The sequence below is a fragment of the Megalobrama amblycephala genome, linkage group LG17, assembly GCF_018812025.1.
Source record: "Megalobrama amblycephala isolate DHTTF-2021 linkage group LG17, ASM1881202v1, whole genome shotgun sequence".
Lineage (NCBI taxonomy): Eukaryota > Metazoa > Chordata > Actinopteri > Cypriniformes > Xenocyprididae > Megalobrama > Megalobrama amblycephala.
The window spans coordinates 27,210,002-27,328,003 of record NC_063060.1 but is presented as its reverse complement, the minus strand read 5'-3'; the positions used below and the strand labels follow the sequence as shown (position 1 = coordinate 27,328,003).

The 118,002-nt window shown below is 37.3% G+C and overlaps 1 protein-coding gene and 1 long non-coding RNA gene across 4 annotated transcripts; one reads left to right on the top strand and one right to left on the bottom strand.

Annotated features, from left to right (window-relative positions):
- Positions 1 to 48,309: 48,309 nt before the first annotated feature.
- Positions 48,310 to 51,784, bottom strand: glula (glutamate-ammonia ligase (glutamine synthase) a). Its single transcript, XM_048163650.1, has 7 exons — positions 51,627 to 51,784; positions 50,634 to 50,819; positions 50,352 to 50,513; positions 50,118 to 50,264; positions 49,886 to 50,013; positions 49,552 to 49,751; positions 48,310 to 49,446 (listed from the first exon to the last, which is right to left on the bottom strand). Exons 2-7 carry the CDS (start codon positions 50,797 to 50,799, stop codon positions 49,134 to 49,136), a joined length of 1,116 nt encoding a protein of 371 aa, XP_048019607.1. The 5' UTR covers positions 50,800 to 50,819; positions 51,627 to 51,784; the 3' UTR covers positions 48,310 to 49,133.
- Positions 51,785 to 61,402: 9,618 nt separating this feature from the next.
- Positions 61,403 to 114,711, top strand: LOC125250210. Of its 3 annotated transcripts, XR_007180750.1 has the most exons (4): positions 61,414 to 61,603; positions 62,069 to 62,108; positions 82,789 to 82,976; positions 113,950 to 114,711. It is a non-coding gene; the product is annotated as an uncharacterized LOC125250210 (long non-coding RNA). The 3 variants fall into 3 exon arrangements; XR_007180752.1 differs by lacking the exon at positions 113,950 to 114,711 and having other exon boundaries at positions 61,403 to 61,589; positions 82,789 to 83,557; XR_007180751.1 differs by lacking the exon at positions 113,950 to 114,711 and having other exon boundaries at positions 61,403 to 61,603; positions 82,789 to 83,557.
- Positions 114,712 to 118,002: the final 3,291 nt, after the last annotated feature.

Genomic DNA, 118,002 nt, shown 5'->3' with positions numbered 1-118,002 from the left:
TAAGACCTTTGTTAATCTTCAGAACACAAATTAAGATATTTTAGTTGAAATCCGATGGCTCCGTGAGGCCTTCATAGGGAGCAATGACACTTCCTCTCTCAAGATCCATCTACTAAATCTATTAAAAACATATTTAATCTACTCAAACATATTTAAATCAGTTCATCTGAGTACAGTGGTTCAATATTAATATTATAAAGCGACGAGAATATTTTTGGAGCGCCAAAAAAACAAAATAACGACTTATTTAGTGATGGCCGACTTCAAAACACTGCTTCATGAAGCATCGGAGCACAAATGAATCAGTGTGTTGAATCAGTGTGTCCTCCAAAATATTCTCGTCGCTTTATAATATTAATATTGAACCACTGTACTCACATGAACCGATTTAAATATGTTTTTAGTACCTTTATGGATCTTGAGAGAGGAAATGTCATTGCTTCCTATGGAGGCCTCACGGAGCCATCGGATTTCAACAAAAATATCTTAATTTGTGTTCTGAAGATTAACGAAGGGCTTACGGGTGTGGAACAGCATGAGGGTAAGTAATAAATGACAGAATTTTAATTTTTGGGTGAACTAACCCTTTAAGATCATAAATCTGGTTCATCATGACCATCTGGATATTAAAAAATACTTACCTACTTTGATTTTTATTCTGTTATATTTAGTTTGCACTTCCACACACCACATAGTCTTTCTAGATTATCTATCTCTCAGCTCTGCTGTCAAAACAATTCTCGGTTTGTTACAGTAGTGTAGCCTTTTTCCACCAGAGGGTAGTAGTCACAAATTTATTATAACATTAAAATCCCATAGCCTCATCTGAAACTACAATATCTCGACCTGTTCCTTTAAGTTTTTTTTTTTTTCTCTCTCAGTAGTAAAGCATTGTGTTGGCTATTAGAATAAATAAAATAAGAATATTTCTTAATCTCTGACGCATTTGTATTAGTAAATATGAAATACACATATTCACTGAAGTCTGAATGACAGTAAATTCTACAAACAATTTGATTAATAACCATATCATAACCATATTAAGCTTTTCTCTCCTCAATTTCCATTGGGAGAAATAAAAATTCCATATACATTTTGCATGAATCTGAATCACCTGCCATCCTAAATATTGATAAATAAATGAAGTATGTAAAATAAATCTGCGTATCTGCTGCTAATAAATGACAAACCTGTCTTGATCTGTACCTGTGTGCTAAAATTTGTATTTGTACCATCCGTTTTACAATAATATTTGTCCCAGAGCAATAGCATAGAAAAACACATCAAGACATTCCTTTATCTCTTTGTCAGTATTATGTAGGTAGATACATATATCTGTGAGTAAACTCACATATCTTTGCCCAGAGATATCAGAGCTGTACTCTATACACAAGAGATGTCATTTAGATTCATTTAGTGATTACACCTTCACATTGCTATCTCTTTTTAGCTGAACCATTGTTTTACCTTGTGATGAAATAAACTACTCACATTCATTATACCCACAGCTGTTTCTATGTCAGATGATCTGATCAAAGATCAAATAGTGGCTTCTCTTGAAGTGCAAGTGCGAGTACTTCTGTGTAAGACTTTATCTGGCTATGCTCTAGGTTCTCACTGGATTTAGCAGCAGCACTTCAAAGACTGTCTCTTATTTCAGCTGTGTTCTCTCTGAAACCAGAGTCACTCAGGGTCAGTTGGACTGATGGCACATCTAAAATACAGCCTGTTTTGTGGTTTGTCTTCATGTTCTTTTAGCCAACAATAATGATAGCTGACACTACTCAGCATGAGCTCTCTTGAGAATGTGTTCATGTGTCGATCCAGATGTTTGAAACATGTTTGAGACACTGTTTTATGGCACAGCAGATTACAAGCGTAAATATAATTAGTCACATGCCACTCCTGACCGTCATACATGACCCAGCATGACTGTAGATAATGATTTACTGTCTGTGAGGACAGCAGGTTTGATGGTAAACCGTGCTGGTGAACTGCAGCGACGTAATGTAGTTGTAATGTGGAATGCAGAGGTCGCATTGAAGGTCGCCTTCCTGATCTACAATGACTAAGCAACTGAAATGCGAAAAAGATTAGCAAAAACAACAGTGTTGAATGACTATGATTTTTTTTTTCATTTATTCATTCATTTATTTGAACCAGCCATGTGCTTAAAGAGCAAAAACATATTTTATGCACTATAATATATATTTTTATGCTATTATATTGCTATTGAGTGTTGTTATTGTTAAAAACTTTACAACTACTAACTGAAATAAAGTTTAAGTTGAAGAACTACTAAAACTGAAATAAAAATAAAGCTAAACAGAAATAAAACAAAAGATAATAAAATGAAAAACGCATATAATAAAAATGAACTAAACTAAAAAATATAAAATAAAAGCTGATACAAAATATCAATACATAATAGTAGCCTATTTAATAGGGCTGCGTAAATCCCAAGAATCGTTAGTCTGTTTTTAGTTGATGAATGAGCAGAATAGGCTATGTAGCGCCTCCCATCCAATAAATTGCAATAATCTTTGTGCTTTGTTACTTTTGATATGAAGCAAAGTCTCAGATTTCAAATGACGTCTTATTATGAGATTCAAAAAATAAATACCTTTTTGGCGCTGTTTAATGTGACGAGACAGATCGCCTCAGTTAATGAGAAGCGACAGCACAGAGCGCATGTGAACATCCTCTCCTCCACTTTAATACCAGTTTCAGCGCGAAATAAACACGACTAAACATCTGAAGGTATGTTAAAATATACAGTACAACTGACCGAAATCCGTATCATGTCTCGTGTAATAGCTCCATCAGTGTTTCAACCTCGGAAAGATGTCAGCTTGTAAACAATGTCACTTAACGTCACATTTACCTCAGAAAATTCATATTCAGTGACCATAAACTCATTAGGCAGATAGAAAAGTGTACTCTAGAAAGCAACATTCTGATAAATACAGCTATGCACCATTACATATTCATTATCATTTTTAATGTCCTTCATTATTTAATGCATGTTTGAATAAATCAGTTATGACAGCTAAGAGTAGAAATATGATTATGTAATTCTAAACTTTATTTATAATAAAAACATCATTGAGTGTAATTTAAGTGTTTGTATATTAATAAGTTAATAAGTTAATTTAACCTTCAATATTATTATAGTAGTACCAACTGACTCCCATGTGTAGTTTACAGCATTAGTTGAGAGATTTGCCATGTACTGTAACTAAAATACTACATCCAAAATAATCGAATCAAAATCATAATCGAATCGAATCATGAAAATTGTGTCAGTACCCAGCCCTAGTACTTAAATAATATTAAGATAACACTGTTTTGAAAAAATGGTTGATATGCTGTTCATATATGGGCGTTTCTTCACGTTTGGCCTTGTGGACTTTTTAGGGTTTTTTTGTATTATTATTTTATAATGATTTCTTTAATTTATTTTTTTAATCTGTAATATAATCTGTAAATATATACACGATACAGTAAGTGATTTCTGAGAAGCGCTGTTGATATTTAGGCAACGTTTACACGTGGGCGGCTATTTTCATAAACGGACATTTCAACCTCTCCGGTTTCAAAAATAACATCGTGCACACATGTCAGTTTTCAGAAAAGTGTTCATTTACACGTACCCATGTATATATGACGTCAAGAGTGTAACGAGCAGCTCAAGCCAATCAGAATCCCGAAAAAGAATCCGAATTCCTCTTGAAGTGATTCGAAGTTGTTGCAAAATTGCTGATCTCCGAGCACTCATTCGTCTCTGCTCCTCGACATAATGGAGCAGCTGTATTTGCAAATGCAAACACACGAGAAGAGTTTGCACCAACATAAATGTGACTGCTACTCTAAACGCTTCCATGATCACATGTAAACATAGGTCGCACTTTTGACATAGGTGCGAGCTCTGGCGCATACTGTGACGTTGGCTGCCTAAACACCCGTTTGTCTCAGTTTACATGCAAACGTGCAAACGAAGATTTTCAAAATCTCCACTCTGGCCGGAGTTTTTAGAAAGACTCGTTTTCAGAGGCGAATTCTCCGTTTGCGTGTAAACAAAGGGCGCAAACGAAGGGAAATGTCTCCATTTTTCAAAATAACCATGTACGTGTAAACGGGGCCTTAAAAATCACCAAAACACGCCACTACCCAAAAGAATCACACCCCTAACTTGATAGCTCCGCCCCCAAAATCACAAACACGCAATGCAACACAGGCACCTCCCCCATCATGAGTGTGTATATATACGCCCCTTACTGCTGATTTGCTACAAGTGTGTTTTGGCGCTCGGTCCAATCCACTTACAACAGTGTTTCTCAGAAATCACTTACTGCACCTTTAATATAACAAAGAGGCTATTAGTAATTAGATTATCTTATAAATTCAATGATTTAAAATCATAATTATTCTTTTTTTTTTTCATGATGATTTTCATATTTTAAGATTGAGAGTCTGTGGAAATTGACACAATATGTACATAAGAGGCATTCAAAAGTCACACAAAACAAGATAAATTATGAAGTTTTCAGGTCAGTTTAATGTTACCAAATGAATATTATCTCAGAAGAACGGGCATATTTTAGTGTGTGATTGGGATGCGGCTGCCTGGGAATTGCAGGTGCAGAATGCTATTGAGCAGCGGAATGAATGAATGAGTCAAAATATGTGTAGATTAATATATACGTCACTACTGCATAGTAGGCTACATGTTTGCACGTTTTCATACACAACTAAAAATATGACAACTGGGACCCAGTCTTGGACAGTCCTTTCAAGCAATCATATATAAATGTAAGTACACTGTTTGTTAGAGACTTGCTTGTAATTTGAATAGGCCCAAAAACAGCAAATTTTTAATGACTACTGAGATATGCTTAGTCAGTAATGTATGCATAAGAAGTCGCTAATGAATACTCACAATACCTATGAAGAGATATTTTATTCACTAACCTCAGCTTTTAACCCAGATTTGACTAAACCTGGCAAATGAAATAGAATAGGAGAGTTGCACTGTCTGCAGATGCAGATGGTGACTCTGTATTGATGTGACAGTATGGCGTGATTCTCTTGTCTCAAATCCCCTTCTCTCCCCTGAGGGACAGACGGGGTTCCTCAGCTTTCCCGATCCGCTCAGAACTGGACCATGGCGGTTGCTTGGGAGAGTATGTGTGTGTGTAAGAAACCTTGTCTGTATCCCCAGCTTGAGTGCGTCAGGGAGGAGCTTAGAAAGAGAGAGAATAATCAAGCAGAAGAGATTAAGGAAAGACGAGCTGCAAGAGTTCAATGCAAGCAGACAGCCGTTATGTAACCGTGGTGAAATTGACCCAGCTCTATAATACAGAGCATACTGGGAAAGACCAGTGGAGACTGGAGCTCTCGCATGAGAATGGCCTCAGTACCCAAAGAAAATATCAGTGCTGTTTATCAATTCACCATTATTTGATGATAAGTACGTCTCACTTTGTCTGTCTGGCATCTTACCGATGTAAAATGGGTTATTATGATAATATTCATAATGTGCATAAATATTAATATGTAATTCCACCAGTCTGGATCAAAGTGTGTCTGCACTGTATTAACATATGTAATATTATGCAAATCATACATATTGTTTTCATTGTTTTCTTTTTGTGCAAATTTGGGTTACGACACACAAATGAAACACCAAAGCTATGCAATTTGCACTGAAAATATACATTTTCAAACATTTACTGTGCATTTTTGTCCCATTTTTAAATTTTTATGTGACTGTTTCTACGTATCAGTGCTGTTTTCGTATTATTTAAAATATTATTATAGTTTTTGTAATATTTTAAATTAGCGTTTTTGTTATATTTTCAGTTTTAATTTTAATTTTTAGTAATTCTGTTATGTGATTTGGAATTTTATTAGTATATTTTCTACTGTTTAGGTTTAATATTACTATTTAGGTTTCATTTATTTTATTTATATATATATTTTTACATTTATATTTATTTTCCGTTAGTAATTTCAGAGCTTCATTATAAACTTAGTTAGCTGCCAAGGCAACATTTCTCATTTTTGTTTACTTTAAGTTTTTTTATGTAATATTTTTGTTCTATTTTATTTCAGCTTTATTTCAATTAATAAAAATGTTTTAAATATTTTTAGTTAACGATAATAACCCTGCTATGCAGGAGTTGTCATAATAATTTATTTAAAATTGATATAGGTAATATTCACACGGTAATATTTTATTGGTGATGTTTGTTAAGATTGCAACATCAATGCAATAAATGTAGGTGTGGTTAACTAGCACAGAATTTTACAGGAATGACAATGCACTAGAATCTGTAACTGGGAAACACTATGATGGGAATTAATGAGGGCAACCTGGCACAAAAATAACAAAAACAGTTGGTAGAATGTGTGGGAGTTTCATATAAACTGTTTAATAAGGCTTTTTTTTTTTTTTGCTCATCCAAGCCATTAGGAATACCAATGACCCTAGACAAAGAGTGTCCACCAACTCTGACCTCCCTCCAGCCTATAAGCACAAGTTATACAAATGACCCACTGCTGTTGCGTAAGCTTCTTTTCAGACCCCTCAATGCAAATCATCACAAACACATCCTGAGAAATACCATTGAAGTGACTTGACTGCTCTCTTGCTGCTTTCAAACAAAAGTGCTTTACGATACGAAATGGTTGGCAGAGATTCTGTGTTGCTCTGGCCATTCATATCTGAAATGGGCTTTCCTCTACAAAATGAAACTGATCAATGACGTTTTATCTCGTCTATATGATGAGGTAATGGCTCTTTCATACATGCGTGTGATTGATTTGTCTTTTTGGCTTGGCTAACTGTGACTGTTTGACTATACATATTCAAACAGATCAATAGAACGTGCAGCTAAAAATAGATTTGTTAAAGGCAAAGTACACTTGGCATATTGCTAAGTTAAATTCTAAGTCCACATATGCAATACATGCTTGTGTACTTAACTTTGTACGCGGTTCAGTGATCCAATATTAACTTAAAGGACTTTAATAGAAACAGGATGGCAGCATGGATTGAATTATTGATCATTTTGCTTAATATTTAGCTCAGAAAGAACCGGCGCTTCATTCACCAGGAGATTCTCCTAAATCGGATGGGATTGGTAAACAAGTTGCATTACTACTGCTCGCCAGTAGAGGCCTCCACCACAACACAGAGCTGATGTGAAGAAGAATCAAACTGCATCAAACTGGTTCACAGCTGTATTTTGTAAAGATGCCTCTTTTCTTCACATACTTTTTTCATAATAATTAGACTGAAATATACATTCATCTAAATCAGCAATCACTTTTAGATGTGCATATTATTTGATAAAATGATAAGATATTATTAAATGTAAGTATAGTATCTAATATGAAATATAATATTATAAGTGTAGTGTTTTTAAATTAATCTTTTTTTTTTTTACATGTTTTTACATGTACTTTTGGCCATTTTAGGTATTTTTGCTGTGCTCTCCACCGCTCATTACACCTCCACAGCAGACGAGAGGGCCAAGGTTTCTGAATTTACCTGTTTGACACTTAAAAAAAAGCACTTTGAAATCAATTGCTGAGCAGTAAAGAGGCTAAATAGCTGGTGGCAGGCCTTTAACAGCCTCCATTAGCTCATCAAGATGGGTTATGCAACAGGTGTGTAGGGGAGACACTTAAATAAATGATGATTTGATAGGCTCTGTTGGAAGGAAGCAGTGCTGTAATAAAATATCAGTGAAAGCTGGTGTTTGAGAGCAGACGAGGAGCACAGATCAAACAGTGTAGTGTGTCTATTCTTTCAAGTAGACGGGCTGAATGGATGCCGCATTGATGGAGAACTGAACCGGTTTGCTGGTGCGGCCATGTCTCCGCTCATTACCGGCAGAATCTCATCATCTCGCTCTCTCTTTTCCAAATGGATCCCTCAGAATGAAATAAAAGGGATGCTTTACACTTTAATGACTTTCCCACAGTGCTCCCCAAAAAAAACAAACAAGCTTGATGCTGTGACCGGGAGGGGAGAGGAGCTCGTCTAATAAGACCGAAGAATACTGAGTCCAGTGTCTGACCAGTCCTGCCATCAGCCGCCCTTGCCAAGAGGGGGAATAATCATGCCTTTATGTGGACAGGGACCTCCGGGGACAGCTTTCTCATTACGTCCCCCCCTCATCACCCCATGCCGCAATAGCCACTCTGGTTCACCAATCTTTGGTTCCGATCTGGATCCCCCCTGAAAGCAGATTGTTCAAGAGAATGTACTTGGGGAAACAGGCAGTGCGAACACCCCCTTTTCACTTGGCACATAATTCTTAGCTAAGCATCTTTTAACACAAGTTGGGGATGGTCCGGCCTGTTCCGGCCTTCAGAAAGAGAGAAGGCCCTGCTTTTAAGAGCTGTGATTTATGTGTGTAGTTGTCGAGAGTTGCACTCTAGACGCCTCCTTGTGATTTGGTCACAGGAGGGATGCTGGCATGTAAAAAATGCTTCATTCAGATAACTTAATTCACAAAGTTTCACTGAGGCATGAAAGAACTTCAAGCCATTCAAGCCTGTTCCTTGAAAACTGGATCATTTTACCGAACAGAATGAAATTGTGACATAATTTAACGATAATTTGTAAGGAAATAAGGTGTTAAAATATATATGAAAAACAATAACGCTAATAGTTATAATAATTGTATACACTACTGTTCACAAGTTTGGGGTCAGTAAGATTTATATTTGATTTAAATTAATACTTTTATTCAGCAAGAACACATTCAATTTAAGTGACAGTTTATAATATTACAATTGATAAATGATTGCAGCACAACTTTGATATTCATAAGAAATGTTTCATGAGCAGCAAATCATCATATTAGAATGATTTTTGAAGTGACACTGAAGACTGGAGTAATGATGCTGAAAATTCAGCTTTGTCATCACTGTAATAAATTACATTTCAAAAATATTAAAATAGAAAACAGTTATTCTAAATTGTAACAAAATTTCACAACATTTACTGTATTTTCCATCAAATAAGTAGTTGTTATTAACTGTCTGCGTGACACACAAATGTTAAACAAATGCTAACATTCCTCACACACTATACTGACCTAAACTGGATACTATTACTGCAGTGTCGTTCAACATTATTTTTCATTGTTGTTATTTTGGTGGCATGTGCATGTTCTGTGAATGGAGTCTGTCTACAGAAATGAAATCAGAACATAATGTGTTTCTGAAACACTCAGTGTGTAGCTTATAACAGCAAGAGACAGCCAGCAAAACTGCCACAAGGAAAACCTTTCAGTTGCTAAGCAACAGGGTATGTCCCAGTTTAACTCAGAACTGGGCATTGTACTACAGATCTTTTTTAGAGTGTAAACACATAATATTTACAAAATAAAAATCAACTCAGTGACCCCTACAAAAATGAGGGGACTGTAAAGATGTAACCCGTAGCAGAGGTTGCCTTTCGGTATGTGGGTGAAAGTGAGAAAGCCTGGGTTAGCTGCAGGCTCTAGGAATGGATAAAGCTCATGAGCACAACAGTGACCGGACACTTTCCTCACTGGCCTTGGCTCTGGAAGTGTTTTTGTTATTCATATTCTCCATCATGATTTCAAGAATAAAGAGTTCAAAACAATGAATCAAACCAACCAGCACTGAGATGAATCATAACATTAAAACTTGAACTTGAAGCACAAAGCACAACAAACTGCATCAGAAGCCACGTTTCCACCGCAAGAACTTTTCCCAGGAACTAGCAACTTTGGGGTGGTCCTCTGTGTGTTTCGACCACAGGAACCAGGGTCTAAATGAAGTTCCGGGTAAAAAATTCCCCCTCGGAAAGTATCTGCTCGCTAGGTAGTACTTTTGCAAAGTTCTGGAACTTTCGTCGGGGGTGGGACTTGGGCGCTGACCATGCTGATAGATTGAGTTCACGCAGCATTTTGATTGGTTGACTCCACGCAGCATTTTATTTCAACCATTGTTTTTTTAAAGTCTGTTGCAGTGCATGCAGTAAGAGTTGTTTGCTATTCGAATCAACAATGGAGTTTAAAAAATATGACCAATGGACTGACAACGTTCATACTTTTTTAAGCTTATATGCGGAGGACGAAATCCAGCAGGAACTGGAAAGTCACGCGCAGTCCTACATGACCGGATTATCTTCACGGTACTTTAGACCGATATGGAAACGCAGCTAGCAATAGGTCGTGGGGGGGGATTCCAGGGAAAAAAGTTCCTGGGACAAATTGTTTTGGGTAATTTTGGTGGAAACGCAGCTAGAGTGGCTCTCTCGCACTCTAAGACGTGACAGACAAATACAAAGTTCTGTCATGAAACTTTAGATGGCGCAGACTAATAGGTCTTTTAACTCAACCTCCTCATAATCACATCATTATCTATAGGGCACAGCTGATTGGTTCCTGCTGTATCAGTAGCCAATGAGTTCGCAGCTCAACCTTTAAAAACTTGGTCAGCGTTTCCTATAGCAGTGCTTCAGAAACCCTCCACCTTCCCCAGCTCCACCTGTATAGATCTGCAGATCTATACAGGTGGAGCTGGGGAAGGTGGAGGGTTTCTGTGCTGCACTGCTACAGCAAATGCTGACCAATTATTTGAAGGTTGAGCAGTGAGCTCATGAGCTACTGATAAAACAGGAACCTGTCAGCTGTTCCCTAAGAGAATAATGTGATTGCAAGTGTTTCTTGACAGAACTTTGTATTTGTCCAGAGCGATTCTATTCAAACTGCAAATGCCAGATTCACCAAAAATGCCAACCTTATTGCATGATAAAACACAGCTATTTTACAAGGTGATGATTTTGTATGAATTCATACAATTTGATTTGTGCAAACCTAACTGTGAGTGGGGCATAAGCAGATCGTATGAAAATGTATTAATGAGATTGTACAAATTCATATGAATTAGCCACCAACTTAAATTACTTAAATGTAGTTGTGTGTCCTGGTAATGTATGGGTGTGTGTTTGCTTATTGACATCGGATTAACACTTAATGTTCTGCTGTGTGAATGTGGCTATTGTGTTTTTATCAGTTTTCCCAAGGCACTGAAAATGTCTAGCAGGCATCAGGTGTACACAGACTAAGCCCTGTAAACACTACATGGACAGAACATCCAGGGCGCCACATTCTGTAAAACTCCCCTACACAGACATGCTGCCATGGAAGCCTATCTTTCCCTCTGTAAATATAGTCGAGAAATGTGTACTGCTAGACAAATTTACTGTAACTCAATCTGTCTGCTGCATAACAGTTGTTCACTAGCTCTCCTTAGGTTTGACATTCAATGAATAGACTTTTGTCCAGATCATAATACAATGTACCCAGCCATACACTTGAATTGTGCTTACTGAACGTCAGGTCAGACAGGAGCGTTCTCCCTTTTCATTTACTTTCTATGGATAACTAAAACTCCAGGTTTACACTGCAGCAAAACACAATACTTTGGCTTTGTTGACCGAGTCAGCCCTGCATACATAATACAGGGGGTCTGGTTCAGTCTTTCCTGTGAGATTTCTAGCACTCATAGAACAGTCTCTTGTACAACAAAACAACAGAGTCCACTGAGAGTTTACAGGTTCAGTTCCATAAAGCAGCAGTGTTTAGCTTGCACAATAGCCTTTCATATAACGTTTCCTCAGTGATGGCCTGGGCTGTTACGGCCCACTCGGTCCTGTCTCTTTCAGCCCTTGCTAGGACTTCCTAATCTGTTCACCGATCTGCTTAGTGGGACTTCCTGTTGGACTGAGAAAAGAGAGAAAAGTTGTGAAACTTAAATCTGATCATGCTAAAATGTGTTGCAGGGCTCATTGAAAGTACAAATTGGAGTTGGATTTGTTATTTTGTACGTCACAAACTCAGATATGGGATTTGTGAAATACCATGCGTTAGGACTACAGTAGGAGGGTACAAATCAGATCTGAGGGGGCACAAAATCAGATTTTTTGCCCCCTCGTGGCACCGGGCCTGGACAACAAGGGACCTTTTAGTCAAAACGGTTGAGAACCACTGAGCTCATTATATATCAGTCAGCAGATTGTTGTGTGGGAAAACAACATTTGTAACCATGAAAATGTATAAAATGATCGTGTGTTGCTATGTTATTGCCCTTTATCTGCCCATCCAGAGAGGCAGTGCCACACTGGCCATACATAATTGATCTGTTATCCTTTTACAGGGAGCTTTAGGATAGGCAGGGGGGCTTGTATCTGATCATTGATCCCAGAAAATAAAATACAGATTGTTACTATGCCATAATTTGGGTGAGATACTTTTTAAAGTCAATACAGAGGTCACAGAATCAACCATTTTTGCTCATTGGTAAAGACTACGGAACATTTTCACTTCAGAGCATCGGAGCAAGTGCCTTGTCTGATTGTAAAGGAAGCAAAGCCTCTGCAGATGATGATGTAGTTATGTCTGGTGATGTTTCAGTGTTTCTGTGCCAAACATCTTCCCTGCCATGTGATTCAAACCTTGTGAGGGTGATGTCAGAATCCATCATTGACAGAGAAGCTCTCTGAAGCACAGAATCATTCACTTACAAAGCACTCAGAGATGCAAGATTAATGTTTAACAAAGATATTTTTAGTTTCACAAAAGAATGTTTATTTTTAGAATATGTATTCTGAAAATAAAACCTAAAATAGCTCAATCCACTCACCTTAAAATTAAATGGTATATTGTACTTCTATATGTTAAGCCTATACTATAAGTGCTATATCGCATACTTGTATCTTGTTTTAGGGATGTTTTGATATTTTTACTGAAAAACAAGGCAACATTAGGATCATGATTTTTGCCATACAATTCTTGATCTAAATACTGAAAATTCAGATCTAATCTCAAGATTTTATAAAAAAAAAAAAAAAGTAATCATTTGTAGAAATTTGGAGAAACAGTCTAATGCATACATGTAAATGTATACATTTATGTGCACAAAAATTAAATAAATACAAAGTTCTGTCATGAAACTCTAGATGGCGCAGGCTATGTCCTTAACTCAATCCGTTTTCAATCACATCATTCTCTATTGTGCACAGCTGTTTGGTTCCTATATCAGTAGCCAATGAGCTCCCTGTTCAACTTTCAAATACTTGGTCAGCATTTGCTTTCAAAAACCCTCCACCTTCCCCAGCTCCACCTGTACAGATTTGCAACAGGCAATTTGTGTATGCTATATTGTACAGCAGCAGCATGTCTTACTCACTCACAACAGCATGTTGTGTATGTATTGGTAGTAGCAAGTCCCATACTTGCTCTGCAGCAGCAGCATTACCATTACCATGCCAAACACTCAGAGAGTTGTCATGACAAAGCAAGATATGTAATATGTATATGTAATCTGAAAGTAATCAATTTAAACATAGTTTTTATAACATTGTAATAATGATGGTTGCAAAGAAATGCTCAATAAGAAAAACACAAAGACTCATACAACTGTTGTTGAAGCTTATCTAGATGTTTTCAGCACATCCAACAGATTAACACCAGCTCTGACAAACAATTGCTCTGTATTTCAAAGCTTTACATTATTATTTCAGAAGATGCAACCAGCATTTTTGGCTGTGGATTAAGAGAAGTATCTCCTTATAAAGCAATAAAAAGTGGAGAAATGACAGGGATAGACTACCCTGGCTGTGTTGTTCATAGCTGTTCTCCAGTTATTAAGAAGTCCACGTAATCTTTATTTTCAAACTCCTCTAGGGCATTTTTCAAAGAAAAGGGGCTTACAGATGCTGAATATATCCATTCTTAAGCTGAAATCTGCTGCGTTGCAACACAAAGCCTGCCTGGTTTCTTCTGCTCTGACTGGCAATTTTCAGCTAGTGCCAACTATATACCTTGGTACACCTTGGCAGCTCCATCCTATAATTACGTTGTCCTGTTGGCTCATTGTAAGAGGCTTACCGTTCACACAACTGCCATACACAAACATTTTTTGTCTACCAGTGTAAATGAATAGTTGACCTACAAATAAAATCTGTCAGCAGTTAGTTAACCGCATGTCGTTCCAAAAATTTATGATTTCTTCCGCTGAATGTGGCAAAAAGCTGAGGTTCTGTTGTATGCGCAGTAATAAAAACAACAACAGTTAAACAGTGAAGCTAAGAGAAATAGCTCCAGTGTGTTTTTTTGCCTCTGCCTGAGAATTCTTCAAAGCAACTGGACAGCAATGAACACAACTTTAAAAAATAAATTAATTAATTAAATAAAATACTACTACTACTACTACTAATAATAATAATAACAATAATATCCTGGCAACAATATAATAACGATCAATGAGGACTGGGGCTGTCAAGATCCATGACAAAAAACTAACCATAAATGTATCATAAAAGTTGTCTGTATGATGCATCCTCAACATCATCTTTTGAAGTCATATGATATGTTTGTATGATAAAGATACTAATTCACTTATTCACTGATAATCATGTTTATGAGTTCACGGAAGAAGTGGCAATGTGTTATTTGTGAATAAATTGTTCTTCTGAGTCATATCTTCTCAATGAATCAGTTGATCCGGTTCAGAAAACCAGTCTAAATGAGTCATTCACTAATCAAACTGATCTGGTTCTTGTGTTCAACTCAATGATTCAATGGTCCCATTACAAAAATATGATGATAGTGAAAAAGTCATGTAGATTGCCTATATGATACTCATGGTGATTTTGGGAAAGAAAGTCATGCAGATTTGGAACAACATGAGGGTGAGTAAATTATGACAAAATTTTCGTGTATGTAACCCTGGTTCCCTGAGAAGGGAACGAGACGCTGCGTCAGATGCTGACACTATGGGGGACGCGTCCTCACGGAACCCAGTGTCTGAGGCACGCATGAAATTACGGCGATTTAGGAGGAGCACGGACCCAGAGTAGAATATATATCCCAAAGGTGACCAACTGCGATCTCACCTTTCTAAACCTGTCCACCATCATCTTAATGACAGTGCTAAAAAGTCCAGATGGTGAGACAGGGGCATCATCAGACAAAATAAAAAGGGAGTTCATATATCTGACTGGTTGTATTCATTGATGAAAATGTAGCCGTGTGCAGTAATATTGAAAAATGAGGATGCAACGCATCGTGATGCAACGTGGAATCGAGTCAAATCATTGACATGATAATCGTAATCGAATTGAATCGTGAGACAAGTGACGATTCACACCCCTACTTTTATACGCTTGGGTGCATATTGTGAAGTCATCACACTGCACCAGCCAGTAATTGATGTGATTCCAGATGTGCTTCAGACACCAGGTTCTGCTAGGACACACTCCCATAACGTCAGCATCTGATCCAGCGTTGAGTTCCCTCAAAAGCGAACCATCCAAGGTCCTACATTGTAAACAACAATATTCAAATTATAATAATTGCATATCAGGATTCAACAGTTCTTCAGGGCTCCCACTCTTTTTAACCAATGAATTTACACAAGTCTTCCAGCCGTCCATGATGAATAAGGATAATTTAAAAAAAAATTACTCACAATTTCTACCCGATACAATATTTAGAGATTGGCCTAAATAGTAAATTTTGTGTATTCGTTATAAAAATGCCCATGAAGCTCTAGCGTAAGTTCTGCCGGGAATACTGAAATGTTATGTCACTTACTAGTTCAGATCTAACCAATCGTTATCTAACACTTGTAGTATAAAAGATCGGTACTTACACGTCTGAGTTTGCAGATGCTGACGCCAGCCTTTTCCTCCATCCTCCCCACCACCACCAGGATGTTCCCTGTCCATACCTCCCGGGGGTCGGCTACGCCCCTGCCTTCATCTTCAGGCAGGAAATGCTAAGTCCACAACCCTCAGGATGTGAGCTACGGACGGGGCCTACACCAAAGAACTTTATCTTATAATATTTTGCTTGCTGATTGTTAATAAATATCATTGTTTCGTTATCTTGCTTATTCATTATCCAGAGTCTTTCTGGTATAAATGGCATTTTATGATTTTATTAATTTACATGACTTTTTTCCAAGTTACATTAGGCTTTCTCATATATCCAGGTTTTCCAATGTGGGAACCTAGGAAATAGAGGAGGGGGTGCATTAAAATAAGAAATATCTTGATTTTTTAGATCTAATTAGATCTGATTATTTTAATGCTGGTTTTGTCTTATAAAGTAAATCACAATGACTTAAATCATTTTAAGTCATCTTGAGGCCCACTTGGAAGTTCGCTCCTGGTTGAGAACCACTGCAGAGTCTGATTGAGTAGCAGTAGAAATGTACAGTTTTTAATTCATGAATGGTGTATTCACAAAAAACACGGTTTGCATGCCATGAAATACATACTTATATAACAAAGCATGCATCTTTATTTTCAGCACATTAATGCACGTACAGCATGATCTGATTTTACCCTTGCCTTCTTGGCACGCTAACACATGTGAATCAGCGGGACTACAACTGTTTCAAGTTTCAAAGAGGCTTTAGCATGTTCCCCATAATGTAGCCTTTGAAATTCTAGGGGACTTGCACAAACTGAGTCCTATGTGAATAAACAAGCACCATCTTACGTAACAGAGCCAAATCTGTGAAGGACTAATTATCATAGAACCTCACAATAGGCCCCTGAATGCCATTTCATGGTGTCAAGATCAGTTTGGAAATCTCACCCATAATGACCCATTTCGTGACACCTAAACTTCTTGGCGCTCATGCACCATCCCCATACAGTCCAGCGCTGTAGTGTAAATCCAGTACATGTTCTTTTTGAGAGCTTAGGTTAGAGAGGCTGGACTCCAGACCGGATATTAGAAGACCACAGCTTAGGGCTATGGATCTCTCATGTTCATGAGAGCAATGATATTGCCTTTATGGCCATCAAATTCTGAGAAAGGATATGCAGAAAAGAATTCTGCTTTGTTCTTTTCTTTTGAACCCAGCACTTATCTTAGTTTCTCACAGTGTCTTATTTTTACTTGGAAGACGTCTAGGTTTAGAACACAATGGCCTACAAGTCAAGTTCAGATGAGTGTCACATCTTGCATGATTACTGTTCTAAATGACATGCAAAATTAAGGCCGGTTCACAGAAAATCAGTTTTTGCATTGCACTGTGACTTTTGAATCGTTTTTAAATATGCACATGACTGGCGTCTTTTTGACTGTTGTGTCATGTCTTACTGCTTTTCAGTGATTTGCTCACATGTGCCGCGCTTTTAAGGAGCTACGTCCAACCCTGCTCCAACACACATACCAGTAGTTTTCAAATAATCTTGAAGGACTTGATTAGCTTGATCAGGTGCGTTTAAATAGGGTTGAAGCTATAAACTCTGCAGGGTTGAGATCTGAGCACATGAATGACTGTGGGTGCTTCTCGTTTCTTATATGTGCATCCTCCTTTCCGTTTTCTCGTGCCTTAGTTCCACACCGTTAGGATGAAAGGGAAGGATACACCTGTGTATCCTTGCCCATGACTCCTCAGGAAGCCTCCTCACTCCTCGTTCCTTGCCTCCTCACTGTGCAATTAGAGAATTGAGATATCCTTCAAGATGGCTGAGTTCAACTGGTTTCGGGGTCATGGGCTGGAGGATGGAGGAGCGAAGAAACAAGGAAGCATCAATTTTAGTATCGAGAAGCACCCAGAGTGAAGTTGTATTTACATGTGAGTGTTGCAGAATTCTAGATCATACATGAGTTGCCTTATCACCAAGTCGTTTTCAAAAACCTCAGTTTTCCAAGACCTATAATGCCATTAAAGGATTAGTTCACTTTCAAATGAAAATTACCCCAAGCTTTACTCACCCTCAAGCCATCCTATGACTTTCTTCTTTCTGATTAACACAATCAGAGATATATTAACAAATATTCTGACGCATCCAAACTTTATAATGGCAGTGAGTAGGATCAACAAGTATGAGCTGAAGAAAGTGCTTCCATCCACATCCATCCATCATAAACATACTCCATACGGCTCTGGGGGTGAAGAAAGTGTAAAACTCTCGCAGTTCAAAACGCTTATGCTATGTCCTACACCTTCCCTATTCAACTTATGATATTTTACTTCATAACTTGTTAAATATGGATATTTGTTTTACACAAGCGCTTCGCTTCGCTCGGATGCGTCAGGATATTTGTTAATATCTCTGATTGTGTTCTTTAGAAAGAAGAAAGTCATATACACCTAGGATGGCTTAATGGTGAGCTTGGGGTAATTAGGGCCAAAGCCCAAGGGGCTGAAGGCCCTTTTGTTTTCTTTAGGATTATTAGGGCCCAAGCAAATTAAGCGGGCAGGGCCCTCTTGTTCTTCTAAGGATTATTATTAGGGCCCAAGCGAAAATTCGCGCAGGGCCCTCTTGTTCTTCTAAGGATTATTATTATTTTTTTTTTTTTTTTTTTTTTTTTTTTTTTTTCCGTCTTCCGGGGCTTTTTGGGGGCCTTAACATGCTCAAAAACTCTTGAAAATTGGCACACACATTGGAATCCGCGGCCATTAGGACGCCGGAGAGGCTGGTACCCGGGCGTGGCAGGGGGGCTCGACAGCGCCCCCTTGAAAAAAGTCTGAAAATTTGGTCCATATATTAAACACGCTTGCACGTATTAGTATGAAACTCAGTACACATATAGACCTCATCGGGCCGAACAACTTTCGTGCTCTAAGTTAAACACCACGCCAACAGGAAGTCAGCTATTAAGGGTTGTTTGAAAAACGCATGCTCTGGAATTTGATATACTCCTCCTAGACGATTAATCCGATCGCCACCAAACTCGGTAGCATGAAGTCAAGACACTGATGATTAAAAATTGCCAGGGGATTTTTGATATCTCGAACGGTTTGGCCGTGGCGAGGCAACGAATTTATGGCGAGAAAAAGGAAACAGGAAATGTGTTATAACGTCTGCATACATATATTGATCTTTATGAAACTTCACGAGTGTGTTCGTTATAGGAGTCTGATCACATGGATGTGACTATTGTGAGTCAAAGTTATAGCGCCACCAACTGGCAGCAGGAAGTGTATCACTTTTTGAAATGTTTTGAGATCACCCCTTATTTTTACCTGATTTGCTTCAAACTTCATCAGTGTAATGTCAATACACAGCAGATGTAGACCTATGACAGGATTTTTGATATTTGAAATATTGTTGCCATGGCAACAGGTCAAACTGTAATAATATTCTTGAGTGTTTTTGAGGCTCTTAACAGCTTCAAATTCATGAAACTCGACACACACATCAATATTGTCAACCAGTAGACATGGACAAAGCTAGAAATGGGCGTGTGGAGGGGCCAGTAGCGCCACTTTTGACAAAAGTGGGGGGTTAGTTTTTCCTACAATCACCAAATCGGTACACAATTGTTCTCATCAAGCCGACAATTTTCTAATTTACATTCATTACTCCGACCAACAGGAAGTCAGCATTTTGGTTTGAATGTTAATTTTTTGAAAAAACAGGTTGAATTTTAATACTGCTCCTACAGGGTTTATCCAATTTACACCAAACTTTTTTTAACTTGTTGCTAACACATGAAGTTTTTAATTGCAAACGGATTTTGGATATCTCAACGGTTTGGCCGTGGCGAGGCAACGAATTTATGGCAAGAAAAGGGAAACAAAGTGTTATAACTTCTGCATCATTAATTGATTTTGATGAAACTCGGCTTAGTCTTCGTTGTACAAGGCGTCACATGGAGGATATTGTGATTCAAAGTAATAGCGCCACCAACTGGAAGCAGAAAATGTGTACTTTCAGCTCATTGAGATCACCCTCTTATTTTTACCTGATTTGTTCAAAATTCATAGAAAGTTAAAACTTGGCACATGTAATCCTTTGAAAATGGGCAGGGAGGAGGGGCTCTATAGTGGCACTTGTAGTGCAGTAAATGTGGAGTGAATTTGACATAGTCCTTTGATGTTTAACCGTTTTAGTGCCTATGCCCGGTGCACAGTTGCTGAAGCCACCGGGGTGGGGTGCCACCGGGCTTGGGCCCGCCATCGCTGCTCGCAGCTTATTTTTCATTTGAAATTGAACTAATCCTTTAATGTCTGGATGGGAGGCCAATTTACAGCAAAAACTTTATGTTTGCAGAAATATTGTATTGGTGGAAGGAGACTAGAGAAGAAGTTAATGTGTTTCAGTATCAGCTTATCAAATATTAGCCTGTATTCTGTATGTAACTACAAATGTAAAAGTTAAAGTCTAGAATGTGATGTGAGAGTAATAAGGAATTATGGAGTATTAGCTTTGACAAAGACTCATTAAGAAGCTCAGTGGTTCTTAAGTTAAAGTATATTGATTTGCATTGGTTTCATTCAGGCTGAATGAAAATAAAGCAGTAGAACACAAAGACCCAATTCTTGCTGAGCAGTGTTTGTGTTCTCTCAACACAACCGACCAGCACAGAGTGTATTCATGGACTTCATCCAAATGGCTTTATGACAAACTTTGAGCAATGAAATGGCCATTGTTCACACTGAACCAGAATTATAATTAAGACCGTTCAGCTTGATCAACAAAACCTCTATAAGAGAGGAAGAAGGGCTTTTGATGGTTCCTCATGGTCCAATTGGGAATAGTGATAGCCTCATCAGCAATGGACTGGGCTCAAATAACATGGAAAAGACAGCAGCCTGCCAGCATTTAAATTAGGACCCATCCGGAGTACAATTCCTATTTTATACTAGGTTCCACCATTGTACTGCACCGAACGGCCAACAAGTTCCCACAGAACAGATGCCTACCTGGGGCAAAGGTAAATGTTCCAGCTCATCCAGGGGGACCTGTGTGCTTAAAAAAAAGACATGCACATTGTGAGAACCAAGTGCAGATAATAGGAATGGAGAAGGTCTAGCCTGGTCATGCTACCACAACAGGTAAAGGTCTGTTAGGAACAGTTGTCATGGTGTCATGCGGACTACAAATACGTCTCAGTGGGAATAATGTGAAAGGCAATCCGTTAAACACAAGAGAATTATCACAGGATAAGGTCAAGAGGAAACAAAGACTTGTATCATGGGCTCTTCTGTGGTGAGGGAAAGACCTTCCTCTCACACAATAATTATCCCACATCTCATCTCATATTCATGCCAAGCTCTCACCTCTCTTCAGAGAAGCACTCAATCATGTATAAAGCACTCAATCATCCATAACTTGTTCACAAGAATGATTTTATTGATTATATAATATATATAAACACATCTACTAGCCCGCATTAAACTTTAAATGGGACTAAATTTAAATGCTAGCACTTTAGATACACCCTTGTAAAAAGAAGTACAACAGTACCTATTACAGAAATAATATAAAAGAATATACTTAGGTGCAAACTGAATGTAAAGATTTTGGACACTTAATTGCAAGTAAATGAAAATGTATTAACGTTATACTCGCTTAGTGAGGTCTGATTGCGCTCTGACAACGGCAGTGATGTCTAGCACTCATTGAAGTATAAGCGCGAGACATCACTGCCGTTGTCAGAGCGCGATCAGACCTCACTAAGCGAGTGCTGAACGCAGTTGGACATGGTGTATTAGAGGTAAAAAATTATATAAATACTGTTCGGTTTCTCGCACAAACCGATCATTTCGTGTCTTAGGACATCAATGTGTCATCACAAGCCGCAGGGTTTAATTTGGATTTGTCTATGGAAGTTTTTTCGACTCTTATTGTTCAAGTTCCCATTCACTCCCATTATTTGACTGACAGACTGCAACGGTTGGAGTTAAAAATCATAATTTGTGTTCTACTGAAGAAACAAAGTCACCTACATCTTGGATGCGCTGGGGGTAAGCAGATAAACATCAAATTTTCATTTTTGGGTGAACTATCCCTTTAAATGATACTTAAATACATATCTTTATCTTTAAAAATAAATATCTTTATATAATTCTATTGTCATTAAAATATGTTTAAAATATACTGACAGTTTATAGCAAATTAAAGATACTTTAATGTAATTTCTATTGAAACTTTTTTAGTCTTTTTTTTTACTATTATTTTACAAATGAAAATAAAAACAATATTAACAGGAAGGGAGGAAAGAAAATATACATACAGTATATACATATAGAATATTTGCTACACAGCTGTATACAGTTGTGGTCAGAACGTGTTTTGGAAAAAAAACTTTTATTTCATAATGTGATTTTCCCCCCACTTTCAATTCTTTTCCTTCAGTGAAAGGTTAGATTTTTGCAAATTTTATGAATTAAAGATCAAAAGGATAAACAATGCAGAATTATTTTTACAGTCATCTTTGATCATATTTAACAAGGGTGCCAATAATTCTGACCACAACTGTACTTATAAATACATATCAGTGCATATTCTTAAATATCAATGAACATAATGTACACACCAATATAAACCAAAAAAACAACAACAATAGAGCAACAAGGCCAAACAGGTGAGGTTAACCATTCAATTACTGTTTACTTAGCCGAGCATGTCTTTATGTTCTTTATATATCAACATATCAACCACTTTACCCAGATGTGTGTGTGATCCACTTCTATATAGAGACCAAATACTAGAGGAAACAATTACACTAGTTATTTTTCATATACTATAAATCCTCTTCAAGCTATGATGCCATGAATAATGTCATTCTTAGCCACTGGAGGGCAATCCTTGTATGTGTGTGTGTGTGTGTGTGTGTGTGTGCCTAACTCTCATGCTTTAACTTTTCACTTTATGCTAGAGCAGTACTACACCCTTTGATAGTCCAAGTGACCCACCCAAAAGTCAGGCTGTTATAACTAATTAACGTTAACCTCAGGCTAAAATCAGGCACATCTGGGCCTCAACTAATCTTGGTCAAGGCAGCCATCCAATTTCAGGTCATGCAGATGTCTTTATGGCATGCTTTCTGATAAAACAAGGTCATAAATATGGTCTGAATTATAATCAAGACAGGGTGTACTTGAGTAATCCATGTCAACAAGGCATTTTTGATAAGTAAATGATTTATCTCTCATAAAATCTCTCTAAAGACATTGCCTTGAACAAGACAAAGAAAGCCAGATCATGAACTTTTAGTCCTTTCACTTTTATTGAACTCAGGGGATGGCTGTTTCTTCTCGAGTGAGTTGTCTTCTTTCCCTCATGCATCCAGAATTTCTGAATCCCTCATAGGACCTTTTATGGGATCAATGATATGATCAGTCTCCAAGCACTTATTTTCATGCATTGGCAGAAGACAAAAGAGGGTCCCATTTGTGTCCACCCATTGTTTTCAAATAAAACCGTACATGAAAAAATGTACATGTTACATATGTCATATATTCTCTGTGTTTGTTCCTGAACATTTGTTACACCCTCTGTTTCCTGTTCTGTCTGCCATCTTTGTAGTCCTTTTGTAGTTTCCATGTTGTTTTCCCCTTGATTGTCTCCACCAGGTGTGTCTTATCTCATTATCTTGTTGAGCTTTTATGGCCCTGTCCCAAATGGCACACTCCGGACTTGTGGACTTCCTCAGAGTCCACACTTTGGTGACGTCATGTAGTGTAGACCTATAGGGCCCTTAGCGCGAGTCCACGAGGGCGCATTGAGAGGTATTTTTGGGACAGACTCGATCGTCATGCCGGAAATAACAGTCTGGTTGTTTTTTGACAGGAGCTGCAGGTTTGGGGAATATGCTGCCTATTGTTGTTGTTTTTTTTACCATTGTGTTTGCGAGATGGCTTGCCATGCAGAGAAATCATATTTTTGCGCTCCGACGTCGTAGTAGAATACGAGATTATTTTACTTATGCACGGAGGAAAGGGTAAGGAAATAAAAGTTATTGACTTTGTAGCTAAACGTTATAACTTGTCAAAAGTCGTTAGTGCATTAAGTAAATAATACACATAATAAACATGTGCGTGAGTTTCAGATGAATTTACAGGTTTAAATATAAATACTAGGTTTACATATGACTCAGTAAAGCCCTGACATTCGGTTCTATTTATTTAATGAATCATAATGCGATCGTATTATTCAACGCGCTATTATTATGTTTTTGATATCAACCACTGGTCGATGACCATAATGTTTGTATAAACTGTAGGTAACAACTGGTAAAATGTACACATAGGTCATAAAAACCGTAATGATACCTACACTTAAATATTTTCAATTGCTCTTGAGTGAAATCTCCTCCCATCCGTTGTCTGATTTTTTTGCATTTCGCAAGGAATCCTGGGTAGTTAAAGTGTGCGGAGCTTTTGCTTCAAGGGTACAAAGTGGGCGCTGCCGAGCACACTTCAGAGCGTTAAAATGCTGAATGGGACGGCCTACGGTCTCGTAGACTTGGCGAGCATGCGCAATTTAAGTCCACGAGACCGAAAGTCCACATGAAGTGCGCCATTTGGGACAGGGCCTAAATAGCCCTAGTGTTTCTCTTGTTGCTTTGTCAGTTGTAGTATGTAATGGTTGCCTGTTTGCACGTGTTTCTGTTCCCTTGCTACCCATGTTCCTGGTTATTTGTTTATTTTGTCACTTGCAGTTAGATACTCACTTATGCCTGCCTTCTCTTGCTCCCGCCCGTTACAACGTTATGGATCACGTTATACATATTTTATGGTAATAAAATAAAAGACCTAAAAAATAATTGAGTCATTTTATTTTATTACTGAAATCTATCCTCTAGATCTCTTCAAGGTTTTACAAATTAGAAACTCTTCTTTTAAAAAACTTTTATAGCAAAATATCCTAAAACCTCTTATGTCAACCCTGTTACTATCATTTTATAGTAATCAACTGATAAATGAAAATGGGCATTTGTAGGAGTATCAGCATTGAATTCTCTTTCTGAGAAGCACCTTGCGGTTTTACATCCTTGACCACAGATAATGTCAATCTCAACTGTAAAACTGTCAAACTTGTTACATTTGTAAAGGCATAATCATATGTATTAAGTTTGAAATTACTCAGTGAGAAGTATAAAGACTGGATATACTGGATAGAATTTAAAGGGATAGTTCACCCAATGAAAATTCTGTCATCAGTTACTCACCCTCATGTTGTTCCAAACCCATTAGACTTTAGTTCATCTTCAGAACATAAATGAAGATCTTTTTGATGAAATCTGAGAGCTTTCTGTCCCTCCATAGACAGATACACAACAACCACTTTGACTCTTCAAAAAGTTCATAAAGAGAATTTAGTGGTTTCGTCCAAATGTTCTGAAGAGACATGATCGCTTTATATGATGAACAGATTTATAGGCTTTTATGCACATATAAACAATGATCAGCAAACAAAAATAGAGGTTTTTTTGTGAGGTGTCAAACTCTCAGTTGCAAGCTTTTAACGGAGGGACAGAGAGCTCCCAGATTTCATCAAAAAGATCTTAATTGGTGTTCTGAAGATGAACGAAAGTCTTACGGGTTTAGAACGACATGAGGGTGAGTAATAAATGACAGAATTTTCATTTTTAGTTGACCCATCACTTTAAAATGTTGCACAAATTCACCTGATTGAACTGAAAAATCACTTTAATGGAATAAACAGTTTACTTATAAATGTTTTGACAAAAAACAGATTATTTGAGAAAGCTTATTTTTCCATTCTAAAAGCTTGATCTGTTTAGCTGATCAGCAGAACTTAATATCCTTCCTCAGTCAGAACAAAAGACTTTGAATTTAGGCTAATTTCAGCATTTCTCTCTTTTCCTGTGCTGATGGAAACAGACAGTTCCTGATTTGTACTTTTTGTAGGTCTCACATGAGGTATTTCAAAGTGTTCTTGCATTGCGTTTTGTACACCCTAATGAAACATTGTAACAGTATATTTTATACCACCAGCTGACTGCTGGCTCACAGCAAAACACAGCAGAACATTGAGCTGAAAGAGAAAGCATACGACAGTTATAAGTTTTTTTATGAAGCACTCTGACTGTTGTGGAGCTCAGACACATAAGGAATTTTTCAGTGGAATCTTGTTGAATGTGCATCAAAGTTGTCCTGACATTATTTTCCAGAGAAAATATGCAACAGTTTGGACGAGCTGCATGACATTGCTGGGAAAAGAAATGAGTAACACCAAACTGAAAAAATTTGACCTGTTGATTTAATATTATAATGAGCAATTTTATAGGAATTCATGTTTTTCCAAGTAAGTCATCTAAAAGCCATATTCCAGACATGGCTTATTTTTCTTTTGTTGAAACTGAAAGCGCTGAAGTCAAATAGCAATAAATAACACATTTATTTTGCATGCGGTGGAAAAACTTGTTTGAAACATAACTTTATTGTCATTTGAGCTTATTCTATTAATCTCTGCAGCTTTGCTTCACTATTAAGTATAGTGACACTGACGTCATTCATGTTTCTTCATTTAAAAGATTGTCCTGTTCAGACATGTACGCTAATTAAAATATAATTTGTACATTGAGTTGCACACTCTCGTGTGATGTCATGCGAAGCTCAACTGTAACCAGTCTATTCATTCATTGTATTCATTTTATTAAAGGCTACAATTTAGCATACTTTTGACAAGGATGCTTATTACATAAATAATATACTTTAAAGGGATAGTTCACCCACAAATGAAAATTAACCCATGATTTACTCACCCTCAAGCCATCCTAGGTGTACAGGTGCTGGTCATATAATTAGAATATCATCAAAAAGTTGATTTCACTAATTCCATTCAAAAAGTGAAACTTGTATATTACATTCATTCATTACACACAGACTGATATATTTCAAATGTTTATTTCTTTTAATTTTGATGATTATAACTGACAACTAAGGAAAATCCCAAATTCAGTATCTCAGAAAATTAGAATATTACTTAAGACCAATACAAAGAAAGGATTTTTAGAAATCTTGGCCAACTGAAAAGTATGAACATGAAAAGTATGAGCATGTACAGCACTCAGTTGGGGCTCCTTTTGCCTGAATTACTGCAGCAATGCGGCGTGGCATGGAGTCGATCAGTCTGTGGCACTGCTCAGGTGTTATGAGAGCCCAGGTTGCTCTGATAGTGGCCTTCAGCTCTTCTGCATTGTTGGGTCTGGCATATCGCATCTTCCTCTTCACAATACCCCATAGATTTTCTATGGGGTTAAGGCCAATTAAGAACAGGGATACCATGGTCCTTAAACCAGGTACTGGTAGCTTTGGCACTGTGTGCAGGTGCCAAGTCCTGTTGGAAAATGAAATCTGCATCTCCATAAAGTTGGTCAGCAACAGGAAGCATGAAGTGCTCTAAAACTTCCTGGTATACGGCTGCGTTGACCTTGGACCTCAGAAAACACAGTGGACCAACACCCAGCAGATGACATGGCACCCCAAACCATCACTGACTGTGAAAACTTTACACTGGACCTCAAGCAACGTGGTTTGTGTGCCTCTCCTCTCTTCCTCCAGACTCTGGGACCCTGATTTCCAAAGGAAATGCAAAATTTACTTTCATCAGAGAACATAACTTCAGACCACTCAGCAGCAGTCCAGTCCTTTTTGTCTTTAGCCCAGGCGAGACGCTTCTGATGCTGTCTGTTGTTCAAGAGTGGCTTGACACAAGGAATGCGACAGCTGAAACCCACGTCTTGCATACGTCTGTGCGTAGTGGTTCTTGAAGCACTGACTCCAGCTGCAGTCCACTCTTTGTGAATCTCCCCCACATTTTTGAATGGGTTTTGTTTCACAATCCTCTCCAGGGTGCGGTTATCCCTATTGCTTGTACACTTTTTTCTACCACATCTTTTCCTTCCCTTCGTCTCTCTATTAATGTGCTTGGACACAGAGCTCTGTGAACAGCCAGCCTCTTTTGCAATGACCTTTTGTGTCTTGCCCTCCTTGTGCAAGGTGTCAATGGTCATCTTTTGGACAACTGTCAAGTCAGCGGTCTTCCCCATGATTGTGTAGCCTACAGAACTAGACTGAGAGATCATTTAAAGGCCTTTGCAGGTGTTTTGAGTTAATTAGCTGATTAGAGTGTGGCACCAGGTGTCTTCAATATTGAACCTTTTCACAATATTCTAATTTTCTGAGATACTGAATTTGGGATTTTCCTTAGTTGTCAGTTATAATCATCAAAATTAAAAGAACTAAACATTTGAAATATATCAGTCTGTGTGTAATGAATGAATATAATATACAAGTTTCACATTTTGAATGGAATTAGTGAAATAAATCAACTTTTTGATGATATTCTAATTATATGACCAGCACCTGTATATGACTATCTTCTTTCAGACAAACACAATCAGAGTTATATTTAAAAATATAACGGCTCTTCCAAGCTTTATAATGGGAGTGAATGGTGGGGGTGGGGGGGAGGCGAGATTTTGAGGCCCAAAAAACGCATCCATCATAAAAATAATCCATACGGCTCCAGGGGATTAATAAAGGCCTTCTGAAGCGGCGCAATGCATTTTTGCAAGACAAAATAACCATATTTATAGCTATATAAACTATAATCACTGGCTTCCGGTAACAGCTGTACGAGTCGAGTTCTGGCATAAGAATGACTTCTAATTCATGACCAGTGTTTTGTTTTGCTCTATCCTCTGCGCTTCTTCGTTCGTCAATACATCAGGTCAGAGGTCACTCTTCTGCCAGAACTCGACTGGCGTATGGATATTTTTATTATAAAAAAAAACATCACTTCACTTCAGAAGACCTTTATTAACCCCATGGAGACGTATGGATTACTTTTATGATGGATGGATGCATTTTTTGGGCATCAAAATCTCGCCCCCCATTCACTACTATTATAAAACTTGGAAGAGCTGGGATATTTTTTAATATAACTCTGACTGAGTTTGGTAGAAAGAAGAAAGTCATATACACCTATGGCTTGAGGGTGAGTAAATTAAGGGATGATTTTCATTTTTGGGTTAACTAACCCTTTAAACTGTTTAAATTTATATTAAATACAATTAGCTGAACTTTAGAGTGCTACATCTTTATTTGTAATTTCATTATTACATAATTCCATTGTCTTTGAAATATGGTTTAACTTTACATGTGCTTTATCAACAAATCAAAATAAGTGCTTTGAAGCATGACAAAATTATTAAAAGTATTATTTCAAAATGTAAATGTAAATCTTTTAAAATAACATTTTTAATAACTTTTAAAAATGCACTTGTGTGTTAAGAAACATAATCATGAATGTATTCTTTTAAGTACACTTAAGTGACCTTTCATTTCATTTATACTCTATATCTGTAAATGCAGTTTTTAATTTTAAAAAATAATAATAATTTTAAGATTTAAAGTACATTGAAGCGCATGTACAATAAAATTAAGATCACTTCTTTCTCACAAGGGAAGTACAAAGCTTTCAAGTGGATAAGTAAATGTCTACTGACTATTAGTAAATGACTATTTTCTGAGATAATAAAACTGTAATGTAATTGTAAATTCATGCTCTGTGTGTACTTGTTTTTCAGTGTATAAATAGCACAATCATTCAGCCCTTTCTGTTTCTCATATTACCATAATAGATGGGTAAATGAAAACAGATTCTTCAAGAATTTCATGCAAACCTTTTCCATGTGTGTGACTGCCTGACTCAAACTGGAAAACAAACATAAGTCAGGGCCATCGTTTGAATTCACAGTGCCTGGGACAAAATTGTAAGGGTGGCCACCATATACATACACTGTAAAAAAGAATTGTTGGTTTAACTTAAAAAAGTAAGTTTACTTAAATTATTTTAAGTTAATTTAATTTAAAAAATTGAGTTTATACAATAAAGGCAATTGGTTTAATCAACAGAAACTAAATATTATGTTATCTAATCCACATTAATTATCTAAGTTGATCTGACAAAAGAAAAAATGTTCTGATAACAAATCATGAAAATAATTTTTTACAGTGTATAGCAGTGGACCCAGAGTGTACAGATTCTGTGCAGTGCTTTTGAACTGACACAAAAGTTCATCAGCTGTTCCCCGCCCAAAAGACACAACACTTTTGCACACTTGCGTCATTCTCTGTCTTTCGTGCATCACTGGTTTTTGATTATTTGCTCAGGATTATACTGTTGATTGCTGACATTACAATCTTCTGAGTGCAACAGTTTGTCTTTACGCCGTCCTGCAGCCTAGCTCAGTTGTTTGTCATTTAGACGTGTAAATCAGATGTAAATCCATCCACTCTGTTCTGAGGAAAATAAAGGATTTATAAGGATTAGCACAGAACAGCAGACGCAAGGCACTGTCCGAGTTCAGCTGGCGCCCTCCTTCAGATATCTAGTCAACCTTTAATCACAAAAGAGAAGGCAGAGGGCAGGGTGGCTACACAATTATTTCTACGAGCTTTGGGTCACAAACTGTTTCTTTTTATGACATAAAGCAATGGTTTAATCTTCTTGTGGGGTATTTTAAGTATCATAAAGCACAGCAATTCCCATGTACTATGTAATATGGGCTTAAATGCACTTCACAACTTGTGACCTACATTTATGATGTAATATATTATGTTCATATATTTTATAAAAATATACTCTTTTTTAGATATATTTATATATTTTTACACTACTGTTCAAAAGTCTCACCAAGACTGCATGAATTGGATGCAAAATACAGTAAAAAAAAAAAAAAAAAAAAAGTAATATTGTGAAATATTATTAAAAATATCTGTTTTCTAACATATTTTAAAATGTAATATATTCCTGTGATGACAAAGCTGAATTTTCAGCATCATTATTCCAGTCAGTGTCACATGCAACTTTATTTTGAAGCTTCTTTTAATGAGTTCAGGTAGGTTAGGACAGTTCAGCACATACATGAATCAGACATCTTATCTTGTAAAAGTAGTAAAGCTGGCATAATCTCAGGTCAGGAGGGCTGTCATGAGTGTGACACGCTCTCTCATTAGCAGACGTTATGTGATCACTCCTTATCATGTCTCACTCCACTACTGCTGACTACCATGGGTGTAAAACTACTGTAATACAGTATCTTTACCTGTTTGACAGTTCTATATTACCGAATCAGTGTTACTTTATTAAAATTGACATAATTTCCACAGGTGTCATGTCACTGTCCGGCCACCAGAGGGTGCTATTTAAAATGGGTGCAGCGTATTTGATGATCAGTGTTCTAGATCTGTTTTCAATGACTTCAGTTGGCCAATTCCTACTTAAGTTTTGGCATATTTGAGGTAAAAAATAACCATGCCTTCGCGTGATGGTGGGATGTTTCAAGTTGACAAGTTCCATGTTGGGACCATTAGCACCATGCTGATTAATGCAGTGGTTAAACGGTAGAGTCAGCTTTCACTATGCAAAAAAACAAAAAGTAAAAGAGACCATGGTGGCATTTTCTTGGTCTATCAATCAAAATTGCAGCTTTTTGTTTTGACTCGTTAAAAATAAGGGAATGAAAAACAGAGATAGAAACACTGAAGCCAAAATAATGAAGTAAAGGATTAGATTGTATTTCATGTTTTTGTTATTGCATGCTTTAAGTCACATAAGAAATCCTGTAGACTTGCTTTGGAGAAGCCTGACTAGGTGCCTTTATCAGGAACATCATACATACAGTAATTGCATTCAGTCTATTTGTATAGCAAGATATATTCATGTATCATGGCAACATATGTCATGCTTTCTCAAGGGTAAAGACGTGGTGTTTTCCTCTGAGATTATTGTATCCTGGCGACAGACTAATTCTTCTTACCACAAACAAACTGTACAGCTTACTGGAACTGCACTCAAAGCTGGTTGAGGCTTAGTGTTTGAAAGTTTTATATTGAGATATTAACTAAAACGAAAATGAAAATGCAATCATACAAAATCATAACAGTTATATGAAATATTTGATGTTGGAAGTGTCAAAGGGCATTCTTGACAACAGAGTAGGGAATCATTTTACAATGATGAGTTTAGTGCTGGGCAAAGTAACAAATTATAAATAATGTAATCCGGATTATGTAATCAGATTCCAAAAATTAAGTAGGCTACTTATGATTAGATTATATTTCGTTTAAAAATACTCGTAATCAGATAACAGTTCCTTTTTATTGATTACATTCAGAAAGTTTTGTAGAATTATATACATAGACCAGCCACTAGTTTGGTGGCTATAATTACATGGAAAATTGAGAGACCACAAAGCAATTTTGTATGTAATAAAGTAATTAGATAAAGTAACTTGTTTATATATTTTTACTGAAACAATATACTGATTTTTTAATCACAGTTTTGTGGAGTTCAACAGGTTCTTCAGTTTCTGTGGAATATATCTGCAGTTCTTTTCATTTAAATGAGATTTACAGCTTAATGGCTCATGGTTATCATCTATTTTATCACAATATGTGACCTAACGAACTGATGATACCAATTAACCTTGAGAGGTATAATAAGGCTTATTGCATTTGACAGTGAATTAAAGCTGTTTCATGCAGTTGACCTATTAAAATAAATATTCCTGAATAAGTGAATGAAATAATATTTTCTTGTTATTTACTCAGCCAAGTTCTGAAAGGAGATAAAAATGTTGTCACCCTTAAAAGAATTTATGAGCTACTGTACAGTTACTGTACATATAAAAAGCTCTCAAGTTTGAGCATGCAAGTTTAGAACATTCAATATAATTATCCTGCTGAAAAATGCTTCATAAACCCCAACATGGATTCCATACTGGTCCAGGCTGGTTTATGCTGGTATAGTGCTGGTCTAGCTGGTGGACCAGCATATTCATGCTGTTCTCAAGCAAAACGGAGCTGGAGAAGCTGGATCACCAAATCATCTTGTGGGGTTGAGTGCAAGCAGTGTTTTGAGGACAAGCATTGTTTTTGATTGCATATTTCTATTTAACACATTAATGATGTAAAGGAAAATTTTATTAATTATATGATTATAACTTTGTAATTTTGCTCCCTCTGCTGAAAGTAGAACTGAAAATTAGTAATAAATCAATGTCACTGGTAAACTGGTAAAACATTTCAAAGCAAAGGAGTTGTCTCGTGTTTTAAAGGTGCCCTAGAACCAGTTTTTACAAGATGTAATATAAGTCTAAGGTGTCCCCTGAATGTGTCTGTGATATTTCAGCTCAAAATACCCCATAGATTTTTTTTTATTATTTTTTTTAACTGCCTATTTTGGGGCATCATTAACTATGCACCGATTCAGGCTGCAACCCCTTTAAATCACGTGCTCCCCGCCCCCCGAGCTCTCGACTATAATACAGTGCATGTACAAAATTCACACAGCTAATATAACCCTCAAATGGATCTTTACAATATGTTCGTCATGCATACTGCATGCATATCTTCGGATCATGTGAGTAGAGTATTTATTTGTTTACATTTGATTCTGAATGAGTTTGATAGTGCTCCGTGGTAACGGGCTAAAGCTAACATTACACACTGTTGGAGAGATTTATTAAGAATGAAGTTGTGTTTATGCATTATACAGACTGCAAGTGTTTAAAAATGAAAATAGCAACGGCTCTCTTGTCTCTGTGAATACAGTAAGAAACGATGGTAACTTTAACCACATTTAACAGTACATTAGCAACATGCTAACGAAACATTTAGAAAGACAATTCACAAATATCACTAAAAATATCATGTAATCATGGATCATGCCACTTATTATCGCTCCATCTGCCATTTTTCGCTATTGTTCTTGCTTGCTTACCTAGTCTGATGATTCAGCTGTGCACAGATCCAGACGTTAATACTGGCTGCCCTTGTGTAATGCCTTGAACATGAGCTGGCATATGCAAATATTGGGGGCGTACATATTAATGATCCTGACTGTTACGTAACAGTCGGTGTTATGTTGAGATTCGCCTGTTCTTCAGAGGTCTTTTAAACAAATGAGATTTACACAAGGAGAAAACAATGGAGTTTGAGACTCACTGTATGTCTTTTCCATGTACTGAACTCTTGTTATTAAACTATGCCAAGATAAATTCAATTTTTGATTCTAGGGCACCTTTAAAAGATCTTTATACAAATCAGTTGAAATCAGTAAAAAAAGAGCTTGTGTACATTACAAAACAAAAACATTTACCAGTGGTTTCACAGACAAGGCTTAAGGCTATCCCAGACTAAAATGCATGTTTGGGCTGTTTTAACTGAATGTAACTTGCACTTGCATCTTAAAATCAGTACCATTGTTTTGTCCCAAGATACACACGAGTAATGTTTTTTTTAAAGCATGTTTATAAAAGCTACTTAGATGCCCTAATTGAACATAATCCTGCAGGTTTAATCTAAGCCCTGTCTGTGAAACTGGGTCTTAGAGATATGAAAATCAAGAAAAAATGCATAATAAAAGCATAAACATAAGCAGTTTGTTCAGCAGGGGCTATGAGAAGAGCTCTTTCAACGGGACAGTTAATAACAACTTGATAATGAAAGTTCAGAAACTGACTGTATTTTCAACAACCAAAGTCAATGGCCAAGTGCCCAACTAAAGGGCTTCGACAACCTACATGTACCATATATGAAAGAAATAAAGCCAACTGGTTTGTAATAAGTGAATATGGTACTTCTGTTTTTGGAGTTGTTTAATCATCCTCTGGTGAGATAATTTATTTTATTGGCAGTTGATTTCTTCCATAAGGCTGTGTGGCTGTAAGTCAGTTGTAGTTGTTGTGTTTCTGCCCATCTCTTCTCTTTTTTCCTGTTCTTATTGTTCCTCTTATCTTCAGTGATTCTGCTGTTAAAGGGATAGTTCACCCAAAACGCTCTGACAGCGGCAGCGATGTCTCGCGCATATACTTCAATGAGCGCCAGACATCACTGCCGCAGTCAGAGCGTGATCAGACCTCACGAATCGAGTGATGAATGCAGTTGGACATAGTGGTGTATTAGAGGTAAAAAATTATATAAATACTGTTCGGTTTCTCGCACAAACCGATCGTTTCGTGTCTTAAGACATCAATGTGTCGTCACGAGCCGCAGGGTTTAATTTGGATTTGTCTGTCGTGTTTTATTTACTCTTATAGTCCAAGTTCCCGCTGACTTGCATTATACCACTGACAGACAGCAGCGGTTGCAGTTAAAAATCATCATTTGTGTTCTACTGAAGAAACAAAGACACCTACATCTTGGATGCTCTGGGGGTAAGCAGATAAACATCAAATTTTCATTTTTGGGTGAACTATCCCTTTAACCACAGGTGTCGTCATTAATGCTCAATCATCACTTGTAGAGTGAATCTACTTTATTTCACTAACTGCCACATTGCTTCAGTGTTACTTTTCTTCTCTATAGATTGGGACCATATGAAAACTGAGCAGTGTTTGTTTAACACTGAGGATTTTACTCTGTACCAGTAAACATGAAACCAGCAACATGCATTTTTCTTAATTAAAAAATGTATATAAATTGGAAAATTGTCTTGGTCTTTATTTCACTACGAACACACACTAAGAAATGTGATATGTAACACATAAGCAAGTTTTGTTGTGGTCTTGATGGGATCATACCAGCACCCAAAAGACAACATATGCTGGTCCACCAGCATACTAGCATCCCATGCTGCGGACCAGCAAACCAGCAACAAGTATCCTATTCTGGGGACCAGCAAACCAGCAACAAGCATCCCATGCTGGTCTCAGCATGCAAAACATATCTTATGCTGGTGACCAGCAATGCTGGATTTTTCAACAGCGTATACTATAGTGATAGTCAAAAGGGTAAACCAGTTTGCATGTTTTAAGAGTCAGAGTCATGCCTCCACCCATCCTTTTATTTCAGCATTATGAGCCAGCCTGTAAAATGACATCCATTTTGTTATTGGTACTTTCTGTATTTGAATTTCTAAAGTGGTATGCAAAATAGTTTGCATGTAATGTTAGCGCTCTCTATTTTAATTGGTTTAGGAGGGTACAGATGTAGAGGATTGAAAAGGGTGAGTGGGGTGCAGAGATAAAATACAGAAGGGAATGGGAGGTTTGTATTATATAACCAATATATTCATTGTATGCTGTTGGGTGCAAACAGCAGAAACAGCAAGACATATGCATCATTGTCTATTCTCAGCTAAAAGGGAACGTTCTTAGAACTTTAGCTAACGTTTTTTCTAAAGGTTCTAAAGTTATGAACAAACGTGCTTCCAGTAACGTTAATAAAACATTTGTTCAAAGTTATGGTGTTTTATAATGTTTTCAAAAAGTTAACACAAATAAATGTGTAGCTTGATGTTCGTTTTAAATTTTACAACTTGTTTCAGAATGTTCAGAGAACATTCAAAAGTAACATTCCCATTATGTTTGCAAAATAATAAAATATAATGTTCCCTTAACGTTTGCATAACAAAGAAAAAACATTTTTTTAAATTTTTTAAAAATGTTTTGGACATTTTGAACGATCAGAGAACATTCAGAAATAACGTTTTTATAACTTAATGGGAAAGTTAGCAAAATGCTCTTAGAACATATTTTTGTTAGAAGGGTTATGCTTATATACTTAATAATATTATATCAGAATGTGAATAAACTTTGTCCTTATGCAGTCATTATTGAATAGTCTTTATAAAAGCCTTGTATTTAGTCTGCTGTGCTTCTTTCAAGGCCAGAACCTTTTGTACAAAAAATACACTTCTCTTTCCGTAAACCCTAGATGGGAGGGGCTCTGAAGACCCTGACTGTGCACTTTTAACTTCAAGGGCGGGGTTTACAAATAAGGGAGGGGTGTGAGCTCTGACACTGAGCGTGTGATCAGCAGGAAATGCCTTGTTCCTCAGTGCCAGCGCTTTTTCTCAATTTCTGCAACCAAAGCGTCTGACCCTTGATATAGTGCTCATGTTCCTTAAAGGATTAGTTCACTGTCAAATGAAAAATATCCCTCAAGCCATCCTAGGTGTATGTGACTTTCTTCTTTCTGATGAACACAATCTGAGATGTGAATAAATATCTTGACACATCCAAGCTTTATAATGGAAGTGAACAGGGTTCATGACTATGAGATGAAGAAAGTGCTTCCATCCACATCCATCCATCATAAACATACTCCACACGGCTCCAGGAGGTTAACCCCACTAGAAAGTTTACGTTCCCATAACATTCTCAGAACGTCCCCACTGGTGTTAAGGACGTTGTCTAATAACGTTCCCAGAGATGGTCACGATGTGGAGTTCTTTTAAGGGTTGGGGGATGTTATTTGGTGGACCTTCAGGGAATATGCAGGATGTTCTGGGAATTTTTAGGGAACTATTAGTATAGGATGTTCTGTTAACCAAATGTCCTCTTTGTAACGTTCTCGGGCGACCATAAAATAACCAAAATAGAGTGTTCCCCTAAACTCATATTGGGAACGTTATTAAATGACCAACAGGGGACCGTGTGGGAACGTTCAGTTAATGTCCCAAATGTCCTCTTTGTAACGTTCTTATATGACCATAAAATTAACCAAAATGGAACGTCCCCCTAAAGTCATATAAGGAATCTTGAACTGCAGCACTTTCATTACCAAAAGACGATGTTTTAGGAATGTCAATAATGTTCTGTAAAGGTTCCGAATTTGTCACCTTTAGAGAAATTTTAGGCAACATTGCGCAAGGTCACGAGAACGTCTCCTTCTACATGGGAATAAAGTCCTTCTGAAGCGAAGCGATGCGTTTGTGTAAAAAAAAAAATTTTTTGTGTAAACTGGCATCGCGTCAGTTACACTTTTTCCGTAAGTTGAATATGGAAGGCGTAGGATGTAGCATAAGCTTTTTGAACTGCAAGCGTTTTACACTTTCTTTGTACGTTGAATATGGAAGGTGGTCTGGAAGCTAGATATTTTACTTAATAACTTGTTAAATATGGATATTTTTTTACACAAATGCATTGCTTCGCTTTAGAAGGCCTTTATTAACCCCCTGGAGCCGTGTGGAGTATGTTTATGATGGATGGATGTGGATGGAAGCACTTTCTTCATCTCATAGTCATGAACCCTGTTCACTTCCATTATAAAGCTTGGATGTGTCAAGATATTTATTCACATCTCAGATTGTGTTCATCAGAAAGAAGAAAGTCATATACACCTAGGATGGCTTGAGATTAAGTAAAGCTTGGGCTAATTTTGATTTGAAAGTGAACTAATCCTTTAACAGAGCCAGTCTCAACCAGTACCCTCTCAAGGCCTGTTCACTTGAGTGCAAGACATGGACTTGATTTTATCCTTCCATTCGATTTCATTGATTTCCTTTTTGCTTCTCATCATACTGTACTCCATAAAGACTAAATGATAATGATGTCCTTTTCGCCGAAGGTTGCATTGGGTAAATGGTGCGTCAAATTACCTCACTGTCAAAAAGAAGACTGATTTTCGCAGTCAAGGACAGGTAGTCTTGCTATCTTGGTTTTAGTATGTTAAACCATCAAACCATACCAGAAGGTACTGGGAATGCTGTAAATCAAGTTAATTGATAATGTCTATTCTCCACATATGTTCTGTGCGTCCTTTACCTCATCAGCCCAGATTTGCCACAGGTCAAAGGTCATCCAGCTGTAAGAGAATCCACGAATTTATACCTTTGAATGACTCTAGGGATAAAACTGACTCAAATCATTTCCCTCTTGACCTCATACTACATTCAAAAGTTTGGGGTCGGTATGAGTTTTTAATGTTTTTGAAAGAAAACAGTGCTACTTAATATTTCTATAAAACCGTGATGCCATTTTTCCCCCCTTCAGAATTCTTAAATTAATAGAAAGTACAAAAGAACAACATTTATTTGAAATAGAAATCTTATAACATTATAAATGACTGTCACATTTGTTTAATTTAATGCATTTTTAAATCTTACTGACCCCAAATGTTTAGTCGGTATAGTGTACATACAACATACATGCTCTAGAAGTACAAAACAATGGCTCAATGTGTATGTGAAGCCGAAAAAAAAAACATGCCTGAAGTGTTGACAACATTTGCCAGAAAACAATGTTATATTCTGACTTGGCTGTTTCAATTGACTTGAGTTGTGCTGTCCCCTTTCATCAATACAAAAAACTCCACAAAGAATGTATGAGCGCTCTAATTTTACAATAACAGCTCACGTTGCTACTGTATGTATGAGGGTGAAAACTGTGTCACTGTGTCATAAAGAGAGGCTCGAGCTAAGCACATGACAGGTGAAAGTCTGAGGGCTAAGAGGATCTGCAGCAATGAGCCGACCAAATCACGCACAAGTTCTGAATGAAAGAGAGAGTGAGTGGCTAAGTTTGGAATATAGTACTAACTTACTACTGAATACTGCACAGTACTGTATTCTGCTTAGGCTACTATTTTTGTAACATGAATCTAGATTAAATAATGCAAAACGCTATGTTGTTGTCACATGACCTCTTCAAGTTTATTTCAGTGAGTGAATCTTGAAAATATAACACTTATTTTGCATTTTTAAAATAAAATCTGTGAAAGTGCAATCAGATAATGAGTCAAGAAAAAGACATTAAAAATTTTATACTTGGTTCATTTGTCACACTGGAAATAGAAGATCAAGACAAGTCTGTTGCATTGTGGGATACCATACAGAGAAAAGTATGCCCTAGAATTCTGTCCTTTTGTTAATTTTGGATTAATGTAATAGATCATCCAGGAATTCCATGAATATTAAACAATTTGCATACTAGGCATACTACAGTATATACTGCAGAAAATTTGTATAGTAGTACTATGCTATTCTAAAAACATCCAGAGAACAGTATGGACTGAATCAGAGATGAATGTGAAATGTTATGGTGTTGATTATTAAAAAAGTTTTAACGAATGTATTCAGACCCACAGTAAAAACACTTACTGCTTGGCTGCTTTTCCCCATCTTTTTCACAGTGCAGCTGTGGTGCCAGCAACCAGTGCTGTAATTAAGGATACTAGCAGCTGCTTGGGTGGTTGTGGGCATTATATGTCCCATGAGGCTTCACAAATGTTGCTTCAGCCTCTGGGGTGTTGTTCTGACTTTTCACACAACATGGATTCTCCAGGACTTGTAGGGGCTTCACATTAGTAAATAATGGACATGTTTAAGACGTCTGAGCCAGTACTCAGAAGAACTGTGTTTCACAGAATCCTCAACACAAAATAATGTGCATGGTTCTTCATAGTTGGCAACTGTGGTTTAGTACACAGTTGTCATCCCTCTTCAGTTTTCAGTACAAATATACACTGTTCAAAAGTTTTTAATGTAGTCTCTTATGCTAACCAAGGCTGCTTTTATTTAATCAAAAATACAGTAAAAATAGTAATGCAATTTAAAATAATTGTTTTCTATTTCAAAGCTGAATTTACAGCATCATTACTCCAGTCTTCAGTGTCATATGATCCTTCAGAAATCATGTGGCATTCACTCCATGTCATAATTCCCTTTTTTTTGAGATGACAACATGTGACATTCAACTTGAAGCTGTTCACGTCTTTGGACTAGGAATTATGTGCTTCTATTGCAACACTATCAATGCCTAAATGAATCTGCAGTAGTCAGGTGTTACAAGTAGTAGCTCTCAAAAAATATATTATACCGATTATCGGCCTGGCTGATATTAAGCATTTTTATGGTTATCGGTATTGGTTATTTTCAAAACCGATTTGCTGATAAAATAATTTCATTTTAAAATGCTCTATTTGGCTTTGATACAGCTACCTCTGTTGGAACTCACCACTATGTGGCCTAGAGCAATGTCTGCCCACTGCTCATCTGATTTGTTAGGAGTCATGAGTCCGGCCAATCAGGGCGGAAGGCTGAAGGCACTGAAAGAGCCGTTGTTATTCTTAATTTTGACATTAATTTTCATTTTTACACCAGACATATATAACGGTTCAAAATATCGGTTATCGGTCTGCTTGATCTGTAATAATCGGTATCGGCATTGGCCCTGAAAAACACATATCGGTCAACCCCTAATTTGGATTTAGATTTATCAGTTATATTATTTATCAGATTTATTGGTAATATATTGATGATTGGTTTTCAAATATAAAGAATTATCAGTTATCGCTATTGGTATAAAAATTTTCATATCGGAGCATCCCTAAATATCATGATACATATTTCGCCACCTTGGAATTATTACGTTTTTGCATTCCATTCAACTTTGTAGACAGAACCTTTTTGCTTTCTAAATAAAAAGTCCCAAAATGTACACAACTTTAAAAAAAATAATAAAAAATACATAATGTAAAAAAGTTAAAGAATCTGTGAATAAATTTTGACAAAAATGTCAGATAGAACCTTATAACTCCAAGGTGATTTACAGTAAATGAATATACAAATATAAAGTCCTTTTTTCCCCCTGACTGTAATGATAATATAGGTTATACAAATGCATTAGAGCATGTGATCATGCATCTGCATTATGTGTAATTAGTGTGCATGAATGCTCTATATGCACAAAACCACTCTCACTCTGCTCAAATTCTTCAACATGGTATTAAAGGCAGCATAAAGATTATGCGCAGTCATACAACAGGAACCTTCAGCCAGAGAGGAACTGCAGCAGAACCCCATCCTCTCCCACTCCCGATTTCATGCTGCCTTCTCACAGGATTACAGGCAACTATGTTCAAAGAGCTGGTCATAACCAGTCTACAAACCCAGTCTGCTGTCCTCAGTTTGCTTCATTACCTCCTCAGTTTATTCAGTTTCTGGACAATGATCACTTTCATTCTATTTGATTAAATTTCTCTGTTTTTTCTGCCATATGTGACCTAATATACGTGTATTTACGTCTATTCACTGAAACTCATGCATGCATAGCTAAAACAGACAAAATGCAAAACACATGTGTAACAGCCTTAGATGAGAATGGCGTGATTGCTGTTATATAACCTCAAACCAAAGTGTGCATAAAAGTGGATGCGCTTCTTGTTAATCGATCACCAATGATGCAGCTGAATATCAACGGATAAACAAAATGATTTCAGATAAAGTGCATATTGAGTGAAAAAATGCCCTTATTGATGTATTGGATAATCTAGTTGTTGATACCTAAGTGTGACAAAGGCCATTATTTAGTTGGAGGTTCATTTCCCTGCTTTGTTTCCTGTACCTGGTGATTGTTTCTCCCTTCTGATTGCATAACCATGTTTTTTTCCTCTCCCCACTAGAACCGACTCGGTTCAGCCTGAGCATTCCGGTGGTCGCCATGGCAACTGAGCATCATCCCTCCCCTCCAAGTCATTGTTGAGTGGCAAGTCTTAGAGAGCATGTTATCTAAGGGTCACATGCGATATTTGGAGAGATATGGAGAATCTGAAGAGGATTAAGCAACACTTACTGCTCATTTGCTTATGGTAGTAATGTTTTTTCATAGCACAGTGCAGCTACATTGCATGCATGCAGCATTGCATATGTTCATAGATCTGTTTGAGGAGTTATTGTGTTATAAGACAGCAGAAATCCCCATCTTCATCTTCCTAAAACATGTTTCTGCCTTCCCTGTCTGTTTTTACAAGGCAGGAAGGAAACTGGGTCAGCAGCCTGAAGTGTTTCTCTCTGCATGATTCATGCATGCTGTGCAATTATTTGGCCAAACGAGAATTCATCTCTATTAGGCTTCATTGTTATCAACACCTACAATCATTGATTATGCTCAGATTTATTCATGAGCACCACTCAAATAGAAATGGCTGTGCCAGTAAAAAAAATGGAATTGAATAATTCAAAAAAAAAAAAAAAAAAAAAAAAATTGTGCCTTTGGCCAAATCACAGCCATATTGCTCGGCTACTCTTGTGATATTGCGTTTATACAACAGTTCAACGGCACAAGTGTGTAAACAAATAAGAACAACAACAGAGGAACCTTTCGCCACAGATTAAAATCTCAAGTTGACAGTTTAACAGTTGAGCCCAAGTCTCCATTACTAATTCTAAAACATCATTTTAGAACTAGTAACGAAGGAATGTAGAGTATTATGAGAGAGAGATCGAGTGTATTACCTGCATCTAGCTGATTTTCTTAAGGTCAAACTTATTATCACAAAATCAGTTTGAATGTTCGCTGAGGAAAGCAATATCTTTGTATTTGTCTTTTTAACATTTAAGACATTCCCATAACAGCGATAGTCAATGCATTTGTCAGTTGCATCTCATAATGTGTTTAAAGTAAAAACAACATCCATGTTTCCTTGTTTCAGTCCCTTTCAATATAAAAGTCTTTGCAACTGACTGAATCACTCATAAAGACAGTCTTTGCTGCCATCTCATGCCGTATTAATGTAACTTTCACAGACGTCAAAATCACTAATGGACTCTTTCTCAATACCAAAGAATATGGCAAGTTATTAGTATAAAATATTATTTATTGAACAATAATATTTAAATTAACAAGTTACAACATTAGCCATTATAACGGTATAAGAAGTAAAATAGGAAATAAACACAAGCAAACAGTTCAGTAAAACATACAAAAGCAACACTCTAGTTAGTACAGGATTTAATTTCAATGTAAATATAAAGTTATGAAACTTAATATAGCCCTTAAGCCAAATCTATTAGCTCTGGAACAAGTAATAGATTAACCCGTTTGATATACCGAAAACGAATTATACCTCATGTTTAAACACAATCTACTTAAGAGCCAGCGACAAACTCAAGAAGGACTGGCTGAGATGAAGCGGTTCTATGCGGGTACATGAGCACTGGACACTGGCTGATGGCCTGGAGCTCGCATCTCCGAAAGCGTCTAAACAAATTTTCAAATAGGCAAAATATTTTTGCCTATTTTATCAATATATTAAAATATTTTTTTCAATATTTGAGGTCTAAACAACTACATTCTTGCCTAAAAAACTCTTAAAACTACATTCTGTTACAAAATGACAGTAGCATCTATAAAAAATCCGCCATGACACTCGCTGTGAGAATGCTGACAGCGGAGTGATTCAAACGATGAAATGGTTCCCGTGGCGATACTGGTAGAATATTGCATGGCTGGAAAGACCTCTCAGCCAATTCAGATTCAAGCCAGATTTGAGAACCAGAAAGAACTGTTGTGTATGTGTGTGTATATATATTGTGTATATACTATATCACTTTTTATGATTTATTTTTACAAAAAGGATAAATTAAATAAATAAATAAATAAATAAATAAAATAACAGGTTTCCCTTTTGATACTTCACTCATACTGCATACGGGGAAAAACTCCTTTTTTCTCCGATTACTGAAGCCTTTCTCAATAACGCAATGTAACTGCACGGCCATTGGTTCGAGCAGGGAAACTTTTAGAACCAATGACGGAGTCTATGGCGATGCAGCACACCAAAGCCCGCCAAAATGGCTCCCTTGCCGTCTTTGGAGCCCATCGACGCCAGATCAGGGATGGATGCTGAGGTTTTCCTTGTCCTCTCTAAAGCTGTCGAGGAGCTCGACCTCCAGTGGGCGCCCCCCGAGGAGCCCTCTCGCAGCCGCTTGGACTAGTGGTTCCTGCCCAGTTGTCGCCAGTCCCCTCGTCAGCGTGCTGCTCCATTTTTCCCAGAAGTCCACGATGAGCTGACCAAGTCGTGGCGCGCCCCCTATTCGGCCCGCCTACGCACTACCAACTCTCACCTCCGTGGACTGCTCTGAGGAAAAGGGCTACGAGTGGATGCTGCCCCTGGATGAAGCAGTGGCTGCTATTGGATGGAAGAACAAGCAGGCTCTTCCATCAAAGCCCTGCAGGACGACCTCCGCTCTCGCTGGGAGAGCATAGCCGTCTGCCGGCCAAGCACATGACCTCCGCGCCGAAGTGATGACTCTGTTGGAAAAGGGAGCCATAGAGGTGGTCCCTCCATCCAAGAGCGAATCGGGTTATTACAGCCAGTATTTCCTTGTCCCCAAGAGAGATGGCGGTCTTAGACCCACCATCGACCTCAGACTCCTGAACCGCTTCCTCATGAGACGGAAGTTCAGGATGTTGATGTTGAAACAGATCCTCACGCAGATTTGCCCCAAAGACTGGTTCTTCTCGCTGGATCTGAAAAACGCATACTTTCACATCCAGATAGCCCCCCATCACAGACGATTCTTGAGATTCACATTCAAGGAAGTGGCTTACCAATATACGGTCCTTCCCTTCGGGCTGTCCCTAGCTCCATGCACTTTTACGAAGTGTATGGACGAGGCTCTTTCCCCTCTGAGACAGATGGGAATCTGTGTTTTGAATTATCTGGCTGTTTAACAGCCTTGAACCCCTGAAAGGACCCTCAATGGTTAAACCATGGGGTCCCCCTAGGGGCAGTATCCAGAAGGATGGTGGTCTCGATGGATGCGTCCAACATGGGTTGGGGCACTCTGTGTGAGGGCAGACCAGCCTTCGGCTCTTAGTCGAGCGAGGGAGAGCCGGCTGCACATCAACTGCTTAGAGATGCTAGCAGTTTGTCGGGCCCTCCAAGCCTTCTTGTCGGTCCTGAGGGGACACCACATCTTAGTCCGATCAGACAGCATGACGGTGGTGTCCTACATAAATCACCAAGGCGGGTTTTCGTCCAGACGCCTCTATGTGCTGGCAAAGCGGCTCTTGGAATCGCTGAGAGTATCGCATGTTCTGGGCAAAATGAACCAGGGAGCAGACATATTGTCTTGGAGCAACGTCCCCTCAGATGAGTGGATGCTCCACCCCCAGACGGTTCTCAGAATCTGGGAGATCTCACTGCCCAATCTTCTTTTGAAAGGACAGGGATGCGCTGGCCTACGACTGGCCCATCCTCCTCCTCTATGCTTTCCCCCTGGTCGCTCTGATCCCTCAGGTCATCAGATGTATCAGGGAAGACAATCACAAAGTTCTCCTGGTGGCCCCACTCTGGAGGAACCAGCATTGGTCCTCAGAGCTGTTCAAGCTTTCAACGAAAGCCCCGTGGCCGATCCCCCTGAGATGGGACCTCCTCTCTCAGGCGAACGGGACGATTTGGCACCCCCAGCCTGAGCTGTGGGCTCTGCACCTCTGTTTCCTTGATGGGAGCCTGTCAACCTCCCCGAGGATGTACTAAATACCATTTCTCAGGCCAGAGCTCTGTCTACTAGATGCCTCTATGCCCAAAAATGGTTGGTCTTCGTCACCTGGTGTAGGGCCCGGAACGAAGATCCGGTTGAGTGTGACATATCTTCAATATTGTCATTTCTCCAAGAGCGTCTGGACAGGGGTCTCACGCCCTCCACGCTCAAAGTATACGTGGCAGCCATAGCAGTGTTTCATGCCTCTATTGCTGGCCAGTCGGTGGGGAGAAACAACCTGGTTGTGAGTTTCTTAAGAGGTTCTAGGAGGTTGAATCCCCCTCGTCCTCTCAAAGTACCCACCTGGGACCTCTCCACCGTCCTCAGAGCGCTCAAGGGCCCTCCCTTTGAACCGCTGCGGTCAGCTGACCTTCGGCCCCTCTTGCTTAAGACTGCTCTGCTATTGGCCCTAGCATCGGTCAAGCGTGTAGGTGATTTGCAGGCCCTCGTCCTGAAACCCAGGCATGGCTACGTTCCTAAGGTGCTCTCGATCCACGCCCATTCAGCAGTCAGACCAGCTCTTTGTGTGCTTTGGTGGCCGCACCAAAGGGTTTTTCGTTCACAAAGCAAAGACTCTTGCATTGGATTGTTGATGCTATCGCTCTTTGTTACTCTTCTATGGGCCTAGATTGACCCATAGGAGTACGAGCCCACTCCACTCCTGGTCTAGTGGTGTTTCCATTAAAGACATCTGTGAGGCGGCCAGCTGATCCTCGCCATCCACGTTTGTCAGGTTCTATAACCTGGACGTCCCTGCATTGCCATAGGCTCACGCAGCTCCGCCGCACTGCGCCATCATTGGTTCAAAAAGTTTCCCTGCTTGAACGGCTGTGCAGTTACACTGCGTTATTGAAAAAGGCTTCATTAATCGGAGAAAAAAGGAGTTTTTTCCCCATACGCAGTACTCATTCCCGTATCTCAGGGAACCGAGATTACGTTCGTAACCGAGTACGATATCACTCTGTCATTAACTAAAAACGTGTATATTATATTGCTCATTTGAGTTAAACATTTATGCAAAACAAGTGCTGCTTTTATGCTTAGCTTGGAAAAAATGTTTCATTCAGGCAGACTGATTAGGCTACTGATTGTAATCATTCGCCATGATTCAGCACACAACCTTAATTTATGATATCTTTGACTTATATCAGAGAGTGTAATTCCTCCCCCACTTCCTGAAGATTCCTAATGTCAGAACAATCTTGACAATACCCTTGGGAAATTCAACAAAAGAATGAAACAAGTTTGAACATGATATATACAGTAAGCAAGCATATTCTCATAGCTATTTGTTTCAATCTCAAAATTTAATTATTGAATATTAACTTAAAAAAAACTTAAATGAACTTAAAAAGAAGTTTAGGCTACCTGTTGATTCAGAGAAACTTGTGATAACTTTTGAACAGGCTTCTGGAACAAAAAGAAATAAAAATGCACAACACTTTTTTGCCTCTTTTTTAAAGTCTATTTTAACACTGCGGTTTAAAATAAAAAAATAAAAAATAAAGATATCAAAATAGCTGCCCAGCAACTTCTTTTTCCAAGCACTGTACAGAAACAGCATTCTATTTTGTGATTGGTTGGCAGTTATTTTGGATAGCCAATCACAAGGGATTATGACTTGTCAGTCTGTTAGGCATGGGAATGTAGGTAAAAGGTTCCACAACAAACTTGTTAACCCTGCCCCCACCGCGCAGAGAAGCACATAAAGTAAATATTTTTGTCCCAGAAAAGCTTAGATGTTCCTGCACTTCATAGAATGAAACAGAGACGCCCCTTTGTTCCCGTTTGAGTGCCAACAAATAGCGTGTAATCACACTGTTGGTGAATGTGACTTAACTGTTAACCATGTTGGCTGGCTTCGTGTTTATGAGCTCCTCTCTAAGAGATAAAAGTTTATCGATGAGGTTGCAGAAGTTTAGCTGCAAACTCTGCAATATCCCAGCGATGCAGGTCTGAATAGTTGTTTGCGTAATACGACGTTTCAGAAAGAAAACATTTTAATCTCTCCCTTGACCAATCTACTAATACGAAGGAACGGAGTCCACTGCAGAAAAATGTGTTTACCGTGAACACTAGACCAGTGATATAAACAGATTTAGTGGGGACAGTGATATTGACATGCAACATTTAAATAACGACTTTCTACTTACAAAGCTAGCAAAAAGTGTCTCTGTTCTCTTACAAAACCATAAATGTGTTGCACAGGCACTTTTGTTGCAAAAATAGTCGATTTCATATGTCCTAAACTTAAGGAATGGAAAAGGATGGATTGTATTTGTAAAAATTAGAGGCAGAGCTCAAGTTGGAGTCTATCATGAGTCTTTGTATATTGTTTTGTCCAAGTATACTCACCTTGCTCTGGAACTTCAAAACTGATTGTCTCTTGTAATGCTATTATCATAAGTCAAGTCAGCAAGTACACACGCAAGACACCACTGCACAATTAAAGAGGAAACACAAGACAAGTGTGTGGTAAAAATAAATGTTTAAGTCTTTTTTTTTTAGCAACTTCAGGTTTTTACCAAAACAGGTGCAGTTACATCATAGTAGTAGATAAAAACAAGATCAAATCCTTGATGAATCAGGGATTTAACATGACAAATAACAGATCTACAAGTATAAAAACAGGACAGTTATTGGACCTCGACTGTGAAGTGTACCGCACAACATGAACAGTGTGTACAGTCAAAATGGATACCCAAATTTACCATTTAATACACTGTCAGTAAGACGCATTGAAACATTACATACTTTAATAACCAAGTCAACATACGCAACAACTAGCTATTGGTTTAAGAGAAATTAGATGTTGTCTAGCCTTGGCAACCCTAGGTTCTTCAGTGCACCTGATGTGTCTGTCCATCTTAACTACCAATAGGTAGGGTCATGGGATCAGAGCTTTCAACGCTAATGTTAAACACCCCCCCCCCCCCCCCAAAAAAAAAAAAAAAAAAAAACCACCACACACCCCACCAACAATTAAAATGAGGAACGAAAAAAATATTTAAGATAAAAACAGGGGAAAGACATGCCCTGCAACACCATGTCCCCAGTCAGATCAGGTTAACTTCAGATTTAATCTTAAAATGTTAAGTTGACCAGTCAACTTCAGTGATTAAAATGCCAGGTTAGAACCACCCTGATAGAAAATAAGATACAGTACTAATTTGGCTTGATGGCCATTTAAAAAAAAAAATAATAATAATAATAATAAAAATAAAAAAAAAGGGGGGGGGGGGGTGGTTGAGTATGGCAAGAATGTGAGGAAAGTTCAGTCCAGAAGGAGAGATATCTAGTAGTCCACGGGTTCTTCACCCTCTTCATCAAGCAAACATGTGCGAATCAGGGCCTCAGTGACCGCATAGGGGTCGCAGTTGGCAGATGGACGGCGGTCCTCAAAGTAGCCCTTCTTCTCTTGTCCCACTGTTCGCGGGATGCGGATACTAGCACCACGGTTGGCTACGCCTGCTGAGAACTCATGAATGTTGGAGGTTTCATGGTGGCCAGTCAGTCTACGAGCATTGTCCAGGCCTCCCTTTGGATCATAGGCGCGGATGTGGTAGTTGTGCCTCTTTCCCAGCTTATCAATACACTCCTCAATGCATCTAGTTAGAAAGAGACAAGATGTAGTCAAGATGTGTTGGGTTTCACATACATTTTTAAAAAGCAAACAAGGCATCTATGATTTGTCATCTATGATTGTTACTTACTTTAGCCCACCATCTTCCCGCATTTCCTTGGTGCTAAAGTTAGTGTGGCAACCAGCGCCATTCCAGTTGCCTGGGATCGGCTTAGGATCAAATGAAGCTACCACACCGAAGTCTTCACAAACTCTGTGCAAGATGAAACGAGCTACCCACAAGTGATCCCCCATGTTGATGCCTTCACAGGGGCCAATCTGGAATTCCCACTGCAAAAGAAGAGTCACGTTATAACCAAATCAAGAATTAACTGAAGAATTGAGGTCACATATCTTTAAATGGCTTAATACACTTAATGGCCGACTGTAGTATTTATCCCAGAACAGAGTAGGACAGGGGTTACCTGGGCTGGCATAACTTCAGCATTGGTCCCACAGATCATCACACCAGCATACAGGCAGGCTTTGTAATGTGCCTCCACGATGTCCCTGCCATAGGCTTTATCTGCTCCAACTCCACAGTAATAAGGTCCTGTAGAGATCAGTAGAGCACATTAAGGACCAGAATCTTCAGAACACCATTGACAATGGTCAATTGTGATGATAAAGGAGTGTTTTTTTTTTTTTTTTTTTTACCTTGGGGACCAGGGAACCCATTGGAGGGCCAACCAAATGGATGTCCATCTGTACCCAGGATAGTGTACTCCTGCTCCATGCCAAACCAAGGGATCTGATGGTCTACCATTTCCATTATCTTTTTACATGTATGACGATGGTTGGTTTCTATGTTTAAGACCAGAATGGCAATATAAGTCAAACAAACCCAGATCTAACATTCACAGATGTCGTTTTATCCTCAAATAAACGTACCAGCAGGCTTTCGGTTGTACTTGAGCACCTCACACAAGACCAATTTGTTGGGGTCTTTGCGGAAAGGATCCCTAAACATGGCTGAGGGGATGAGATACATGTCGCTGTTGGAGCCTTCAGATTGATACGTGCTGGAACCATCAAAATTCCACTCAGGAAGATCTGAATAACAAAATACAATTAGAATTAGAATCAATTAGTTCCAAATCCATTAGAATTCCAAGACTTAAACATATAAATCTATTTATGTAACTTAAACTGACGTTGCTTTGTCCAGCTTACCTTCAATGCTTTTAGGCTCAGAGTCCAGCGTCCTGGTTTTGCATCGCAGTCCTTCTCCGGTTCCGTCGATCCAGATATACATGGCTTGTACTTTGTCTCCCTGAGGCAGTTCCATATACTGCCGTTTTACCACTTTACTCAACTGAGCACTGGCAGACGTAGCCATTTTTTATTACTATAAAACACCTAAACAGGAGGAAAACAGATGGTCAACATTAAGAAGTCTCACAAGAATACTGAATAGATTGTACTTCTTTAAACATGAAGTCACTTGGAGAAGCATTAACGCATACATTCATCACAGGAATCAATAGTTTAAGTAAAAGACCAAACACAAACAAACCGATGATAATTTAATCAAACAGGTAATCTCAGTGGAAGCCTAGAAATATAACAGCACTGAATTGATTAGGAGACCATTTGTTTCCAACAAGGTAATTTAGAAAGATGGATTATAAAATGTTAAAATGAAAGCAGAAAATAATTTAGCCAATCCTGATTAATTGCAGTATAAAATTGTTGGCTTGCGTGGGCACTGGAGCCTTACAAATACGATTTAAAGGGGTTGGGAAAGACTAGACCACGTGCTTTGAAATCTGCATTGGGAATTCTCTTTGCATTAACTTGTGAAAGGGTTGTTCGATCAGTATGGAAAACCACTATCAATATTGATCGCACAAATCAGTAGGTCAGCACAAAAGGCATCATTGCTGCTCAAAGTAGCTGCGAGCATTCAACTCGACGCTTTCCTGCACATCCCCGGCTACACCGATAGCAACCGGTAGCCATGGTTACAGCGCGGTAGTATATTACATCATAGAGTAAAGTATTGATAAACAGCGGCAATATCACAAAACAACAAGTCAATTTTAGTTAAAATAAAACTCATTGTCCACAAAAGAATGAAGTTGCATAACCATATTAGCGTTCACAAAAGCACATTCGTGCACTGCACGCAAATGAAAGCCTGATGAATAATAGAAAGTTACGTACCTGGACACCAACAGAAATTAAAATGTATGATATCGCACTGGCAGGTCCAGTTACTTGACTTATTATTTTGTGTTCGATATTCTCATATTCTCTGCCTGGGAGTTTGGGCTGTCAGCCTGATTTATATGTATGTTCGCAGGATCCCGGCGCGTGTGATTGGTCAGGGCGAAACGTGAACTGTTTGTTCTCAGGTGATTGAAGGGACACGCGGCTACATCATTGGATGGGCTTCCAGCAGTGAAGTCACGCCCTCGGCTTCGGCGAGGGAATAGCGTAGGACTAGGCTTTGTTGTTGGTCATTCTCCATACTTGATAGAGCCGTACGGAAGTTTGTCTCACAGTAAAGCCACGACATTCCAGGCTGTTTCAACAGGAGTTTAGGAACGTTATGTTTCATAATTGAATTCACAGCAAACCCAGATGAACGAAGCGTTTATGTAGGAGAAAGCGAGCCTCGTGTTTCAGGAGTAGTTAAATGCCCCCATGTGGTGTAAAATAATGTTACTGCATTCGTGCTCTTGGAAACTGCTGGGACTTTATCTTGGTCGTAAGTGAAAAACAAAAACAAAAAAAACAGCCTTGAATGAAAATAAACAAATTTTGAGCAACAGGCACTCAACCCCCCCAAAAAATAAGAGAGCAGATATGTTAATTTTGCTCATGCATTTGAACAATAGAGTCATTTCAATCATTAATTCTTGGCTTTTCTAGAGCAAAATGAATATCTGGATCATTATGGCTCAAACAAAAGTTTTAGTATAGAGTTTCAATATAAATTTTGATTGAAATGCAGCCTTAATGGCATGTAGTTTTGAAAAATACAAGAAGAAATTACTACTCGATAACTATCTTACCCAGAATCAGTGTGCAAGGAAACTATAACTCATTATCTTTCACTCAGAATTGCTCTTTCACTCATAACTGTGATGTAATTGCTGTAATGTCATCAAAAATGATGAGTTCAGCACGCCTCAAAGTCTGAGACTTAAGAAATGTAAAACAGCTGAGTAATCTTCACACAACAATATATAGACCAGGTGCACTGAAAAGGGCATTTGAATTCAAACAACATGATAGCACAAATAATCCAGTCATTACTAGATATATCTAATTTACTTATTTTACAGTAACACTCTGAGAGGGACTTTGAAAGGATTTTATTTGTAATCCTTTCCCAAAAAACTGTTTCCTCTTATACATATTTTATGATTCACAGAGTTTAAACTTTTTTAATTGTATTGATTCAAAGTACAGTGAATGAATGAATGAACGAATGAATGGATGAATGAATGAGCCCATATAAATTTGGCATTTGTTTTATTTTATCAGTCACTGGTGGTATAGTACCTTATGCATATTCTATAAATCAAATTAGTGTAATTCAAAATATGCTATCAAATAAATAATCAACTGAATCCTGAAATTATTTTTAGTTGTTTGTTGAGACCACCATATCCAAATTCCCCTACAGAGGTACTAAAATGAAATACCAGGCCAGTGTCTTTGTCAGAGGCACAGAAGGATTGTCTTTTCAAAACATTATATAACAATCATATACAATGTAGGTCCACTTTTCACGGTCACTGTACCACAGGTGTTATGATGACATTCCCCCTGGTGAGACCATGAACATATATATATATATATATATATATATATATATATATATGTGTGTGTGTGTGTATAAAGAAAGTGCTCATATTGCTTAATAAAATAGTGCAACTAGTTTGACACATGACTTTTTTTTTAAAATAAATATGCCAAACTCGTTAACTTTATTTTGCTAATTTCTTTTAAAGTGAGAGGTAGGACTATGCTGCCTCGATATCTGTTGAGGCCAAAGGGCTATTACAAAGAAACACTAGACAGCTGATGCCCAGTATCAGTTCTTCCAGTGATGACCTGGCATAGAAATTAAACATTGAGAGGCAATGGGTAAAAACAAACCAGGACACTGTTGGTGCTTTTCCTGTGCAGTGGAAATGGAGGTCAAAGCACACTGTTACATTGTTTCAGAGAGAAGAAGAAGCTATCCAAAAATGTTGAAGGCCAGGAAACTCTTAATGGCGAACTTATCACTAGAGTCCAGTTTCATCTTTTGTGCTTGTGGAAGCAGACAGAAAAGTTGAACTATATCTTTTTAGCCAAAGAATATAGATGCAAGCTTGGTAAACTATTAAAATGTCCAAATACCTTTTCATTAATGGAAGCACTGCTCCATAGTTTATTTCATTTAACTGAAAATTCCAAGAAACAAACTACCTGCATGAGCCATTTTCTGTGTTTCAAACACAGAAAATTAGCGTTATGCTTTTACAAATGTCTCAAATTCCCCTCAAAATGTTTACCAGAGATGATTGTAACATGTATGCAAATGGCTCCCTCTAGTGGGAAAAAACATTCCAGTGCAGCTGAAGATTATGGTTTAGGGTTATAGAGTCTTATGGTTTGTGCAACTGCAGGAGTGGAGGCTAAGCACCTCAAAATTTGTATTGTTGATGCACCAGATCAACAAATGGATACTATTGTGTCTTTTCAGAGTGTGAATGCACATAAGCTTAATTAGGTTTTTTCTCTTTGTGGCAGTGAAAATCTTGTAATCTAAGGCCCCATATTTGCTCTAAAATATTTCTATATAAAACTGCTTACTTGTTTAAACTGTTGACAATTTATGAAAACAACTGAATAAAATAATTATAAATAATGTAGGTAATTCCAGAAGTTTCAGGAACTGAATGTTTTTCAGAGTTTAAACTCTTTATGATCAATTAATTTACATGGTTTTCGTAGGAAATGGTTGTTGTTCATTGTTAAAAATTACCTGTAAATTTTACAGTAAAATACTGACAGCAGGGTTGCCAGCCGGTTGCTGTAATTTTTATTTATTTATTTATTTTTTACTGTAATTAAATTTACAGAATTTTCATGTATTCTTTGATTACAGTAAATAACATGTATTTTTAAATTTGCTGTTTTTTTTACAGTAAACTACTTGAATGTGTGTATTTGCTATATAATGAATAAAATAAAATATTTTATTCATAAAATGCATAAAATATTGCATAACTTAATTCACCTATTCACAAAACAATAAAATGGACTCTTCTTAATCTTGAAAAACAGGTCAAAATTTAATATATAACTTTCAAATTTGCATGAAAAGGTGACAAAACAGTGTATTTTCTATTATTTTGAATTCATATTTTATTTACAGAATAATTTGTTCTTGAATGGACATGAAACATACTTTTAAATTTCTTGAAACATATCAGCCATGATGGCCATCCATGGAACTTTTTCCATTGCACCAAACCTTCTTTGTAATGGAAAAAGCTTCATCAGATTATTAAAAATGATTTAAGATTATTTTAGGGGAATTTATTTTTAAGAGTGTATAGAAAAACATAGAAATTCCTATTTCTCTTTTAAATGATGCTATTAATTTCAATGACTAGACATGTCTAGAAATCAGACTTTTACAGTTTCCTCATCCAGGATTTTAAAGTTCTGGGACCCTTCATTCTTAACTGAATTAAATGAACAAATTAAAATAAGAAGTATATCAGTTAAGTTTACATCTTGATTTTTAGTTTTTTTTTAAGCTTGTTAATATTTTCTGTCATATTTTAAATTATTTTATTATATTTAATAAGAATATATTTAAGCCATCTTGTGGCCCCCTTGGAAGTGTACTGAGGCCCCCTAGTGGATCTGGTTGGGAACCACTGTCTTAGTGGATGGAGAATGTTAGACAGACTTTTATAATCTTAGATAATCAGTGGTAATTTAACATCATGTGTCAAATGATAGATCATCAATAAAGCAAGCTATTACACATGAGCTTACTGTCTCAATAACAAACACTCTTTAAGAGCCCTTCAATTATTGCATGAGCCATAAATGGTAGGCTATATTGATTCATAAAAGATTACTTAAGCTGCTGAGGACAGTGAAACTCCACTTCAAATGCTCTTCATACAGCATCTCCAAATTTCCCTGTTTAAGTTCCTCGATGGATCACATTTAGTGCAACAAGGGCCTCTTCTCCTCGATTCTCCTAAAGATGAGATTTTTATGGTCTGCTAACTGCACAGTGTCTGCTCGTCAAATCCGTATAGAACTCTTGGAGCGCAGGTGTGCCATATCATTACATCACGTTCTTTTGATTATATCCTTGGAGTAACATTCATATTGTTAATGGTAATGGCACCACATTATCATTTTATTAATGCAGTTAAATTACGCCAACTTTATTCAGAAGAACATTCTGGATGTTCCTGCTGTTTTGTTGTTTTATTTCACAAATGTCACTCTAGTGCTGGGCATCCAGGCCTTGTTATCTCTATTTACAGCATATTTCTGGATCGTAACTTGCTCATAAACCGCACATATCTCCCAGCAGATGTTTGGCGGACGAGTTTGGAGAGTGTAAAAATTTAATGGACACAGATGTGTTCGTGTGAGACATATTGAGCTGTTTGTATCAAGAAAGAACATTTTATGGTATTTACTTGTGTATGCTATAGTATGCAGATGTTGTACTTTGTTTTATACCCATTTTTTTAAAGCCCCCCCCCCCAAAAAAAGTTATGAAAAGTGTATGATATAGATTTGTAAATTTGGTTTTGTTTAAACAACCAAGACGTATTTCATTTCTTGAAGATAAATTTGCTTACTCCAATCCTGAAATAACTTAAATACTTTTATTTTCTCATGCCAATCTTTCTCATATATGTAGAATATGATTAAAAAAAAATACTCTGAAAGACAATTGAAAGGCATAGCAACCTGAGGTAACCTTTAGGCTTAAAAAAAAAAAAAAAAACACTTCATATGGTATCACAATTATTTTGACCTAACCACTTTGTTTCAATATCAGGTAACAAATGATGATTATCATGCCTTTGACTTCTGGTAAAGCTGAATTTTCAGCATCATTACTCCAGTCTTCAGTGTCACATGATCCTTCAGAAATCATTTTAATATGCTGATTTGCTGCTCAAGAAATATTTCTTATTATTATCATCGTTGAAAACAGTTGTGCTGCTTAATATTTTTGTGGAAACCATGCTTTCAGGATTCAAAAGAACGGCATTTATTTGATTATTATTACATTTATTATTGTAAATGTCTTTACATGTCACTTTTGATCAATTTAATGCATCATTGCTGAATAAAAGTTTTCTTTCTTTCAAAAAATATATTAGTATGACCCAGTGTTGGAGTAACGCATTAAGTAACTTGAGTTAAGTAATCAGATTACTTTTTAAAGTAACTAGTAAAGTAACACATTACTTTTAAATTTACATCAAAATATCTGAGTTACCCTTTCAAATAAGTACCGCAAGTTACTTTGTTTTCCCATTTATTGACTGACACTTCTGTCGCCAGCACTGCTGAAAGGCTTGTTTGTTTGAACGTCGCCCTCTACTGTACAGGAGTGAATTTGCATTTCCTTCAGCCTGAGGCTTATTCATTTCACTTTTGGTGTGAAAGGGCCTTTACATTTGTCAAAAATAGAACTTTTTTGTTGTTATAAAAACAAACAGCCCAGATGAGAAAAAGTAACGCGAAAGTAATGTAATGCATTACTTTCCATAAATAGTAACGCAATTAGTTATTTTTAGCAAGTAATGCAATATAGTAATGCATTACATTTAAAAGTAACTTTCTCCAACACTTTGTATCACCTTTGTAGAGTAGGGGAGAGTGGGGACAGTTGCAACGTGTGGCAGTTGCAACATTGCTGATTTATCCAATCAGGAATGAGCTAGAGTCATGACACTCCTACTGCACATGCTCAGTATGCCCCTCCTTCTTTCTGGAAGTTAACAGCTACATGCTAAACCTCCTTATAGGAGAACTGAAATTCAAGGCAAAAAAGTAACTTTTTTTACTACTAGATTTTTTGTCATACTGTCTAAACTGTTTAAGTATTGTTTTTTATAGTTTAATAGTTTGAATGTGCATTTTCTTAGCTCTTAACAGACTTGGGTACAATGTGTTCAAGCTAATGTGTTAGGCTAGCATCACTAGTTTTAAGATGGCTGCCAGGGGGTGGGACAGTTGCAACGCATTGTTGCAACTGTCCCCACATGGTGTTGCAACTGTCCCTCATGACAATAATAATGACAATTAGATAAAATTGATATAAAAGGCAATTCAGTGGTTTGATAAAGAACATATTTCAATAATCAGGTATCTCCTCTTTGTATTTCAGCAAATTGCTTTTTTAAAAGTCAAACTAGTCTGCAGTGTATCCTACATTTTCTGTTCTGTTTTTTTTTCAGTATGCCACGAGACAGGAAAAGGACAACAGAAAGGGGTGTCCTTCTACCTATTCTGTCCTTAGCTGCTGCTGTAGTAAGCAATGATGGCAGGACAGTGAGGTCACATAACGATAATTGATATGCTTAGCATTTGTTTGACTACGATATCAAACAGCAAATACTGTGTTGCTAATGTTACACAAAACATGTTCCCATTCACCATCTCAGAAAATCAATATCCTTAGAAATGCTTTGAACAACTTGTAAGATATTAAAGGCATACAGTTCATCATCAGAAAATGTGCATATATACTGCATATTGGAGAAATAGTACATATTGTAGCCAAGCTAGAGGTCTGTGCTTGGATATGTTGTGCTTATTTTCTTAGTATGTATGCATTTATTAATTTAGTCTCTTTGCTAAATCATGCATCGCTATTAATATGGCTCATGCATAGTGTCTGTGTTTAGAGCAAACCCCTAACTCACTCTAACTGCCTCAAATTATGCATCTTGTTGAGGAATTTATGCTGTCTCATTGCAAATGATCAGATTTATGATATTCAGATTTATGATTTTCAAATTGGCTTTGAAGGAGGGACTAGTAAGTAACAACAATAAAAAATACTTTGCAAATGCATAGCAACACACTGGCAAACACCCACATCATGTGCTGGTGAGTTGTGCACATGCAAACAGCTTGCTCTAGTTTTCTTCTTCCGTCAGAACCGCATGAGTTGATGTTATTAGGCAGAAATCACATTTGAGTTGGGCCTACATAAATCAGTAAAGGTGTTACATGGTTGTGTACTTGTTTTTTACTTTAAAAAGTTAACTCAATGAACTCTGGTCTCACATAAACTAAAAAAAAGATTTGAAAAATGATGCAGAAGTATGAGTTTTATTACATCTAAATGACTGTTGCAACTGCCCTCGGTACTGTTGCAACTGTCCCCATATATGGGGACAGTTGCAACATTTTTCAGGGTCCATTTAAGTACAAATTACTTTCATATTATCATGTGTACACATGTTGCAACAGTATGGGCAGGTAGGTGACATATATGGGTTTAATATATATATTTTTGTCTTTCTAATACAAACAGTCGCTGAGAAACTGAAGGAAATGTAAAAAGTGTTGCAACCGCCCCCACTCTCCCCTACTTGTACCATGTGAAAAGGTGGGCTGTCAGCAACGAAATGATTGTGGCGAACGACTCATTCTCCCATTTCCCCCCCCCCATCTTTTTTCAAACAAAGACATGATGTACTCCCACAGGGGACAAATGTTGTCTTAAGTCCTTGGGCTCTGTTCAATAACATTCCTGTCTCATTGATTTTTAGCTCTAAAACTGTAGTCTGTTATCAGTTCAGGTTTATGGGCTGGAAATGTGTTTTTGTTAACATAAAAATGGAAATATAGCTTTTGTCTGATACTGTAGCTTCAGAAACAATTTGGATGTAGTTATTATGATGGTCTCTGCAGTGTGAATACAGCAGACTCTTCTGTATTCAAGCTCCTGAAACTAATTAAATAAGGAGGCCACTGTTTTATTATGCATGGCGTGACTTTTTGATAGGGTTTTCCAAAACTAATGTGCCTTTTATATTGTCATTTTTACTCAAGCATTTCTTGAGGATCCGTTAGCACCTCAGCGGCAACTAATAATAAGCTTTTATTTTTATTAGTCTTTTAATTCAGCTTATTATAATGGCTGAATGGGTTTTCATCCCTAAAGTAATTCAATTTATGAAAAGTCATTTTGGGGTGTGTGGTGAATATCCAGTGTTTTGAGTGGCATGTCTTTTACAGTTCACAAACTTCATGGCTTCACACTGAGCTCACAGAAAATGATCCTTTTTTTAAATATTTGTTTTGCTTTTTTAGAATTAGTAAACACAGACAGGTCTGGGGTAATATTTCAGCAAATAATTAAAATATTACTTAATATGATTATATAGTTATGTTATGCAATTTTTATAAATTATCATCATCAACAACAAAAATAATTAAGATTTTAAAATTAATAAATGTTTTTTAAAAAAGAAGCCTTTAATGCTCGCTTTTTGAACTTTCTATTCATCAATATTAAGCAACAAACACTGTTTTCAACATTGATGATAATAAAGAACCATTATTAATCTTTGAGCACAAAAAAATACATTTTGATGAGCTCCAAATCAGAATATGAGAATAATTTCTGAAAGATCATATAACACTGAAAATTCAGCTTTGCCATCACAAATTACATTTTAAAATATATTAAAATAGAAAACAGTTATTTTAAATTGTAATGATATTTCACAATATTGCTGTTTTTATTGAATGTTTAATTAAATAAATGCAGCCTTGGTGAGCATAAGAGACCGGAAGTGTATTAATGTTTAAAGTTATAGTGTTAAATCATTGTTTTTTAACATAAAATTTTAGCCTTGCATTTATTCATCCATTTCAAGTATTTTACAAGGTAAAACTTGATTATAAAAACATGCCTCTCCAATGTGTTGTATTAAACACATGACATATTTATATTGTTGCCTACAATCAAATTACATTAAAAACCAAGTATTGCTCAGTCCACAGCCATTCTAACCAGCCTGCTTTGCAGCACTCCAGTAGCCATGTGGACATATTGGAGTACACTTTACAGATGGAGCTGGGTAAGCGACCCAATAAAAATCATCAGTGAAAATGCCACATGTGATTTTGAGCATGAGATGGATGACAGGGACAGAGAGTGTGTGTGTCTCAGCCTTGCTCTGGCAGTAATCACTGTTGTCGAGGCACTAATTGGTCTTGTCTGTTTGTGAGGCCACACACTGTGACGTGCATGAGGCTTCTCGCAGATGGGTCGTGGATGCTGACTTTAAGGCAGGCTGGTGCCAGACAGGCCTAGCCATGATCAACAACAAATGGGTCTTAGGCTCTGTTTGTCTGTCAGATAGTTGTTTTGTCTACTATCACATCAGATAACAGGGAGTCAGCATGTTTCCTTGTTAAATAAATGTATTTATTTTATGTTTTAGATGCATAGATGCATAGTTCAGTGATTTGGTACCAAATTACATATTTTATTTTCATCCACATCTGCCTATCAGTGAAAACGCAGCAGTGAAACCGTATACATTTATAATTAGTAGCATAAAAAAATATAATTTAAATCAACAATCAAGCTAAAGCTACATATTTCATTGTCCATCATGAATTAAAGTATTATTTTATTATAATAATATTTTTATTAGCCTATTATATTGCGAATATGTTTCATTGTCCGTCCTACATTAAAATATTATTTTATTATGATTATATTTTTTATTAGCCTGAATATAAAAATAATTTATAAAAATAACAAAATTACAATAAATTACCAAAATATTTAATTTTTTTATGAAATGGTATGCAGAAAATATCTGTACTCCCTGAAATGTAAATTAATGGTTAGATCGGCGTGTCCAATCAGAAGGCTTTTAAGGCGTTTTCTGTCTGTCAATCATTCTGCGCGTTCAAACGCCGACAGTCCATATATGGGAAGCCGGAAGCTGAGAGCGCGATAGATAGATTTTTTTCTTGGAGGCTTGAAATTGTTTACAATTTTTCATTTGTTAAAAGTAGACGAGAGTAAACAAACACTGATATAGCTTTTCATCTACAACGCACTTATAAATCTGGAACCGCTTTGCTTCTATGCGACAGGTGAAAATCCCATGGTTAGTTTATCGAACCTTTAGAGAAAAGTTTGCCTATGTGTGTGTTTTTTTTGTTTTTGTTTTGTATCATACTTCATACGTCAGGCTTTTATGGCTCATATCAGGCCTATAGTGAGAATATGGAGCTCACAGTCGAGGACGAGGGACACCTCAGTTTTATTTTGAGGCTCAAACTGAGCAAAAATATGCAATTTGGTGCAGTTGTTGTCAGCCCATATATGGCCAAAACGGAAGCTGAAATTCTGATAGCTTGTAATGTAAATTCATTAGATAACAATAGCAGACCACTTAAAATGCATATACATTTCAGCTGCCACCCTATATCTCCCAATAATGTGTCTTATTAAGATAATATTTAAATGCTTAGTTTTATGAGGCAAAACAGAATGCAATAGTATGGAAAAAAAATACTATAGAAGTCAATGAGGCCCAAAAACTGATCAAAATATCTTCTTTTTTATTCAGCAGAAGAAAGAAATTCATGCAGGTTTGGAACAACTTGAGGGTGAGTAAATGAGGACATAATTTTCATTTTTGGGTGAACTATCCCTTTACAGAACCTTAGAGAAAAATGAGGCTAAGTGTATAATACTTGTACATTACACCTATCTGTACATGGCACAGTAAATCAATAATGATTTTATTATCATAATAATACACAAGAGCAGACAAAATCAGCGTTTATGCACGATCCTATTGACCTGCCAATGCATGATCATGGCAGCAGATGGCAGTATTTACTACCAAGAGAATTTCAGAGACATCTTGACAATCAGATTGTCGTGTTTCGAGCATCTTTGTGCCTTTTTCCATATCTTTGTGCTTTTGGTTTCTTTAAACAAGCATTGGCTGAGTCATATACACCATCAGGTCTGCAATAGAGGCTTATTGTTGAATGCCAAGGAGACTGACTGTCTATGCATATCTACCCAGCCAGTGTGATTGAGCACTGCTCTGAATGAACGAACTGACGGTGGACTGGTTTGATTTGTAGCTTTATAGCAGGATTATGATAACATGTCTAGCACTGCTCTGACTAATGTTGCAGAATACAGTGATAACTGCATGGCAGATGCCACATTTACGGAAACAAATGCGTCTTAACTTGTCTTATTTTAAGTTTTAAATGCATGTTTCTTTGAGATTTTTAGCTTCAGCTTTAGTTCAAAATTTCCACTGCGATTTGGCTCCAAATTACCCATTTTATTTTCATCCACTTCTGTCTGTCAGTAAAAAAGCAATAGTAAAAATGAATAGCACGCTAATAATTTATATACAAAACTGATAAAAGTCTAATTCTGCCATATAGCCTTATTGCAGTGAAATTAATTTGCAGAAAACTTCAGTTTACTTTGGATAAAAAACAAAACCCATAGTGACAAATTCATAATTGACTGCTTATTATTCCCATGATGAGACAGAAGCCTTATTGCCAGACATGTTTGGAATATGAAACGGTTTTTGACACATGGGCAGATGTTTTGCTTTTTATTTTCCCCTTTCTCCATAATCCTCCCTGAAAAGGTTACGCCGATCCCCACTCTTATGTTTATTAATGAAAAGAAAAATTCTTCACCTGAGAGTTTTGGTGAGAAGCACAGCAGGAATACTAATGCCTTGAAGTGAAGCACTGCAGTTATGCAATTTACAATAGACTGTTCCAATTAGGCCTAATATTCAAAGACATTTATTTAGAATTACAATAGCTTATACTATCTGGAATATTTATAATAGAAAAATGCAAATCGTTGCAACGCACTACATTTATTCCAGAATTATCATATCACATTTGTTAAACAGGACTGGCTGTGAAATTAGAAATGTTTTGAGACATCAGAGTGCTTTCATGTGTGCAGACATTTTTAGCTTTATTTAGGCACTGTAAAATTCCCAGTGGGTGGACAACCTGCTGACAACATAAAAAATTGCCCTGGATTTGGAAAATACATTTTAAAGTCTCTTTCAGTGTAGTGCTCCCTGCAATTCATGTACTGTTTATGTTCCAGCAACATTGATCTGACCCTTGGCCTTTCGCAGCACTGTTTATCTTGATCATCTGTCCATATTCTCCCTTCAAATGTCTAATCCTGTCTGTCGAAGGGAGACTGAGTGTGTGAGGGTACAGCGTGCATGTTGCTGTTTATACGAGGCGACGCAGTTATAGACAATCTGCACTGAGACGACATCTGGTAGCGCTGTCACTCAAACGTTCTCTCTACCTCTCTCTCTTCTTGTTCCACCAGGTGACACACTCTTTTTCTCCCTAATGTCATGTTTTGCATCATGCAAGATAAATATTTATAGAGCCTTGACAGTGAATTGAATAAGCCACACTCTCCCGAGAAGTGAGCAAGAAACATGTCAAAACAGGTCTTAAAAAATCAGTCTCGTCATCTGCATTTTCTGAACTGTCGCCATCGCTACCAGATGTTTATAGTAGTCTGTTGCAGGATAGCGCTTGTTATTTGAGGTACAATCAGTGGTGAAATTTCTGATCATGCCATAAACATTATAGTCAGATGATGTGTGGATATCATTTTCATTTCTTACACTCACTTGTTTCTTTTTGCTTGTATAAGGGAAGAACGTGACAGTACTGCCATATTGACAGACACTGCGATTCAATAGAGTGCATGCGGTTCTTACTTAAACCCGAGTATGTGTGGACCCAGGCAAGGCAATATGCTTTGTCCAGCATGAAAAGCTCCCTGTGGGGAAATTGGTCTTCTTTAACACAGGAGATTGGCTCTGAGATTTCTCTCTGATAGCTGGACAGGGACTGCGGTAAAACCACACGCATAGAGTTTTTTCTGCCCCTAGCAGACCCTGAGGACACAGACTGGGTTGTAAATATAAAGATATGATTGGGGGAATAGGAAAGCAGGTGAAGCAGCTACTTCCTACATGATTTGTTTTACTGGCATTTTGTCTGTAGAATTGCTTAAGTTAAGGTATAATGACTTGAAGTAACCATGAAATCAAAATTGACAGTTCTTGTTTTCTCTTCTCTTCTCTTCTCTTCTCTTCTCTTCTCTTCTCTTCTCTTCTCTTCTCTTCTCTTCTCTTCTCTTCTCTTCTCTTTACTGGTGCGAGGGCGGGACAACCTGTCACTCACATGAGATCAACCAATAGCAAACCACAACCATCCAATCAATTCCTCATGGACAAAATCAAGTCCCGCCCTACATTTTTTTTGTTCGAGACTTCCGTTTCATTCCGACTTTAAAGGCCGTGTAAAGTAAATTCTGAGAATTGTTTCTAAACACATTATAAATGTTACAAATGTATTGCTGAAACACATTACAAAGACTGTGAACTATGTAGTCCTGAATTATGGAGTTAGACCGTTAAACAGTTTTTTACAGAGCCCCTTACATGACATGCAGGAACAAAATAGTAGGCTAAATCGTGTGCGTGCTTTACTAAGTCATTCTCTCGATTTATAAATCGTGTGCACGATTTACTAATTCGTTCCCTCGATATGCGAAATCATGTGCATGATTTATAAATCGAGGGAATGAAATAGTAAATCGTGCACACGATTTAGTAAAACGAGGGAACGACTTAGTAAATCGTGTGCACAATTTACTTTTTTTTCTGCATGTCGTGCGGGACTCCGTAGTTTTTCACCAATGGGCTATATGCAGAATCAGAATATAGTCACTTAAATAGTCAGGCATAGCATTAATTTAATTATTCAAACGCAAGACAGCATAAAAAATAAACAAATAAAGACGTACCTCATTGTTCCTCCTCGGCTGAATTCAATTCGACCATCAGTTTTCACACTTTTATGTAAAAAAAAAAAAAGCTTCAAAAATTAAATATTTACTGTGCACTTTAGTTAGATTAATAAAATGTGTGTTTTCACAAGTGTGCCAAAATCATTGATCTTGCTCTGCAATGACTGACTGCTGCTGTGATTAGAAAGAGAAAATGTGGTGCTCGCTTTCTGTGTCACTCATTCACAAGAAAAGTTGTTTTTCTTAAGATTTTTTGAGTATTTCATACTTCACATTGACAAAATGTATTTATAAAATAACTAGGTTTAAAATGTTTAATATTTAGTCAAAAATGAAGTGAAAAACGATTAGAGGACATGGCTGATATATGCGCAAATAAATGCTACTTTGCCGCCACCTGCTGGTTAAAGTGGTAATTATTGTCTTTTTTATTTTTAAATAAGTGTTTTCTATCAAATGTTGAATTTCCTACATTTTTAAACGTTCGGTTTTACAATGGGGACAATCTCGGAAGGATGAACAAATAATGTTTGTGGTCATCACATTAAAAATAAATTTGAAGTGCTGGGGACAAAAATGTGTTTGACACGGTGTTTTTAAACGGTCCCAATAGCTTTGTCTTTACTGCAATCAATAAAACTGGTTTATGAGCAAATTAGGTAAATGCGATAACTGCATTAAAATATGAATACAACATTAAAAAGTCAACTATTGATGGTTTTGTGTCAATGTACAGCGACTACAGGATGAACAGCTAACAGTTCACCAGAAATGCCCGAGCTGGCTTAACGACAACCAGGAAGTAACCGTGATTTTTTTTTGGGCGGGGCTAAAACGGTGGCTCGATGACGCACCTGGACGCCCCTAACACTATAACAACTACAGTGTATTAGCATCAGTGGCTCGCCCGCTCAATCATGAGTTACTGTCATTACCGTTAGTTACTACAGCCACATTTTGCTAGCCAGCTATGCCTTCGTCACGCAAATGCATATTACCTGGTTGCGATAATTTACAAAACAGCAACGATGATGTGAAGAAGAGGTGGATTCATTTTGTAAAGAGACATCTTGATGGAGAGCTGACAATCACCACCAACATCTCAATTTTACACTGAATAGTTTTATAAACTTTCTTCAGAGACAATTGGGATTCACTGATAGTCTGCCATTGTTGGTGAATGGGGCTGAACCGGCCTTCATCTTTCCGTCCTGCTGACAACCGATGATATGGTGCCAGACCGACTATCTCCTGTCCCGGCCTTCATCCTGCCGTCTCGCGTCGCTGACATCTGGTTCCACAGTCGGCAGTACGTGGCCACCAATGAGTGTAAGTTTCTTTGTGTGCTTATTTATGTTATAATTAATAGTAGGTAGTCCACAATAACTCTACTAAATTTTGCAGCCCTCTAATGTGATTCTTTTGTTTATATGCATCAGTATGTTTGACTCATTAGACAAGTAAGTTGAGAGAGACAGCATCTTTCTTGCGAGTGGGTGTGGTTTCAGCGCCGACTGCAGACACGCCCCCAGCATTTGAGAGCAGAGAATACTTATTATTTTTTCAAGATTTTGATAACTTATTTCATTTACTTGGCATTTTTTTTAATCATTCAAATTTGGCTCAGAACACATACATATTGCTTTACATGGACTTTAAGTGATGATTTTCTGTTTAGTTATGCCTTTATTGCAGTGTTTCCCAACCTTTTTGTCTTATGTACTCTCACATCCCCATTCATCAACACAAACTAGAAATGATTCTTTGAACTCATTCTACTACAGTTTCAGTCCTCATTGGCTAAATGGCTTTTCAAGAGCGCTGATATACAGTCCAATAGCTCTGGGACTTTTCCTGGCACGTTCCAGACAGATTGTCAGTCTGTGGGCTGGGATGTTTCATTGACTCTTTCTGTATGGTGCATCGTTACACCAGTAGGTGGCGACAAGTGACTCTTTGGCTGTGTCCGAAAGCAGGCAGCTGACTTGTTGCCTCGCTGCCCTAACAGACAATGACTTTGCAGGCAGTGTTTGAACACAAAGGTACCTCATGAAACTGATTTCCGATAGGTTTCTGAGGCAGTGTAACATTTGAATTATCTACAACTACGTAGAGAGAGCTTTGGTGATAACTAAGGCCCTGTTTACACCTGGTATTAAGATGCGTTTTGGTCGGATCACAAGTAGACGAGGGAGACACATTCCCGTTTACACCTGGTGTTTTAATCCACTTCTGTCTTGATTTCTTTGAGGGGAGATTATATTAACTGGCTGAACTGTGAAAGGTAAATGTATGGGCTTTTTCTGCTTTTTCTGATCTTTCAATCTAATGGACGAAATAACCTTACATATAAATGCGTCAGACGATGGGAAAACATACTAAGAGCAGCAGCTTTTGTTTCTGCACTGAATGTTTTTGTTTCACCACAGCTGAATGTGGTAAGTGTGTGTTAGAAACCAGGAATGGTGAGAGAACATTGTGCTTGGTACGTTTTTCTTCTTCAAACCAAACTTGGCTAAGTTTGGTTTGCCACTCTCTGGCTAATGCGCTTCACATAATGTTTTCTGCTTTAGGTCAGTAGGTCTTTTGTGGCTGTTAAAACACATTCAACCACATGAGCGTCTATACTACGAAAGCAATCGGTTAAATTAGTTTTCGACTACCTCTGGAAGTGGTCGAAAGTGGACAAGCTTAAAATGTTTTAGGCAGGGAACACACTACACGACTGTCTGGTTGATTATGAATGTAACTTGGTTGTTATGACTGATCATGCTCAAACAGACCGAGTTTATTCCAGTTGAGCTCAGTTGGTGTTTACAGTCAGGGCTTACAATAGTGTAGTGTGCAGTGTCTAAAGATTCTAGTCATAGATTTTAAGAACCAGCTGTTGCCAGTCGTCCTCACAAAGATTTTATTAAACGGTAAATATTTGCGACTGGAGCTGGCGACTATGCTGTGGAGATGCGTTCACTGTCAAACATCATTCATCCTTATTTTTTTCTTATCTTTTTGATGTTTCTTTTGTATTATTTCATAAGTTAACCTTGCAAGTTAGGCCTAATTGTTTTTAGGCTATTCATTTTGTTCTGCAGATGGAAAAAAAGAAACTGCATTCTTTAAAAATTCAGAATAAGCAGTGATTTCTCTCATTTTTTCTCCTTTTATTTTGACCTGGAGTCTAATAAAAGTTAAACAGAAAAAATAAAATGGTAGCTTATGTAGGCTATATAACTGCACTCGTTTCTGAATATATAATTTAAATAGTCTAACGATTAAAAAAAAAATCAAAAACATGACATTTGTAAAAAAAAATAATTGTATATATACATTTTAATTATATCTAATATATTTGAGGAAATATGATGAGGAAATACAATTCCTTGAATATCTCTGCAGCTCTTCTCTCAAATGAAGTCATGCTTTCAGAGTTTCTTAGAAATAACATAAAACAAATGAAAAAAGTTGGTCAACAATGTACATTTGCACACAAACTGATCACCAACTGCAACTGTCAGTTGCCATTTTTACTTTTTAGCTCAATTGTAACAGAATAGGATGCACAGGATTGTGGGATATCAAAGGCAGTGAAGGATACATCTATGCTGTCTTCAAAATTTGATCAGATGAAGGTACTGTATCTCAGGAGACAGGAAGTTAAGCTAATTTTGGATTCAGACGTGCCTTGATGCCTTCGTACCTTGGAATGCATCCTCCGAAGGCAGCATGATTTGTTCAAATACACTGATTCATCTTTATGAGTGAGTCATTGAATCATTCACTCAACTGATTCCTTAATGCTGATTCATACACAAAATAAACTTTTGTTTGGAGATGTATCAGTTCTAGACAAAGTATTGTGTTAATCTTAAATGTAAGTTTCTTTTTGTTTATTTAACTGTTCTATAAATATAATATCACACTCAAAATTGTGCCGAGTAATTTTCAAACAAAATTCATTTTCTTTCATGATCACTTAAGTCTTATGATATCTCTTTCTAATAATATAATGTACACTACTCTTTAAAAATTTGGGGTCAGTAAGATTTTTTGCAAACATTTATTATTAAGCTATCAGTACTTAAATGATTAGTCCACTTTTAAATACACTTTTCCTGATAAATTTACTCACCCCCATGTCATCCAAGATGTTCATGTCTTTCTTTCGTCAGTCGAAAAGAAATGAAGGTTTTTGAGGAAAACATTCCAGGATTATTCTCCTTACAGTGGATTTCAATGGCTACCAACAGGTTGAAGGTCAAAATTACAGTTTCAGTGCAGCTTCAAGGGCTTTAAACGATACCAGATGAGTAATAAGGGTCTTATCTAGAGAATCGATCGGTCATTTTCTAAAAAAAATACAACCGTTTATGCTTTATAAACAAAATATCGCCTTGAATGTACTTTCCGCTTCCGCATTCTTCATAACGCTTACACTGAATGTCCTACGCCTTCCCTATTCAAGTTACGGGAAAAAACGAAACTGGCGCCGCGTTCGTTCCGTAAGTAGAATAGGGAAGGCGTAGAACATTCAGCGTAAGCGTTATGAAGAATGCGGAAGCAGAAAGTACGTTCAGGGCGATATTTTGTTTATAAAGCATAAACGGTTGTATTTTTCGAAAATGACCGATTGATTCGCTAGATAAGACCCTTATTACTCATCTGGTATCGTTTAAAGCCCTTGAAGCTGCACTGAAACTGTAATTTTGACCTTCAATCTGTTGGTAGCCATTGAAATCCACTGTAAGGAGAAAAATCCTGGAATGTTTTCCTCAAAAACCTTCATTTCTTTTCGACTGAAGAAAGAAAGACATGAACATCTTGGATGACATGGTAGTGAGTAAATTTATCAGGAAAAGTGTTTTTAAAAGTGGACTAATCCTTTAATTTTTTTTCTTGAGTGCCAAATCAGCATATTAAAATGATTTCTGAAGGACATATAACACTGAAGACTGGATGTATAGATAAATAGAAAATTGTAATAATATTTATTTTACAATATTACTGTTTTTACTTTATTTTTGTTCAAATAAATGCAGCCTTAGTGAGCATAAGAGTCTTCTTTCCAAAATCTTTCTGACCCCCAAATTTTAAATGTTAGTGTATAATATACATATATATATTTCTTTGTTTTATAGGTTTTACAATGCAAAATCACAGTCTTTTCAAGTACCTCCTGAGGTACATGTTCCCTGGTTGGGAATAACTGTGCCATTGTACATCAACCCGAATTCACTTCCTGTATTAGCTGTATTATCTGAGCCAAGGCCCCATTTCATATGGAAATTTCAGGAGATGCATTGAAAGAGCGGCTGAAACATTAGCCATCTCATTATGTCTCCGAGCATATTATCTTGATGGGCTGCAGAAAAATGGCCCTGTATCGAAGCAACGTTAGTGTGGCAGACTGCGTGATGGTGACACAGCAGCAGTGAAACTGGAGTTTTATTTAATCCAGCGCCTTCTCCCTTGGCCTGATAACTTCACAGCCCATCCCAGGGCTTGTCTGTCAGCGTTGACACAGTAATATCTCCCAAGCCCTCTGTTTCCTAGTCACTTTCATTTATTTTAAAATACCATTTCACACACTGCTGCCTTTAACTAGGCATTATACAGTGTGTGGGGAGAGAGGCCTAGATTGAATTGTGACAGAGACAGCGGCTCTTGCGGTGAAAAATAACAAAATATTGTAAATGGCAGCAGACTCTATAAAATGGCAATGCTAGAGATGATGATTTTCCTCCTGTTTTTTTGTCTTTCATTTCTATTGTGAGCGTCTAGGCCTATATATCTGTCTATATATGTGTGCGTGTGTGTCGGGTTGCATGTGTGTTTACTGTTCAAGACAATTTAGATTCACTCTGGCTATCAAAACAATATTCCCCACACTGCTCCTCAAATTCAGAGACTCTTTCTTGTATTCCTCTCCAACATTTGGTTACTTAAAAAAACTTTTTAGACATTTTAGCAGGTTCAGCTTTTATAGGATGGTGTTGTTTGGGTAGAGGTCACGTTAGACTTTTGCTTTTGAGTCGTAAAAATTATGTTTTTTAATTTTCATATTTTAATGATATTAAGACGTAATAGCTTTTGTTTTTTGTTCTCATTTTTAATCATGAACTTACAGGATGAGTATATAGGCTAGATTTTGCATTTATTTATTTATGAAGAGAACAGATACTGTGCAACACTTTCTATGTTCAACACCACAGGAAGCAGATGAATTTGAAACCATATTGATTCTTAAATCCCAAGAATCTTTTGGTCTATGCTGTTTTCAGTTGATGAATGAACAGAACATTGTTGCTCGCCTCCCATCCAATAAATCGCAATAAGCTTTGTGCTTTATGTTTGATATGAAACAAAGTCTCAGAATTTTAAATTCTGTCCATTTTATTAAAATTCCAAAAAAAATAAAAAATAAATACTGTTTTGAGCAGTACAGACACGCAGTGCAAAATTAGCACTGAAATGGCGTGGACTGAGGTTTTTTTTTTTGCGGCTGATCTTATTGTATATGCATTTATAGTAGTTTCCCTTTCAGACACAAAATTTATGGGTGGAGAGTATTTAAATGAATCACACAACGCGATTTACTAATGTTAGCATTTTTCTCTGAGGCATGGTAAAGCCATAATTAGATTTAAACAATAAAACTAAACGTGCTGAGCCATATAACAATTAGTTTTCTGTCTATAAATATATCAAAACAGTTGTTCCCTTGCCTATTAAAACGTGTAATAAATAAAGCGTCTTTGGTGTTTCCATGGTTTCTACAAAATAAAACTGGAAACCGAGGCTGCGTCCGAAAACTAGAAAATGCTGCCTTCTGAGGACACATTTCAAGGTAGGAAGGCATCAAGGCACGTCTGAATCCAATGTTAGCTTCACTTCCTGTCTCATGAGATGCCTTCCTCAGATCGATTTTTGAAGGAAGCATGGATGTATCCTTAGCTGCCTTTGATATCCCATAATCCTGTGCTTTCCATTCTGTGACAGTTGAGCTAGAAAAATAAAGATGGCGTCCGAAAGTTGCGTTTGCTGCTCAGTTTGTGCATAAATGTACGATTTTGACCAACATATTTCAATTTTGATATAATTTCTATTGAGAAATTACTACTGTAGTAATTAATTGTTTAGTTCTCACCAAAGCTCGCGCTATATTGCTGTAGATCATTAAACTGTTACGCTGCCTCAGAAGTCTGTCTGAAATCAGTTTGTGAGGAGCCTTCATTCACAAATGCTGCCGTACAAGTCATTCTCTTATAAGGCAGCGAGGCAGCAAGACAGCTACCTAGGTTTTCGGACGCAGCCCGAGGCAGACTGAGGGTTAACGCGGGTATGACGCAATTGACAGGCGACTCCTCACATGTCCCGGAGGCTTGGTTAAAATTGCAATTTTCTCACAATTTACAAATAGTTGGAAACATTTGGGATACTTACATATTGCACCTTTAACCCATTTTGCGACATGACTGCAATTGTTGCTGCTAGGAGGAGACACCACAGAGAACAGAGAGCGCGTGGTAGAAGGGAGAAAATATTTTCCAATATTTTCGTATTAATTTCTTTGGAATCCCAAAGAAAGATGTTATCCGAACATATAAATATAAATATATTTGCTCAATCAGTGTTTCAACCACGTAAAAACGTCAACAAAACAGCTTTTAAACAATATGCCACGCAATCTTCAGTGTTGGGAAAAGTTACTTTTAAAAGTAAAGCATAATATTGCGTTACTCCCTAAAAAGTCACTAATTATGTTACTTAGGGTGCGTTCACACTTGTCATGTTTGGTTCGATTAAAACGAACCCTGGTGCGATTGCTCGGTTAGTGCGGTTCATTTGAACATGTGTGAACGCTGCCATCCGAACCCTGGTGCGCACCAAACAAGCGGACCGAGACCGCTGAAAAGATGGGTCTCGGTCCGCTTCCAAACGAACTCTGGTGCGGTTCGAATGATATATGAACGCAACACGGACCAAAGACATGTAACCGAACCACAAACAGGAAGACGAGAACCTAAAAAGGACAGAATCCTCACGCATGTCGGTTTTTCTTGTCATAGTCGCGAGTTTGCCCATCACAGGCATCAGACGCGCGTCTCCACGCAGCAGATCGTTTGTGTGTGCAAATGGATTCCCGCCGGTGTTTTGACTACTTTACACATTTTATAAGCTCTTAACAAGTTCCCAGCTGGCAAAAATACCATCACATGCAGGCTACGCACACACAACGAGCGCATTTACCTCAGAAAACAGCATTGTTTCGGATGTTCGTTAAGTTCCGTCTCAAAATAGGCAATACGTCATAAAATCCGACCATTCACATTGTGAATGTATCCCTGTGCCTTAAGGTTCGGTATCTTTTGGTTCGGTGATAAAATTGCAAATCTGAACACTAATCGGACCAGGACTAAATGTTTTTTTTTTCTTCTTTGGTCCGGACCAACTGAACCAAACGAACCGAACTACAAGTGTGAACGCACCCTTAGTTACTTTTAATGGAAAGTAATGTGTTACGTTACTTTTGTGTTACTTTTTCTCATTTGGGCTGTTTTTTTTTTTTTATTATTTTTTGTTCTAGCAAATGTAAAAGCCTTTTCACACCAAAAGTGACATGAATTTGCCTCAGGCATAAAATGCATATTCAACTCCACAGCAACTTCATAAATTTATCCACTAACCATTCAGAAACGTCCAGTTGCTTTCTAAAACTTGTAACTTCTTCCTGAGTCTCTCCATGTCTGACTCCGGTTTGAACAGTGTAAAGCTGAACATCGTTACTGACAACCGCCATTTTTGGGTGCGCAAGATTCTCCAGCTTTGTTGTTGTTGAGCAACCGAAGCACGAACTGTTAAAAGGATTTTTAGGAAAGTGGACCGGGAGCAGCAGCTCATTTGCATTTGTTTTTGTTTTGCTCATGTGCATGTGGTTTTGCTCACACCCAAATAGGGGCAAATTTGACAAGCTATAATAAATGATCGTGGCAGTTCAAATTTTAGGCTGAATCTGCGCTCTGCTGCCAGACTTTGAATATATGCAATTGGACATCCTACTCTGTTGACGTACTGCTTTTTGCATACTAGCAGGGAGGTATTCGATTTCAGGTGCAGCATCAGTGTAATCTGTCAAAATGACGGAGGGCCTTCCAATTTTTCCGTCACTGCTAAAAAAAATTCAGTCAGTGAAATTTTTTTTTCGGTTAACATGACCTCTGTATTTGGGTGCACATGCATAATTACATTTTTTTTTTGTAACATTTATTTAAAACAAACTATAATATCACATAGGGCGCTTTTTGGTTGTTGTTGCAGAATATCTGCCATTAGTCTGTTGGCTCTTTATTATCTGGAGTTAACCCACCGGCAAACAAAAAATGATATGCTAACGTATTCGTCATTTCCTAGTGTCTCTGCATAATTTAGGCTTCCTCCCTGCAGGATTAATCTGATTGGACAGTTATGTAAAGAGACTGAGGCCTGAGCTGTCAGTCTCAAGCCAATGGGTACAACAACAATTGCTTTTGACATCTGGGCATATGGCATGTACATTTCCCAACCTCCTCTTTAAACTACTAGAAATATATAATCTACATGAGATTCATAAAAGGGCTTCATCAGTGGTCTTCATCAAATACATCCAATAAATATTATTAAAAAATAAAAAAAATAAAAATAATCCCCTAATAATCCCAGTTTCTCTACTATTGTTTGTACACTAAAAAAAATATTTTTTCGAAGCAGTAAATAAAGATTATTGCAGTGTTTCACAAGAAATACTATTTCAAAATTTCACATTTGATTCAATGCATTTGATATTTTTTTGTAATTACTTTCAGTGCACTGAAAAAAATGGTGTAGAAACAATTTTTACTCAGAAATTGCTAGTGAGTTTCACAAATAATTAAAAGAAATAGCAAGTAACAAATTGAATTAAACGTGAAGTAGTAAGACTGAAATAGTATTCCACATCCTTTGGCTCTCATGGCTGATCGTCATTTAACATGTTGAATGCTTTTATTACGCAATTGCTAATCAGATTAAATAAGAACCTAATACCAGTTTGGAACCAGATGAGGGTGAGTAAAATAAGACATTTTTTGGGTTAGATATCCCTTAAACTTCTTTTTGTCAAGCTGTCACAGTGTTCCAGTACAATGTGGGACTTTGAATATTAATTCATCAATTCATATATATATTTTTTTTAATTAAACAAATTCAGCCAATTTAATAATCCAGGTCAACAAAAACATGCTTCAAGGATCAATCTTGATCCTTAAAAAGATCAACTTTGCCGGCCCTGTCTCTCTCTGTGCTTGGCCGCTCTGAGCTTATTTTAAGGGTTTGGGGTTGATGGAGCTTCTTCTGTGTCTGGGTGGGTCCACCTCAGGCTGCACTGCTGCTGCTGCTGACATATCTGTGGCGTTTATTAAGAGAATGACAAGTCTATCAGGCCCCATAAGCAGGCTCTCACGGGCGGTAGATCTTTTGTTACTTTCAGGGAAGGGATCATCAATCTTGCCGGCGCTCTGCTCTCTTGAGTTGTTGATGGCAAACACAGATTCTTCCCGCTCCCTCTCCTCTCCTCCTCGCTTCAGCCGTTCTCTCGCACTGAATTCGACAGATATGACTTTCTCGGCTGCGGTGGAGCTCAATGACGTGACGGCCCACCGGCCACCGAAAGGTGGAAGCTTGGGAAAATGCAATATGTTGACAGCAGGTACTTGGTTTGTGATGAAGAGCTGGAGAGAGATCAAGAAAACACTTTACACTGAGGGGTGTCTCTGTACTATCAGACTGATTCAGTTCAATTCAAAGCATTATAAAACTTTACACAAAGCAACATAGTGGAACGCTGTTGAACTAAAAAGCGCCATTCAGACGAGGACCACTGAGACTTTTCCAGTATTTGAAAGATTTACTGGAAGCCTGTTTCCACCTCAAGAGTAAAAAAAAAAAATGAATAAAAAAAGGTCATTGTGAAATAAAGTTAAAAAAAAAAAAATAAGGGTAATACTTTACACAATAATGTTCACTTTGTTAACATTAGTTATCATGGAACAAACAAACAAACAGCCATTTATCAATTTAGGTTAATGTTAACTACATTTTTAACATTTTAGCATTAAAGTATTATGATCAAACTTGAATTTACAGTGAACAATACTATATTTATGAATTAACATAACCTTAGTGTGTTTGTTGTTTCTTATTTCATGATACCTAATTATATCTGATCCTTATTGTAAAATGCTACCAAAATAAGTCACATTGTGACATAAAGTCTTTTATGCAAGATATAAAGTCAAAATTATGAGTCGCAATTGCGAAATTTAAAGCCACATTATCAGATGTCACAACTGGATGATGAAGCCATAATTATGAGAAATGAAGTCGCAATTACATTAAATAAGTTCAATAAAATTAAATAAAGTCAGGTTGTGAAATAATAAGGTATTTGAAGAATGAAAAATGGAAAGGGATAACTCATCCAAAAATGAAACTTCTGTTGTTTTCTTTTTAATGTGGAACACAAAAACAGATTTTAGGGTAAGTTTACATGACAATGTACTTAAAAATGGAAAAGATTTTCCATTGCGTTTATGAAAAGTTTTACGTACAGGCGACAACGTTGTCAGAACGATCGGTTCACACGTATCTGTGAAAATTACTAAAAAGGCTGTATCAGGCATGCCAGGCCAGTAGTTGACAGAATTATAGTCAGAGTTAAATTGAATTGGCGACGTTAGAATTTGGGGTAAATAATGCGTCTCCTCTGGTTGTAGTAGTGATGCAGTAAATCTAGTACGCCATTGTTGTTTTGGTTGTCAAGTACTCTCACATACTTATATGGTTATAAAAATAATAACCATTAGGGAACATTCTGTATAAGTTATTTTATGGTTGCAAAAAATAGTTCATGTTACTAATGATGTTAACTAATGTTAACTAATGAACCTTATTGTAAAGTGTTACCATAACAAATTACCAAAGGGGAACCAATTACTAACGTTAGGGGAACATTCTGTGTTTGAACATGTAATACGCATACACATGACGTCACCGTTTTCACAAATTTGCATTTTTGTAGTTTACACGGAGATGATAACAGTATCGTTTTCAAAAACATGCACTTTGAAAGCCATTTCACATGTTTGCGTTTTCAGGTTCCCAAAACAGTGTCTTGTAAACAGCCCCTTAGCTGAATGTCTGAGCTGCTTTTTCCCATACAATTGAATTCAACATGCATAGATACAATGTGCTAGGTTTGCACTAGGAAAGAGGTCTTCAACCCTGCTCCTGAAGACCCACTGCCCTGCAGTGTTTATATCGAACCTGCTTCAGCTTGTGATTTTAGGGGTTCTTAAGTGATCTTGCGTCCTTGTGTTCTACGTACTACGTCTTCATCAACCATCGAAGTTCAATTGCAATACGCAAGAACGCAAGTACAGAGGACGCATGCAACTACCTTGATGTGTTCTTGATATCGAGGATGCATTCGATGCGTACAGATATGTATGACAATTGCGCTCATGTCTTGCATCTTGCAGAGTCTCGCGCATGACACAGCATTAGTTCAAATCAGTTCAACTTTTTAAAAGAAACGCATCTTGAGACCTTGTGTTTCCCCCCTATTCCACTGCCCGCATCTTGCGTTTTTTAAAGCAAAAATTCATTCCTTGTGAACAAGCCCTAAGTCTAAACATTGAGCTGAGACTCGAACGCTGCTCACAAATTTTGCTCCTACATAACAGCTTATTTTTATCAGTGATTTTGTCTTTGGGTCGTTCTATTTCTCATATATTTCTGCTCGTTCTAGATCAGATACAGATAAAGTAGCACAGAAGGTTACATTTCTATGAATGGGGGCGCTACTGAATGATTCTGCATGTGTGTGTGTGTGTGTGTGTGTGTGTGTGTGTAATGTAGCAGTGCTTAGAACTTAGAACGATTAACTTGCATGTGGCTACAATAAGCTGTTTAAAACATGCATTAATCCAATTAAACGTGCAATATTGAGAATCCAGATGGTATAATCAAACATATTTTGTGGAGTGCTCTCAGAGTATGCATTTATTTGGCATTAACTGTTGGATACGGAGTGTACATGTGGACTTATCCTGCTGTACCCTCGATAGGCTATGACCAGCGACTAGTTGACATCATGCTTAAAGCGTCATGGCAGAGCATTAAAGTCGACTAGTCGATTAGTTGGTGCAACCCCTAATAGGTTATGACATTTGTTTGTGATGTTGTATTTATTGTGCATTGGAAGCTACTTATAATATGCTAGGACGGTCAGTTAAGCAACAGAATCGCATAGGGATGTCCAGATCCGATCACGTGGTTTCAGACTCGATCGGAATCGGACTCCCGATCAGGACTCGGATATATAGTCCTATGTATTAGGGGTGCAACGGTTCTCGGTAAAAAATCGAACCGTACGGTTCTCCACTTACGGTTCGGTACGCACTTGCACCACGGTCCATCTCGAATGACGACGCATCTATTGGTTAATATGGTTTGTTTAAAATAGCAACGTGGAAAACAGACAGACAGAGTTCAGATAATGTATGTTTCAGTCGATTGATGCGTAAAACTTTACAACAACGATAATCAGAAAGCGTGGACAAAACAGTCACTCTTTGTAAACTGTTAACTGCGAGTGCCATATGCTCTAATGTCCAGTCATTTACGCCGTCATCGCCGTTGATAGCGCGAGCGCAGGTGAGACCTTAACAGCACACATTGCTATCTGTGTTTAAACTAACTCATTTAAGCCTTGCTGATTTACACCTTCAAGAACAAGAACGAGAACTCGCGCACTGTGAGAAGATTTGTGTGCGCTCATCCGAAGCGCGCACACGCTTATTTCAGTCAGCGCGCAAATACTGAGTTCTCTTTCAAGTCTTGCGCTTCAGCGGACAAATTCATACAAAAATTATGTCAACATGCCCGTCTTACCGAGTATCCTAGCAAACATAGTCGGTTATGTCTTAAGTGAACGTATATTAGTCGAGAAAGACAGCGCATGTGGAACAGTATACTGGATCGTGCATGTCTTATAGGGGAAAAAACTATTCCTGCTGCCTGTTTTTAATGTTAAATCAAACAACAAATAACAAAGAAATCACTCACTGCTCTTGACTGAATAGTTTTTGTAACTTCAATAATGATTAATCTTTATTTATTTTATACAGTAAAGATAATATGCACTGTTATTTTATATTTGATTACTTTATCCATTTTCTGTACGTGAAAACTACTGTTAGATACCTGAAAAACCTGAAAAGCACTGTTCCTGGATCCTGGATCTGTTTTTTCGCTCTTCTTTATTCTTTTTTTATGTATTATAGAAGTATCAGATCGGGACTCGGTATCGGTAGATACTCAAAATCAAATGACTCGGACTCGGACTCGAGGGCAAAAAAACGTGATCGGGACATCCCTAGAATCGCAGCACATCTCAATTCTCACAGGGATGCATTCTGTGTCCTCACGTCCTTCCAAGTTTGCTCTTTCAAGGTAGCTTGGCAAGACCAGTCTTGATTAGCTGGTTCAGGTGTGCTTGATTAGGGTTGGAGCTAAACTCTACAGGACAGTGGATCCCCAAAAGCGGGTTGAAGACTTCTGCACAATAGCTAGGTCAATACCATCGAACTTCTCAGGCTCTCATGGCTCAACATGATTTGATGTGTTTAATGCTTTAAATATGCAATTGCTAATAAGATTAGTAAGAACCTATTACCGCTTTGGAACCACATGAGGATGAATAAAATATGACAGGATTTTAATTTTTGGGCGAACTATCCCTTTAACTCCTGGTTGTCAAGCTGTCACAGCGTTGCGCACAGTTCAATGTGGGACTTAGTCTCTTAGAGAAACTTTTCCTCCAGTCTGACCTCAGTTATTAGCTCTCTCCGAGACTCGTAAAGTACGTTAAGCCCAGCTTGCTTTGCAGAGGAATGGGGAGCTTCATTAAGTGAGAGGTAGTAGATTTATGAACTCCAGTCTCTCTGCAGACTCCTCTGGAATGGCTGAGGTCTAAGCGAGCACAGATATGATGAATATACTCCACTCTGGGATTGGCCAGGGTCAGTGAATCCAGAAATGTGAGTCTGTAAGATAACTCTGCTGTGTTCATTATTTCTGGTGTGAGGATGCTTGGGATAGCACCCAATCAGTGAATACTGTATTAATATGGAATATAATCTGCATTACCTCCGCAGACAACATCTAGACTTATCACCCAAGGGTCATTATGATGACTGCACACTCCCCGTCCAATCATAATTACCTGAGTTTCATTTAATTTGGCTTGTGTTATATGAAATTCCATAATGAATAGCTATTCAAGACCTTCAACTGCTACAAGTTGGTGAAATACAAAAGTCTTTTCAAAGGAACACAAGTTTGAATCCTCCCGGACTGTGCTGGTGATTAGCAGGACAATGGCAGGTTTGCCCGCGCTACAGAGTCGAGGCGTATTGGTCGGGCTTAATGAAAGAGGAAATTTGATTTTTCTTCTTTGATCACGTCCAAGCTCTTTAATTTACTAGTCAACAAAAGGAGTGGGAACGAGAGGACGGGCCTGCCTTTGTGCTCTCAGATTGCCAAAAATATCAAATCAATCTCCTCATTAACATTACTAATTCTTGCATAGGCAGTTTCCTGCAACTGCAAATTGGCTTGGCAGTATTGTTAGTTCAGGTGTTCGATTTAATTGATTTTTTTTTTTTTTTCTCCTTTCGGTAATGAAAAGCCTGAATGAAATGGAAAGCAAATGACTGAAGGAAGAGTGTATTTGAACCGAATTTAATAGAATAATTCCATTTTATTGAAACCTATAAGGATTTAAATGAGTTACATAGGGGAGCACTTGAATATCTTTCCAGCTAATTGTTGAAAAGATGCATTTTGTCTAAATGGTAGTTGCACTCTGCTTCAGAGGCCATTTTCACAACTTTCTTGACTTTCATAACTTCTCACAATTGGTCCTGTTGGGGATGGGTGATGCTCACCTGATTCTATCATCTCATAATTTCCCATCTAACTACGCTTATTTGTTTTGTTAAGAGAGAAAGGCATGTAGGAGGAGGGAAAAGCGCTTTCTTTCTCTGCTTCTCACTCTTTTTATTACACACAGCTGTGGTGGTGTGTTAAAAGATGGCTGTGATAATGGTAGAGGAAATCAGGCTGTCAGGGGGTGATACAGGCTCCACATACTGACCCCTTCACCCAGCTCCTATCAGTCAGCCTGGCCTTGGTTCGACTCCTCACCTCCTGATCCCTTTACTCAGCTCCAAAGTACCTAGAAAATAACAAACCACAGCCAGACCTAAATACTTAGTCTGTACTGTGAGCCCAACATCTCTGAAGGCCTTTCTTATGAGTGCTGATACATATCTGACCTTATGATCCAAAACTCTTGATATTGAAATGTGACCAGTACTTTTCTGTTTTTGTTTTCTTCAAATATATTTAATTGTATTATAACAAATATCATTATTAAAGGATTAGTTGACTTTAAAATGAAAATTACCCCAAAATGTACTCACCCTCAAGCTATCCTATATGACTTTCTTCTTTCTGATGAACACAATCGGAGTTATAGCCTCTTATCATGACGCATCCAGGCTTTATAATGTCAGTGAATGGGACCGGTGAGTTTGAAGCCCAAGATAGTGCATCCATCCATCATTAACGTACTCCACATGGCTCTGGGGCATAAATAAAGGCCTTCTGAAGTGAAGCGACGTGTTTGTGTATGAAAAATATCCATATTGAATAGGGCTGGGTGATATTTCGCATGCGATTGTCACGCGCATTTCGTCAGTAAAGCCGGTTCCCCGATTACTGCGAAATCGCCATCACCTGCTTTCAAATGGAGCGCCATTTAATAGACATATCGCGTTCATTATCGCAGATTAATTGCCTTCGATAATGAACGCAATATTGCGTAGCTTGTCAGTGAACTACGGCTCTGTCTATTAAATGCCGCTCCATTTGAATGCTGGTGATGGCGATTCAGCGGCAATCAGGGAACCGGCTTTACTGACGAAATGCGCGTGACAATCGCATGCGATATATCGCCCAGCCCTAATATTGAACAAGTTATAAAGTAAAATATTTAGCTTCTGGCCAGACCGACATCCATATTCAACTTACGAAAAAAACGTAACTGACGTTGCGTTTCATAAATTCATTAAATTATTGGGAAGTTGCACCACATGACATTTTTACAGCTTTGCCTTGTCATAAAAATATCAATATGAGGATATGAAAAGTCATGAAGTGTCAACTTGATATTTTAGTGTTTTTTTTTTTTTTTTTTTAGCTATTAACGGGGGATCTCTGAGCCCATAATAGTATAATGACTCATAAAAGCCCCTTTTCCCCATCATCAATGCAATCACTTCTCTGTCTCTCTTTCTCTTTCAGAATGCACAAGATGACACATCAAGACTTCTCCCTTTATTGACTGTAACTGACATCTTCATCCGATTGCCTGCGTCTTTCCTTCCTCCATTGTTGGTGCTCTCATCTGTGGTGTTTCCACACGGTTGCGTGGCGGTGCGCTGGGATTTCACAGCGTTCTGACTCAAGCTGACACCGTGACAGGCGAGCAGGTGGGAGAAAAGCGCACTAGTCATTCTCAGACAGAAAGCGCAATAAAAGGGAGCTTATCGAAAAGCCCCATCATGGCAAAAACATTCCTTCAAATGAAATGAGTTGAATGCAACTTTGCAGCAAGGGGGGTTGAGGGGAAGAAAATAAAAATGCTAAGTATTCAACATTCACTCCATTAAATCCTGGAGTGTTTGTGCTTTCTCAGCTAGCTTGCATAACTTAATTAAATCCCATCTTGTTTCCAAGCACATTTGAATATGATTTATTTCAATAAGGGAGAGGCAAGAGGCAAGAGGCTTTATAAATAATAATTTCTGATATCAAAACATTACCGTGCCTAAGATTTGTGATCTTCAGCTCAATGCTGGAAAAAAATATGATGAATAATAAATAGCCTACTTTTGACTTGTAGGCCTAAACACTAAAACGTGAAATACTTCTAGTTTTTTGTGTTTACATTTTCATCTTCTCATTGATACAGTGTTTTGAATTTTATATCATTTCAGACTTCTCTCTTTTTAATTGTTTAAAGTTTGTCTGTATTGCTGTAGATGCCATAATAATTACACCATTCTGCATCCAAAACATCATTCCTTATTGACGGCCATTCAAAAATAGTTGTGTAATTTAAAATTTTCTTGCATGCAACCTATACAATGCAAATATATCATTATTGTACTGTTGATGCTTAAAGGGATAGTCCACCCAAAAATGAAAATTTGCTGTTAATTTACTCACCCTCAGGCCATCCAAGATGTAGGTGAATTTTTTTTTCTTTTTCCTTCAGTTGAACAGTAAAGAAGATTTTTAGCTGAAACCATGGTCCTTGGTGATTTTGTATAATGCAAGACAGTGGCGACCGTTACTTTGAGGGTCAAAAAAACATTATAGGCAATTGTTGTCTTATGAAGTGAAACAATTGGTCTATGCAAGAAACTGAACATTATGAAGACGTGTGTGTTGTGTTGTATTATTCATCAAAATCATACTTACTTGTGCTTATCCTGGATGTAGCAACCTATATATGCGTGATCTCAATCAGAAAGTTTGACTTTTCACAGATTATCAACGTTTGAGCTCCCATACAAACATCATTAGAAAGCTTGCACTCCAGACTGCCATGAATGCGGTCAGGACCATTTGCCGAGGCAGTGGATTACAGATAATAATGTTGTAAATAATGTTCAGTTTCTTATGGAAGCTTGTTTCGGCCACTGAATAAAAAATGAAAAAGGTAATTGCGACTTTATATCCCGCAATTCGGAGATATAAACTCGCAATTGTTTATAGAATTGTGAGATAAAAAGTCACAATTATCTTTTAAATTGTTTTATTCCATGGCGGAAACAAGCTTCCATAGTTTCTTGCACAGACCGATCGTTTTGCTTCATAAGACCTCAATGTATCAGCAGGAGCCACGGATATTAATTTTGTTTTGCCTGTAATTAAAGTAGCCATTGGCTTGCATTATATGAATCAACAAGGTAAAAATCTTCTTTACTGTTTCACTGAGGACCAAATTTCACCTACATCTTGGATGGCCTGAGGGTGAGTACATTTACAGCAAATTTAAAGTTTTGGGTGAACTATCACTTTAAGCAGCACATGATTTATTTTAAAAGCTTGAAGTGAACTTTTTTTTTTTTTTTTTATATAACTTTTTTGTTGCATGCTGTCTTTCATGTCTCTATAGAAGACCTTTTCCATTTTTTTTTATTAAAAAAAATATTTATGTATGTTGGTGACTTTATATGTCACCAACTTTAAGTCCAAAAATTACTTTACTTTTAATGATTGTAAAATTTTATAGCTATATTTCAAACGTCGCTTTGTTGCAATTACATCCCATATATCTTGAATTTGCTACTTTAATTTTTCACAATTGCAATATTATTTCTTGTAATTGTGACTTTATATTCACTCGTGACTTTATTTATCAGACTTTTTACTTGTTGTATTTTGTTCTCTGAGGTGGAAATGGATTTGTTAGTGGAAGTAGGATAGTCGCTAGTGAAGGGTTAGTGATTGTGTCCGTTCTTGTGGTGTTATCAGCCAGTGTTTTCATGAAGTAATTTTCTCATGCGATTAGCTCAAAATGATTGAATGAATGAATGAATGAATAAGGCATTTATATGCGCTTTATATGTACTGTACACCCAAAGCACTTTACAATCATATCAGGGGTCTCTCCTCAACCACCACCAGTGGATGGGGATTATTTGGAGGTTATGATTGATAAGGGCCAATGGAAGGAAATTGGCCAGGATACACTCCTACTCCTACACTCCTACTCTTCATGAGAAGTGCCATTAGATTTATTTTTAATGACTACAGAGAGTAAGGACCTCAGTTTAACATCTCATCTGAAGGACGGTGCTTGTTACAGTATAGTGTCCCTGTCACTATACTGGGGCATTAGGACCCATAGGGTGAGTACCCCCTGCTGGCCTCACTAACACCTCTTCTAGCAGCAACCTAGTTTTCCCAAGAGGTCTCCCATCCAAGTATTGACCAGGCTCAACCCTGCTTAGCCTTAAGGCCAGAACACACCAAGCCGACGCCGACGAACTAGCTGAGACGAAAGCAGACTGTGGGGTTGGCTCAAGTCGGCAGCGTCTGTGTCCAAAGTTGCCCTGCCACACCAAACCGACGCTAAACAGCCGACGGCCAAGCAGCACGTCAGTTCTGCGCCTGCGTGAGATGAAATGCCTTTCCGAAACAGCAGGCGGCAGTAGCTGAGCAGCCAATCAGAATCATCAGATGGCCCGACGGCCCGACGAGCTCCAACGCCGATTCAACATTTCGAATCGGCCGAAAAAAGGCTGACGAGGACCAACTTCAGCCGACGGTGCGGAACACACTGAGAAAACTTAGTCGGCCGACGAAGAAAAACTGCCCGATGGCCGACCGTCGGCTTGGTGTGTTCCAGCCTTTAGAGGGAAACCAGTCTTGGTCTACAGGGTGATATGGCTGTGGCAAAGACCAAATGACAAAAGATGTCAGCATGCAGGTGCGTTTTTCCGGAGCTACATATGCCAACTGAGCAACTGCTATTGAAATGAATGGGAATGCTAATGGATATCTTTCTTTTTAGACCTCCTATGAACATTCATAATAGGACAAACTACTGTGCAAATTCCATCAGAACTGGGTGGACAAGTATCAGCGATGCATAAAACCAATATTTCTTCCAGTAATGTGCACAGAACACACAACCATAGGCAAGATGTATATAGACAATGTACGGTATTAAATAAACAGCAGCCGATGTCAACCAAGTGCTTATCATCACATTTGATATCGAAAATGCTATTAAAACTCTGACTTGTGCATTTGATACTGTCTGTTTTTCTCAAGATCTTGACATGCTGTAGTCAGCTGCTCATCCTTCAACCTGTTTCCTCAGGGAGCAAGACAGAGAGAACACAGTTAGAGAGTAAGTCAGAGAGGGAGAAACTCGGCTCAGAGACTCAGAGAACGAGAGAGGGAGAGCTGGAAGATGCCTCTGTGAAGTCGAAGTGTGACTCACGCTCGCTAGTGCAGCTACAGATGAAAGACTGTCATTCCAAAGTGAGCCGAGGAGAAACTCAGCGGGGAAAACTCCACAATACTTTTAAATGAATAATACCAATAGAATAGTCCTGCATTTACATTTTCTCTCAATGTTTTCTGTTTTCACGGAATAGGAATAGCAGACATACGATTTCTGCAGTGTTTTGTTCACGCGTCAAAGAGGAATCGAATGCGTACCGGGTGCCACTGATGTTCTCTCTCTCCGCCAGGCTCACAGACTCCCTGCACCCGTCTCACAGACAGTAAAGGGCAAACAATAAAATCATCTGCAGTCTGTTTGTGTGGCGGTGCAGGAGAGCAACAAGGGTCTTTCAAGGTCAGTCAGCTCAAGAGACAAGCAGGCTTCTGGAATTGCCTACCTGAGGATGCAGCAGAGGCTGCCTTAGATAAAAACTGCCCTCTGCCTTCAGCATTATTCACAACAAATCCTTTAAACAGATGTATGCGTTGCTTGTATTGGAGGAGATCCAGTCATAGATATGCTAAAATGTCTCCAGGGATAGAGGAGTGAAAAATAGATCCACCTGATGCATTTCTAATGCTCAGAAGGTTTACCAATAGCCTAGCATTCATTTTAAGAAGGAAATCAAATGCTCTCCTATACAGCCAAAAAAAAAAAAAAAAAAATCAAAATAGATTTGTAACTCTTTTGTTTTTTCACCATTTTTATATAATTTCAATCTAAATATGTTTATATTGTGTGTGTGTGTGTATATAATATATATATAATACAGTCAAACCAATATTTTTATATTTATTTAGACACCTTGAACATTTCATTCATTAATACAGTTTATTCACGATAGTTTAAAAATGATAATAAAATGAGTTAAACTGTCAGAAAAAATTAATCTTAATTATGTCAGATAACACTTAAGCAAAACATGGTCAGGTCAAAGTGTCTGAATAATTTTTGGTTTGACTGTGTGTGTGTGTGTGTATATATAGATGACATATCAAATGTTTAAACTGAGAAAATGTATCATTTTAAGGGAAAAATAAGTTGATTTTAAATTTCATGGCATCAACACATCTCAAAAAAGTTGGGACAATGCCATCTTTCTGCCACTGTGTGGCATCCCCTCTTCTTTTTATAACAGTCTGCAAACGTCTGGGGACTGAGGAGACAAGTTGCTCAAGTTTAGGAATAGGAATGTTGTCCCATTCTTGTCTAATACAGGCTTCTAGTTGCTCAACTGTCTTAGGTCTTATTTGTCAAATCTTCCTCTTTATGATGCGCCAAATGTTTTCTATGGGGGAAAGATCTGGACTGCAGGCTGGCCATTTCAGTACCCGGATCCTCCTCCTACGCAGCCAAGAAGTTGTGATTGATGCAGTATGTGGTCAGGCATTGTCATGTTGGAAAATGCAAGGTCTTCCCTGAAAGAGACGACGTCTGGATGGGAGCATATGTTGTTCTAGAACTTGGATATACCTTTCAGCATTGATGGTGCCTTTCCAAATGTGTAAGCTGCCCATTCCACACGCACTCATGCAACCCCATACCATCAGAGATGCAGGCTTCTGAACTGAGCGCTGATAACAACTTGGGTTGTCCTTGTCCTCTTTAGTCCGGATGACATGGCGTCCCAGATTTCCAAAAAGAACTTCAATTTTTGATTCATCTGACCACAGAACAGTTTTCCACTTTGCCACAGTCCATTTTAAATGAGCCTTGGCCCAGAGAAAATGCCTGCGCTTCTGGATCATGTTTAGATATGGCTTCTTTTTTGACCTATAGAGTTTTAGCCGGCAACGGCGAATGTCACGGTGGATTGTGTTCACAGACGATGTTTTCTGGAAGTATTCCTGAGCCCATGTTGTGATTTCCATTACAGTAGCATTCCTGTATGTGATGCAGTGCCTTCTAAGGGCCCGAAGATCACAGGCATCCAGTATGGTTTTCCGGCCTTGACCCTTACGCACAGAGATTGTTCCAGATTCTCAGAATCTTTGGATGATATTATGCACTGTAGATGATGATAACTTCAAACTCTTTGCAATTTTTCTCTGAGAAACTCCTTTCTGATATTGCTCCACTATTTTTCGCCGCAGCATTGGGGGAATTGGTGATCCTCTGCCCATCTTGACTTTTTCTGCCAATTGACTTAATAAGTTGCAAATTGGTCCTCCAGCTGTTCCTTATATGTACATTTAACTTTTCCGGCTACATGTCCCAACTTTTTTGGAATGTGTAGCTCTCACATATATATATATATATATATATATATATATATATATATATATATATATATATATATATATATATATATATATATAATGTGTGTAATTAAATCATCACTTTAATGACACTTAAAGGGATATTTCACCCAAAATTAAAATAGTCTCCAAACCTTTCTTCTGCAGAACACAAAAGAAGATATTTTGGGAAGCAAACCGTTTTAGTTACAATTAACTTCTAAATGTATTTTATATTCACATACAAAAAAGGTACAGAAGCTGTCATTGGGGCATTATTTTTTTCAAAAGGTACATCTTTATACCTCGTTTAACCCAGAAGGGTGCATTTTAGTACCTTAAAGGTACCTATTAGTACCTTTGAGGAAGGGAGAACTTTTGTGCCTATTTTTCTGAGAGTACAGAAGAAAGAAATTCAAACAGGTTTAGAACAACATGAGGGTGAGGAAATTATGACAATTTTTGTTTTTGGGTGAACTATTCCTTTAAGTTACTGCCTCAGAAGTCAGCTGCCTATGTAGGCAACGAGGCAGTGCACTAGGAACCCTAACCTCACCTCAAACTGTGAGGTGCTATTAATTGTATTTGAATGGGTTATGTGAATAGTGTAATGAACCAAATGTTTTTCTGTGGTATCTTTGTGGGGTTATTGAAATAGTTCCGTGTCTGTCTGCTGTTTTCTAAATGACTTTGATGCCAAGCATGCTGTGGTTTGTTTTTCTGCCTGTTCTCATAATGGAGAAGATGTTTTATACAATTGGAGCAACCACACTGTGGCTTTAGTGGGCTGTTGCTGCCCAGCAGATTTTGATGGGTATGTTCAAGCTCCCCGGGAGAAATATTGGACTGGCTCTAAAGTGAGCTACAAAATAAGGGAACCGGAGACAGAACCATTTCAAAAATGTTTTGATCCACTTCTCCCTCTTGGGGTTGTCTGCTGGTAATAAGGGAAACAGAAAATCAATCTGACACAAAATACAGAGCCCTCGACAAGATGTATTTTCTTACTTTTTCTACCTCTTTCACAATTACACAGAGCAGCGCCTCACTCACAAAGGTATTTGTTGGGAAAATGACTGTTTTCCTCGTCATATCTGTAAGCCTGAAATAATAATTCAACAGAACGGAGAGAGGAAGACAGTTGGCTGCGGCACGAGCCGTTGACACGACCGAAATCTCCTCAAAAACAACAGCTTTCAATGCCCCTTCTCCCCTGATAATTATGAAAGCCAAGGAAAGAGAAAGAGAAGGAGAGAGAGAGAATAGCAGCAGTGGTCACTGAGAAAAGAGTGAAAATGAGCATGAGGAAAGGCAGCAGCTGGTTTGAATAGATTGCGTGTAGGATGAATTAAAAAGTTGAACCTTTTCGAGCCGTATTCAGATGTCTGGCGCGCGGTGATTAATCATGCCCGTCAGGATTCGCAATCCCCTTTTCAATGAAAAACAAATGCGGAGACAGTACATTCCGCACCTACCCTGTCCAAGGGCCCTGTGTCCTGTTTACATGAACACAATACCAAAGCCACAGTGGGCAGGAGGGGACAGAGGGGATGCGTTACAGATACAGCCGTTTCCACCCCAAGCTTTCTGTCTATTCATACATGTTTTTAATTTAACCAGTCAGAGAAATTAGAAATATTAGTTGACTTTTAGATAGCTTTGTTAGTGGAAGTATTGTTTTATGTGAAAAGGATGCAGCAGACATGATTGTCAAAAGGAACAAGGACATACCAAACTGAATAAGATACTTTATTAATTTGTGTGTTTTAGAAATAGTTTTTTAATCTGTTAAGAATGTGTGAATCTCTGTGAGTCTTATAAGGTATAAGTCACCCAAAAAATGAAAATGGTAAAACTTTACTCACTCTTTTGTCATTCCAAAGGTTTAACGTAAAAGTAATTTTTTGAAGAATGTACAAACTTGTTGGGTAATAGTGCATTCTTCAAAAATGTATTTGGTAATTAGTCTCAGACGTCACGTCCACGGACCATTGGCTGAACATCTGATGCATATGGCATACTTATCTGGAAACACAGGATTTTTGAAGTCGTCATCTGGTTGGTTGAGCTCTACAGGATGTCCGGGAGACGTGTGTGTCACGTTCTTTAATGGTCCAGCTGGAAACAAATGCCGTGACACCAAATTCCCTCGTGGAATAAGAACGGCGTTGTGTTTACAACTGTGACAATGAGCGCTGACCAGGATCAACTTAATGCTGGATTTTCAAAAGTACGTGAAGTTCGCAGCTCCATTGTTGCAGTAAACTTGCACAACATTCTTGAATTAATAGTTTATTAGATGCACGCTGGTCTGTTATTGTAGGGACATCGAATTTACATTTTCACGCTCCTAAACATGACAAACTGTGATTGGTTGTGTTACATGTCAGTCAAACGCCCTCTTGGGCGGTCCTTGGCCAATGAAAGCTGCGATAGAGTCCAGACCTTCTGCCGTCAGTCTGAAGGTCTGGCTTCGCGAGACGACTTGGTAATTTACTTTTAGCAAAGTCTGATTTGTGAATGAATCATTCAGGTCGTGTTTTGTGATTGAAAAGATTTGACTTAAACATTCCTAAGAGAAGTGTTGATGTCCAATTAGTTAATTCTTTCATGAACACACAAAAGAGAGCTAGGGTAGATGTTAAGATCCTCTGTGAATAACAACTGTCATACTTTAACAAATTTCAGTCTCTTTTTCACCAGAACTGTATCTCATGACTTTTATGCTGCGTCCGAAAGCTAAGGCAGCGTACTTGTTGCTTTGCTGCCCTATCAGGTAATGACTTTGCAGGCAGCGTGTATGATCTACAACAAAATAGAGTGAGCTTTTATGATAACTTATTAAATATTTAACTACTACAATATTATTTTCTTACTAGAAATGCCATCAAAAGTTGGACAAGTTGGTAAAAAACACACATTTAGACACAAACTGACCAACCGCAACTTTCAGGCACCGTGTTTAATTTTGCACAGGATTGTGGGATATGCAGAAAATACATCCATGCTGCCTTCAAAAATCAATCAGATGAAGGTATATCTCCCTAACTGATCATTGGATTCAGACTTGCCGTGTTGCCTTCCTACCTCTGTATGCTGCCTGCGGAGGCAGCGTTTTTTCAGATTTCAGACGTATAGGTATAGAATATAGAAGACCATATATACAAACTACTTTTATGATACATGAATCGTGAATGCTCCATTTCATTGTAATTGCGTGGAAAGGAGTGACCAACTACGTTTATTTAAATACAAACTACATCCAAAATGTCTCCTCCTGTATTCAATGAAATAAAGAAAATATTTCGGGTTTGGAATGTAATGAGGGTGATTAATCAATGAAAGAATTGTCTTTTTTGGGTGAATTATCCCTTTAAAAAGTTAACATGAAAAGTTAAGTGTAGACCTCCAAAAATCGGAGATCTATAAACAAATCCTTCAATCTCTAGTTCCAGGCATAATCAAGCAACTTTAAATTTAACCATTTTCCACAATGTAAAGTGCAATTCAGATTCATCCATTATGCCACTGCCACCGTCTCCCTGAGGCCATTGGTTTTTTTCTTAATGAACAGCGTGTCACATTTCTCGACGCTGTGGCAAAGAGCTGATCTAGTTTGAGAAGCGTTGAGAAAGTCAAGAGCCAGCAACATTGGGAGAGAGGAGAGAAAAGTGTGTCATCAGCATAAAAATAGAAGCCTGCTAACGAATTCCTAATCATATCCCCCGTTTCCTCAAGGGGACGTGCTAAGGAGGTTAGCACACAGACTCTTAAATGAGAATTTCAGGCACATTAGCCTCAGATATTATTTCTTGCCATTTTAGGGGCTATAAGCATTATTGATCACTGAACTCACCTCCATATTCTGAAACCATATTGGTCTATTGTGTAGAAGACTTACTTGAGCATCAGGACTTGGCAATGATCAAATCTTAGGAAAGAAAGATTATTAGAAATAGAGGAAATGATGTGGAGGAGTGTGGCATTTCTACTGCTTTGATGATAGCAGATTTTCTTGGACATTGTCCAGCAAACTATGAGCCAGACTTTCAATGTGCAGCACAAATCTCTATTTTCTGAGACATTCATTTCAAAGAGGAGCTATTTGAGCTTCAATATGTTGTTTGGAGATATGGCATAGTGTATTTTTAGTGTGTTTTTTACAGTTAAACCATGTAAGCAAAAGGTGTGTGTGTGTGTGTATATATTTATGTATATATATGTGTATATATAATATAACATATATATATATATATATATATATATATATATATATATATATATATATATATATATATATATATATATATATATATATATATATATATATATATATATATATGCCTAGTTCTGTCATGAAACTCTAGATGGCGCAGGCTGATGGGTCCTTAATGCAAGCTGATGATATTTACAGCGTTATCTACTTGGTAAGTAGCCTGACTTCGTCATACTCATATTCTAGGCAGAATGTGAGTCTGATACTACTCCATTGCACTTGAATTATGGGGCGTGTCTTAACCGAACCAGTAAAAAAAAAACCTCTGCACTCAATTGGATAGACCTACAACCAATCAGAGCAACGCAGTAAGTGACGTATGTTGAACTTGTACTTAAACTTTTGCCGAATCCCGTTGGAAGGACGGCAAACATCTTTCCCATCGACAAATGCCTTGATTGCGGTTCTTTGTTCGTCTTTTAAAATGAATGCGCTGTCGATTTCTTTTATTACAGACGTGATAGCGGAATCTAAACATCTTACTTCTCCAGCTGCAGTCATCGTTGGTGAAAACCAATTCAACCCAAGCGCTCTTTGATGACGTGGGTGGTTACGTAACCGCAGATAGCCTGTCCATCATCGATTAAAGCCCGCCCTGGCAATTTGATTGGCTCGGCCTTCTGGGAGCCGAGCATAATTACTCCACAATGGATCGAGTCCAGACCGAACTTCCCGTCCAAAAAATGTTGTGGGCGGGGTTCGGGCTGGCACCCAGGCTACTTGGTAAGTGATTGGTTCATGTAATGGAAGTGAAATGTGACAACATGCCCTGTAGGATGGGCACATTGTAATATGACCATATGACAGCTTAAAATGATATCTGATCTAATGAAAAAAATATGCAAAACAATGTAAAATATTTTGCCAATATAAATACAATTATTAACTTTTTCATATAAAAATAGTTTTTTAATAATTTTAAAAAATAAATTAATTTTGGAGTTTGACATTTAACACACACAAAACACAGCTATACCGAGTATACATAGTTTAAAACAATGTGGCTGATGCATAAACACACTCAGACATTCATAAAAACAAAGAGACGACCCCTCCCTCCCTTAACACACAGCTCTCACATAACGGGACACAGTAGACAAGCCAGAATGCTTTACGTTTATTGAAACAATAACTTCTAAATGCTGAACATTGACTCTCAGTCTTTATTCACCTGTTTTTCGTGGTTTCTCAATAGAATTCATAAAAGTTATTAATGTGAAAAACATAGCTAACATCATATAACAGCATAGTTCTAATAACGGGGCACATTGTAACAGCGTTAGAACGTGCCCCATCTGCGCAACTGGGATTTAAACCCGGCTAGTGTCTTCTGCTAGTTAGTTGAACATTACAGGTGCCTTAGAACGTCTTTTTAAAAGATGTAATATAAGTCTAAGGTGTCCCCTGAATGTGTCTGTGAAGTTTCAGCTAAAAATACCCCATAGATGTTTTTTTTTAATTAATTTTTTTAACTGCCTGTTTTGGGGCATCATTAACTATGAGCTGATTTAGGCTGTGGCCCCTTTAAATGCTCACGCTCCCCGCCCACGGAGCTTGGCTTGCCTTTAACGGCATAAACAAAGTTCACACAGCTAATATAACCCTCAAAATTGTTCTTTACAAAGTGTTCGTCATGCAGCATGTCTAATCGCGTAAGTATGGTATTTATTTGGATGTTTACATTTGATTCTGAATGAGTTTGAGGCTATGCTCCGTGGCTAAAGCTAACATTACACACTGTTGGGGAGATTTATAAAGAATGAAGTTGTGTTTATGAATTATACAGACTGCAAGTGTTTAAAAAATGAAAATAACAACAGTCTTGTCTCCGTGAATACAGTAATAAACGATGGTAACTTTAACCACATTTAACAGTACATTAGCAACATGCTAACGAAACATTTAGAAAGACCATTTACAAATATCACTAAAAATATCATGTTATCATGGATCATGTCAGTTATTATTGCTCCATCTGCCATTTTTCGCTATTGTTCTTGCTTGCTTACCTAGTCTGATGATTCAGCTGTGCACATCCAGACGTTAATACTGGCTGCCCTTGTCTAATGCCTTGAACATGAGCTGGCATATGCAAATACTGGGGCGTACATTATGTTGAGATTCGCCTGTTTGTCGGAGGTCTTTTAAAAAATGAGATTTATATATGTACTGAACTCTTGTTATTTAACTATGCCAAGATAAATTCAATTTTTTAATTCTAGGGCACCTTTAAAGAACTATCTAAACTGCTAAATAACAAATTAAAATTAAGATTAAAATAATTGCAGATTTGTCTTGTTTTAAATAAACACTAAACTGAGAAGAAAATATAACTTCAGTCAGAAATTTACTTTTGCTGTGGCTCAATAACTGTTCAGCGATATCTTCCAAAGATATTTGAATTTTCAAATTTTTTTCCTCTCTATATTTTTGATATGGCAACTAGTAAATACAGTTAGTTTTGTCATGCTGGCATGTGTGGAATCTTTTAAACCCTGTGTTAGTTTGTGCCCCACATATCAATATATTCATGCACCAAAATGCGATTTCGTAATACCTATTTTGTGACATCATATTTAAAATACAATGTAGTATATTAAAACAGGTAATAGGGGTCCAAGAATAACATGGGGTTATACAGTTTTTGCACTGGTGTTTCCTATGCTGTTAGTCAGAGATGCAACAATCAAATCTATTCGCATTTTGTTGAGTTGTGTTTTCTATTTGTCACGTCGCTGTCATTTATTCCTGTCTTTTTCAGCTCAGGGCTTCAGGGATATACTTTATGCTGGGCTTGCATACTCCTCTATTCATGGATTAGGACCGCTCATACAATTTCATGAACCTGGCCTGTAATAGTAACCTTATTTCAGCCCAACAATGCTGAGCACACACTGAAGAGCGGCAGCACATACTAAAATAAAACCACAAAGATACGCTGACTGTACCGGTGCAGATATCAGTCAGAGTTATGAGCGAATAACACCACAGAGACAGTTAAAGAATTACAGGCAAGCAAACACATCAACCACTTTTTATCTCCACACATGTTCAGCGTTTATCGAATTCAGCCTGTGTTCTTCAATATGTTGAATTGAGGTTGAAATTAAAGATAAGCAAATGACTTTGATAATGCTGTTGTGAACGTACAGGTTTGTGTGCATTTAATAAATGCATAGAGCAGCATTGCAGCGATGCTTCAATGCAATTTAAGCGCTGTGAAATTCTATATCCCAGTGTTGAATGTTGAATCTGATGTGCTGCGATAGGCATCCATCTATTTACGTGCTCAACATCACATTAGGTGAGGATGTGAAATGAGAGGCATTTTTTTAAACCACATGCCCACGGCACAACTGTTCCTCTTCAGAAAATAATTTTCTCCAAAATCTCTTGTTGCTGTGCTTGTTTCACCAGGATAAGCAATACACAGGCCCATGAATCCTTCAGAAATCAAACTGTTGAAGGACAAAATCAACAGGATTTTGTGTTACCTAAATTCTCGTTCAGTTACTTCTAGTATCATGTAATCATATATCGCATAAAATGCCTTACACTTCAGAAGTGTTTTGGTTTACATTGAAAGCCAGCAAATAATACTGTGAGAGATCCATTGGGCAGCTGCTATCACTGTGTGTGTATATATATATATATATATATATATATATATATATATATATATATATATATATATATATATATATATATATATATATATATATATATATATACAGTACAGTCCAAAAGTTTGGAACCACTAAGATTTTTAATGTTTTTAAAAGAAGTTTCGTCTGCTCACCAAGGCTACATTTATTTAATTAAACATACAGTAAAAACAGTAATATTGTGAAATATTATTACAATTTTTTCTATTTGAATATATTTCACAAAGTAATTTATTCCTGTGATGGCAAAGCTGAATTTTCAGCATCATTACTCCAGTCTTCAGTGTCACATGATCCTTCAGAAATCATTCTAATATGCTGATCTGCTGCTCAAGAAACATTTAATGTGTACAATTGTACAAAATATTTGTGTACAATATTTTTTTTCAGGATTATTTGATGAATAGAAAGTTCAAAAGAACAGTGTTTATCTGAAATCTAATCTTTTGTAACATTATAAATGTCTTTACTGCCACTTTTGATTGATTTAATGCATCCTTGCTGAATAAAAGTATTCATTTCTTTAATTTCTTTTCAAAAAAATAAAAATAAAAATTCTTACTGACCCCAAACTTTTGAACGGTAGTGTATAATGCTACAGAAGCTTTGTATTTCAGATAAATGCTGTTCTTTTGAACTTTCTATTCATCAAGGAATCCTGAAAAAAAAGTACACAACTGTTTTCAACATTGAAAATAATCATAAATGTTTATTGAGCAGCAAATCAGCATATTAGAATGATTTCTGAAGGATCATGTGACACTGAAGACTGGAGTAACGATGCTGAAAATTCAGCTTTGTATCACAGGAATAAATTACTTTGTCAAATATATTTAAATAGTACACAGTTATTTTAAATTGTAATAATATTTCACAATATTACAGTTTTTTACTGTATTTTTAATTAAATAAATGTAGCCTTGGTGAGCAGACGAAACTTCTTTTAAAAACATTAAAAATCTTAGTGGTTCCAAACTTTTGGACTGTACTATGTGTGTATGTGTATATATATATGAATGTGTATATATATATATATATATATATATATATATATATATATATATATATATATATATATATATATATATATATATATATATATATATATATATATATATATATATATATATATATATATATATATATATAAAGGGGTGTGCCGAGATCTCGTGCCTCGAGCTCGCAATATTAAAACGTGATGAGATTTCTCATTGAGGTGAAAAGCTTTCTCGTGATATCGGAAGGAGCATGAGGGTGAAATTAGCATAGAATATGCCACCACTACGTTTACATTACATTATGGTGCCCACCGCGGCACCGCCTCCACTGTCGTTTTGCTTTTTATACAAAAAAACCCCATTTAATTCAATTGGATAATGGTCGCGTCAATTGTAAACTATTGTAAACGTCTGCTCTGCATCCAGCATGAGCTGCAGAGTCTCACACATTGCAGCAGGATCACAGGATCACTTGACGAGAGTAAGGCGAGATGACTGACAAGACCATGGTGGAGGATTCATTGCGCAACAGAGCCTTAGCGTCTGATAAATGTCTTTTAGCGTCTGACGCTCAGCACTGCCGCTCCCTATACACAGAGTACATGCGATCGCGAATTCGAATTGCGATAGCATGTCTCCCAATATCAAACCTATCTTAGGCTGGGCTGTGTGGTTGTAACCACCTCTTAGCTCTGGTCTCTGTTTGCACTAAGACTAAGAAAAAACTGTTATTTATTTTTGTTGGAAAGGGGTTCAATTAGGAGGCGACACACAGCCTCAATCAAAAGTTCTGGAAGCTCATAATATGTACAGTAAGGTCTGAAGAGATTGATATTAAATCATACAGAAGAGAAGCCAGTCAATTGAGTTTGTGGCAAAACCTTTTACAGTGCTTGTGTATTGTTGTCTTTTAATGCATATAGGGCTGTCAAACGATTAATCACGATTAATCGCATACAAAATAAAAGTTTGAGTTTGCCTAATATATGTGGGTGTACTGTGTGTAATTATTATCTATATATAAATACAAACACATCCATGTATATATTTGAGAAATATTTACAAGTATATGTATTTATTTATATTTTTATATAATTTATATTATATATAAATACATTTTTTTGTACATAAATAACATATTTCTCTTAAATATATACATTCATTTGTGTGTATTTATATATACATATTATTTACACACATTACACATATATTACGCAAACTCAAACTTTTATTTTGTATGCGATTAATCGCGATTAATCGTTTGACAGCCCTAAATGCATATGATAATTCATACTCAGAAAGTAGAACTGAAATTACATTCATTATAAGATGATTAGTTCAAACATTTCAAAATGCACCTGCAGACTATTTTTTTCTAGTCATGAATTTTGTCATTGAGGATTTCTTAATACTGTGCAAAAATCTGAATATAAGTACTGTAATATATAGCTATATTATAGTATAGTATAAAAGCATGTAGTAGGCTATATGAATTATTCACTAAATGAAGCATCCAGTCAACTTTTTTCAGGATTGATTTATTTTGTTTATGTTCTTCACAAAATAATAAAATATTTTAGCTGCATACTATGCATTTTTGCTCTTAGATATTAAAAACATTTTGGGCTTATATTATACACCTCCCACCTCACCTGTCCCAGTTGAGTATCTGCGCACTCTTAATGAAGTTTTAAGTTAATTCTGTATGCAGTACATGGTCTAGTATAGCATGCAACAATAAAACTACTTTCACAGCCTAATACTGATGCATTTAAAGCCATGTTTATGAGCTAGCAAAGGCTGTATAGTTGGAAAAAATCTTCATTATAGGTGGCAGGTTCTTTTGCTATCTTTGAAATCCCTGGAGCGAAATGAACAGGGACAGCTACACTGCTTAATGCAACGTAGCCTAGCAACAGAAATTGCCACGACTTCAGGAACACACTCTCATATTTATGTTTACATGAGAGAATGATTCGTATGTCAAGCTGATGGGTCCTAATGTCTCCAACTCCCGTAGGAGTGCTCCTTCACTCGCTCTCTCCTCTCTCCATTTCTGCTTTTCTCCTATACTCCTTTTTTTCATTCTTTCTTTTTTCTTCTTTTCTTCTCAACACGTGCAGACTGGTAGAGACCTAAAAGACATGTACGATTCAAAGTTATCAATATTTACTTACTATTCAATATTTGGTCCCACTTTATGTTAGGTGTCTTTAACTACCATGTACTAACACTTAAATTAATAATTTGATACAATGCACTTAGATACATACTACATACTTATATGCTAGTTCTGTCAATCGATTAAAAAAAATGAACTATTCACATTTTTCTGTAATTGCAATTTATTGCACCTAAAATTAAAGTTAATGGAATGTCTTAAAGGGGTGGTTCAATACGATTTCACTTTTTTAACTTTAGTTAGTGTGTAATGTTGCTGCTTGAGCATAAACAGTATCTGCAAAGTTACAGCGCTGAAAGTTCAATGCAAACGGAGATATTGTCTTTTAAAGTTATGGCATTTTAATGCCTACAAAAACGACCGGTTTGGACTACAACGAGCTTCTTCCCGGGTTGGTGACATCATAAACCCTGCAAAACACGCCCCCGGGAACACGCAACAAAGTGGGCGAGGCCATGTGGCAAAGCATGTGGAAGCGGAAGAGTTGTGTACACCGGAGGCGAGCGGCGCGACGCGACGCGTCAAAAGATAATAGAGCCCATTATAATATGTGATATTTTCTACACTGGATGCGGCGCTGAAGACAGCTTCCAGAATCTACACGAGTTCAATGCTGGATTTGCACAAAGGCTTTTACTGAACGATGAAGCAGTTACCACATTAAAAGCAGAAGCTGCTGTTTATTGGCTTCAAATTGTAAGTACGTTTTATTGTTTGTACATGTCTTTTAAACCTAGTCCTGTTGCTATTTTTGGTTGCATCAAGGACATATACAAAGAGCAACTCGTTTTTGCTTCGCTAGCCAGTTAGCTAAAGTCTAGTGCATACTTCTCCAACAAACGTCTATGTTCATAGACAAACAGTTGTTCATGCTATAAATTAAACGATACCTTTACAAAAATGCAACTACACAGTCATGTATTCGGCTACAGTAAAGCTTTAAAGTCGGCATGAAATCAAAATTAACAATTCTTATTTTTTTATGGAATATTGTAGTATTTATTATCAATAATGTATCCGTGAACTTCATTATTTTTAAAAAATTCATGTGCCCTCATAATCTTTAATCAAAATCATTAACCTCCCATCCCCCTTCAAAACGACTCATCGTCTCTTCCTGTCACATGCTATGGCGCAAGGGTGGAGCTATCTGGAATTGCAGTGACGTATGGGGTAAATGCTGTGCGTCACTTTATAGAGATTAATGCATTAAACACCGCTGATGCCAGTCATTGGGGTATACAGTAAACATGGAAAGGAACCTGCGACACGCTCAGTCAGTCAGGCTGCGTGTCCACTGGAGCAGAGCAAGCAACCAGAGCATTTTTAGATTAATTCTTATGGAAGTTGAGCGTCACTTAACTTACGCGCGGCTCAACTTCCATAGGAATGAACCGAAAACACTCGCTCTTTTAACTGCTCGCTCCGCGCCAACGGACACACACCGTCAGTCAGTCAGTCAGTCTCTCTGGCTGTTTAGTGCCGTTAACCATCCTCGTCATCCTCAATAAAGCTCTTACAGTAACGTGAGTGCTCGGAGTTAGTAATTCATATCTGCCTCCATTTCGTTAGCAACGGCCAACTTCCAATCAATTTCCGAAGGACGAAATCAAGTCCCGCCCTCTCATTTCAGATGCCGTTTCACTTGGAAAGACGTCACAGTACAGAAGAAAAGACAATCGCAACTTCCGTTTCATGCCGACTTTAATCAGGATAAAACTATATTGAAAGCTAACAAACAGCAGTTACAGCATATCTAAACACTTACACAAATACAAAATACAAAATGAAATACCATTCATAAACGTCCTTTAAAAGCCGTGATTGCAGAGATTCTGCTTGACCCTCTTCATATGGGATTCGGCTCAATTTGATACAGCGATATAGACTTATTTACATTTTCACCTAAGCGCGTAACAACGAATGGTAAGGGGCGTGGCGTTTCCGGACGCTTCAGCGAATCACGATACACTGGGCCAGCTACCAACCTGCTAACCAATCTGAGCACATTGCGCATCTCGGAGGGAGTGGCTTCATTGAACCAGGAAGTCAAACGCGCCGGTCATATGACAGTGGAAACAGCGGTGTAGAATAAAGGTAAAATATAGTTTTTTTTTTTTTTTTTTTTTTTAAACGAAGCATTAAGATGTTAAACTGCGCCCCTGTCTGAGACATTCTGTGTGGGCTTTCTGGCTGTTTGTTTACAAAGAGCTGCTTCACAGACGTGCGACAGTACAGATTTGAGTTCTTTTTTTGCATCTCTTTGCATTTGAATGAATGATAGCGTGATCATATACTGTGGTGCAGCCAAAGGATGACAAAAAAAAAAAAGTTAAGCAAAAACAAATTAATCGCATTCGTTAATGCATTAATTTTGACAGCCCTAGTAACGTTACATACATGTTTTTACATTGTATTATATTTAAAAATACAAAAATGTAACTACAGCTGTCATTAATTTCTGTAATTATATCTATAATTACACTGTTGACCCCTTAACCCACCCTTAAACCTACCAATACCACCCAACCTGTTTTTAACCTTACCCATATCCCACGTCAATAGCAGCACAAGTGTTTTGCAATACAACATGAAAACAATGAGTACATTGTACTTATTTTTTGATGCAAGTACATAGTAGTTAAAGACACCTAATAAAGTGTGACCCAAGATTTTTGCAGACCGCTCACATTTAATTGGAACCTCATCACTTAGTACATCTTACAGTTCTTGATATTATAGTGCATATCCTGAATTTCTGGAATCATGGTTAGAGGTTCTGACCCCCTATTTAAAACTTGAACCCCCTAAAGAGACATTTTTCAAATGTGTTTTACACATTTTTACCTGTTGCCAAACACTGTCAGGCAGTATTTATCACTTCATTATAGATTTACATTGCATATTTATTATAGATCACAAATAGACTTTTAGATGCTTTTCTAACAGTCATAGTGCTGCCAAATGATAATCTGTGTAGTATGAGACAAACCCCAGCAGATTTCCCCTGAAAAATACCTGTGTAAAATTCCTTTTCTCGCCATGAGATTGACTTTATGGACTGTATGCTGCCTGGTTGTGGCACTTTGAATTTCATTTCTCTTTCTGCTGTTGTTTACAACTTCAAATGGCCTGCAGTATAATAGCATTAGGAGCTGTGCTTGAATAATAATGCTTTCAAATTGCACATCACTGATGATCCAGCTCACAAGCTCTAGATGGGAGACAAGAGAAGAGGGTTTCAAACTTCATTGGAGGGTTCAGTCATCAACATTCAGTGTGGGTGAAAAAAAAAAAGTTATTATGAGCCCATAAAATTTGATAAGTGCTTTGCAATGTTATATCGATCTTTGGCTGTGTATCATTTCATTTCTCCTGTTCGCTTTTGTCACGCACTCATTCTTGCTGTGTAAAAAATATCCTTGATTCCTTTCACCACATGTGAGACAATGGTGGGCCCTCCAGCCTTGTTGCCATAGTTACCAAGCAGTTTAGGCAGACAAGAATTGTGGGTGCTGACAACAGTGAATCAACTGATACTCCAGTGACCTCCCCATTCTATCAGCGATCACTGGTAATGGAACGTCTTAATGCAGCAGCTCTGAGAACAGTGCACAGTGATAAAAACCAGCAGAACATTCATATGTGATGAAAAACAGCATGTCTGACCATGTATAAATGAGCATTTAAAGTCAAAATGAAATCCCTTTCTGTGCAACCCATGTTGCTTCTGTAATGTGATGTTTCTGAGTGAATCAGGATATTCATCGTGATCTCATTAGTAAGCATAGGTAAACATGGGTTAGGACACATGTATATTTGAACTTTAGAAATAAACAAATGTTCACAAATCTTTTTAGATTTATTAAATATTTAATTCATGGAATTGACAGATTTTTTATTGTATTTGTTCAATGATATTAAAGGGATAGTTCACCCAAAAAATTAAAATTCTGTCATTAATGACTCACCCTCATGTCGTTCCAAACCTGTAAGACCTTCGTTCATCTTCAGAACTCAAATGAAGATCTTTTTGATGAAATCTGAGAGCTTTCTGTCCCTCCATAGACAGCTACGTGACTACCACTTTGATGTTTCAAAAAGTTCATAAAGAAATCGTAAAACTAATCCATAAGAATTTAGTGGTTTAGTACAAATTTTCTGACAAGACATGATCGCTTTATATGATGAACAGATTGAATTGAGACACTTACTCACATATAAACATTCATCAACTTACACATCAGTTGTGGCAAACGGAAGCTCAAGCATGTTTGCTTAAAGGGATAGTTCACCCAAAAATTAAAATTTGATGTTTATCTGCTTACCCCCAGTGCATCCAAGATGTAGGTGACTTTCTTCAGTAGAACACCACTATGTCCAACTGCGTTCAGCACTCGGTTAGTGAGGTCTGATCGTGCTCTGACAACAAAAGTGATGTCTCGCACTCAATGAAGTATAAGCGCAAGACATCACTTTTGTTGTCAGAGCGCGATCAGACATCACTAACCGAGTGCTGAACGCAGTTGGACATTGTGGTGTTTTAGAGGTAAAAAATTATATAAATACTGTTCGGTTTCTCGTACAAACCGATCGTTTCGTGTCTTAGGACATCAATGTGTCGTCACGAGCCACAGGGTTTAATTTGGATTTGTCTATGCAAGTTTTTTCAAGGTGCCATCGAACGTTTTTTACAAGATGTAATATAAGTCTAAGGTGTCCCCTGAATTTGTCTGTGAAGTTTCAGCTCAAAATATCAAAATACCCCATAGATTTTTTTTAATTAATTTTTTTAACTGCCTATTTTAGGGCATAATTATAAATGCGGCGATTCAGGTTGTGGCCCCTTTAAATGCTCACGCTCCCCGCCCACGGAGCTCGCGCTTGCCTTAAACAGTGCATAAACAAAATTCACACAGCTAATATAACCCTCAAAATGGATCTTTACAAAGTGTTCGTCATGCATACTGCATGCATACATCGGATCATGTGAGTATAGTATTTATTTGGATGTTTACATTTGATTCTGAATGAATTTGAGGCTGTGATCTGTGGCTAACAGCTAATGCTACACTGTTGGAGAGATTTATAAAGAATGAAGTTGTGTTTATGAATTATACAGACTGCAAGTGTTTAATAATGAAAATAGCGATGGCTCTTGTCTCTGTGAATACAGTAAGAAACTACGGTAACTTTAACCACATTTAACAGTACATTAGCAACATGCTAACGAAACATTTAGAAAGACAGTTTAGAAATATCACTAAAAATATATCATGGATCATATCAGTTATTATCGCTCCATCTGCCATTTTTTGCTATTGTTCTTGCTTGCTTACCTAGTCTGATGATTCAGCTGTGCACATCCAGATGTCGTGCCCTTGTCTAATGGTTGAACATGAGCTGGCATATGCAAATATTGGGGGCGTACACCCCAACTGTTACGTAACAGTCAGTGTTATGTTGAGATTCGCCTGTTCGTCGGAGGTCTTTTAAACAAATGAGATTTATATAAGAAGGAGGAAACAATGGAGTTTGAGACTCACTGTATGTCATTTCCATGTACTGAATTCTTGTTATTTAACTATGCCAAGATAAATTAAATTTTTAATTCTAGGGAACTTTTCAACTCTTATTAATAGAGTTCCCATTCACTCGCATTATTTGACTGACAGACGGCAACGGTTGCAGTTAAAAATGATCATTTGTATTCTACTGAAGAAAGTCACCTACATCTTGGATGCGCTGGGGGTAAGCAGATAAACATCAAATTTTCATTTTTTGGGTGAACTATCCCTTTAACATTCAAGAACCAATGAGATTCATTCTCGTGTGTTACGCAGCGCGTTTGAACTTCCACAAGAGGTTTGAACTCGTGCATCAAGTAGGTTCAACTGAGCTTATGTTTATGTTCACTGATCAATGTTTATATGTGAATAAGAGCATAAATTAAATCTTTTCATCATATAAAGTGATCGAGTCTCTTCAGAAAATGTGGATTCATCATATGGATTAGTTTTATGATTTCTTTATGAACTTTTTGATGTGTCAAAGTGGTAGTCGCATAGCTGTCTATAGAGGGACAGAAAGCTTCATTTGTGTTTTGAAGATGAACGAAAGTCTTACAGGTTTGGAATGACATGAGGGTGAGTAATTAATGACAGAATTTTTAATTTTGGGTGAACTAACCCTTTAATAAACATGTTCAGTGCAATCACATTTACTTAACACTTTTATTAACACTAATGATTTAATTGTAAATTAATACATTCTGTCAACTCTGTTAATTGGTTCATTTTATGAGCCGTGGGACAGCTTAAAAATTATCTTATAGTATATTATATCTAAAAATAATGTCATTGTGCATTTACCTGGTTATTTTTTAATAGTGTTAAAGTTTGGGGCAGGGTTAGGTCTCAAGAATATCTATTTTAGGGGTGTGCAGCAGAGCCAAGATCTGTATCTGAGGAATCTCAAAATACTTATCTTATATAGGTTAGATGCCATATTGAATTTAATGCAGATGAAAATGAGGCTCTGAGGGATACACATACAGTTTTTTACAATGTTATGCTCAGTATGAAAGGTCTTAGATCATGTAAAAAGACTCACAAAACTTTTTATGGAGTTTGTTTCGCCATCTGAACATGTTGAATTGGCGTCTGTTTGCTCGTGGAATGTCTGAGAAGTGATTGTCCGTGTTGGTCTGCGTCTGTCAGTGCAGTGCGAATTGGCCTTAACAAATATGCCTTGTCATTATTTTTTATTTTTTTTATTAAAACAATTATACTGACCCCAAACTTTTGAACGGCATTGTACTTTAATACTATCATGTCTTAAATGTTGTCAGGAGTCTTATTTTATGTTTTACTGTGTACCCAATCACACATAAATTGTGTGATCATTAGTTTTGAATACCTACAAATATTTATGTATGCTGGGACTGCATTATTCCCATCAAGAAATGATTGGATCATAAAAATGGGCATGTATTACATTAATAAAGTAATATATTTCATGATATCTTTAAGACACTTGCTTTAATCATTTGTTTTTATATCTATTTTCTACATGTGATTAGTAGTCCTTCAGAGGCTCATATCTAGGTTGATGGATGAGGAATTGGAAAATTTAAATTGATGCTATTGTTAGCATGATAGCGTGTGATGAAGCTGGTTGTAGGCGGATAATTAGGCTACTGTCAAAAGCTGCTGCCAATCAAAACTGCTAGTATAAGAACACAGTAATGGTGAAATACACCTTTGGCATGATTAACTGCTACATTACTGTATATTTACCTTCTGAGAACTTGTATCTGAAAGTTGAAATGCTATAAAACCAATTATACAGCCAAGCATCTATTTTTGCTCGAGCTCAATCCATTGTTTCCTTTGTTAGCACCTATATGCTGTGTGTCAGATGGGATGGAGTACAAGCTTGCCCATGAACAGTTTTGACTGTGCACTAATGGTTTTATATGAGAGCTAATCACTGCTGTGCTGTTAGCCACATGCTCGTCTCTGGCTCAGCGTTGTGTTTCAGGGGTTAGCAAAATACTGGCGGAACACATGATGGCTCTTTACGAGGTGGAGGCCAGGAAGAGGGGGTCCGCAGACACCGCTAAAGAGACGATAATGACAGCCATTCACCGCAATCCAATTATGCAAAAGGGAGTCTAAACAATTCCATCATCCCCCAAATTAGATTGTCCTAACGAGATAAAGGCACCAATTAATCCTGAATTAATTTCTATAGCTCATTTTCCCAGAAAACACTCTAATATGCTAATGCAAATGAGAGACAGAAAAGAGAAAGCCCTTCAGCGGGGGTTGCCCAGAGTTCAGGTCGTTTAGTTTCTCAGAGTGTTCCGATAAGTGCCAAGGTGCTACACGAAATTTTTAACAAACAGAGAAGAGATTGCAAAACTCAGAAGTGCAAAGCTGTCTTTGAAAAGTGTAGGATAGCAGTTTGTTGTTTGGCGGTTGAAACCCCAATGGGCTACTGAAGCTAAACTATACTAGGAAATATGGACATCTCTGTGAACAATAGGGCATCACTCCACAACTATTGGTCTGTTCAGAAGGGCAATTTACCTGGCTGGCATAGCTTTTGATATTTTGGTAAAATATGGTTGTGGGGTCCAAAATGAACATTCGCTAAGTAAAATTTGACTTTGGTTATAGTAAATAAAGCTTGCCAGTTGACTGAAAATATGACAAACAAAATCACAATGTGTCTAACTGTTTTTGTCAGATGTACCGCAAGTGACCTGCACTGTTTGTCACAAATATGTAAGGAAAAAACTAATAAATTCCATAGGGACAAATAGGCAATATTATTAATAAAGATATAAGCAGTGATGGGAATAACGGCGTTACTTTTTTCAGTAACGAGTAATCAAACAAATTACTTTTTCCCCCGTTACAACGCCGTTACCGTTACTGACAAAAAAATGCCGCGTTACTATAATTAAGCTCTCTGAAGCGGTTTTCATCCGAGTACGCTCTCTCTCAGCCAAATGACCTGCAAAGTGTTTTCTCTGGTGTGTGTTGGGGTTAGTCGTACACAAATATAATTTTAAACTGATAATAATGTATGAGTGAGTACGTGAGTGACTAATCACATTTATATTAATTTAATTTCTTAAATACTGGAGAGAATAAACCATAATAATGAGCATTTAATATAGGCTATACAGCACTCAAGCGAACGCATAAAGCTTGCCATAAAGAACCACCAAAAGTAATGACTATGAATGTGACAAAAACAGCAAGGAGACATTTTTATTGTTTATTAATAAACGTTTTCTGAATCAGTGTCGGCTGCAAAGATTGACATTGCTGACTCTCATCATCTCCGCATACTGGACACGCCTAGAGTGAGAATGCATAATCAGAGTAGCCTATTTTTTTCGTTTTTAATTATTTTGTTTTCGTTAAAGTGGATATTTCAAGCTTTCTATAGATATTTTTCTCCTGTTTGTGAGGCAAGCTTATGATGCATCTTACTCATGCTGTTCACTTTTCATAATCAAATAAATGAATTTAAAACATAACACAGGACTATTTAAACATACATATGAAACTACGTTTTCTTTAATGGCTACCAACACGTAGTACAGTTTAGAGAAATTTAATGTCGTGAGCAAGAGCAGATCATGAGTCGGATCAAGAATAATTTATTTTTAGAATTATATTTAATATTAGGGCATTCCAAATTATTTGACATATTTAAAAAAAAAAAAGTAACACAATAGTTACTTTCCCTGGTAATTAGTTACTTTTATAACGATGTAACTCCGTTACTATTTGTGAGAAGTAACTAGTAACTGTAACTAATTACTTTTTTAAAGTAATGTACCCAACACTGGATATAAGTCACTGTGGATTAAAATCTCCAAGATGCGTAAACGTAAATGAACGTACAATTTCATGGCCAGTAATAAATATTTGTAATAAATAAATAAATATATTATATTTGCTTTCAATAGATTTATTTGTAAATAATCACTGTGGATAAGAGTCTGCTAAATGCATTTATATACATATAAATGTAAAATGTAATGTAAAAAAAATAATGATAAATACATTTTCATGGCTAGTAAGAAATGTTTGAAATATATCTGTAATACAAAATATTTGTAAATCACTGTGGATAAAAGTCTGCTTAATGCATAAATGTAAATATTAAATTCAATATAAAAAAATTAAATAAATGAATACAAAATACATTTTCATGGCTGGTAAGAAATATTAAAATAATTATAAAAAATAAATAAAATATTTTATTCAAATATATTTGTAATAAATTTATTTGTATGTAAGTCACTGGATAAATGTCTAAATACATAAAAGTATTTAATAAACATAATAGGAAAAAATTGAATTAAAATGGAATTATTAGGTTCTATCTGAAATCTGAGCAGTTTCAAGATATTGAGCTTCAACGTTTTTGCATTCCATTCAACTTTGTAGACAGAACCTTTTGGTTTTCTACATAAAAAGTCCCAAAATGTGCACAACATTAAAAGAAACATCACAACGTCAATAAGTTGTCACAGAATAAGAATATGTGAATAACTCAATTTTGACAAAAATGTCAGATAGAACCTTATAATTCCAAGGGGATGAAAAATATATTAATGCTAGTAAATTTGTTCTATAGGCCTACTTTTTTTTCTTCTCATTTTGTACTCTGGTCTCTGTTGATTTTAATCTCATGTTACTATACATTTTGTGAGAGAGCAGTTATTTTCACTATCGCCTCAGAAAAAGGGCAAGGGAGCCCTTTGAGATTGAGCAAATCAGCCACCTTTCAATCATTGATCACAGAAAGATTCACCTTCTTCCTGTTGTCTAAATCAATCTGCAGCAATGGACTCCCAGGACTCCAAAATGTTCAATGGAAATGGTGCTAGATACTCTGCAGTGGCCTCAATACTGGATTCATGCCTCCAAAGGGAAGGCGTAATTAAAATTGCATAATTACCATTGTCTGTCGTTCCAGCATTACCTTGTCTGTCCCAACTAATATATTGCCATCAGACAGTATGATCCAGACCAAGCCCTGCTGTAGGCCCACAAGCCCAGGGTCATGGCAGAAATTCTTTTGCTTTTGTTTTAAAAAATAAAGGGATTATAGATTCAGTTCATCATCATCATCATTATCATCTTCACAGTCCTAATTGTTTTGCCTGCCAGCTGTCGGGTGGTGGGATAATTGAGTAATCTGACATTTTTTCAACAGCTTCCTGAAACAATCTCCCCATCAACACAGAATGTTTGTTTACCTAAATGAGGTGCTTATTTCATAAAGAGAAAATAAAAAAAGTCTCCATTTGGTGAATTGGTAATATATAGCTTGTCCTTGTCAGTCTTGAATGAGCTTGCTGAGAATGGCACCAAATATATGGGAGAAGTGTGTTCTGATATTCTCTTTCACATTGTTAAACAATATTTGGGATGGTTTAAACATGCAAAAGGGACAGTAATCTTAATAATCAGTAAAGAGGTTGAATTGTCAAGGGCTTTGATATACTCATCTCATAGAGCAAAACTTAATTTGTGCATTTTACAAGTCAGGAATGCTATTGTGTTACTGTGTGCTTAATTTAAAATGGAAGTTTTTATGATGTCTTTTTAAACTCTAAAAAGCACATTAGAAAAAGAATGCAGATTTATGGTACATAAAGTAATTTGGCTTTATTTGATTTGCTAACGACAGCGGCTAGGCTAGAGAGTGGATAATTAACAGAGAAAGAAACAAATCGACAGGTGCCAGCCAGCCTATTGATTGTGAAAGACTTCTAAATTTAGCTGCTCAATAGTAAGAGCTTTATGTTTTGTCGAATAGCATTTGAGTGTTTCCCAAGTGATATAATGGGAAAAAATACTTTGGATATTTTAAGTTAAAGCTAGATTTTCCCAATCCATGCCTTTGAAGATTGTACATAATGATTTATTATCCCATTTTGTTAATATCATCACCATTTCATGCTTTCATTCTGTTTTAGGTGTACATCTTGACATGTATACCATTAAGAAGACCAGTTAAAGGAATTCTGTCTTCATTTACTCTCCCTCATATTGATCCAAACCTTCATTCGGTGTAACATAAAAGAAGATTTTTGAAGAATATCCTGGGATCTCTTTTTAATATAACGAAAGTGAATAAGGACTGGGGCCGTCACTCTCAAAAATGAGAAAACAGCTACTACTACTACAACAACAACAACAAAAAAACAGTAACATAAAAGTGGCCTGTACTGTACTGGGCATGTGTTTCCCAAAGCTTCGTAAGCTTAAGTTCATCGTAGCTCCATTGGTGACAATGGAGCTACGATCAAGTTAAATTTACAATCCTTTTGGGAAACACTGCCCAGGTCTGTACAGACCAGTACCTAGAAACTATGTGTTCGCTCTCAAAACCTTCGCGTCCTTCTGAGAAACTCTTCATTGACCTTTTTGAGGTCGCAAATCCTTTTGAGCTGTTTGTGAGCGAACGCAAAGTTTCTCGGCGGAGCGCAAACATTTTTGCGAGGGAATGCAAAGTTTCTTGGGAGAACGCAAAACTTCCTTGTTAGTCCAATTAAAGCTTTTATTGACACTAGGCCCACCCAACGACTGATCCTGGAATGTGCCTTTCAATGACGTCATTGATTGGTGAAACGCCGCCTCCGAAGCCTACTTAATCATTGCAACGTTAGCCCCGCCCACTGGTGTGTTAGTAAGATGAGGAGGAGAGAATAGCGATACAGGGCAAAATAACATTATCTTTCAAAGGATCCTAATGCTAGGAATATGGTTATTTATTTTCAACAATGTGAATGTCTCATTTGAGCTTTATTTATTTGTTATCGCAATTTCACTGTGGATTCTTTGGTAAATCAATCGCATTTCGCCGCATCAATGGCTTTTACAGACTTTTACGATATGAACTCGACAGTAATGCAACAACATGTAAGTAACTGTTAATTAAAATGCCTGATCTGATATGTAATGATTCATGTACAGTCCGATGTTCGTCTATGTGTCAGTAAATCAAACCGTTGATTAAACGGTCAACTTCACATTGTTTCTCTTAGTGGGATGAAAGTAATCTTTTTTTTTTTTTATATGGTGATTAAATTATATAAAGAAAGCGATCAAAGAACGCTCCCTTTACAATCGCTAGAGCTGTCAATCAAACAGCACGAGTTTTATCAGTTACTGAGTTCTGGACACTTGACAAAACTCCCGTTTTATTCAACGAATCTCTTAGTTACAATGCATTTCCACTGTTAGTTATGATGAAAGCATTTGTTACTGTGCAGAAACTGAGTTGCAATGTCTGAGCAGCAACATGTCTGTGATCCACTACGATCTTATTCACTGCAACCTTTCAAGCCACGATCTAAATATAATGCCATAGATCTAAATTTAATGCAGCACTTTTCACATTAATTAACCTTGAGAGCTGTAATAGTAAAATTGTGCTAAAAGTTTTCAAGATAATTCTACTGTTCCACATGTAATACTTGGCTATTTCAAATGGAAAGATGTTAGCCAATCACAGCGGTGGCTGTTTACACTGAAGTGTCACAGCAGACACGCCCCTTAAAACAGAGCGTTCAAATAACAGGGCTAAAATTGGGGGAGGAAAAATGCCTTTTATTTCTAAATTATTAAAATTTTTGATGTAAAAAGCATATTAACATTATAAGTGCACACCAGGAAACATAAAACAATAATACAACGCAGTTCATGACCCGTTTAAGTTTTTCATCTAATATTTTTATTTTATTTTATTTTATTTTAGCTTAATTTTAGCTTTATTTTATTTTAGCTTTATTTCAATTAACAAAAATAAAATATTTTTAATAGTTTAGTTTTAGTTAACAATAACAAAACTGACTGGATCATTGAGCTGAACTTATTTTTTTCTCTATGCTATGGAAGGCAACTATTTGGTTACCCACATTTTTCAAAATCTTATTATTTTTTATGTTCAACAGAAGAAACAAATTCATGTAGGTTTAGAACAACTTGAGGGTGAGTAAATAATGACAGAATTTTCATTTTTGGTTTAACTATCCCTTTAAGGATATAATTATGTACAGATCAATTGATTCATTAAAAATATCCAAGAATATATTGGATCTCAAGAATAACAAATTAATTGTCACATGGACCAGTTTGAAGATAGCCTTAATCTTATTTTAAAGCCCTTTTCCACTTTTATTATAATAGTCAAGATATTCTTCAATAATTTACATTGTTTTCTGTGCATCAGGAATGTGAGTAAATGTCATTTTTGGGTAAACTATGCCTTTGAAGGTTCAGTTGATTCTCTCTAGTATGATCAGGGGTGTGATTGGTATGATCAACAGATAATGACCAATCTTCATGCACACTCTATTCTACAGTAAGAATGTGTTTTTATACGCATGACCCGTCCCGCACCCGTACCGATTCTCTCCTTTTAAGCTTTTGTTTAAGTGCTTGCTGACAGACATAAAACACCCCCCCTCAATCTCCTCATCCTCACTGAGATTCCCTTTCTCCATTTCTCTCTCTCTCTCTCCCTTTCTTCCTCACCTAGAGTTGTTTTTCATTACGGTGTGAGCCGTTGCAGTAAATACGGCGCTCCTCAGACTGCGGACCTGGGCTGAACCGCTGACCCCTGCATCTCAAACGCCAGTCCCAAGGTCCCTTGCCTCCAAGGCCTCCCTCTGTGCGGCTGTGGCCGGAGTGCGGCCTCTGTAATTCACCCGCTTGCTAGATCGCCTGCCAGCAAGTATTGATTTTTGTTTCCCCAATCTCCAGGAGAGAGGGCAAGAAAAGATTAAAAACACTTTGTCAGTTTGGTGGGGAATAAGAATTCCACGCAGGGGATACCTTGGAGTGTGAAGGGTCAGGGCTGAGGTACATCTTTATGGCCTTAACTCCTTCCTGACTAGAGACATTTTGCTCAGGCTCCTGCAGCTTTCTTCCTTCTCCTCTGTCCTCCCCATTTTTTTCTATTTGTGCTTTCCCCTTTCTTTTATATTACCTTATTGTGTGGAGGAAATATTTAGCCAACAGGGAATTGGCCTCATCATTATTAGGTTATTAAATGTGGCTGCATATGAGAGATGAAAACTTCCTGCAGAGAAGGCGACCTGCTTAGTGTTTGTGGTGTTGAATGCACCGTAAATCAAGTAAATAATTTTGCTGGACAAACGCTGACCCCAGGTGTTGATTAAGGGCTGATTGAGACATCATTCTGAGCAGGGGAACTGTGACCACCCACTTTTTCCCCACTTGGTCTCAGAACTATTTTTCCCATTTTTTTTATATGCATTTAGAAAAGAAAAAAAAATCAATAAAGTTTAAAGCCATGAATTAAACCAACCAGTTCTGAAATGAGTCACATAATACAAACTTTAATTCGAAGCAAACGAGTATATGGAAATCAGAAAAGAAAGACAAAAGTTCAAAAGAGTTCATTCCCATTAAGCATTGTGAATGATATAACAAAAGCTATAATAATAAAATATAAAAATTAAATATAATATTAAATTGTTGCTTTAGTAATTATTTATAATTCACTATAGAGTGAATTAGCACTAATGCCCATCAACGTTTTCAACTGCCTTGGCTCTGGAAATATTTTTCCAATTTTTTTTCCTACATGGATTTTTAAAAGTGTGCGTTAATGATTTATAAGCAATGAACCAAAACCTTACAACCTTTGCTTGGTAGTAAAAAGAGGATTTTGAAAATTGGACTAAAATTATACAAGACATGCAAGGGAAAGAACTACAATGCCATGAAGCATTGCGAATAACAATCACATTAAAAAATGACAGATAAATATAACATGTTTGATTTAAATATATAATGATTGTGTATATAGAAACAGCATATTTTACCTTTATTGCACAATATGCATATACAATATATATAAATACTTAAATAGTTTGAGAAGGAAACTGAAAGTGCCTATTACGAGTGAATGGGTGCTAAAAATTTCCTTTTGGCGTGATTTTCTTTTTTTGAGTGGTGGAAATTTCTTTGCAGAATCATGGGTGATGTAGTTTTTACAAGGAACCAGGAATTCCACTGTTAGACATGATTATTTAAAGTTTAAATGAATTTGATTAATCTTTATTCCTTACATTTTATGTCACCCACACACTTCCCAATTTTAAAGGGATAGTTCACCCAAAAATGAAAATTTGATGTTTATCTGCTTACCCCCAGCGCATCCAAGATGTAGGTGACTTTGTTTCTTCAGTAGAACACAAATTATGATTTTTAACTCCAACCGTTGCCGTCTGTCAGTCAAATAATGCTAGTGGATGGGAACTTCTACTATAAGAGTAAATAAAACTTGCATAGACAAATCCAAATTAAACCCTGCGGCTCGTGACGGCACAGTGATGTACTAAGACACGAAACGAACAGTATTTATATCATTTTTTACCTCTAATACACCACTATGTCCAACTGCGTTCAGCACTCGCTTAGTGAGGTCTGATCGTGCTCTGACAACGGCAGTGATGTCTTGCGCATATACTTCAATGAGAGCTAGACATCACTTCAGTTGTAAGAGCGCAATCAGACCTCACTAAGCGAATGCTGAACGCAGTTGGACATAGTGGTGTATTAGAGGTAAAAAATGATAAAAATACTGTTCGGTTTCTCGCACAAACCGATCGTTTCATGTCTTAGGACATCAATGTGTCGTCACGAGCCGCAGGGTTTAATTTGGATTTGTCTAAGCAAGTTTTATTTACTCTTATAGTAGAAGTTCCCATTCACTAGCATTATTTGACTGACAGACGGCAACGGTTGGAGTTAAAAATCATAATTTGTGTTCTACTGAAGAAACAAAGTCACCTACATCTTGGATGCGCTGGGGGTAAGCAGATAAACATTCATTTTTGGGTGAACTATCCCTTTAACATGGATTTTCTGCTCGCCAAAGTTAATGGAGAGTGCAGACAAAAGCTCAAAATCAGAGTCAAATCTGCTTGTTTATGTGAGTGACAATTGCTTGTGTTTGAATTATCGAAGACGCAACACACGATTCGAGAGTAGTCTGTGGTACACATACCTTTCAAAAGAGACCAAAACCATGCAAAATGGTTCAAGAACAGCATGTAATTTCCTTTGGGTATGCCTTTTTTTTTAGGCGTTTTAGGCAAATTTTACAGGAATGCTAAGGGGTTAATATCTAAACCTGTCTGCAACGTGTGACGTGTGAAATATAACTGACATTGGCAAGCAGACAGTTGTGTAGTGTGAACAAAAAGTTGTGCAGAGTATGGGCAGCATTAGTGGCTAAGCATTCCCATGAAATTGTGTGATGTCAAAATGTGCCACAAACCTCCATGCCACAGTTATTTGATCTTCCCAACAATTGTCATGCTGATTGCGCTGTACCTTTTTCAAATGCTTCTTGTTTTCATCTGACATTTCTTCAATATTTGATGGCACATTCATCTCTAACTTCCCCTCCCCCACCCGTGCTATACTGTGTCTGTGTTACCCAGCACCTAGATGTTCTTCAGCTCTCACCTGAGGCTGAGACATTTTATGGTCTACCCTGCATCACATAGTCTATTATAACAAGAATCCTGTCCTCAAAAGTCTCTCCCCCCAATCTAAGCCAAAAATGGTTGTGGATGATGGCCACAGCTGCCAGACCCCATCTGGATCAAAACTCCTTTTATTCCATGTACCTGGAAAACAAACAGTGAATGTCTCGTGTCAAATATGACAGTTCCTTGCCAAGCATTTAAGTGGATAGTTGGCCCAAAACTTCATGTACTCACCTTCACGTCTTTCCAAACCTGTATGACTTTTTTCTGTGGGACACAAAAGGAAATATAAAAGCTAATGGGGTTCCAATAGTGTATAGGTCGCCACTGTCTTACATAGACACACTTCCACAGAAAAAAGAAAGCTTTGGAATGACATGAGTAAACGTTGACAGAAAAGTAATTTTTGAAAGACATATCCCTTTAAAGGATTAGTCCACTTTCAAATAAAATTTTCCTGATAATTTACCCCCATGTCATCCAAAATGTTCATGTCTTTCTTTCTTCAGTTGAAAAGAAATGAAGGTTTTTGATGAAAACATTCCAGGATTATTCTCCTTATAGTGGACTTCAATGGCCTCCAGACGGTTGAAGGTCAAAATTACAGTTTCAGTGCAGCTTCAAAGGCCTTTAAACGATACCAGACAAGGAATAAGGGTCTTATCTAGAGAAACGATCGGTCATTTTTTAAAAAAAAAATGCCTTCCCTATTCTACTTATGGAATGAACACGGCGCCAGTTTTGTTTTTTTCCGTAAGTTGAATAGGGAAGGCGTAGGACATACAGCGTAAGCTTCTTGAAGAATACGGAAAGCGGAAGCACGTGCTAGGCGATCATTTGTGTTTATAAACCATATACAGTTGTTTTTTTTTTTCTGAAAATGACACATCGTTTCGCTAGAAAAGACCCTTATTCCTCGTCTGGTATCGTTTAAAGCCATTTGAAGCTGCACTGAAACTGTAATTTTGACCTTCAACCGTTTGGTGCCCATTGAAGTCCATTAAAAGGAGAATAATCCTGGAATGTTTTCATCAAAAACCTTAATTTCTTTTCGACTGAAGAAAGAA

Bases quoted from the DNA above. Each gene is read 5' to 3' on its own strand.
- glula (XM_048163650.1), bottom strand. From the start codon at position 50,799: ATGGCTACGTCTGCCAGTGCTCAGTTGAGTAAAGTGGTAAAACGGCAG. The intron at 50,514-50,633 runs GTAAGCTGGACA...TTTGTTATTCAG, and splicing joins TGAGCCTAAAAGCATTGAAG to ATCTTCCTGAGTGGAATTTT. The intron at 50,265-50,351 runs GTACGTTTATTT...TCTTAAACATAG, and splicing joins GTACAACCGAAAGCCTGCTG to AAACCAACCATCGTCATACA.